Below are 132323 nucleotides of genomic sequence, written 5' to 3' on the forward strand. Positions count from 1 at the left end.
AAAGAAGTGCTGCTCACGACACAGTTCATAATCACAGTCGTTGTATCAAAGCAGACTGCAGGCAGCTCCCCAAACCCTGGCATGGAGCTCACTTCTTGATGTAATGCACTCATTGAGTCAATGACCCTGACTTTTGGGCAAGCATTTTTAGCGAGTTTTCACTTGTGCCCTAGGTTACACGTGGTACACGGCTGTGTCCTGGTAACTAAGCTAAGCCAGGCATTCAGTGACAATGACCTGCGTTTTTGTTTGCCAACTGTGCTGCTTCTTTAGAAATGCTGCAACTTCTGCAGACACAGCCCCTTTCATCAGACCCTATCTTTAATGGTTTCATGTGTTTACCCATTACTATCACATCTGTGTGCCTTCCATACAAAATCAATACTATCATGAAATCCCTAGTGGATTTCACAGAGTTGCTGACACTACCTTTTCAGGCTAAAACCTCTGCTAGGGGTAAAGGTTTTTCTTTTAATTGACTTAATCATATGACCCTGAGAAGATATGCAATTAAAAGCTGGAACATGGCTTTTTCCAGGGGAATATCACATGGACTTTTACTCCAGGAGAAGATCTAGAAGCTTGAATACCAAGCTGTTTACCTTGTACATCTTATAGCTTGCCTGGGAAGGGTCTGGCTCAGCCAATTTCCTCCCTCCTTAATACTGTCTTTAATGCAGTTTTCATGCAAGTTGCCAATATTTCTGATGACTGGAATTGGAAGGCAGAGCCCATCATGGTAACAGACTGTCCGCCTCTGCCCAGGTGGGGAGAGGCCACAAAACTCAAACACAAACTGAGTATGAGGGGGAAGAAAAGAACAATTTGCATCCAGGCTCAATGGGGTACCACAGTCATTTTCAGGGTGACAAACTGCAGGGGGATGTCACTTTACATGGCAGGAAAAGAATCAGATCTCTCTCTTCATTCCAGAAGAAGAATTGAATCTTATCCAAGGACTAATCACAATCACAGGTGCAGAGAAACAGTGGCTTCCCAAACTGCTTGATCTATATTGATTTATTATTGGGACGTCCAAGGTGCCCATCACAGTAGTATTTGGGCATACGAAATATTGCCCTTTCCTAAGCCTGACCTATGGTGAATGCATCCCTTCACTGCATAAACCAAGAAGTAATACCTGGGGAAAGAGTTGTTTTGACAAGGAACGGAAATGTGTTTTTTCAGACCTGTGCATGGTAGAAATGCCTGGACATGAGACACTGGATCCATTGCTTAGAGCAAGGTACCAGAAGTTAGGCACCCTGACCCTGTTGCCTGCTTTGTCCTTGACTGACTAGGGCTTAACCTTGCAAAATCCTTTACTTTGCAAACAGTTATGCATTCCTGTTTCCAGCAAACTTTCCTTTTATACCTTACACTTACAGCAGGTGGCAGCAGAAGCCACCGCGACTTCTGCTCCACCTAGCCAAACATCAGATCTGAGGGGGTGGATACTGAAACAGAGCCCAGAGGGTGATCTTCAAAGCTAGAGGCAATTATGCAGTCACAAGCCTGATGCCAAAGACTTAATTCAACCATTGGCACATCATTCATACCTTCATTTAACAGGAGGGGATCTGTACAGAGGATTACATCTTACCCTGCCCTCGTGGTGGCACAGGATCTTGAGGCTGAGAAGCTAGTTGGTGTGGCTTGCAAGCCCAGGATAAGATTTTGTAATAGTCTTTGGTAAAACAAATACACACGATATACACATGTACAAGATATACACAAGTACACATGATATAAATTCAGGTCCCTACCCTGCAAGTCCCCCTTCCTGAGTAGACCACGGTGCCAGTGCAAGGCTGCAAGGCCATGCCTGCATGGAGCAATGCATGGAATCAGTCTCCCATCACCAAGACCCAACGGTTTGAAACTCTTATTTGCCCCAATTTCAGTTATGTCCATTCACGGACTGACATTCCTGTCTGTGTACAAGCATAAAGATTTCTGTAATCTGAACTGTATGTTGGCTTGAACTGTGTTGTAGTGTGCCTTTAAATACATCTCTACAACAGACAGACAGCGCACACATGCCTCATTGATTATAGTAGCACCAGGAGGTCCAAATTAGGAATCAGGGCCTCCCTGTGCTGACTGCAGCCCGTGCATGAACTAGAGACACCCTGACCAAAAAGGCTTGCATCTAATAGTGTAAGCCTTTCTAATGCACTGCTGTGTTTAGCCCCCCACTACTCTAAAGACTTCCTTCCTCTTACACAATACACTGAAGTGACTTGCCAGGAGCCTGGAAGCGTCTGATTAAAGCTAACCTACAACTGACAAAGCCAATGAACAGCGTATGAAGTACCCAGCAACAGATAAACCTACAGTGATTGCACCCAAATGATAACAGCATTGAGGTCAGTGTTAAATCCAAGCCTTGTTGCAAGTCGAAGGGCAAAGGATGATTTTTTCTGTTAGCACACAACATGACCTTCAACTCCCTGCAGCCTAGGAGGAGCTTGCGTCCGACCACTTAAGTAAGCAGAACACTAAATAATATATAGCCTTGCCAGGAGGTAGTTCTTGACACATGCTTTCTGACAGATCTGAAAGCCTTTCCACCGCAGTCAGCGGCAGCCCAGGTAACGGCTCCGAGGATCAGATAGGAACAAAACTAGGTTCCTGGCTATTTCCTCCAATCATCTCTAGTTTAGCATCAGCCTCCCGAAAGCCCTTGGCTTTGTGACATGGAAAAGGAAAGATCCAACTAACTTTCAGCTGGGTTGTAGCTGCCAAGTTACATAACTTCAGAGAGCCCAGACAGTCATTTTATGGTCTGGTCTTCCTCTGTAGAGCTGAATTTCCATACTGCAAAGCATTAAAGCAGCTCAAACAATACTAAGAAAAACAGGCCATCATTCATTCAACAAGGAGGAACAGACTCATAAATCCCCACTGATATATGGTGATTGCAGAGGACATTCAGTAGAAAACCGGGCCAAACATAACTCTGAAGGATTCTCTCTCTCTCGGCAAGAGCAAGCTGAACAATTAGGACGATTCGTGTTTTCCCTGGCTTCAATCCAGATGAGCTGCAGTTGACGTTTCCTCTGACAACACAGAGTGTCGTGCTGATCCTGCCCCGATTCTGCTGCTGTCACCCCTGGCTGCTTACTGGAGTGATGCTGCGTGGCGGAAAATGACTGGAACTGCCAACTTTCATCAGCCTGAGAGGGCGGATGTGCAACGGGAAGAGCAGATGTGGAGGGCAAGGATGGCCTTGTGACTAAATACAGAACTACAGGTCCAGAGATCTGCTCTCTGTTCCTGACTCAGCCAGCACAGGATGAGAGCAAAGCAGAAGGATCACGAGGTCTGCACCCAGAAGAGCTGAGTACATGGGGGCCTGCGGGCTCTGGCCCCTTTCAGGAAGAGGGCTGTCACCTGAAATGTGTAAAACTTTCCATGTGTCCATCATCTTAGGCTCTCTCTGGCAAAAATAAAAGGCAGCACCTATGCCTCCACCTCCCCATCTGTGAAAGAGGTGATGGCTACCTTGCAGGAGTGTTGTGAGGTCTCACTCAGTGTTGTGAGAGCTTTCATCCGCATGGAAGGAAGCAGCTACAGAAAGGTAACGCTGAGGCAGCAAGCAGATTCGATCCAGCGTGCCTGTCTGGAGTACAGCAGATGCCCTGCCTGATTTCTTTAAAAAATGGCTCGACTTCCACGTTTTCTGCGGCACTTGCAAAAGAAGTTGTGGTGTTATGTTAGTGCACATGGGCTAGGAAGTGAAACCGAGCTGCTTACTGCCCTTGGCAATGCTGAATGCAGTTCAAGATGTAATAGGGCTGTTGCAAAGTTGGGGGAGGGAGAACGGGGGGAGTGTGAGAATTAATAATCAGCAATATTCACCACAGCAACAAGCACTGCCAGGTTTTTTAAAATATAAGACCTTACAGTACGCTGCGTCTTCAGTGCCCTCCCAGAGCACAAGCAATGGGGCCTGACTCACAGGAGTGCTGACACGTGCAATGCGAAATGCAGGTCTGTGAAAATGTAAATGCCTTGCAGTGAGGAATGAGAGAGGTGGAAGACAATGGGCGTGAGACAGGAAGCGTGCGGGGGGAACAGGGGAATGTTGAACTGGTGATAGAAGAATATAGCCGGTAAAATGCAGACAAGTTATCAGATGGCAGGCAGGTTTATAATTATGGCACATTATAACCTCTGTCTGATAACCCCAGGTAACTTGTCTGCATTTTACCAGCTACATTCTTCTATCACCAGTTCAACATTCCCCCTTCCGCCATCCCTTCCTGTCTTCACACCCACTGTCTTCCACCCCTCTGTTCCTCATGGCCAGGCATTTACATTTTCACAGGCCTGCATTTTGCCTTCCATTCTACCCAGGAGAACACACAATTCATCATCAGACTCTATGTGCCTGAAAGCTTGCAAAAAACATTTTTTTTAACTATGTATTTGGTCTAATAAAAGATATCACATCTACCCAAAGAACCTTGTCTGCCTGGCTAAGTACAGGCAGTCAAAAAGCCACAGGCTGAATCAATTCAGTCTTTGCAAATTAATCTAAGATGCACAGATTAAATGGAAACAGAAGTGAACAGACATTTACCTTTGATTCAGAAAATGCAGCCAGGTGCCTGCAGTGGCTCAGGCCAGGCAACAGGGTGCTAGAGCACAGCTCTCTGGCTGCATGTTCACTTCCTCTTCCTGCTGCCCCTGAGGTCTTGGGGATTTGCAGTCCAGACTTACAGCAGCAGGACTCTGCAGGGTTACTCATGACTTCTTTCTGCTTCCAGGTGCCTCTGGGATTTAGTCCACAGCAGGGCTGTGCAAAGTAGGCCCTATTCGATTCAGATTCAGCCCGAATCAGGGACAGTGATTCGATCCGTTGATTTGGATCGCTGTCCCAGATTCGATTCAGCTGAATCTGATGATTCAATGCTGATTCGGGTGAATCAGCGATTTGGACACAAGCACAGCTTTAAAAAGTTTTTTCTACATACCTCGAGGTAGCAGTGCGACTTGTGATTGCTGCGCTGCTGGGGCAGATGGAGCGTCCCATAGCAGTGCGGGGGAGCTCTCCGACATGCTTGGCAGCGAACCTGGAAGTGGACTGGAAGTATTGAAAGTGCGAGGGAGCGTACCAGGGGCCCCCCCTGCATCTCCCTGACCCAGTGATCTGCCACAGGGAAACCCTGGCTGCCCCTCCAGACCCAGGAGGCACCAGTTGCTGAGCCAACACATTCCCCAGTGGACTCATAAGTGCTTCTGGTCTGCTTCCGGGTCTGCTGCTGAGCATGCTGGGGAGCGCCCCCGTGCTTCTGTGAGATGCTCCATCTGCCCCAGCACCACAGTGATCACGAGCCGCCTGCTACCTACAAGGTATGTAGAAAAAACATTTAAAGCTGTGTCTATACCCAAATCACTGAACCTGTCCGAATCGATTCAGAGAGCTCCGATTTGATTCAGAGAGATTAAAGGGTCCTCTGATTCGATTTGGAGATTCGGCCACCGAACTGGGTTGAATCTCCACTGAATCGAATCAGGGACCGAAGCTTCACACAGCCCTAGTCCACAGCTGCAGCCAGCAGCAAGTTTGAGCAGCAAGTTTGGCCCCAGACCCCAGCTGGGGTTTGCCTGGGGGGGAAGCCTCCCCTCCCCCCATGACTGGACTGCATCACCATCCAGACTTGCCCCCCTCCCTCTTGTCAGCCAGCCCTCACTGCTCCAGCTAGGGAGCAGACAGGCAGGGCCAGCCCTGCTCTGTGGAGCAGACTGCACAGCCCAAACCAGGGCTGGAAAGCATGCTGGGATGCTGGGGGACTGGAATTTAACTTGAACCAGGAAGGGGTCTGGGACAGAAGTTTCATGAACAGGTTTGACCCAAATAGTTAAGTCGGATACTACATTCAACCAGGTTTATCTTAAACCAGTTTTAGACATTTTGAAACTGGTTTATATGTACTGAGTTTCTGTTCTGTTACAGGTTTAAACCAGTTTACGTGCAACTTCTGTCCCTAGCCCCTTTGTCCTTAGACCAACATGGCTACAACCAACAATGACACTCACAATGCAATTCGAACTCCAGGGGAGAAGCAAGGACCCGACCCCTCTGGAAAGTCAGGCACTAAAGTCTTAACCTGTTCTGAAAAAAGTGGCAATTTTGTGAAACGCTTTAGAAGTCTGTCACGGCAAATTCACTTCCAGGAAAGGCTTTTACTGTGACCTTTGAGTCTATGTCAGAAAACTCACTCCAGTTCAGTACTTCTGGCTGTTACTCTCGTTGCTTAATTTAACTAAATTTAAATTAATTTAATTATGGTTGGCTTTCAAGTACAAGAATGATCCTTTTAACCTTTAGTTGCAACTGAGCTGTTTTTCTTAGGGTCTATTTTTAATTGTTGGCACTATGCATTTCTGCTCCTTTTCCTCTTTCCGATATCTGATGCCATTACTTGACTGGAACCAGTTACAGAACGAGAGTGAGAAGTCTGCTTAGTAACTGGAGCCTTACTGGATTCAAAGCAGCACCTTTGACAAGTTGGAAGGGGGGACAGGGGAGAGAAAGGGAAGGGTCGGCAGCCTTGGCAGCTTCTGCAGCCTGTGGTATCTTGAACGTTAGGGCTTGGCCTTGTACTGCAGTAGTACCTAGCACCTTGCCCTTGCTTTTGCTTTTTGGCTCCAAATAGAAGTGAGCTTTACAAAGTTTTTTAGGAGCTAGTGGGTTAAAAACACACATCTAAAATGTGCAGTGGCCCAAATGTAAGAGTGGTTCAACGGCTAAATTAAGTGATGTGGTCATCCTTAGAAATACTGCCAGCTTCCTCCTCTGTGCTAACTGGCGTCTATCACTCCAGACGTGGAGCTGTCACTACTTGGAAACTTATTGTTCATTCAAGAGCACAGATCCCCACTGGGGCAAAGCAGACACAGCTGTTTTAATAGCTCTGAAAGCTGCTCTCGTCTGCAGGGGCTGGGGAGAAGAGACATGACGGGGATTCACCAGGGCTTGCGTATGAATTCAACCCCTCGCACCCAATTTTCTCTCCCCACCTCCTCCACCCTTTTCTAACTGCTACCAGAAACACAAAACTGGGGTGGAGGAGATGGAGACTCTCATGTGTTTTAAAGAAGAGGGACTTAAATTCTTTGCCCTTTCAAGACCACAAGAAAATTCTGTTCAACCTAAAAAAAAAAAAAATGCAGGATCCACCCAGAAGTTTGGTTTGGCCCCGTTACAGAAATGAGTGTGTCCCTGTTTCCCCAGACTGTTGCTAGGGAAAGGGCCATGTGCTGGGAGAACAATACTATTGGAGACTTTGCTTTCCCATTTTTAAGCTTGCCCTCTTCTGTGATTTAACTGAATATGTTCCCATGTACAATCCAGCACCATACCTCAGTCTGGTATTGGTACAGACTAGGCATATTGTACCAGCTAAAAATCACTTTAAAGTTTCTCAGACCAATGAATTATTTATGCTGCCTCTAATTCAGGTCTTTTTGCAACCTTTGATGGATAGGTATAAGTGATCCTAGAAAAATGGCATTGTGGATGTGAAACTTCAATCTATCAGCAAGGGACTCTTCCCTTTCCTTGAGACAGCCATCGCAACAGAGCAGGGGATGGCAACTTTTTCTGGCTGCGGGCCCAAAAGATCCACCCTGAATCAGAGGAGGGTATGCAAGTGGGTAGCTGCTCGAACCTGGCTACGACCAGTGCTCATTCCCATGGCAGCAAGGGGAAGAGTGCCTGAAAATGAAGCCCAGCCTCACATCTGTGGCCCGGATCCAACCGTTTCATGAACCAGATTTGGCCCACAGGCTGCAGGTTGCCAAACCTTGCAATATAAAATTTACTTTGAAAAGCACTTTTAAAAACAGAGTCAAGATGCTTTTAGATGATTACTTCCAGGTTAGGGTGATTCAGCGACTCCTGTATGACACTGTGCATCGTCTTGCTCAAGGCTTAGTAACGTTTTTACATAGTGTTAGCTAAACTGACGCATCAGTTTCCATCTGGTAAATCTGGCACCTGTCATGGACCCCTGGTACACACAAATTCATAGTTTCATAGTTTTATAGTAGTTTGGGGTCAGAAGGGACCTGAACAGATCATCTAGTCTGACCCCGGCCCACACTGGCAGGAGCACACGGTGGGATCACACGACCACAGACAGGTGTTCATCCAACCTCTTTTTGAATTTACCCAAGGTAGAAGCAAGGACCACTTCCCTAGGAAGTTGGTTCCAGATCCTAGCCACCCTAACAGTGAAACAGTGCCTCCTAATCTCTAACCTGAACCTATTCTCCAGCAGCTTCTGGCCATTGTTCCTTGTCACCCCAGGTGGTGCTGGGGGGGAACAGGACCCTTTCTATTTGCTGCTGATCTCCCCTAATGAGTTTGTAGACAGCCACTAAATCCCCCCCTCAGCCTCCTCTTGCTGAGGCTGAACAGGTTCAGGTCTCTCAGTCTCTCCTCATAGGGCCTGCCCTGTTGCCCTCCAACCAAGCGGGTAGCCCTCCTCTGAACCCTCTCAAGGCTGGCCACATCCTTCTTAAAGTGCGGTGCCCAGAACTGGACGCAGTACTCCGATTGAGGCCGGACCAATGTTGCATAGAGGGGGAGTATCACCTCTCTGGACCGGCTTGAGATGCACCTTTGGATGCATGACAAAGTGTGGTTGGTTTTGCTGGCTGCGGTCTGGCATTGGTGGCTCATGTTCGTTTTGGAGTCAATAATGTCTCCGAGATCTCTTTCCACCTCTGTGCTTTCAAGAGGGGAACTCCCCAGCCTGTATGTATGCTGTGGATTCCTTCTCCCAAGGTGCAGCACCCTGCATTTGTCTACATTGAACCCCATCCTATTACCATCCGCCCACTTCTGTAGTCTGTCTAAATCTAATTGCAGCCTCTCTCTCCCTTCGAGCATGCCTACCTCTCCCCACATCTTGGTGTCATTGGCAAACTTGGACAACGTGTTTTGCACCCCCTCATCCAAGTTGCTGATGATGTTGAACAGTGTGGGCCCCAGGACCGAGCCCTGGGGGACCCCACTATTTACATCCCGCCAGGTTGAGTACGACCCGTCCACCACCACTCTCTGGGCGCACTCCATCAGCCAATTTTTGACCGATCCAACTGTGTAGGCATCAATGCCACAGTCATTCAATTTATTAATGAGAATGGGGTAAGAGACAGTGTCAAAGGCCTTCTTAAAGTCCAGAAAGACTACGTCCATGGTGACACCATCATCCAGGGATTTAGTTCGGTCATAAAAGGCCATCAGGTTGGTCTGGCAGGACCTGCCTTTGATGAACCCATGTTGATTTTCCCTGGGCATGATCTCTCCCCTGCAGGCCCCTCACAGATGTGATCCTTGATAATTATTTCAAGGATTTTCCCCAAGACCGATGTGAGGCTTATAGGCCTATAGTTTCCTGGGTCCTCCTTTCTCCCTTTCTTATAAATGGGGACCACATTAGCTAATTTCTAATCTCCGGGCACCTGGCTTGTGGACCACGATCGCTTGTACAGCTGGGCCAAGGGCACAGCAACGACCCCTGCCAGTTTTCTCAACAGCCGTGGGTGGAGGGCGTCAGGGCCCGCAGATTTAAAAGCATCCAGCCCTTCCGGAAGATCCCTAACTACATCTGCGCAGCCCCGAGGCCTGGCAGTGCTATCCCCAAGATTGCCCCTACTTGTGGTGGGAGAGCTGACCTGGTCCCTGTCGAAGAAGACAGAGGCAAATGATAAAGGGCAAGCATATTTAGCCATAAGAAGAAAGGACTTGCTTACCCAGTTTTCTGAATTTCTTTTACACCAGACCCGAGATACAGAATTTATGTTGCGCAGTTTCCTGGGATATAACTGTGATAGCAATCACATACAGCTTTTGGTACTAGATTTAAAGAAATCAGTGCTCGCAAGTGAAAAAGGAAGTGCTATTGTATTTCAGCACAAGGCAGATGGAATTTTGTTCCAACACAGCTCAGGGCATCAGCGTAGAGGTCCCAAACTGTCAGTGTCAACACTTCCAGGCACTAAGTGCAAATGAGCCAGTAATAACTAATAATAACCAAGTCAGCCTTCAAAAGATTATACAAAGGCAAAAATAAGCACCGGTAACTACGACAAGTCTGTGGAGGCATGAGGAAGGAAGAAGGAACAATAGATGGATTTTAAATTCAAAGATTCAGGTGACTCCTAATAATATTCACAGAGCATGGGGCCACAAAACAGAGCTCACCAGCCTCATCACAATATGGCATGTCCAGCTGGCTCAAGGAGGGAGGAGGGTGCGTGTCTTTTATAACTTAAAAGTTTGGGCCCAAGTTTTCACCCGAGGTTCTACTACACCAAACAGCTCTTGCACCACATCGCTCCTCAGTTTTCTGAGCTTCTTAAAAGTTTCCCCATGAACATGTAATGCAGGTTTGAAGCCCTGGAAGCCTCAAATACCAGGCACTGCATAAAATGAATTTTAGATCATATAACCAGGGGAATGAGAATATTCCAAACACAAATGAAAAGCCAGCACCATAAACCAGAATCCATAGATTTACAGATGCTAGGATCAGAAGGGACCTCAAAGGATCATCAAGTCCAACCCCCTAATTGATCAAGAGATCAGCATGTAGACTTACTTACTATTAGACTCTGGTTTCTAGATTGTGTTTTTCCTTTGCTGAACTATCATAATTCTGGAAACAAATTAAGGGACTGCAGGGAAAACTGATGCAAGCTTAAATTAAAAAAAAATGTAATTCCATTTTAAATGGCATGACTCACACTTCCGAACACCAGCCACAGCAAGCAACAATTCTTTGCTGTGTACTTGCTTTGCTAGCAAAGCATTTGAGTTCCCAGTCTTATAAAATGAGCAGCAGATAAGCCGGAATTAGAGTTCTTTAGATGACACTAAACATGTGTTTTAGCAGGGACTCATATTTATTAAGTTCAAACCAATGAAAACCCTCTCCATTTCTGCGTGTTCTAAAGACAGCGTGCTTCTAATCAACACATTCCCTGCAAGATAATAACTTAAACCAAATGGCTTTTTAAACAGTAATCAGAAAAACCCAACCTTTTTTGGAACCGAGATCAGTTTAAAAAATAAAATCCTCTGTCAGTAACTGATTATTGATGAAGGTGTATTAAATTCTAGGTCTTGCTTCATAGTAAGGCGTTTAAAGAATCTTACATGGGCACGATGATTTACCAAAAAGCTTGAAAATGAGCTGCAAAGAAACCCACAGAAAAGCTGACTGAAAGCAGACAAGACAGGTAAAGGAAAGAGAGGATGTTTTAGTGTAGAGGGCCAAGCCTACAAATAAAGCAGGACAGAAGAGGAAAAAAATGCAGGGAGAGAAGGCATGCGGTAAAAGGGAACTGGTGATGGCCAACATTTTCAGTGTTGTTCTTAATGCACAGGTTTGACTGAAAAGTCTCTTGGAAATTCTCTTTGGTTGAAACAATCCCATTTCCTTGAAAAAATAATTTGTTCCCTTTTACAGGGATTAAACAGGAACATGGATCTTGCATTTCAAAAGCTGAAGTTTCATTTTTCTCTTTTTGAAATTAATTCCTGAAAAATGTCAAAACACAACCTCTTACATTTTCCATGAAAATCTGCAATGCCAGATTTAGCATTTTTCAACTGATTTTAACAGTAACAAATGGGGGTAGGGTGGGGGAGGGAAGAGTAGCCTGTACCCTGAAAAAGAACTCAGCAACTATATGGCCTACCATTTCCCTATGGGTTTCCTTTAATCATTCTAGCTTTATTATGATTTATGCCACCAGATGGAGTTGCACCCTTGCGTACAACTGGGTCTATACACTGTAAGAACTTTGAAAATGCTGCCATCTTATACCATTGAGAGAGTTGTCTAATGGGCTGGATAGTACATCCTCTTCAATAGACATTTTTTATTTTCTCCCTTGCGTATTGTGTCATTTTAAAATCTGGTACATCAAATACACTTTTCATTCTCCACTTCCAACTCACCAGGTGACCGCCTCTCAGGGTCAATGATGTCATGCAGCACTAATGTAAAGCAAATGGCTTATAAATAATTAAAGAAAAAAAGAGCCTCCTTTGTTTTAAATTATGGTAAAATTCACTTGGCCTAAGCCTGAAAGTACATGAATGCAGACTTCTCACAGTTCACATTTTGGGAGAGTGGAAGGGGCAGGCAGGGACTTTGGTCTTAAAGGAGCCTTTCTTTTTTAAGGGAAAGAATATTTCTACCATTCAAATAATTTTGGAATACGTGAACAAGGGTGATGCTTCCCTCTTTGCAAATGACATTATACAACTTTAATTATGTGGCTTGTGTTCTCAACACACACTTCTGTAAAACAGGGAAGTTAAATGCTGCTGAAAGATGGGGATGGCTAAAGACAGGAGCCTGAGCTGAGGTTGTTTGTAAGTAAGCATCTTGGCTGCTTCAAGAAAAGTACATTTAAAGGAGATGTGATTTTTTTTCCCCCCAGGGCGGGGTGCTTAGCAAAGAAAAGCAGTTCCCAGTCTGAAGCACCCCCCAAACCACTTGGGATCTTTGGGGCTTAAGAACAGGAACAAGAATGGAAAGTAACAGTTCAGGCTCCTCTAGCTTTATTGAACTGAGGCTAAATTGGATCCACTGGCTATGCCAATGAAAAATGTTCCCTCTCCCTTCTCCCCTCCCCTCCTTACAATGCCGGCAAGAGATTCTTGTAAGGATGTCATTACACTGACAGAAGTCCTGGTATAACAGTTTGGTGTAGCACATTTTGCTTAAAGAACAAGTATAAGGCTAATAACAGGGGTAAGACATGTGCCAGAGTGTAGCATACGAAGGCATTTTGCTTGGCACGAGTGCCTCAGGGAAGGGGCTGGGGCTGTGCTGCCACAACAAGGATCGGACCCCTTGCAACTCCCCTGCCATCTGCCCCTGGCACCCCAACCTCGTACAAGTTGAGGTTACAGGTGTTTTTGGCATTCTGCCCCAAAACACTGCAGACCCCTGGCTTATAACAAGCCTAAGACACATCTTCAGTAAGAAAACTTGACAGGATAGCTTTATATTAGAAGGTGTTAAGTTTTTATAGCCATTTCATCCTTGGTCCCTCTGCCAAGACCACCAACAAGGAAATTAATTTGCATCAATTTGAGCAGTGCACTTTCTGGTAGGGACAACTGGCTTTTGGGAACTATACTCCTTGAGACTATACTCCTTTCCTTGAGTCCAGCAGAAACAACAGGCATTCATAATTAACCAAAATATCAAGACCCCGGAAATAAAAGAACTGTGTCCTATTAGCAAGTTTCCAAATTTTAGTGCCATTGGCTCATGAGAGGCAGGCAACAATTCTTTTTTTCCTTGACTGGCTCTTTAAATTAAACCAGAAATTAAATTATACACAATGTTCACATTAAACATTTCAGAAATTTATTTGCAGCAATTTTTTTTGGAGGGCCTGAACTCTCATTCCTAAATCACAAAGTTTCAGGATTCTGATTTCTTATTTGATTAGTAAGGTTATACTTCAAACCAGCTTCCAAGTGCTGATTCCTTTTAAAAAAATATAAAACAATTGTTGCACATTTGTACAGGGGATTGAACCTTGAGGCTGAGGTTTCCAATCTTCTAATGTAGCCAACAGAATATTTTAATGGCATGCTGCAATTTTCCAAAAGAACAAAACAGACAGCCTCATCGTCCCCTGAATGAGTCTGCTACACCCTTTGAGAGAAAGCCTAGCAGCCCATTTATAGGGGCGTGGGGGGTTCAAAAGGCAAGCGATGGGACAGACCTTGATGGCCTGATGTCCAAATACCAGGGATCTGCCAATCATATGCAACGTGCTGCCCCACCTGCTATCAGGCGGCAAGGAAATTGCTGATTAGCTGAATATCTGCTTGTGGGGAGATGGCCTACCTTTATTGGTACAGCCTAGAACAATACCGAGTCACAGCAGAATAAATTAAGGGCTTGCTAGGGCTTGTTTTAAGTGACACCCATAGCACTTGTTTTAATTTACTGCTCAAATAGTTTCGACTAGATCGACAATTTTTGGATGCTCTGTATCCTTCTTCTATTGATAATACTGAGAAGAAAGAGTGCATTAGGAGTAGTGCACGCCTGCTTTTAGGACTCTCTCAAGCTTCACACTCATTCGATCAGAGTAAGTTTAAGTAGCTTACAAACACTGGCAGTAAAAAAAAAAATATACTAGTTATCTGCTCAAGAATAGGTAGCAATCAAATATTTCAACTGTTCTGATTTCATTATCTATCACCTGGTAGATGTAGAAGAGCAGCAGAGAAATCAGGATGGACACTTTTGACGTTTTGGTACCCTATTTCTATACCAATCTGGTCTTTTGGTTAGGGCAATGCTTTCCCCTTTTGTTACAGAACAATGAACAAGAGCTATTTGGTTGGCAAGTTGGACTTTCCTCCTTTCACAAGGATGAGTTTAGGATGTTACAAATTGCTCAGCTTCACTCATCATTCCTTAGGCAGGACTGATGTTTGGAACCAAGATGTGACCAATTTATTTTCTCCCTTTCAAAGGATTAAACAAGTATGTTATAAAAGTCAGAACTTACTGGCATCAGACTTGTCCACTGGTCTGTTCTTCCTATTCCATCTCCTTCATCCAGGTAAAATACAAGAAATTACATTTTAGCCATTTTAAACAGTAGCGTCATACCCTTCTAGGAAGCATGGCCCAACGCAATAGACTTACTACAAACAGTTACTCAGAATTTGGTGAGGGTTTTGCAGTGAATAGTTATTCTATTTGCTTTGGAAGTTCCTGGAAGAAGCAATTTTTTTTTGGCTTGTACAACAAAATGTCAGTGCTTTAAGTAGTTTCAAGAATTCTTGAATCTATACTGTGGGTTCGGCAATGGTTGGAAGTACACCAAAATCTTAGCCTTCATACTGCTTTTTGAATAGACTATTTGACAAAGGGATACTTTTGCAGTTATTTCCTACTTTCAAGCAGATATTGCTTTCTGGTAGAATTAAAGCCTTTAAGACATTAACAGAAAAATGTGAGAAAAAGCATTTAAGAAAAAAAGCTATTAACCACATCAAACAACATCCCACTTCAGACAAGGTCATGCGTGCATTGCCATGGAGAGGCAGCCACACAAGTTTTGTATCAGCTAGCATAGATACCGGGAGCAGTCTTAACTGTGCCAGCGGGGAACTCTGCATGGACTAGTTTGCCTTGCTGCTTTCCAGAGTAAGCTACCTATGCAGAGCTGTGCACTGCTGGCATTAAACTACTGGGATCCAAACTAGCTCATGTAACAACTCTATTCAAAAGACTGCCATGTAGAAATACCCTATGGCAGGGGTGGCCAACTTGCAGCACACACAAGTGGCACTGGCAGCCTCTGTGTGAGACACAGCCAATTAGGGACAGGACAAGCAGCACAGTAGTAGATAGGGCAGGAAGCAGAAAGCAGAGCAGTAAGTGGAGCAGGGAGAACAGGGAAGGAAGCAGAAAGACCATGCAGGGAAAAGGGACTAGAGTGACATTTAGGGAGGGTGCAGGGCTAATTTGCATGCCTGCCAAAAAGAGGTTGCCCCCCACCGTCTTGTGGCATTAATGCAGGTAATCTTGCCGCTTTGCTCCAAGTCAGCACAAGCATGTCATGAAAAAGTCAGTTGTCAGATCAGTGCCTGCTTAGGAGCCACAGAAACAACTGCAGTGTCCCGTCATCTGAATGGTGATACGTGCAGCAGAGAGAAAGGCCTGTTTCAAAAAACAATTTCATTTTGGATTCATATCCAAAAACTTATTCCAGCTCTGAGAGTATTCAAATCTTCTAAGGGTCTTGGCCCAGAGCAGAAGTGAGTTGAGATGCACAAGAACTAAAAGTCAAGCTGTGAAGGACTTTCCTCCACCTATGGCATAACAACCTAATTATACAAGAGATGGATAAAATAAGGTAAATCAATGTTTAAACAAGGCACAAAGAAAAATTGCAAAGGTAAACACAATTGTAATAGAGAAATCTAAGCATGTTTAAATTTCAGGGAAATCAACTCAGACCTTAACCTCCTGACACTCCCAGCCAGTGTCTTGGCAAGTATCCCATTACCAGCAAAACGATTCCTAGCAGCTGCGAGAGGCAGAAATCAACATATGGATAAGAGCACAGGGATGTACATTTGGGCACATGGCAAGGAGGAATAATTGAACTGGTTCCATTTTAGAGTACATTGAAGCTCACAGCTGAAACATCAGCTGCAATAAAAATGCATCAAGGGAATGGAAAGAAATGGCAAAATCACTTGGAATTGCAAGATTTAAAATTAAATTTGAAGCATTTCCAGCCACAAGTTCAGAGTTTCAAAAGCTCACATTTAAGACTGCAACTCAATTCATTACACAACCAGCTTTTCCAGACTTTTGAAAATCTCTTTTCGGGCTGAAATGTTTCATGTTTAGTTTTATCCCAAGCAACAGGGTTGGAATTTTTGGTTTTTTGGAAAAGAGATTTGAAGAGATTCCATTTTTAACTTGGATGAAAAACATAACTTCTTTTAACTAAAAAACAATATTAAACTAACTTTGCTGGATTAGAAAACAGCTGCCATTTACAACAGTTTTTTCAGAAGTCACTATCTATTGGGCTGTTAATATTTTTGATGGACATATAGGTATTTACACACAAACACCAATTCAGTCTACATGGCTTTATTTTTCCTTTTAATGTTGCCACCCACTTTCCATCTTAGTATCAGATTTTTAAAAAAGCAACTAGTAAGTGAACTAGTATGTTAGCATCTGAGGAAGTAGGTCATTTATGAAAGCTCATGCCTCATGCTGAAAGTTGTCCCTCCTAGTAAATGAATGCAACAGACCACACTCCCAGCTGGTATAGAAATTTGGTATGCACATGCAACATGTATTCTAACTGTAATATAGAGAGACACTTTTCCAACTAAAGGAAGGTAAGAAAACTAAATAATTAAATATTGATTGCCTTTATTTCTTACCTCAGCAGTTGCAAATCTAGGTACCGTAGTACAGGGGTCAGCAATGTTTTTGGGCAGAGTGCCAAAAAACCTAGCAATGTCTACTTGCAAGATGTTGGTGTGCCGGGGCAGATGGGGGAGCCACAGAGGGCCTGATCCTTCTTGCGGCAGTGCAGCGCTGGTCCTTTCCACATCATCTGCCCTGAAGCATGTGTGCATCTGGGCAGGCCCCTGCCATGAAGCCTAAGCTACTCATGGCAAGTAGCAGGGAGACTGTAAGCAGCTGCCTCGGGGCCTATGGAGCCCTGGCCCAGTTCATTGCCAGTGGGTGCATGTGTGCCTTGGGGTGGATGATGGGGAAGGGGCTGGGGCTGCGCTACCACAAGAACGATCAGGCCCCAAATGGCTCCCCATTATCCACCCCAAGGGCTAGCATGCCAAGCAAAATATCTTCACGTGCCACACTCTGGCACATGTGCCAGGGGTTGCCAGCCCCTGCTGTAGTATCTACCATTCAAAAACACTTTGGCTAGGAGCATCAAATGATCCATTTGCTAGTGACCTTCACTTGAGGGCTAAGCTTGAACAGCTACAGGCAGTCCTTGACTTGCAACGTTTCAAGTTACAACATTTCATACTTTTTATAAATTGACACCATTTCACCTTTCTGACATCGGTTTCGACTTTACAATGCTTGATCCAATGCCACGCCAGTGAACAAGTTCACTGTGTCGCCCATCTCCCTGGAGAACATCTGTCCAAACTTCCTTGGACACTTTAAGAAAGCAGACAAGACTCCAGAAAAACCTGCAGCCAAGACTTCTGAGAAGAATCCAGCCAAGAGCCCTTCAAAAAATCCAAAGTCACCTCAAATAAGTCCTTCCAAATCAACGTGATTGCTATTTGCAATATAAAAACATTAATGTAGCTATATTACTCATCTATAATTGATCAAGTACAAAATTCTGGGTTATTTTTGGTGAAAATAGGGTATTGGGCCTTGGTTCAGGAACAAATCCCCCATTTATAACATTGTTTTCTATGGGAAAATCAGTTCCGAGTTACGACATTTCAACTTAAGACACAGTTTGCAGGAACTGATTGTGTCGTAAGTCTGAGAGCTGCCTGTACCAGCATTTTTTTGATTAAGTTCTCAGCTAGTTCTAGAAAAATGTCTCTCTTAAATATTTAACAAGGAAAAAAAAATATTTGCTGCTGCTGAACTCGATACTTACTACATCCTTAATTAACTCAATGTTAGCAGGTATTCTACAATCCCAGATAGTCACTAATAGTAACTGTGTATCAGCATTGTTTGTTTCAGTCAGCACCCAGAAGGCTGAGAGATGATGAAACAGTTTAAGTCCCAACACACCTCCCCGTGTTTGCCACTAAGACACTAAAGCAGCATCTCTTTGTTCAGAGAAAATGGGAACATGCAACTTTTTAAGCATCTTACACAACATAATCCAAGGTTTGCTGATGAGATTGCAGGCAGCAAGGAAGAAAAACACCACCACTTTAAAATGCTGAAATTAATGGAAGATTAATTAGGCTGGCACAATACAGACCATTTGAATTCATCACTCCAAATCTGCCCAGTCAGGGAGTTTGGCTATCAGGACAATAAAGCTGGAGAACAAATCAGGCACAAAACTCATGTCAAACTGCTTTATTACATCTTAAATAACATTACATTTTAATATAGTATCTATCTTGCATCCAGCTTTCTTGAAGTACACTGACTTTAAAATTAAATACAAAAGGTGAAGAAGAGGGATACAGGGTATGGAGAAAGCTCTACAGAATAGTTTCATGAAAGAGAGAAAGAGGGAATTCATCTTCTTTATGCCAAATCCAGGCCTAACGCACAATTACAGCACATTTTTTGTACAGAATGTTGCAGAAAAAACAGAATGGAGAAAAGCCACTACTGCTGCTAGGGAGGAGAAGAGAGTTTAACAGAACAATCTGCTGTCCAAACGCTGCTGCTTTTATAATTTTATTTGAAAAGAAAGCCAGGAAAACCTGTTCATTACAAAAGTGATTCTAATCAGATGTAAAGGACTTGTCCTACAAGAGGAACGGGCTGTGAGGAATTATTTTATAAAGAAAATGGTCTGGGTTCCCTCTTCCCACACCCCAGAATCTTTGACAGCAATTGTATGAACAGGCTGTTTTCTTAAAAAAAAAAAAATTAAAAAAAAAAAAAGGTGACTTAATCACGCTACTCCAAAACGTGCATAGCTTTGTACTTGAATTCTTCATAGATTTATGCACAGAGTAGCAACAATAAATGAATACAGCGGCAATGGTTACAGTTTTTAAACAGGTTATTTCTTTAAAGAAAAAAACATCTAAGGACTTAGTCCAATATGCACTTTTTAGCATTTCTACAGCATGCGATTCTAAGAGTAAACCCACCCAATATGGCAAACAATCAAAAAAAGTTTTCGTTTGTTTAACTTAGAAAGTTCAAGATCATTATTTTCAAAACATTGATTTGTACATCATTTCATACACAAAGAATTGACTGAATACCCAAGTGTAGGACAGGTCTCTTTTGAAAACAGAGATTCCTGGTTGGGGAGACTACGGGGTAGTGTTAGGATATATAAACTGCCCTTCCAAGTGGACAAAAAACACAAAGTAGATTTAAAAAAAAAAAAAATAAAAAATCAGTGGGGTGGGGAGGGATTGAGAGTTTGCGTTTGTTACCCATAAAAGGTGAAATGTTCTTGAAACAAGCATTCAATACCTTGTACAACATGTGCTTGGTTACCTTACTTCTTAGCATTATTCTATATGCGCCATGTTTTGTGCAACAATTATTTGTGACACTAGACAAATAAAAAAAATTAGGGACTAAATTTACAGCATTAACAACCCCAGATGCACTGGGTTAGGACTCCCTTATTCTGCTCAATTATTGACCATAAAGAAATGTATTTAAAAAGGAAATGTGAAAAAATCTTGCTACAAACATGACTTCAAAATTTGAAACCGTGAGAAAGAAAACAAAGTCCTGGACTTTAACTTGGAAACTACAGTGAAAGCTAATTCTGTTTCACAATTACGCTCAAGTTTATTTTCTGGACATGCTTTTATGATAGTGTTTCTTTTTCTAAATTCAAGACAAAAATATGGTCCCAAAAGGAATGCACAATTTCATTTTGGTTACAACCACAGAAATTCTTCTTGGAAAGGTAATTGTGCTCTTCATTTCAGCAATAGGAGATGGAAAAGATGTTGCCCTTTGCAGTTGGGGAGGATGGGGGTCCAAGTTAGTATGGTTGGATTGGATATGCTATTGTTTTAAATTTTCAACTGTTGGAAAAGTCTTCCAGTCACGGTGGAGTCCGCTGCTCTTTCTAACACACAAAAAATTATGTTAAGTTTTACATTCTGATATGCTAAGCTCAAATTCTAAGCTTACTGGTAGAATTGATATTTGTCTGGTTTTACTGTTCCCCACTTCCCTCTTCTTTCATATCCGCCCTCCTTCCCACCAAAATTTGCATCCATGACATTTACCTGCTGGGTTTGAAAACGACACACTTGCCTTTTCCATGACAATTAAAACCCCCAGAATGCTTTGCACTTGCCCACTAAACACATTGTTTTCCCTAGGCAAGCAGCAATTTTAAAAGCCTAAATGAACTGCAGGAAGTTAAAAACATTGATAATGAACATTGTCAGAGGGTGCATCTACACATGCAAGTCATGTGATGCAATAAACTCTGAGCAGTTTGAGCCGGAGTCAACTGCTCTAGGGCACAGCATCTACATGTGTGCCCAGGACAGCAGCAATTTGAGCCAGGGTGAAGCTGGCCCCTAGCTGGCTGGGCTGACAGGCACAATGTACACCCATGGTCAGCATCCACACATTTCGGCAGAGTCAAGTACTGGCACACATGTAAACTGTGACGCTTTACTATGAAGCCAACTGGTCTAGTCTGCAGTAAAGCACACATGTAGATGCACTCAGAGTTATTTTTCTAATCCAAATTAAGTTTGCACCATAAATACAATTACACTCTATGTTTTGAACAGGGAAAGAAAGGACTGCTGCTATTATAAGCTGAAAAAAAGGAGCATACTTAATTAACCAAATACTTACAGACTTTAGTTCCAGATCTTGAGGAAGCTATCCCATGAACCTGTTGCCACTGCCATGCCATCATCAGTCACACCTAAGCAACTGACACGGTTATCGTGGCCAGCAAGGACACCTAAAAATTAATAAAAAAACCCATATGCATATTAGATAGGCTTGATGATTGTGTGTTTCATTTCAAGCAACACAAGGAGAGCTCATGTGTTTGGACTGGAAACCCTGGAAATCAGAAGAATGGAATGCTAACTTGGTTAAATATTTACATGTCTGATTTTGATTGTCTTCAGATTTTTGGCACACTCACATGGAAATAACTGATGTGGTCAGCAAGGGACTCTCAAATACAGGATATGAAGTGTTAAGCACAGGATTTATTTGCTAGGAACAATCTTAGTCTTTTGTGAGTTATGAGGTCATCACTCCAAAAAAATTAGCTGACAAGAATTGTTTGCCATATTTATTACTGGGTTGCTATCCAGCTCAATTACTTCCTGTTTTATAGCCTAAGAGTCTGCTAATTTTTTTTTTTTTTAGTCTAGGATTTTGTAAGAAGGAGAAATTAGGCTGAAGTATTTTAAGCAAACACAATCTTTCTTGGAGTCCCACACAATTGGATCATTCTTTTATATTTACAAGCACATACAATAAGATGAAGCCTTGACACCTTCATGCATTTGATTCGCTAGTATGGAAATGCTACTATTCAATAAGTGCATCTTTTTAAAAAAAATGAAATTGAGGGAGACCTGAAAGAAGGGGAAAAAAAATTTTTCTTTCTTTTTTTTTTTTTTTTTAAAAAAGGGCACTCAGTGAAAAGAATGTAAAAAGAACCAATGTTCAAGCCTTGTTCAGCCCATTATATTTCACAAAATCCGAATCTGGAGTAATTTAGTTAGGGTCTTAAAATTAAGTCTCCTATCTGCAACACATTGTTTGCATGGCTCACTCTGTTCACGTTTTAGAGCTCTCTTCCATCATATTTGGGGCACAAAGGAAATTTGTGCTAGCATTCATTCAACCTGTTAACATTTAAGAGTTTAAGTTTCTAAATGTTAACTTGGGGCTTCTAATATGAGATTACCACTCTACGAATCATAATTTGCAAGTCTGAAAAGGCATCATCATCAAGTTTACTATATAAAAATAAGCAAGCGTTGGTAGTAGCATCAGAAAAGTCTCCCAGCATTGAATTGGGCACGCCTAGAGCAACAGGCACATCATAAAATGTGCAAGTAGCTGGTAACCTCTTTAAAATTCATACTGCGATACAGGCAGCCTGCTGTTATAGCTGATGAAATGACTGAAAGCTATTCTAGAATATACTGCAGAAGTAGTACAGATGCCAACATGATTATTAGCTTACCTACAACCTAAATAGTGTTTTATTTAGGGAAAACAACATGAAAGGGATCCCACATGGCCTATAAAATTTGAAAAGAAAGCATCAACACTGTCAGAAGTTGGGCTGCCAATTAGAATAAAGCCCTGAAATTGTGTAAAACCCTTCAAAGTAGGAGGAATGTCTAGTTGGTATCCACTGAACACTGCTGAAGTATCCAAGTAAGGTCTTCTGAGAAGTAAAGCATTCTAAGACTCTATTAGTAAAACTCACTGACTGTACAGAGGTGCAGACTTCACCCTCAACACACCTCCACCACATGATATGGACAGGCACCAAACAGGAGTCCTCAGACCAGCTGAGATTGTGAATCTCTTTTTACCTATTCCCTCCCAGTTCCCTTGAAGGAAGGGCATGCAGCTGCTACTGCCCCTCCCACAAGCAGCAATCCAAACCAAGCAGGAAACCACAAAATCCATGACTCCCAAGATAAGCTCAGCATCCTAATGAAAGAGCTGTAACAGGACGAGGTTACGTTTATTTATTTTATGAGAATGGAAGAGCATTCTCTTTTTATTTAAGTCAGTCCTAAGTACTGTCTAGCACGCTGGTAAGCAATGGAAGTACCAAACATACTGTATTAGGACAACGGTTATGAAATCAAGGATCAAATCAACCCAGGAAATGGAACAACTGTTAGGTCACTTGTAAAGGCCAGCAAGCTCATCATTTCCTCCTATTCATCTTCAAAACAGGGACCAAATATAGTTTTCCTAATAGAAAAACCATAGCAGCAACTAATCTGCTTGGACTGCCCTCCTAATAGTTTATCACAAAGAATCATTTTAGTGTTGGCATCAGTGCTGGCTGAGAGTTACAAGATCTATGAAATGAAGTCCAGCAGGTAGTCCAAAAATGAAAGGCATCATAGTTTTGTCTGCTAAATGGATTCTCAAAGCAAACAGTGAGTTGCTTTATTTCTACAGCTCTTGATTTAAAGCCGGTAATAAGGAAGACTAAACGTTTATAGAGAGAAAATTCTCAACCTATCCCCAATAAATTTTGGCTCACTAGACAACCAATTTGTTTATGCTTGCATGTATATTTATAGCCTGAAAAATCACGATTAGACCTTGAAATACCACCAATGTAGGGAATCCTTGACATGGGTGCCTTTTCACAACCTTCCCCTCCTGCCCCACTCCCAAAAAACAAACACACACAAAAAACAAAAAAACCCCAAACCCACACCTATTATACATTTAAATGCAAAATGCATGTTTGGTACCATTATATCCCATACAGAACTGAAAACTAAAAAGAAGCCTACTTTACACACCAAATGAAATGAGCTGCCACAGGTCCAGCTCACAGCAGCGCTGTAAAGATATCAAATGTATTTGGAGAAGACGGGTAGAAGCAAACCCTGTCAGCATTGCTGTTCGAGAAAACATTAATGTCATGCCAAGAATTTTGTTGCTGGTGTCTAGGTTAAAGCAACTGTTCGGGTTTCTTCTTGATTCTGAACACACCCTCCTTTACAGCACTGACATGATTCTATCTATCTGAGTTTCAAGGATTAGAAACCCTTCCTACACGGATCTAGGCTAGTTCCTCTTCTTCCTGGCATTCTGTCCTCATGAGCAAAAACTCTGTGACGTGACTGCATTAGTAAAATACCTCGTATCTTCCCCTGTTCTAGCATTAGTTCACATTTTACTTTTGGTACTGATGGTATCTATATTTACAGTTTTACTGAATGTTAATACCAATTTCCTCCCTAATCCTCCTAAATTAAGTTACACAGCCTTTTTTCCCTAATCAGTGTACATTTCATATCGACCATAATTACGTGTTATTAAGGTGTGACTTATGGAAAAACTGTCATGTTAAGTGGGATAAGTACAGGCACCAGTATGAAGCAGACTATTAGTAACATAGTAAACTCTTCACTTTTATGAGCTTGTTCTTCCAAGGCATACAAGTAACCTAGCAAACTAAACATAATTTATACAGATGCTTTACAAAATGAATCTGAGGTAAGTAGAGACTAATTAAGTATAGAAATGTTTGCTGCGAGAAGATTTGAGACTATTAAAAAAAGGACCACAAATCCCTGGCAGTTACACTACCAAAAATAAGTGTGGGTACTCAGAGGAGTCATATACAGCTACGAACACAACAACATGAGAATGAGCTTTGTATTTAATGTTAAATGGCTGCAGGCCCTCTCCATACATGAAGTGGTAAATAGTAGGTGCCTGATAAAAGGGGATCCTGGTTTTCCCTATTTAGAAATCCCAAATTCTCTGATGAACCCCCCCCCCCATGTGTTTTTCCAAGGTTTAAATTAAACAGCACCACACACGCACACACACACACACACACACACACACACACACACACACACACACACACACACGTATTAGTTGAACACAATGTTTTCAACTATTGTAAATTGTTATATTTACAACTTAAAAAGCAATTTGGAAGCCTACCAGTGCCCCAATCATAATAATAAAATAACTTCTAAATACCTATACATTTTGGTGTTTGATTTTGGTTTTCAGATTCATTTTGTAAAGCTCCCCCTTCCATCACCAGGATGCAGGTCCAGTTGCAGCTGCCCCCCACTCCCCTGCTTTGTGGCACAGAGCAGCCCTGCCCATGCCCATGTCATTGCCCCTCACTCCCAAGCCACAGTCTGCCATCCCTGCTGGTGCCCCTCCCTCCTGACCTGCAGCCCCCAACTTCCCAAGCCCTGCTGGTACCCTTCACTCCTGATCCACAGCCCCCTGGTCCTGCCAGTGATCCTCACTCCCAACCCACAGCACCCCCATCTCCATCCCCCTCACTCCCAAACTGCAGCCACCCACCCCCCAAGTGCCCCCAACTCCTGACCCACCGCTTCCTGGACCTGCTAGTGCCCCTCACACCTGACCCACAGCCCCCTACCTTGCTGGTGCCACTTACTCCCACCTTGCAGCCCCCCTACCCCCCCTGGACCCCTCACTCCTGACCCTTTGCTTTGGTGGCACCTGTGGCTCCATCCCCCTCCCTCAGCTGGGCTCTGCAGCTGCACATTCCTGCCCTGGCCCTGATCTGGCTGGGCAGTACCCCTAGCCTCATCCACCAACCTAGCCCCACTCCCTCCCTCACCATGGTCACCTCAATCTACCCCCACCCTGTGTCACTTTTGCTCCCCTTGCCCCCTGCCACATACTGCCCATGCGCCCCCCCCCACGTAGACTTACTGGCAGGCAGCTGGGGGAGCTACTCTCTACCACTGCCTGGCTGTAGTGCTGGCCACGTGTGTATGTGCGTGCGCATGGTGCCTCTTGAGTCCTGCTCCCCCCAGCCCCAAACAACCCTTTGCAGACTGGAACTCTGCCAGCCTGCAAGAGGAAACCTGTGGTTTCCCACATTTTTCTCCTTTAAAAGGAGAAAAATCTGTATTTTTCCACAGCAAATGGAAAACCAGGATCCCTGCTGATAAAACATCAACTTTAAACATTCCAAGCAGAAAATAAGCCCTTGGAAGCTGACAATACGTTTAATTTTCTCACCCATCATTCTTTAAAGGACTCTGTAGGCAAACATTAACCTTTCATATTCTTCACTAACATTTAAAGAACTAGCAAACTAATTATGACACGTGTCAGACAAATCTGCCTTGGGCAAATCACTAAACTTTAAAAAAAAAGTGAGGTTGGATAGGCTAAGAGCACTTTGCCAATGTTTAATTAAAGCATCTTCAATACACCAGCCCTTTAGGAGGACCCAGTTGCTTTTAAAATGAACTGACAAGCTGTTTACCTGCTCTATCAGCTTTGAGCGTGTCCCAGACATTGCAGTTGAAGTCATCATAACCAGCTAAGAGAAGACGTCCACTCTTGGAAAATGCTACAGAGGTGATGCCACAGATGATGTTGTCATGTGAATAAACCATAAGTTCCTGGTCAGCACGAAGATCAAAGAGCCTGCATGTGGCATCATCTGAGCCTGTGGCAAATGCATTGCCATTTGGGAAGAACTATTTAAAAACAAAAAGACAAGACAGCATTATAAAATAGTTTATAAGATTTTGTACCAGTTCTACAGTAGCTGACCATAGAGATAAAATGACTATTTTGTAGCTGGGCAACAAGGGTCTGAAGCCTAGAACTAGAATCCAGGACAGAGATGGGAAATTATTTGGTCTGGAGGGGCACTTGGAGTTTTGGTGAGTTCATGATTGGATATATTTCTTAGAAATTAGGGCTGGAAGGGACCTCGGAAGATCATCAAGTCCAGGCCCATGCCCCAGGTGCAGGAAGTCAGCTGGGGTCACAGTATCCCAGCAAGATAAACATCCAATTGACTCTTAAAGGAGTCCAGAATAGGTGCTTGCACGACCTGGTTGTAGATGCTTGCACCACCAGTCTGTGCTGGCTGGGTCCAGCAGCACAGACTGGCAGAGGCAGCTGGAAGGAGCTGCCACTGCAGGGGCTGCCAGTAAGTGAATCTGGCTCCCAGCCCTGCTGTACATCTGGGAGTGGTGGGACTGGCCACATGTGCCATGGCTCAGGCTGCCCCCACCACAGGCCAGAGTAAAATCCCCTGGAAGGCCAAATTTGACCCACAGGTTATATTTTGCCCACCCCGATCTAGGAACTAATAATAGACGCATCCCATCTGGTTTTTGTGTGTCATTCAGCAAGTCACCTTTTCTGCCTCTGTTTCTTTATCTGTATAATGGTGGGGGGAGGAGAAAGAGCAGCCATTTCTATTACAGGGGCCCTAGCAAGACTAGCTACTCACTTACAGCTCTCTTAATACAGAAAACAATACTACTATGTATTTGTTGATAGTATTATGTAAGGTTCAAGCCACAACCCATTACTCCTGGCATTTACTGCAATAAGCTTTAAGTCTAGTGAATTTATTATAGTAGTTTCCTCAATTGTGAAACAAATTAGGAAAAAATACTGTATTTACTTAATTCCAAGGAAGTTCCTCCCTGCCCTTCCTCATTTAACATGGGGGGGTACCCCTTGCCTTGGAATTGAGTACACAGCAGAAGAGGGGCAGGCAGCTGCTCCGGCTCTGGTTCCAGTTTCAACTGTGGGTTGGGGCCAGAGCCACAGCTGCTGCCTCCCACCTCTTAACCCTTGCCTCTTCTCCACTGCAGCTTCAGCCTCCCCACTGCTTCTACCCCTTCCCCACCCCCACTCCCCACAATCTTGGCCTCCTCTCCTCCCCTCCCCCAAAGCCTCTCTTCCCTGCCACCACCCTGTCCCCTGCTTACCCTTGCTTGGGTGCTGGCAGGCTCTGTCCCTGCTCTAACTTGGGGCCCATAGCATAGCCCCATAGCAGCCATGCTGCCTCCACACCGCTGGTACAGGGTTAAGCACCCGTGCTCAAGGCTGGAGTGGAGACAGAGAGGCACCCCAACAAAAGTAAGGGCTGGAGGGGAGCAAGAGACTGCAGTGGGGGTGATTTGGTGGGGGGTCCAGAAGCAATGCAGGAGGGAGATGGGGGACAGAGGCTGCATGGGTGAAGCAGGGGAAAGGGAGCAGAGGTTGCAGTGGGGAGGGGGGGATGCAAGGCTGCAGAAGGTGGCAGAGGCAATGTGAGAGGGAGACCAGGGCCAGAGGCTGGGGGTGTGCACAACAAGGGGTAAGTGGAGAGGGTGATGACAGGTGGAAACTACCTGCCCCCTACTGATCCCCTCACCCACCTGCCCTACCACATGGTCAGCTACTGCCTCCTCCACAGCCTGAACCCCTGCCACTTCTTTCCCTCCTGCAGTGGTGGTAGGGAAAAAAATTAAGATGATCCCCCAATAATTAGATTCTATACACAGAAAGTTGCAACAAATATACAACTTTTCCACCTACAGAATCAAATTACTAGGGGATTGTCTTACATTCAGGGTTGTCTTAGACTCAGATAAATATGGTACATCGCAATGCTCAGAAGATGTACTACATGTTAACTGCTAGTAGCTGCCTGCAGAGCATGTATGTATACGAGTAACTTTAATCCCATCTCAGGTTGCACTCATACTCACACAGATGGCATTGATATCAGATTCATGGCCAGTGAAGGTTTGCCGACACATTCCTTCTCTAACATCCCACAGTTTGGCAGAAGCATCACAGGCACCAGAAACAAAACACCTGGCATCAGGAGCAAGGGACAGACTCATGACATCCCCAGTGTGCCCAGTGAATGTGGTTGTCTGCTGACCAGTTTCTATATCCCAAAGGGCGCTTGATAGGGTGAAGAGAAAAAAAAAAAAAAAAAAGAAGAGACAAATTAGAGTAGTCAAATCAAGTTGATTTTGTTAAAATAAGTTTTGTACCAAGTTACTACAAAGTCGCACACAGTGTTAGACAAGGGTTGTTAGCCTCAACCTTGGCTCTTTACGTCACTTTTCCTTGCCTAAAAACAGAAAGCAAAAGTAACTAAATCATGAGAGACTAAGAGAGACTTACCCCTTAGCTCTTTTGGTATGTCACATACTCAGTTATACACAGTGCATCTAAAAAGCTCTCAAACTTCATTTTAAAAAGGACCAGTTTTTTTGTTGGGTGGTTTTTTTTGTTTTTTTTAAGATGAAGCCACATTATTCCTAGTTAGGCAAAATTATCAACTAGACAACTGGCAGACTACTAGCACTGTATGGTGAACAGGGAGATTTATGTTCATCATTATACAGACACAGAGTTCTACAATGCAACAGTGGCTTTGTTTTCTAATACTAGCATAGGGATGTTTCAGAATAGTGTCCACTGTTTCTTCTATAGTTTAGGCTGAGTTGGTGCTTCCATTTTTTTAAAAAAAACCCCAAAACTTATTGAGGGTGTTTAATACAGCCAGAAAAAGTCACTGCCTTCTAATGACTGCCAGTGCCCCGACTTCCCCATTAACTGAAAGATCACAAGGAGAATCAAAAAGGTATGAGAAAAGGATGAAATACTGATTTCATAAACCCTAACACAGCAGACTTCTCCAAAACATTAAGGAGACAGGCATTTAGCTTGTCTGTCCAGCATCACAGTGGGTGAGCCCAACGTAGAATTCTGCTTTGGATCAGAGCCACTGCTGAAAACTGTTTTGTTTTAGGCTACCCTGGATATGCAAACTGTGTGCGCGGAATGATTAATTCTATGTCTATCTTCAACAGTGACTTCCTACTGTGATATGAAATTTTACTCTGCATTCCTAACCAAATCCAGCCACAGCTACAAAATGTAAGCTTCTTCTCTACTCTCTAGCTAAAAATAAGGAGAGTGGCTTGCTTCTCCCACATAAGAAGAGATCAACTGGAAAAAAAGGAATTAAATGATTTTCTTGTATATCATTTGCTTTGCAGATGTATGTATACAAACAAGGCCAACATGAGAGAAATCTCTTGTCCATGGCTATGACAAAAGGGAAAGCCAGAATACTGCACACACTTGACAGCAAAGTGACCAATTTGGGCTTTGTAAAAAGTTAGTGCAAAACATCATCAGAACCTGATAGTTACACAGTCTTGAACAAACAATAATTTTAACAGTTATTTTTCATTTTTAAAAAGTATCCCATTACACTCAGAAATGCTTTAATACTAATGAATTCCATGTAAACCTCAGAACAACTGGAGTGGAAGGTTTGCAAGGACTTCAAAATGACTGCCTTAAGGACTGCTAACTGGGGAAGTACTGATGAAAGAGGTACCGTCATATACCGTCATAATATACCTCCTCTGCTCGTGCTTGTAGGGAGGCAGTTAGACAGGCCAAAGCTACCATGGAGCTGAGGATGGCAACCCAAGTAAAAGACAACAAGAAATTGTTTTTTAGATATATAGGGAGTAAAAGGAAGGCCCAGGGAGGAATAGGACCCCTGCTAAATGGGCAGAAACAATTGGTGACGGACAGGGGGGACAAGGCTGAACTCCTCAACGAGTTCTTTGCCTCAGTGTTCCTAAGTGAGGGGCACGACAAGTCTCTCCCTGGGGTTGTAGAGAGGCAGCAGCACGGTGCCAGACTGCCATGCGTAGACCCTGAGATGGTGCAGAGTCATTTGGAAGAACTGGATGCCTTTAAGTCGGCAGGCCCGGATGAGCTCCATCCAAGGGTGCTGAAGGCACTGGCCGACATCACTGCAGAGCCACTGGCGGGAATATCTGAACGCTCGTGGTGCACGGGCCAAGTCCTGGAGGACTGGAAAAGGGCCAACGTGGTCCCCATTTTCAAAAAGGGGAGGAAGGAGGACCCGGGCAACTATAAACCTGTCAGTCTCACCTCCATCCTTGGCAAAGTCTTTGAAAAAATTACCAAGGCTCACATTTGTGAGAGCCCGGCAGGACAAATTATGCTGAGGGGAAATCAGCACGGGTTCGTGGCAGGCAGATCGTGCCTGACCAATCTAGTTTCTTTTTATGACCAGGTTATGAAACGCCTGGACACAGGAGGAGAGGTGGATGTCGTATACTTAGACTTCAGGAAGGCCTTCGATACGGTATCCCACCCCACACTGGTGAACAAGTTAAGAGGCTGTGACTTGGATGACTACACAGTCCGGTGGGTGGCGAATTGGCTGGAGGGTCGCACCCAGAGAGTCGTGGTGGATGGGTCGGCTTCGACCTGGAAGGGTGTGGGCAGTGGGGTCCCGCAGGGTTCGGTCCTTGGACCGATACTCTTTAATGTCTTCATCAGTGACTTGGACGAGGGAGTCAAATGTACTCTGTCCAAGTTTGCAGATGACACAAAGCTATGGGGAGAGCTGGACACGCCGGAGGGCAGGGAACAGCTGCAGGCAGACCTGGACAGGTTGGACAAGTGGGCAGAAAACAACAGGATGCAGTTCAACAAGGAGAAATGCAAAGTGCTGCACCTAGGGAGGAAAAATGTCCAGCACACCTACAGCCTAGGGAATGACCTGCTGAGTAGCTCGGAAGTGGAAAGGGATCTTGGAGTTCTAGTGGACTCCAAGATGAACATGAGTCGGCAGTGTGACGAAGCCATCAAAAAAGCCAATGGCACTTTATCGTGCATCAGTAGATGCATGACGAATAAGTCCAAGGAGGTGATACTTCCCCTCTATCGGGCGCTGGTCAGACCGCAGTTGGAGTACTGCGTGCAATTCTGGGCGCCACACTTCAAGAAGGATGCGGATAACCTGGAGAGGGTCCAGAGAAGGGCCACTCGTATGGTTAAGGGCCTACAGACCAAGCCCTACGAGGAGAGACTAGAGAAACTGGACCTTTTCAGCCTCCGCAAGAGAAGGTTGAGAGGCGACCTTGTGGCTGCCTATAAGTTCATCACGGGGGCACAGAAGGGAATTGGTGAGTATTTATTCACCAAGGCGCCCCCGGGGGTTACAAGAAATAATGGCCACAAGCTAGCAGAGAGCAGATTTAGATTGGACATTAGGAAGAACTTCTTCACAGTTTGAGTGGCCAGGGTCTGGAACAGGCCCAAGGGAGGTGGTGCTCTTCCCTACCCTGGGGGTCTTCAAGAGGAGGTTAGATGAGCATCTAGCTGGGGTCATCTAGACCCAGCACTCTTTCCTGCTTATGCAGGGGGTTGGACTCGACGATCTATTGAGGTCCCTTCTGACCCCAACATCTATGAATCTATGTCATTCAACATAACCGTTTGGTTGATATGAATTGTTTTGTTAAAACAGAAGATTACTGATTTAGAAGGTGTTTAAGGGGATTACATTAAAAGACAACAAATACATTGTTTAACGTCTAGGAAATTAACTAACTTTGGGAGCATCTGGTATTATTATACTAGTTCCAATGGATTCAAAGCACGTCAAGTAACTTTTTAGTGTAAACACAAAACACAGAACATAGCTGCTGAAAATCTTGAGCCTTAAAGAAAACAACAAAAAAACGGTTTCTAACAAGGTTTCTTCCACCTCTTATTGTTGGCCCTGGCAGCAGTGTTCAAACTATAGAGTAAGGGGCTTAAAAACAAGAGGTTAGTCTAACACCATTGAAGCAAATATATTAAGCGACGATTACTATAGAAGAAAACTTCCCGAGTGTTTTCACTGATCTCTGATATCAGAGTATGGAGGGTATATACTGTTGACAGAATATTCTGCTTATTGAAAAAGGCTGAAACTGGTTCGTAATTCAGTATTTCTCAAATCTATGTTCAGTTATGTTCCCTTTAAATTCACTTCTCTTACCATTTTAAGGACAATTTCTACAATTACTCAAAACAATTATATGGGAAAATTCTTATTTAAATCTAATGCGATTCAGTTTTTTTTCTAATGTACATCAAGAGAAGTCTCACAGATTCATTCAACATCTCCTGATGAAAGCCAACAGCTGTCTATGATCGAAAAACTACACATTCAATCTTAAAAATTAAAATGAAAGAATCAGTCTCCTAAAATCAGCAAAAACCAATACCTGTCAACTGAGTCAATTTTTAAATGAAAATTTAAAAAAATATTAGCATCAAAACCAAAAACTGTATATCTGTAAACATTTGACTAAGATGCTCACTAATTGTGTGTATTTAGTATTTATAAACATAAAATCCTCTAATAAAAATTTGATTATGAATTTTTTTAATGCTCTGACTCACCAAACAGTAGAGTTCTGAGGGAGCAATATTCATGTGTCAAACATCTATCAGTCCCCCACTAACTTTTGTTACAGGACATAGCTCCAAAGTGTTTTGAATCCCATTTTCCAAGCTCTGATTTTTTCCTCAATTTCCTAGAGGTGTCCTCAACAATTTTTTACAGACTGTATATAAGTAGTACAGCATATAAGTATGGCAATTTAAAAATACTGCATTCCTTGTTGGGGTTAATATAAATCAGCTGTCAAATTTAGTTAGCATATGGATGGGTCAGGTCCTAAGCTGTAAGAAAATGCCAATGGCTTGACAAAGGCAAGTTTAAAATTATGGATTTATCTGGTTCCCCACAGAAGTACTCTTATTAAAAAAATACATAACTCCAAGGGAATTTGTTTGTAGCCTTAACAGGATATTCTTCTATTCACACATTACTTATTCAGAGATGCTAGCCATTAGACATTATCAAAAAGTTCCTAGGAAGATTCTATATAGAGAAGATATTTTACAGATCTATACATATAATTCTCCTGCAATCACTAAATACTCTGGCACATTCCCCTGTAGATTTATAAACAGAGATCCATTACTAGGTACTAGCATTACAGTTTTAGCGCTTACCAAGTGGTGTCTCCAGAGCTGGTAACAATTTGATTATCATCCAAGAAACGGCAGCATGACAAGTAACCTGTAAAAGGAAAAACACAGAAATCACAGCAGTTCTGTCTGCATCCCTCAGCAAGTGGTCCAACACAAAGGCACTGTTTTAAATACATTCAAATTCTACAGCAATATTGCTCAAAATAACCAGTTAAGGACCATGACTAACAGCCAACTGAATTTTACTAAACTGCTTATTCCAAGCAAAAAGAGGAACCCGAGGCTAAGAAACAGTGAACTTTTCTTCATGGTTCAACAAAAGACCGAAGGGACCTAAATAATGAGGTTAGTCACAAGATAGGATATGGGACTAATGATAGCCTCTTATTTGAAAGATCAGGGACTAGAAGCATTACAAACATTCAGTCTAAGCAGAAGAGAGAAGAGATAGAGATCCTTCATTGTGAGCAATAAGACTTCCAAAACAGGAGACTGGTTAAATTAAGTAGAGGGGAAACAAACCCTCCTGATCACAGCTTGGACCCAAATGCTCGCTTGGTCAGTAAAACAGATAAAAGGAGCATGTATGAGTGAATGCTTAGGGTTTGCACACCATACAAATGCAATATGAAAGCACTGGGTTTGAATATTACTGTGCTGTTGTTTGCTGAATATCCCTAAAGGGCCACAAGAGAAGTAACTCCAGCTTCAAATTAGTTTGTTGCAGTTATTACACTTGCAACATTTTCTTATACACTGTACCTACAAACATTAATTTTTTTCAACAATATTCAACTTAAATGTTACTCCAATTCCAACCTCACGGCAGCAATTCTATCTAATCCTGCACCAGAAGTTCATTAAAAGATTTCCCAAAAGCAACTGAAGACAATCACCTCTTGATGCACCCTTTTCAAGCCACTTGTATAACAATGAAATACAGCCTTTCAGTCTGTAGCGACCATGTTCACCTAGCCATGAACCCACACACTGCTTACTACTGATATTGCTAACTTGCACGAGGCATCTCTAAAGGAGGTCACTCAACAGCTAAGATGCACTGTCAGGATAATGCTCTTGCTCTTTTATTGCTCAAGTCATTTTCAGGATTTCAACACACACAAGTTGCATCATGGCACTCAACAGAAGTCAATGTGACAGCTGATCCAATATTTCTCCTTAATGTCTTAAGAGTGCACTTTTTATGGATCGTGGTTTGCTTGGTTAAAATAGATATTTGGTAGGCCTGTATGGAGTGGAAAGTATTCGATTCAGATTCGGCTATTGGGGGGGGGGGGGGGGGGCGCGCGCGCACACACACACACACACACACACACTCGATTCAGTGATTCGAATCACTGTCCCAATTCAATTTGGACAAATCTGAATTCAAAGATATTTGGCACCTAATCTTATTCGACCACAGGCTGTACAGGCAGGCAGTGCCAGCGGGAGCAGCTGGGGGAGCAACCGGACGAGCCCTGGCTTGAGCCGGCAGCCCTGGGAGAAGCTGCAGCTTGTCTGGCTGCTCCCTCACTGGGAGGCAGGCAATGCTGGCAGCCCTGGGAGAAGCCGTGGGGGCTGGGGGTAAGCACCTGTTCGTTCCTCCAGCCCCCAATCATTCTCCCCAGCTCCTGTTCCCCAATTCCTGGTTCAATCCCCCAGCCCCCCCCATCATTCCCCTCCAGCCCCTGCAGCTTCTCCCGGGGCTGCCAGCACTGTCTGCCTCGCCTCGGCAGCTGAGGGAGCAGCCGGACGAGCCGTGGTTTCTCATGGGGCTGTCGGCTCAAGCTGGGGCTTGTCTGGCTGCTCCCGCCAGCACTACTTAGTGCCTACCTGCACAGTCTGTGGCCGAATCTCTGAATCAATTTGAAGGCTTCCAATTTGATTCAGTGAGATTAAAAGGTCTCCCAATTCTGTTTGGATTCGGAAATTCAGCTGCCAAATTAGGCTGAATCTCCTATGAATCAAATCAGCTACCAAAGCTTCGCACAGCCCTAATACTTGGTTGTTGTCCTGTGAATAAGGTAGTTAAGTTCATGCTGTGTAAGCAACATGACAGTTAAAAAGAAATTCAGTCTATTAAACCATATTTTAGTTTGCACTTTTGATCTTCTTTTCAATAGGCAAAAGGAATGAAAGGTTTGCCTGATTACAAATAACTATTCATTTCTGAATAACCGTGGCTTCCTTCAAGTGAACAGTTTTCAGAGGGTTCCCTAGAACTCTGTATAGGTTGAGGCTTGATCAGGCAGAAAACCAGCAAGACACAGAGCCCACCTGATGTTTCCTCTTAAGAACTGTTAAAGGTTTTTCTAGAACCAAGCTGGCAGGCTCTGAAGTAAGAAGCCACTGTTTTTCTGCATCTTGGGATATTGTTCTTTACAGAAAAAAAGGGAGCACAAAGATGACACACAGTTTCAGGGCTGCAACCTTGAAAGAAATGACTTATTACAAGCTGATTCCCTCCTTTAAGTTCCCGGCGGTATTATTACTGATTCTGCAAGAGAACAGAAGCCTGCTGATATAGCACTGAGCACATAACATACTAGAGCTAAAGGCATATAGATATTAAAGTGACTGGCACTATATAAATAACACTGGAGTCCTATTTGCAGTTGGGCCTCAAGAATCTGTACAGGTTCTCTTTGAACCAATTTCTTCCCATTAAACTTTCAGCTATCTTTACCTAGCTGTATATTCCTCTAGCAGGCAAAAGCATCTTTAGCCATTTTATTTCCATTTACAACTTCTGTAGACTGTATGCTGGGAGAAGCTCAGGATTTCTCTTTTCTCTAAGACTTCCATCCTCTGATTTTATCTGCCTCATCAGATTTTTCTTGTTACAAAAACTAGACCTGTTATTTTGGTACCATAGTTCTCACAGTCACAGTGCACTTGATTAGAAATACTGAGAATGTGAGTTAGTTATCAGACTAGGTCACTGATGAAAAATTCGGACCAAAAGCAGTGCTCTGTGTGTAGGAACGGAGAGAGCATGCCTAGAAGGGTGGCTTTCCACTACCCCGGTGTTGCAAAGATTCTGAATTGGTCTGGGGTCAAGGAATGACTGCCACTTTGGTAAGTTAGAAAAGCCCCAGAATAGTGAAATGCAGAATACTCTGACCATTCTCCCTCCTGGCCTCTCTTCCCTAAAGCACAAATAAATAATTTACGGCCACCTATCCCAAAGCTATTCTCTGGGGGCAAATCCTTGCCTACCAGTTATATTAGCCTTTGAAATATAGCTGCAAAGCTAAGCCACTGAAAAGGAGTCATGGTGGAGCACAAAACTGGATACTATACCATGGCTAATAGTAAGACAGAGTATTTCAAAAGCATCTAGACATTTCTAATGTCTTCACTCCCACAAGTCAAAAAAGGGAAATATATACAAATCACTTTGGGATTTGGAGGCTGAAGTTCAGGACAAAGGTTCTAAGAGGAAAGTCTGCTTTAAAGACAAATAATTCCAGGTTCTCCTAAGAAACTATCCAATTTCACTGATACTTCAGTGAGGACATGGAAAAATTTGGGTAAGTGAAGACCTGGAAGGGGCAGAGGAAGGGGCAGGGAAGAGTGAGCGAGTGAGTGTGGGGGGGGGGGGAGGTGGAAGTCAGACCTCAGCATTTTGGGACTCTAATGAAAACCCAGAAATATGCATCTCATTTAAGGAAATAATTAGGGGTGCACTAAAAAAAATTTGAGCTAACACCGATGATGGCCAATTACTAACGGGCCATATTGGCCGATGCCAAGCCAATTGCCAACATGCAGAGAGAGCAGCATTCGGCTGGTAAGTCTGTTTGAGGGGGAAGGGGCAAGGGGGGGGGGGGTCACAGATCGAGGCCTCTGTGGTAAGGGAGGGAGGCAACGATGCAGGCAGCTCCTGCTGCTGCATGCACCCCTGGGGGAGCATGTGCCCTCCAGCTCTGTACGTGGGGTGAAGGTGGGCTGCCACTGCGGGCTGTGCCAGGCTCTTCCCGGTGGAGAGACAGGGCCAGGGTTGAGCTCGGGGTTGGTGGCAGCGGCACTGGGAAGACGGGAGATATGGGGTGATAAAACAATATACCTTCATAATCAAACAGCTTTCTTCAAAGATGAGGTGCTGAGACCAAACTGTACTAAGGTTCTAGGATATAGCTTTATCCTCAGTTCCCTAATGAACCAGCAATGACAAGGAGATAAATAAAGAGGGATTAAGACCTCACAAAGATGTATGAAGTTAGAACTCATGCACTTGAGGACAAAAGCATTCTATTTTCTGCCTCAATGTTGTACATATAACAAGGGTTTGATGATTTTCTATTTATGCAATTCTGTGCTTGGCAGCAGATTCTCCCCTTCAGGAGACAAATGTCTCTATCTGGAAAGGTACATGGCAGCAATTAGTAAAGCAACTACACTGATCATTTCAGGTGTTATTATTGCAAAAGTTGTAACACTCATAAGCAACACTGATGATACAGGGACTGAAGAAAGTTTAAAGGATTTTAAACTGTATATTGGCGATGTGATGCGATTGCTGTAAGCTTGATCATGGTGGAAAAGAAAATAGAAACACGAAGGAGGAAATGGATTTATTCAACAAGCTGAAAGGGAAGTAAACAGAACCAATGGGACAAAGACTGACATTCTAGGCTTCAGTATTAAAGAAACTGTCTGGGACTGGACTGTAGAATAGTCTTTTAGAAGTAGTACCATAGAAAATGAGGGTTGGAGGGACCTCAGGAGGTCATCTAGTCCAACCCCCTGCTCAAAGCAGGACCAGCCAGGGCTTTATCAAGCAGGGTCTTGAAAGTTTCCAAGGATGGAGATTCTACCACCTCCACCTTTAGGTAACCTGTTCTAGTGCTTCATCAGCTTCCTAGTGAGAAAGTTTTTCCCAATATCCAACTTAAACCTCCTTTGCTACAACTTGAGACCATTGTTCCTTTTTCTGTCATCTGCCACCACCGAGAATAGTCCAGCTCCATCCTCTTTGGAACCCCCCTTCAGGGAGTTGAAGGCTGCTATCAAATCCCCTCTGTCTTCTCTTCTCTAGGCAGAATAAGCCAAGTTCCTTGAGTCTTTCCTCACAAGTCACATCTCCCAGCCACCAAACCATTTTCATTGCTCTCTGCTGCACCCCCTCCAACCTGTCCACATCCTTTCTATAGTGGGGGCCCAAAACTAGACACAATACTCCATATGGGGCCTCACCAGTGCAGAATAGAGGGGGATAACTGCTTCCCTTGATCTGCTGGCAATGCTCCTACTAATGCTGCCCAGTATGCTGTTAGCCTTCTTGGCAACAAGGGCATGCTGCTGACTCGTATCCATAGTACTGCCCACTGTAAACCTCAGGTCCTTTTCTGCAGAGCTTCTGCTTAGCAAGTCAGTCCCCAGGCTGTAGTGGTGCATGGGATTCTTTTGCCTTAAATGCAGGACTTTGCACTTGTCCTTGTTGAACCTCATAAGATTTCTTTTGGCCCAATCTTCCAAGTTATCTAGGTCACTTTGAATCCTAGCCCTACCCCTCCAGCGCATCTACTACCCCGCCCAGTTTGGTGTCATCCGCAAATTTGTTGAGGGTGGGCTCCATCCCATCTTCCAGACCGTTAGTGAAGATATTGAACAAAACCAGCCCCAGGACTGACCCCATGGGCACTTCACTTGATAATGGCTGCCAGCTAGACATTGAGTCATTGATTACTACCTATTGAGCCTGCCACTCCAGCCAGCTTTCTATCTACCTTACAATCCAATCATCCAACACATACTTCCTCAGCTTGCTTGTAAGAATGCCATTGGAGACTGTATCAAAAGCTTTGCTAAATTCAAGGTATATTACATCCACAGCTTTCCGTGCATCCATAAAGCCAGTCATCTTATCATAGAAGGCAATCCATGCCGACTGTTCCTAATCACCTTCCCCTCCTAGTGCTTAGAAATGAAATCTTTGAGGTGCTCCATGATTTTTCTGGGAACTGAGGAGAGACTGATTAGTTTGTCATTCCCTGGATCCTCTTCTTCCCTTTAATGAAGACAGACACTATATTTGCCCTTTTCTAATCGTCTGGGACCTCCCCCAATCACCATGAGTTTTCAAAGATAAGGGCCAGTGGCTCTGCAATCACATCAGCCGGACTCCCTCAGCACCCTTGGATGCACTGCATCTGGTCCCATGGACTTGTACACGTCCAGCTTTTCTAAATAATCCTTAACCTGTTCTTTCACCCCTGTTGGCTGCTTACCTTCTCCCCAAACTGTGCTGCACAGTGCAGTAGTCTGGGAGCTGAACTTGCCTGTGAAGACCGAGGTAAAAAAGGCACAGAGTACTTCAGCCTTTTCTGCATCACCTGTCACTCGGTTGCCTCCCCCATTCAGTAAGAGACCTACACTTCCCCTGACCTTCCTCTTGTTGCTGATGTATTTGTAGAAACCTTATTTATTACCCTTCACATCCCTTGCTAGCTGCAACTCCAATTGCATTTTGGCCTTCTTGACTTCATACCTGCATGCTCAAGCAAAATTCTTATACTCCCAAATTGTTTGTTTAAGCTCCCACTTCTTGTAAGCTTCCTTTTTGTGTTTAAGCTCACTGAAGAGTTCTCTACTAAGCCACGCTGGTCGCTTGCCACATTTGCTATTCTTCCTGCACATCAGGATGGTTTGTTCCAGCGCCCTCAGTAAGGTTTCTTTAAAATACAACTAGCTCTCCTGGACTTCTTTCCCCCTCAGGCTGGCCTTCCTGCAGATCCTGCCCATCAGTTCCCTGAGGGAATAAAAAAAAAGTCTGCTTTTCTGAAGTCTGGGTCCATACTCTGCTGCTCTTTCTGCCTTTTGTCAGGATCCTGAACTCAGTCATTTTGTGGTCACTGCTGCCCAACCTGCCATCCACTTCTACATCCCCAACCAATTCTTCCCCGTTTGTGAGCAGTAGGTCAAGAAGAGCACAGTTCCTAGTTGGTCTCTCCAACACTTGCACCAGGAAGTTGTCTCCAACACTCTCCAAAAACTTCCTGGATTGCCTCTGCACCATTGCATTGCCCTCCCAGCAGATGTCAAATACGTAATGGAAGCACTATTATTAGCAATAGTAGTATATCATAATAATTATAAATCATCCACAGACTGGATTGTGCTAAGCATACTATGTATTCTTATTCCCTTACCTGGACTAGATCTTTTGTGACCTGTTTGTTATTATGGGTTCTTCACTTGTTTGCCTCTCCCAGCACTATCCCTATTCCTCCTCCTCTCCTATCATTTGTATTCAAATTACTCATTCCACTTTATACACTGCTCTATGCTCATCTTTTCACAGCATCGGATGAAATGGGCTCCCTCTGCCTCTCCATGTAAAACTTAAGCTTGACTTCAGACTAACACAGCTATTATCTACCTCTCAATACCATTACTTGCAACATTCAAAAATCAAACTGAGCAGAGCACCACACATTTGCAGGAAATGATCCTGCCTTTCAAAAGGATTTAAGTAGATGAGCTTCAACATTTCCACAGTTCTCTGTGGGTTTACCTAGATGACTAGTTTTACAACAAGAACCAATGCTGCTCACCTGTGTGACCAGCCAGTTCACGGCTGACACGTACATTCCCTTCACGAGTTTTCAGGTTGTAAATGGAACAGATGTTATCAAGACCACCACAAGCCACATAATTTCCAGAGGGGGCATATGCGCAGGTCATCACCCAAGATGAACGCAGGGGAATGGCATGCACCTGGAATACAGACAGAACATTCGATTCATCCAGCCAGTCAACTGATTAGGCATTTTATCACAAATCTACTTTTTTTGTAATTGTATTACTCTCCCTCAAATCAAAAGTAAGGACAGAAAAATTAATAAGCAAGTCTTGTACTTGAAGGGCCAAATTTATTTCAGGGATATTTTCACATGTAGCTTCACAAACCAAATAATAGCCTTATTAAAACTTCAGAATTGCATTCTGAGAATCCAGTTTAATGAGCAGGACTAATAAAAATCACACAAGCTGGTCTTATATTTTCATGATTCAAGTATCTTATAGATTTAGAAAAACACTGTTCTACATAAAGGATGGGGAAAAGGACAATTCCAGATTCTATGAAAGAATAAAAAGTTAAGATATTGGTTCTTCCATTTGACACACACATTTAAATCTTGCATTAGAAACCTACTTTGATGCTTACAAGTAGTGAGAAAAGAAAGAACTTTGGTCATTTAGACCACGCATCCCTGTTTTCCCCACTATAGCATATACTCATCTTCCCTAAACAGCACATTCACTAACTCTGTCTTTCCTTCTCCAACTCCTATACTGAGTTTTGTAACCCCCATCATTTTAAAATTCGTTCAGAAACTCCTTGAGGAAGGTACTGTGTCTTCATAGGTATCATGAGATTATGCAAATTATCCAGAACTTCCTCTTACCTCCCAATAAGGGACTAAAAAGATTACCATTAATCTCTCTCTGCATGACTTCCAACTACAGGTCTACCCATCACTGTAGGTTCTGCTACGGCTATAATTTAAGAATTTAAGAAAGCAATGCTCTGCACTGAAAATAAAGCCAGCTAAGCTGGAGACAGATCTCTAAGCATAAAGTTCATGAAATGCCCCAAACGTCTATCCATATTTCAACTGCAGGATAAAAATGTGTTTATAACTGTGTTTTGTTGTTGCTAACATTTTGTACAGCACAACTGCAGTAAGGACTACTTAGCTACAATGTTATCATAAATATTTTGAGAGAGATTGCTTTCAGATGTAATCTATTCCAATTTGTGAAAATATTAGATGTAAATGTAAAAAAAAGTACTTCCTAGATCAAGGAAATTTGAAGCCACATTCCTTTATTTGCTTAGCAATTTTTTCACTGAATGAGCCTAGTTTCAAAGGGATGATGCACTTCTAGCTAAAGAGTTCTATTTCTGACTCAACCAAAGACTTCCTTAATCAACCAACAACCTTTATGTGATTCAGCTTCCCCAATCCTAAAAATAGGGATCCCCTCCCTACCTCCCAGGAATGTTCAAGATATTAATTTATGTTTGCAAAGAACTTTAAGATCCTAATATGGAAGTCACTGTTGAAGTGACTATTTTAGCATCTCCTCTTTTTCAATTAAAAAGTACTTCTGATTATTAAACTGCCTTTTACCTGTTGAAGTTTCCTATTTTAAGCTCTCTGAAACCAAATGTCTTTATTTAGCAAGCAATATTTTCTTAGCCTTTGCTGAATTTGTCACAAAGACAATGAAGTAACCACTGGGCACTGACCACTACCATGTCCCATTCAACCCTCTGCAACCTTAGTCTGGTCACATGACTACAGCCAGAAACTAAGTCAGTCATTTACCAGCATTCTGGTGTTTCACTGCCTTATTGCAGAATTTAAACTAGTACATCTGTGCTCTTCCCACTTAGAACATTTCAGGGAAATGGTTTGCTAATTAACTTCTGCTCCCTTTACTGACAGCTGCTCCTGGAACAGCAGAACAAAAACTAACCTTGCTCTAGAACTAAATATTTTTAGTTTCTCAGAGACAACACATGTATATAATCAATACATGTTTAAATATACATGCTATAGTTGCGGTTCTAAATACATTTGTCATAAAATAATTATGAGTCAAAAGTTAGGTTTAAACTAAATACTGGCTCTACCTCTAAGAGCCGACATAGGTAAACTATATTCTTTGCCCTTGTATTTTCAGTTTAATTTCAATTAAGCAGTAATATGTCAGTTACTCACCTTGTTTGTGGTATAACTGTCCCAAATTATAAGTTTGCCATCCTGGGAGGCACTAACTAGAAGCCTGGAAAGAACATATGAGATTAAATATAAAAAGATCACTGAAGGAACACAGAAAGAGAGCAAAAAGTCATCTACCTTCACATAATAATATCAAAACTACTAAGAGGCTTTAAAGCCACAGCATAAACATTATATGTGCTGTAATTCAAACACGCACACAGAATTATGCACCTCCTAGAAGTGTGAGTGGACTTCAGTTTAACTGTTAAATCTTACTGAACAGAGGAGCAGTGGAAGCCTCTGAAAGCACAGATTGAACATCTGACATTCTCCAAGATCCTTGTTGGATGTCAGTACTCAATAATAATGTTTTGTAGTATTCCAGGCAACTTCTTGCATTGGGAGTGCATGAATGTATATTAGGAAATCTAAGTGACATTGGTGCACGATGCGAAAACCCCACCCACACACCTCACTGATCTAACACATCCCTTTTCTTACAGAATTTCACAGCTTTAGGTCCTATTCCCTCAAAGAAATTGAACTATTTGAAGATTTAAGAATGAGTAAGCCAGTTTTACAGAAACTCACTGACTTGCTTTTAAATTCTGATTTGCTTAAAAAAGGTCTGTTCTGAAATTGGAAGCCTTAATTTTCTAAAACACAGGCTGTTCACTCTCCTGCAAGCATCTGAAAAAAATCTGAGGAAAGGGAATTGAGAAAATATGCAGTCAGTTATTAAAAGCCCATGTTATCTTGCTTTCATGCTAAGAAACAATACAGTAATTTATTAAAGATACATATTTTATTCTCTGGAGTTTATCTTGTTTCTCTTAAAGCATGCATTTTTGGAAGATTTCTTTTAATAAAGAGGGTATGGAAAAAGGACCCAAGAGTTCTTCCCTTCCCCCTTCTTCATACCCAGCAAATAATCACACACGCACACACACACACACACACACACAACCAGAGAAAATAATCCTCAGAGTGAAATAATGCACTGACACTTTAAACATCAGTGATAGGTTCAGTAAAATTAGATAAGCACAGCTAATTACTTGGTTCATAGAATCCTTTTTCCCCCCCCTAACTGTCCAGATTTCAAACAAGTTTGGGTAAAAATAAAAAGGGAAGGGACTGGTTTGATACTGTAAACCAAATAAATTCTTAGGTCATCCTGGAGCTACAATCAGTTTGAAAAGAAAATTGAATTTATAGCAAAGTAATCTACCCTTCAAGCTGAAGGGTAGACTGCAAGGAAAGGGTGTTTTATTCCCTTCATTTCCTCTGCAAAAAACCCCACCCCCATCTCTATGGATATAGCCTTAAATAAACCACTAGAGTAAAATGGAATATTTGTTCTATTTTAGTGGGAACATTTTTCAAAGTTTTTTTTTAACTAGATTTTCTTACTCCAAGAACAAAACGATTCAGGTTTCAGGCATGAGCCAGTCACGTGCATTTTTTATCTATATTAGGGAAACAAAGCTAAACTGGAGTTCAAATGTGTAACATTTCACACTGAGTTCTCATCTACAATTACTTTGTTCCTGGTAAAGGTAGTGCAGCCTAGGAGACTGGTCACACATCTTACAAGGTTCAGAAGTACGGTGCCAAAGTTCTAGCTACCTTCCTATAGACAGCTGTCCAGCTGGCAGCCTGCATGTAGCCTTTGAGTGGTTAACTTGTGGCCTCTGGGCATCATTCCTCCCAGCCACCACTGTTGCCTACAGAATTTCTGGCCTCCTCCCCATCCCTCTTCCCACTTCTGCTGCAGCATGTTGGGGCTGGTGGGGTGGTACACTTTGCATGGCTATGGAAGTCTGCAGCCAGGTCTTAGGGGACCTTGCAAGGTATGGGGGTGCATGCAACAAGGTGGGAGGGAACCACACAGCATTATGCAAGGCATGGTAGCACTGGAATAGCACAGGTGGGGGGTGCCCCCCCAGCAGCATACTGGGTGGGGTATGCAGGGATGGAGGGGACTCCAGCCATGCAGTGACACATAGACCATGCAGAATCAGCCTAGGAGGCCTGTGACGCACCTGAGGCTCCTGGCTACTCAGAAACTGGACAGCCTTGCTATATACTAATCTGGCAATTTTTAAGAGGTAACTTAAAAAGGTTGGCAGGGACAAGAACTGTTCTCTCTACATGAGTATTATACTGTATTAATTGGGGGGGAAAAAAAAAATCACTATATTAGGACAATACAAATTAAGTATAAAAAGGGGAAAGAACATTGCTATCATAGTCAAAGCTGCTACTCGAATATAATCTGTGATTTTAACTTAAGCTCCTGAAAACAAACTATAAATTATTTCTAGTGAAAACATTTTTGCCTTGAAATTGTTTCAGTTATTGTGGGTAGCGGTCTCCAGTTTGGCTTCTAGGTATTTTAGTACTGTTACTTTCTTAAAACTTCTAAAGACATGTTTTCCCAGAAAGTGTTTTCAAATCCAAACATAATTTGAAAGAGAGAAAATGCACAAAAAGGGAGATGAAATGTTAAGGTCTATAAAATGAGGAACTAAAAAAGAAACTAAGTAGTCCTGGGTTTAGAGTGGTGGCAAACACTAAGTCAGCTTCCTGAGTATGGCTCTGACATCACCGCCATTTTACACAAAACTAAAGATAAGGCTACGGTATAGGGACACTTTTACACTACTCTGAGGTTTTATACTACACTATGTTTGTTCTAGATACTTGAACCATGACACATGTCTCGTGTAGGAGTATTCAACCCCCAGGTGGGCCCAATCCAGTCTCCAGCACAACGTCATCTGACCTATGTGGCTTCAATGGACGGGGAAGACCCATGCGCTGTGTCTGTGTATTCTAGATTGGGGGGGTGGGGAGGGTGATGCAGGACCTGATCCTGACATAGCACTAGGCAGGGGCAGTCTGGAGCTTGATCCTAACATATGGGATCTGGGCTGGGCAAGGGCTGTGTGGGGATCTGGGCCTGATCCCAGCAGGTAGAGGTGGTACAGGGCCCTGGGACCCAGTACTGGACCCGAGTGGCCAGGCCCCATGCCACTCATCTGGTATAGTCTAATTCACAGACTTCATATGGTATTTGATTATAAGGTAAGATTTTAAGAACAAAAACAGTTTAACTGATACCACAAAAATATCTACCCAACCTCCTTCATTTCAGGGAAGGTTTTTAGATAAAAACCAGGACACACATTATCTATGATTTGGAGGTGACATCAGAATTAGCTTAGCATAGTCTCCACCTGGTTTTGTTCAAGTGGTATAACACAATCTTACTGCTAAAAAGTTCTGAGGATTTTAATGTGGTTAGTTTTCAAAGAATCATTGGAACCATCATGAATCTTAGTCCTCTCATACCATTAAAATATCTTTTACAGCAAATAATTTGCCACAAATTAACAATGAAACACACTGTATCTAAGAAATAACATGAAAGATACTACAGAACTGTCCCATTTATTTGTTGCTCTTTTAACCCTGAGCAATTCAGAAAGTACAAGCAAAGCATACACGAGAATACTTTTCTTTTACATGTACATTTTGCAAGACTGTTTATACACTAGGCACTTCGCTGAACTTGCCTTAAATATAATCATAGAACCAGGATGTTATATGGTGATTTAGAGTACGTTTGCTCATTAAGTTTGGGTAAATACATTCATTAGACTAATAAAACTCCCTACAGAAACATCTGGCATCCAGAAAAGCACTTTCTACATACAGGTAGACTAGCTCTCAAATTTGCAAGGTTAAAAACAAAACTAATTCACTTATTCCTGTGGAGAGGGAATACTCTATTTCTGCATTTGAAGTTAGGCTATTCACTATTGTGCACTTTAAAGTTCTTCTAAAGATACAATGATTAACAGCAGATAATACTGCTGACTTTAATTTTTAGTGTTTGGATATCTTTGAAGGGCTAGTACATGTCTGAATAGTTAATGCCAGTGATTTTAAGAAAGCCTTTGAAACCAGACATGAAATCTACTCTATCTTTAGATTTCCTTAGAATTCCACAAGTATATTTTTCAGGCAAGAAGAAAGGTTGATGTTTTGGAACTGAATTTAGATTCTGAAGCCAAAAATATGGAAGTTACATGGAAAAGAGAGTGACATTTTGTGTTGCTAAGTTCTCTTGGAACCAGAATAGAAACTTCAGTTATAAAACTTCAAAGAAAGTAACCAGCTCCACCTGTAAGAGTGCCCCTGCTCTTGGAAAAAGGCTACAGTATCTTAAAATTCACTCTTGTAGAAAGGACCTCATATATTACAGCAGGGGTGGGCAATTATTTGGGTCCAAGGGCCACATGGGGAGCTTTGATTAGCTGTCACAGGCCAGGTCAGCACCACCCCCTCACATCCCCACTCTTCCACCGCAACAACTCACCAAACTTCTTAGGGGACTGTGGGCAACCAGGAAGCATTGTTCAGGAGTGGGAGGGTGGGCAAGGCTGGGATCACAGGGCCTGGTTGCAGGGTGGTGACAACTCTAGGCTGGGGGCCAGGACCTGGGACCCTTGGTGGGGGGTAGCATACATGCATGCATATATGTGGGGGGTGGGGGCTGCCTGGATGCTAGGTTCCAGGAGCCTGCTACGGGTGAGGGGAGGGAGGGGGGTGTGTACAGCAGAGCTTGCCCAGGGAGAGCAGACCATGCAGCACTCCATGCTATCCCTGGCCCAGCAAGGTGTTGTTCTGCTCTCCCTGCCTCCAGGGGTGGTTCCTGCTTCTGCCCTTGCTGCACCGTGTGGCACTGAGCAGCTTCCTGTGGGGCTGTTGCTGGTGCAGCTGCAGGCGGCCAGGTGCTGCTTTGCTTCTCCCACCTCCCGAGTGAACAGCTTCAGCCAGGCAGCTCCTGCCCTAGTGCACAGGGCTTTAGCTTCTGGCCACCTTTCAGCGGAAGGTGCTCTAGGGCAAGAGCTGCCCGGCTGAATCTGCTTGCCCAGAGCAGTGCAGCATGGCATGGGTAAGATCAGGAGCAGGAACCACCACTGGAGGCGGGGGAAGGAGAACAACACCTGGCTGCAGCTGCACCAGGAACAACCCCACAGGAAGCTGCTCGGCATCGTGTGGCGCAACAGGGGCAGGAGCCACTTCTGGAAACAGGGGGAGCAAAGCAACACCCAGCTGCAGCCACACCTGGAACAGTCCCAACAGAAGCTGCATGCACTGGCCAGGGCCAGGCTGTAGGCACTGGTGGGAGCCTAGTGCGAGCTGTCTCAGCATGAGTGGTAGGGACTCGGTGCCATTTGGAGTGCTGCAGGGGTAGCCAAAGGCAGATCCAGGCACCTGGTGGGCCAGATCTGCCCACAGGCTATCCACCCTTGCATTACAGCCATCACCTGAAATAAAAGAACTGAGTTTGTATCATCCTACACACAAACAAACATTTTCAACAAGGAGCTTTGTGGAACCCAAGAACGAATCTTCCTGAATCAGTGCCACTCACCTGGAATCAGTCCCCCAATGCATTGCATAAATTTTAGCCAAGTGTCCCCTCAGCGTTCTTCTAGTGCGCATCTGAATTCGCCCCACAGGATCAATGCTGGCTGTGATCTAAAACGAGGAAGTTATTATACACCTTAGATTCTGCACCCATCTTACTCTCCTAAAACTCAGTACTTTATTAATGCAATTATACTTAGAAAATTCCATTACAAAGAGAGCAAAAGGGTACACTATACATTTTGTTCATATTCCTCGATGCAGACAAAGGGCCCAGCCCCCTGCAGCAGCACTTGAGCCCCAGATGCTGCCTGCAGGAGGCAACAGCTGCTGTAGCAGAGCAGAGCAGAGCAGAGCAGAGCCTGATTCCCCCTCCCCTGCAGGTGGCATGGCCAAAGCAGGACCCATGGGAATGTGGAGATCAGGTGGGGAGAATGTGGGCTGGCTCCCTGCTGCTGCACATACTTCCAGGTTGGGGCATGGGAGGCACATGACCCACTGATTTCTGCACGGGGTAGGTATGGGTTTCAGGTTCAGGGCTTCCCGCCCTGCTGCCCTCCCCCAGCGCCTCCATGACCCAGCAGGCGGGACCTGGTGCGGCAGGGCAGAGCGGGGCCGGGCAACAGCAGGGCCGGGTGCCGCAGCCACAAGCCGTGCTACCACCCCCACTGCTGCCAGGTAGGCAGGGGGCACCTTGCCACAGCAGCGCGAGACTCCCAGTGGCGGTGGCACTGAGTCTCCCTGCCCCACTCTGCCCTGCTGTTTTGGATTCTGCCCGCTTGGCTGTGGAGGCCCTGGGGGCAGGGCAGCAGGGTGGGGAACTTGAGCCTGCAGCAGGCAGCCTGCCCCCTCCCCCCAGACACAAATCTGGGTGGCATGTGCCCCCCATGGCTGCCAGGGAGTACTCAGTGGCAGAGAGCCAGTCCTCTTCCCTTCACCCTGTACCAGCTGCCTGTGACCCATTCTGCTCCCCACTTGGGCCTTGAAGCCTTCCATTCTGACCCCAGGGCCAAGCTCCACACACCACCTGAGCTGGGCAAAATCCCCAGCCCCACCTTGCCCAACTCCCATCCTCACTATGGGGGCCTCAATTCCCCCTGACCCTCCCCCTCCCCCTCTACTTACCCATGGGAGCTGCCATCCAGGCTGCTTGGCAGCCATGTGCATGTGCGCCCTACCTGGCTGCCCTTCTTCTGCTCCCTACCACCCCTTGAAGGCTGGAATTCTGCCAACCTGGAAGGGGAAACCCACTGTTTCCCTCATTTTCCTCCTTTAAAGGAGAAAATCCATATTTTACCACGCTTTACCGTCGCAAACAGAAAACCTGCATCCCGGGTCATCATCTCCGACACGTGGTTTTAACAGAGACTTCAATTCCTCTCCTTCTTCCACCCCAACAGAATAACATATTATTTGGTCCGATGGGGAAGGATTACAGATACAGGCAACCCCCGCTTAACACCGTTTCACTTAGCGCTATTTCGCTATAACGCTCATTTTAATTTGATACCTGATTTCACTTAGCGCTCAATGCGTTTCATTATAACGCTCGCGGTCGCCATCTTGTGTCATTAAAAACAATTGTGGTTGCCATCTTGGGTCATCAAATACTTTTGGTTTCGCTTAACGCTCAGTTTTTCAGGAACCAATTAAGAGCTCTAAGCAGGGGTTGCCTGTACAGCTTTCGCGGTATATTTTAGATGGCCTAACATTTTAAAGATAAATGAACTCAAATGAACTAGATACAGCAGACAGTACTTTCTGAACACTATTTTCAAAATTCTAGTATTAATAATGTATCTAACTTTTGGAGGATAAAGTATACATTTGAGGAAGTGAATAGTAAAGTAACAAAGTCATCAATACATCTGTCATTATCTGGTTAAATTTAATATAAATGGCCTCCCTGGCCTAGAGGAAGGCACTGGCTAAAAAAATAGCATACAACACTTTCCAGTAATATGGTGAATAACTTAACAACTGTATATTACAGCAGATCCAAAAGAGTTTATAACTTCATTTTATGGATAATGTCTGCATGCTTGTCCTGTCTCCACATAACGAAATTATTTAGCCAAAGCATTTGAGTAAAGAACTCTGCTTCTTTTCAAAAAAATGTCAAGAAAGCTTAGTGTTCAAACTGACAGATCAGGCCATTTCCCAAACTTAGAATTCTTATGCAATGCCCATCACTAGTATACAGTCACTTTTTTGTGTGAACAGATTTCGTCCTCTGAGAAATGTTGCACCATAAAAGGTGGCAAGTAAGAAAATGCCACCAGAAAAAGACTCTCCAACACAACATTGTATGCCTTAGTTCTGCCAAAAGGAAGCTACATTCTCTACATCAATGGTTCTCAACCTTTCTAGATTCAAGCCACCCCAGAGTCAAGGCATCGCACAGAAAATGCCTGAGCAATTCTTCAGGTCAGAATGTTTTTGACACTACGGACTCCTATTTGAAATCTCTGGGTTTATCTTGTGAATTGGGTGTAGGGGTTTGTACACCTAACAGTGCTAATATTGTGCAGTACACCATAGCACCAATAAACGGAATTCATGGCACCTCAGGGTGCTACGACACCCTTGTTGAGAAAACACAAGCATTTTAAAAGAGTGCTTACCTGGGCCAAAGTGGCATCTGCGCATGCTTTTCTAGCATCCTGCAACAAAGAATTGGAGATTACACATCAGAGATAGCTGGACACTTGCTAGACTATTTATCCTGAAATTCTATTTGCAACATTACTCAAGACCTCAGAACAACAAGAATTTGGAACATCAGCTAGTCATTATGCCTCAAAAGAAAGTAAGTAGAAGATGAACCTACCACGCTAGACTTTGTTGCCAAAGTGCATGTCTAGTGCTTTCACTGAAAAGGGTAATTCCTGCACTTCCTCAACAAAGGTGAGAAGGAATAGTTAGTACCAAGTTTCAAAATAAAACTGACTGGGCTGGGCACTTTCATAGTTTCAAGATTTGAAAACATCTGAGCTGCAACTGAAAGCCAGCAACAAATCTGAGCCCTAATAAAACACAGGACACTCCATCTGAAATGTGGCCTTTTACATATTTATGCAAGCAGATAAAAAAGCATTCAACATATTCTAATGCACACTCTAGTTATACACTTCTATGGGATTTTCCAATTTGGTACTAAAATAATAGTATCTGCAATTTTTTAGTCCTCAAAATGAAGTTCTCTTAGCTCACAGCAAGTCATTTTGTTCAAAGTGTCTGTCATAATAAATTATCCTTGAAAACTTATTGCTGAAATTCTGTACATCTTAGAGGCAAGTCAAGACCTGGAAAGCAAGGTACTAGGAAGTTGAAATGAAAAATGGTGGCAATATACAGTATAGCTTTGTCTTTAAGGAAACAAAAACAAACTGTTCTACAGAGCTAAGAAATATTTCAGAATAAAACATCGTCAACTAAGGTAGCTGAAAAGCATAGCACTCTTAACCTGGCCAGTATATGTTAGCCAAGCTTCAATGTCTTTTCAGGTTCCACACCTCTTTTTTTTTTTTTTTTAATCTGCTTTAAAAAAACAAAGCAGGAAGTCTCCTTATTGCAGACCAATTTTTATTATGTTTAAACAAAAATAAAACGAATGAAGATGGAACAACATGATATTAGTTTCTTAAGCTAGTTATGTACACAAAAGACTGGATAATTTGTGAGCTGCTGCACAATAGTTATTTATACAGATAGACTTGGCTCAGAGAGACTCAGCAATTTTATTCATCTTGTGAAAGTTTACAATAGTTTGAGTTGGTCATTGAATGTAGTTCCAAGCACATCTAAAAGGAAATGGTGCTATTTAAAATGTTCATCAAATATCTAAAGAGGAAGTCAACAGCTCGTTAATTAGACATACAATATACAGAATGGGAATAGGTTTCATTCACCTTAAAGGGAAGAGGCAGCACCGAAGAGACTTTGATTAAAAGCAAATGCTGCAAATGCAAAATTTAGCTTACTAGTCACAAGCAGTCATTTCCTATATAGCTCTGATGCAATCGCACCTGGTCTAAAGCTTCCAATTCTGGATATTACCAAAAATATTAACAAATGGCAAACAAGAGACAAGGGTTTGATTTTTAAAAGGAAGAGATGACTGGAGCCAAGTATGTGCAATTAAGAAGGGAATGGAACATTACCCACAAAATGTAAATACCCAGCCGAGAAAAAAAAGCTGTGTGTGGTACAGGCATGACCAAGTTACAGAGCTTGTTTACGGGCTAAACATGAACGTTGCGACAGCATGGATTGCAGGACTGCCTCCCAAGGAAGTGTCTGAAGGCCCACTGCTTAAGATTTAAAACTACAAAGGGAAAAAAATCCCACCAGAGAAAAATATACTTTAGAGAGCTGCCCTACATTGCCCTAAGGAAATGAAATGGACTGGTCTCTTCTATCTCTGTTTTCTCTAACCATGAAACTACACCCATGCTATCTGGCAACAATCCAAACAAGTTCTTTATTCTGTCTGGACTTTGTTCAAAAGCACACACGTAATAAGACATGTTTAAGTTCTCAAAACAGGATTTAATCTTAAATATGTAACCACTACTCTGCTCTTACTCACTTGATGACAACATTAAACATAACTAAAAGCAACTAAGCTAATTCTTTCATACGAATAAATTTGTCTGTTTATGGTTGTGCTGGCATAAAGTCTGTACTATATTCATAGAAAACTTGCACATTTGCCTGGTATAGCATAATATACACTCTATTTGTACAGGAAACTTTTACCCATTATACTGTGAGATCTCTTTTAACATGCCCATTCCTTAATCAAACTCTGTTCGTGAAGAGAATGAGTTCTGTTGATCACAACAAGCAGTTACTTACCTGGAGTGACTTGGGCTCTCCAATATATTTTTGTCAAAAAATCCCACTGTTGGGTCATGAGCACAATAAGGCATTTTATACCTGTATGTTAGGCTACATATACACCCTGTGCCTGCTTGTGCTCTCAAGCAAGGGCATATAGAGTGAAGCAGAAAAAATCCTTTCTGATTCTTTCACAAAGTATGTGGTAGCTGAGGTCTCTGGAAAGCCAGGAGGTAGCCCAAGTTAATGTCCCACCTCTTTATAGCCCACCAGTTACTGCAAGATAAATAACCATTCTTATGAGCACGTCTGAATAAGACTCACTCTAGTTTAGCATGAAGCAGCTTCCCCTTAAAGTGATGGAAGTGAGGAATATCAGCAGCTGCCTAAAAGTGACTGCAGAGTTGCTTTTCCAGATCTGGCACCTGACCCATCAACTAAACCCAAAGCACAATGTTTGATAAAGGGTCAGAGGGTGGCTTCAAACTGCCATCTTACAGAGATGGTATTAACAGGTGCCTGAAGCAGAACCACGATACCACTTGCACTCCATTGTAGAGACCCTTGATGGCTAGTGAGAAAAGCATACCAGCCAACTGGTACTTACTGTCAATTTGAAGTGATTGGGACTCAACACCTTGAGCTAGCAGGGCACTCAGGAAACAATGAGGGTTAAAATGACTGACTATATGCAAGCTGAGATCCAGTGCACTAACTTATTCTTCAGAATCTTTTTAAGAGCTCTGGAAACATGCTGACTGGTGGGGATGGTATGCCACCATCTACAAGAGGGTGAAATCTTAGAGCCAAGAAAGTTCCTCCAGCTTTCTTTCAGTTTTTCAACACAGTTTTAGAAAGGCAAAAGACAGAGTAGATATGCACCTTATACACTAACTGAACCAGAATTAGTTAGGAACCTACTCAAATCATGACTGTGCAAATTTCATGGAAATTGCGAAACTGGGCAATCTCTAAAAATACAGTGGGGCGGGTGAGGCAGGACGGGAAGGGAAGTGACTTACTAAAAATAAAACGCTGGCTCCCCAGTGGGAACCAGCAGTCCTCCCACCGGTACGAAAGGGTGCAGCCTGGCACAGAAGGGGCTGCAGGCATGAAGGTGAGGAGGCAAGATGGCTTCCACCTCCACCCCTCGCTGCTGATTGGTTAGGACTGCCTGGTGTGCGACCCCACCCCTCTCCACTAATCAGTGGCAAGGGCTGCATGACGGACAGTCCTCAGCCAATCAGCGGCAAAGGGTGGGGCCATTGGGGCCCCCCAGCCTATCAGAGCCATTGGGGGCGGGGGGGAAGTCTCACCACAGTTAGCCCATGAAAATGACAGCTGGCCCTGTGATCTGCCCACAAAATTGGCTGGCTGCCTCCTTGAGTTGGGTAGACCCTTAATTATAGTCAGTTAGTCTATAAGGTGCATCTCTTCCATGCTTTCTGCTTGACTTCAGACTAATGCAGCTAACTATCCTTCTCTGCTAAGTTTTAAAAAGGTGAGCCTATAAGCTCTCTGGCAGTATATGACAGATGACTGAATCTCTTATGAAATGTACTAAAAATAAAGCAGTAATAAGTTGTGCATATACTGAGACATGGGCTCTAGGATCTCCTCTGCCAATTCCTTCAGTACCTTGGGTTCTTCAGGGAGTTCAATCAGGTACTGCTGACTTGACTTCACATTTTAAAAAGGACATGGAAAACTTAAGAATGGGTCCAGAGGTAGGCAATAAAAATGATCAAGGGTTTGCAAATAAAGCCACACGAAGTTGAAGGAAACGTCCGTCTTCAACTTGTGGAAAAGGTGCTTAGGAGGAGACATGATATCACTCTTCAAATCCTGAAGGGCTGCCATAAAGAAGGAAAATCCCTTCTCTCTCTTGCTGCAAGGCATGGACCAATGGCTTGCAGCAAAATAGGTTTAGATCAGAAATCCAGAAATCTTCACTGTTAAAACATTGAGGCAGTGGAACAGACTCCCTAGGGACATTGTAGACTCTCCACCATTGCTTTTTAAATCTTTCAACATACCATATTTATATGAATCCAAGACAACCTCCCAATAATTCTATTCTATACATGGACAATTTATAAAAGTGTTATTATAATTGTCCATGTAAAGAATCTAATTATTAGAGAGTCATCCTAAATTCATCCTCCACACCTACTGAAGCAGGGCAAGCAGTGGCAGGGGTGGGAGCAATCGGTGGGCAGACAGTACAGAAGGCAACAGCAGAGGAGGAAGCAAACAGGCAGTAGAGGGGCAGACAGTAGGGCAAGTATTGGAGGGACAGTAGGGGAGGCCCTAGCAATGGGGCTTGACTCCTGCCCCTTGTCCCCCTTCTCCCCTGCCACCTGTTCACCCTACCACTTGCCTCCCCCATGCCTGCCCTTCCCTCTACCACTACCTCCCCCACCCCTGCAGCCTCAGGTCCCCCTTCTCCCCACCCCCCTAAGCCTCTGCTTACCCCTTGCTCCAGCCCTACTCCAGCCTGAAGCCTAGAACATGTGTTTGCTACAGTCCCAGCCCTGTGGCAGTTCTGGCCCTGGCTCAAGCTGTTGCCCCTATTACTACAGGGCCAGGCTGGGGCCAGAGCAAGCATACATGCTTTGTGCCCCAGGCTGGTGCAAGTCAGAGCTGGAGTGGTTGAAAAGGGTGTGGGGGAGAGGGTAGGGCAACTGGAACTGCAGTAGCTACTCATCCTGCCCCCTTACCCCCCATACTGCCTCATATTTGAATCTAAGACAAGGGCTGTTTTCCACCCCTACCACCACCTAAGTTAAAATGGTGGGGGGGAAAGCTCATCTTGGATTCGAGTAAATGCGGTCATGTATACCATTTTGCATAGTTTATTTAACTCAAACTATGAAGACTCACTGGGAAGTGGAGCACCTGAAAACATCTTTCTATAGCCACCTGTGCTTACACTGACAGAGCATCAACTTCTGAAATGGAGTAATAAACTTTCAACTTAACTAACAAGACATGCATGTCCATGTCCCATCCTCTTCCTTAATGGACACGGACAGCAAACATACCACTGTGTAAATGGTTTAAATAGACCCAGGTTTAATACATACTCTGATTTGGTTTTTCAGTTGCTCAGCCTCCTGGCGTAATTGGTCAAGTTCACTCATTTTCCTGTGCTAAAGGTGTGCCTCACTGCCACCTCTGAGACGATCGGAAATCTGAAACAGATGCACAAAAGGTCCATGTAATTAAACACTTATTAATTTATTACATGAGATGGTCATTTCAACATATATGCAACTCCACCACATTTTTGTCAAGTAAAGAGTCTCAGCTGATCCCAGATCACAGTACCGCTCTCAAATCTGTTCATTAAAAGGAAGATCCCCCTAACACAACCCACTTGTTTCTTTCTGTTCACGATTATTAAAATAGAGTGAGGGTAGTCCCCCCCCACCTTCCAAGGTCCTATTTAATTTTTCCTAACATTAAACATTATCTCAACCGCAACTAATACAATCTCTCAAACTGGGCAAGTAATGCTGTTTTTTGGAGGGAATTTTGCTTGTTTGTTTTTTTTAGACTATAAACACCACCACTGTAAACTCTGATGCACAAAACTAACTTCAGGATGGGGAAGTCAAATCCACAGAAGATTTTGGGGTCAAAGAAAGATTCATCTAGTATTTATGGCCTGGTGTGACATACTAAGAAAACACTTCAGGTAGAACTATGATCTTCTGTTTCCTGAAGTTTAGTGATTATGAGGAACAATGTTTAGATATCTGAGTAAAAGCAAATTGTTCAGGCACCTATGGGATAGAGGAAACAGAGGGAAGAAGGCCCCGAATTTATTTATAATAGGTGCTTTTAGTTTTCACTTGGTAGCTATTCAAGCTGTACTGAAACAGGAATTTATAGACTTGTGTGCAATTTCTGTTACTAAACATTTACTTATCCTGGGATTTAAATAAAAGATAAATTGAAATTCACAGATGGTAGATTAATATTTAATCTACTTCAGTTTATGCAGTTACACATATACTCATGCTTGTCTCACAGTTCCAGTGTCATACTTTTAGAAAGTCCTACTTCTATTTAAGTACTATCTACTGAAGAAAACTGAACAAGCAAGTTCAATTTAGTACACTTAGCTATGTGGAGAGATTATTCAAACATGACCCATGTTACAAAAAAGTCACCCAAAACCTATAAATGTATCATATCAAACCTTCTTTATAAAAAAGTTTCAGTTGAATTATTTTCTTGTTGAGAACGGTCAAGGAAAAAAATTAGTTCTCAGGAAACAAATGAAAACATTTTTTAATCTGTCTAATCCAATACTTGTCCACACTAGTGCTGTGGACTGTTTGATAATATTGATGTTATGTACTAGATGTCCATGTTTTATGATATCTTATGCAAATTTTAACTGCACTGAAATCAATGGCTGCTCTGTCATCTAAACCTTGTAGCTATTCTTGCCTCTTTCAGCAATCATACTTCATCTCTGAACTTTGAAAACATACAGCTTGTTTTTCATGGTTAAAATGACAGGATTTAGAATTTGCAGTAATATTCAGAAACAAAAAGCAACTGCAAAAAATTTTTGTTGGCCCAGCAGTAAAGTCCTCAAACATACCACGCTGTTCAACTAGCAGCAGCATAGCCAACCACATCCACGCAACTCTGGGAGTGGGCTAATTTGCACTGTCACTCACTAGTGACTAATCAAGTCATCTCAATGTCACACAGACAGGCTACCGTGCTTCCAAAGAAAGATTTGTGCATGCAAAGCAAGGCAGCATCTGACAACAGTGCCAGACAGTACATTTGCAGTCTAGATGTGACCTCTGTTTCTTACAACCCCCGTTCCAAAAAAGCCAAAGCAAACCACACCCTGTCAATTGTTTTAGAACAGCAATGAGTGGGCTGTCTGCAATTGGAAAAGGACCCAAAGTCTCACTTACACTTCCTGTCATGGAATTAAACCATTTTACCCTGCCCATAATGTTCAACAGTTAACATCAGGGTAGAGGAAAAAGAGATTCAGGCATTGGTAGGTAAACAAGGGCAGAAACTTGCAGCACAGTAGTTACTCAGCAGTACCTGCCAATGCACACCCTATTACCCCACAGTAAACTAAGGAGGGCTTCATTACAGCAGGTTAGCTTTCATTTAAAGCCAAGGAACAATGCGAGTGTAGGCAGTACGCCCCCTCCCCCTGTACTTGACACACTACAAATCTCTAACCTTGTCTGCCTTGTGTTAACTCATTTGTTTGTCTGTGCCCATAGAGGACCTGTTGATGATAGCCATTTTCTGCAATGGCTAATTTTCCCGATTTCATTTTTCTAAATCCAAGATGACCTTGAATTCAAGACACCCCCCCCCCAAAATATTTTGATTCTATACATGAAAATTGTGCCATGTAGAGAATTAAATTATGGGAGGGTCATCTTAAACTCATGTCCCTGCCTCCCCCCCCCCCCATTGCTACAGCAGAGAAAGCAGTGGCAGGTGGGGGGGGAGGGGGGGAGGAAAGGGGTGACGACAAGCAGCTTGACCCCACCCCCAACATCTCTTCCCCGTGTTCTGGTCCGGCTCCGGCTCTGCTCCAACCTGGAATATAGAACAAATTTTCTGTGGCCCCAGCCTGGTAAGGGCAGAGGTGGAGGGCAGCAGGCAGCAGCTGCAGCTCCAGCACCAATTCCATGTCAGAGCCAGAGCAGCAACCTGTGCCCCCACAACTTCATACTTGATTCCAAAAAAAGTGGCTCCCTCCCTGACCATTTAACTAGGGGAAAAAAACCTTGTCTTGTAACTGGGTAAATATGGTAGCTCCCACATTACTAACTAACATAAATCCTTCTAACTGAGGCATTCTGTAGCCAACTAAAGAAGTCTTTACCGACAAAGGAAAACTGGATGGCAACCTTTAGAAGCCGTGGCTAGAAGAACCTAGCCCCAATACAGTGCCACTGAAGCCACCTGCCCTGCACATCAGCAGCAGGGCCAGGTGCTGCTGCCACTTCTTCCAGTATCCCCCTCTCCCCACCCCCCACCTCAGGGCGTGAGCTTCCAGACAGCAGGGAACTGAGTCGGGAATAGGCAGCTGGAAGCCCGCTACTGCCTGCCACTTTTTCCCCCCCCCCCACTCTCCCACCCCCCAGCTCCATGGGCATGGCTGAAAGCTGAGCCCATACTGCAGCCAGATGGGTGTAAGGGGGAGAAAGCATGGGGTAGGGGGAAGCAGTGGCACTGCAGATGCAGCTCTCAGCCGTCTATCCCTAGCGCAGCTCCTTACTGCCCAGTTCCAGCATGGCAAAACCCTCTGGCTCTGTGGGCCAGGTGTGGTGGTTCCACAGGCCATATGTTGCCAACACCTTATCTAAAACAACTCACTAAGACCATGAACTACCCCCAGGCTTTTTAGAAAAGTTCTGTCACCATTTTCTATTTGTACTGTATTTTGAAGTCATAACTATACCCAAACTGAATTGTTTAACCCATGGCACAAGGCACTAAGTAAATTGTTGAGGATGGAGAAGCTATTCTAATGAAATTTAGATTTAACTAAGGGAGCCTGGGTACACAGCTTTGTTAGATTTAAAGCTAACACAAGGGTGGAACGTGTGCTCTATTTTATAGGCCGGTAAAGCAGCCACACTTCTGGTAGCATTCAAATCAATTGTAAATGACATTATTAAAGGGCTAAAATCTTGAACTAGAGCACTTAAGACATTACATAAAGAGACAATGTTCTCAAAGTGATATTTATTACTCATAGCAAATCTCTTTTTAGAGAAATGTTATATTTACTGTCATTTGTTTCCCCCAGAAGTCCTACTGATGGGATATAAGAAAAATCTAAAGTCTGGCAGGTGCCTTTGAAAATGTATTTATATACGCCACTAAGTAACATGAATGCTTTGCTAGCAGTTTCACATATTATTCTATTTGGTTTTAATCAGATTATTTATCTTTGCAAGCATGAGGATTTTTTTTTAATGCTCTTAGAGAGTCCTTCCCAGGAGAAAAGATGAGGAGAGTTGCAAAGTTCTTTTGCCAAACACAATAATGGAGAAGATACTGTTAAGGCAATTCAACACAGAGGTTCAATGCTTCTAGTAAAGAAGTGAAAGTAGATGGCCTTTAAAAAGAAAACAGCAATGCTCTCTCAGTAGTGCCATTCTAGACCTAGGTAGCTTTCCCAAAACCTGCTATCACAGTCATAAATATTGCAAAGTATCTCAGAACTTTAAATACAGATTGTATTAGACTCTATAACAAAAAAAAATCCTGATACAAATGTATCATTCTACTCAGCTGCCCCACATATTTACAGTAGGAATTTTAGTTAGTTCCTACCAAAAAACCCCCCAAGTAGTACCGTTTTAAAGCTCTTTGCTGTGCTCATATGGAACTAGTTCTCTGCCCTTCATCTCTTTATGTTTCAAGGTCATCTTTAAGTCCTTTTAAGACTGTTGGTTCAGCTTAATTACTCATTCAAATCCAGTTAAGACAAAGCCTGTTGAGCACTTTATACTGTCCCACTATCTTTCTGACCCATGTTCATCCTTCTGTTTGGTTTGGTTTGGCTATGCTTTCATTTCATAATATTGTTCCACTCTAGGTTCTATAGGAGGGACTCATCTGCAGAACCACTCCCAATCTTAAAAACAGAACAATCACTGCCATTTTGTCTGTTCAGCTCAGTTCTCTCTGCTTCAAGCTGTTTGCAATAAGTCTTCAGCATGAAAACAACTTCAGTGTGACCCACACACTAAACAGCATTTTTAAGCACACGCTGCAACAAATCTGCCATTTTTATCTTCTTCGATATATCAACTAAAATTGCTATTATTAAATATCAATGTTACTAGCCCTACCTTCTTTGGACAGGCATAAAGACACACCAACCTCAACATATAGGCAGAAGTCCCTTCATCAAGGTGGTGCCTTCTGCAGCTTTATCTTTAAAAGGCCTGAACAGGCTAATACAGTAGCAGCTGGAGGACTAGCTGCAAACATGTCTTGCTAAGGTACATGTGTTATAACATGGTGGCAAACCTGTGCTCATGCCAGAATTAAAGCTACAAAGAAAGATTTTTCTTCCCCCTTCTTTTAAATGTCTTCTACACTGTGAGGGTGAGAACACAGAACGAGACAGACAAAAATGGATCCCAGAAACAGAGTAATGTTGAGGTCCACCTAACAGTTGAGCCGGGAAACACCTTTCTGGGCAACCTACAGCAATTGAGCAGCTTATAAAATATATCAGATGAGTTCCCTCAATTCTTATTTAATACTGGTCATTACGATGTACCCGGAAAGATACAGATGCAGAAGCTAGCTGGATTAGCACCATACTACAAACGTCTTGTGACCACTAAAAATATCAATGAAACAGTATGACGTGATTAAATTTTTCTAACATAAAACGACAGCTACTTTTTGTAACGTCGTAATGACTGTACATATATATGCACACTAAAAGGGTGCACATGTATTTAATCCCTAAAGAAAGACCTTCATAAAAATGCTTCCCATGCTAGTGTTCAAGGAAATATACTCCTTCAACTAACAATCATTTGCCAATTTCACCAGGAAGCTCTCTCAGTCTCCACTACTATAATGGAAAACAGTACTATAGCAGAAGACACTACCTCAGGCTTTGATTTAACTGTCTTTAGACATTCATGTACCAATTATATTGCATATGTCAGAGTTGAAGTTTTACACTGTAGAGTGGTCATGGGGAATATGTGCACACCTGTCATATTTTGTAAAAACATGCAAGTTTACAGACGGAATCTGTCACTAAAAGTCAATGGGATTAAGGGATGTTAAAGGCATACAGACATACAGATACACTAAATGGAATATTTCTCACTTTAAGAATTGGTATATGTGGCCAGTCCCTTTGTTAATAAACTAAACTAAACTAAACAACATAATGTGGTTCAATGTATTCTCTTAATTAGAATTTCCTTGACTATAGCTATTACATGGCACGGGGTGGTGTGGAAAAGAGGAAACAGACCCGTTCACCACTCTAAATTATGCATGCATAGTAACACCACACAAAATGCAGAAAGCAGATCTCTGAGACAATCTGGTGAAGTATATGACACTTGGCTCTGCTACAAGGACCCAAGTTCCACTCCCAGGTCTCCTCTTCCACACCAAAAATTCAACTGTCTTGTAATTCTACTCCTCCTCAAACTCTACTCCTCCTTAGTTCTCTGTCCTCATTTCCTTAGGTCCTGAAGTGCACCCAGGCTGGGCTGCTTTCTCCCTCCAGCCTCCCTCAAAACATTTTCAAGCTCCACAAGCACTGAGTCAAGAGCCCAGGGGTAGGTCCAACTCCAGTACTTTTCCACTGTGTAGTTAAGTTACCTGGACATTCGTGTAAAACACAACCTTCCTTATCTGCAGGACATCTAAGCTCATAAGTGCCTTACGTGTGCACTTTGTGACCTTAACAAAACCTGTCGAATAAGAGTACTGCTCCCTTGAATACTGCATCCAGACTTCTAACCAGTGCCTGACAATGCAGTTATACTTCACCTTTGTAACCAAAGACCTTCAAGTGCTTTACAAATACTACATAAGCTGTTGCATGCTCAGGAAAAATATTTTCTCAATTTCAGAGACAGATAGACTGAGACAAGAGATGTAGGCAACTTGTCACTGATATTTATCAAGTGAGTGCCAGAATCAAGATAGTATCCAGAAGTTCCAATTTCAAGGCTTTTGTTTCTAGGCACACAGCTTCATTTAAACACATTTTTGTTCCAGGACAGTCTTCAACTAGAATGGTCATGAACTTGAGTGACTGAAGCCTTTTGCATCACACAGGATGCTGTTTTAACAAGATTATATTACAAGAGTGAATTAAAACACATTTCAGAGTTAAGTTAGCCAGTACACGTTACAAACTATTCCAAATTCTCAACTGAATTCCTAGCACAATACCAACAGAAACTGTTTAAGCCAGATTTCCCATTTCCTTTGTAAGTGTTTTTTGTTTAAATATTAACAGGAAGTTTAACTCCTGCCAACATGGCTGAGAACTCCCTGACTAACACTCAGGAAATGAAAAACATAACCAAGCCAAAGGTATCAGAATACAGAGGTTCTTAGAAGCAGACAATTAAAGATTTATGGGTGAGCTGCGCAATTATATTTGTGACTTTTCCTCCATTCGTTAATATTAAAGTCTTCCAAAATAACATTTATGCTAACAATACAAGACCCAAGAAGAGGGGACAGAGAGAATGGATCCATACCTGCGCTGACTTGAATCCAATACCACAAAATCCTTTTTTGCGGTTCTATATGAAAGCAAGTTTTTTCTGCCTACAAAAGCAAGATTGTTTTGTTTCAGAGAGAGGAAGCCAAAACTGTATGATTACTGAACTGGAAAGGGGAAAAATGTTTTGTTCCTTTTAGTATCCTAGCTCCCCACGAGGTATTCCAACACAAATGGTAAATCAAGGAAACTGGATTGTATGTCTACATTTCTGTCAGTGCAGAAGTATCAAACCAAGCTTGAACCTAGCTAACTCAATCACTGGTCAAGATCTAGACAGAGCAGCTCTGAACCCAATGCAAGCTAATTTATCTTCCTTCTCAACATACCTTGAAATGTACCGAGCTAGCTATATGTACAATTATGCTTCTAAGTACAAGCTATTGCCTTGATATGAAGAAGGATATCATTTTACTTCAGTTTCTGGGATTATTGGGAAAAAGCGTTTCTGAATAAAAATCAAACTCTACTCACACAAACAGTCATAAACTCAAATTCTGCTTTCTAAATTATCACCTTTCAAGTAAAACAAACAGTTATTATCCAAATCTCACACTTACCTCACTTTCCCTTGAATGTGCTACTGTGTCCTCAGAGGCAGACTTCTCAAGAATAAACGCACTTACTTCACTGAGCTCACTCAAGACCTCTCTCCATAGGCTGAACTGATTAATTAAGTCATTTTGCTTTGAGTCTAAATCCCCCTAATCTTGTTGACAAGTATACCTTGTAGTTAATTCTCTTTTTGCAAGAGACATTAGGATGCATACTTGACAAGGTAGTTCATTATTCCTTGCAGCTTCAGATGACCCAACCCTCTAATTTCATCTCTTGGTTCAGTTATTTGAACTACATGTTTGCAAAGCAACTGTTTCCCCTTTTTCTAGAAATACTAGATTATACATCATATTGATAACTCATTACTGTAATACAAGTTTTCACTAATCACGAAGTCATACTTCAGTACTCTATCCAATGTATAGATGAATTTTTAAAATACTAAGAAAGTGTAAAAAAAACAAATTTATGTATTGAAATGTTTCAAATTGTTGTTATATACCTATAACCAGGACATCTGAATATTAAAATCCTCAACTACAAACTGCTTTAAGTAAATTTCACAAAGCTCTTACAAAAAGTACGGATATTGTGAATGGGAAGATGATAAAGAAGGTCATAGACTAGTTGAAAGATTCTGCCTTAAAGCTCACATTTGCAATTAACAGGGATGCACAGTAATTAACTGTGAGATGGGCTTCAAATCCAATCATACTATCACTACAATTTTAAGTTAATTCCCCAAGTCTATATTATTTATCCAATTATGTTTGAGTTATTGAAGTGTATCATGCCTGCATTTGCTGCAAGAATAGCTCATTAATTCTATTAGTTTAATCTAATAGGTAGGATGATGTTTACCTATAGTTTTGAGCTGCAAAAAATTCTGGCAGGTATATTTTAAAATTCTATATCATTCTTTGATCTGCTTTCCACAAGTCATAATATCCTCTTCAAAGTGCGATTCTTCTCTAAATTTTGTCCATTTGAGATCTGGGTAATAACTGGTAGTGCAGCAAAATTTATTACAACTTGCTTATTCAATTTCAGTTCTTCCTTTTACAAAAAAAGCTGAGATTACCCCCTCCCCTCCTAAATAGCCAACCTTTGTAAACCCAATCTAGGTTCTGAAATTCAAACTTCTTTTCTTCGCTTCGCAACCAGGCTTATCAATTCCAGATTTCTAAACTTCACTGGAAATGACAAAATGATAGTGTCTCTAGCTTCTGTGCTAGAGTTCTTTGTTATTAGTAATGACATATGAGAAGTAAAGTAACCCAATGAGGCTGCACGTTTTTGGTGGTGACCATGAAAAATGTAGAAGATTAATAATTAGTGTCTGCCAACCTATTAAAAACTGTAAGCTAGATATAACAACTAGACAAGGTGGGTTACGCTTCAGACTAAAGAAGCAGATTTTACATCTTTACGGTTTCTTTTAAATATATTTGTATATTTTTGAGTATGAAAAAAAATGTTTCAAATCCTCTGTAGGATTTTAGCTGGCTACCACAAATACTTAATTTTTTAAACAAATTGTTTCACTCACAATTCAGTCCATATTGTACCTACCTGACCAAGGGAAGCTGTCCTGTCTCAGATCATCTGATTAGTGAAAGCTGCTCTAATTTATCATATGCTATAAATCCTATTAGAAACACTGACAGTAACTTGAACACTTTCACAACAACACGGTCTACATGCAGAAATACTATTGTTATGCATATGCCATTGTTTAAAACAAAATTCTGAGCTTTCTACAGATGCTGTACTTTTACTGGTATTTCCTCAGTTAACAGAAGTTTTAGCCTGTTCTCATATGAATATCATCTAATTAGGTTACCTCTCCATCTAAATCCATTTACCTACTGTTCTAAGTAATACTTAAGAAACTATAAGGATAAAGGAATAACTCTTTTGTTCCTATGATGCTGTTTTCCAGACAACCAATTCTCTCTCTCTCTTGTTGATGGTGCTTCCCCTTCACTGCCTTTTTTTGCAAGGTGGCATGTACCAGAAGTAGCAGCAGTAAAGCTAGAAATGGAAAGGCAGCAAGGACAGACAGAAGGGATAGGAGAGCAAGGGGCAGCTTGTGCAATTTTGCCGGTGGGATGTTAAGATCTGCCCAGAAAACATTCTAAACAGGAGGAAACAGACAGCATATAAAACATTCCTTTACAGCAGGGGTTGACAGCTTATGGCACATGGACCAGATCTGTCCCATGGAGCCAGGGGACTTCAGCAGTGCTCTGGGGGAGGCGGAGGCTGGACTGGCTGACTGAAGCAGCAGTGGCAGCAGCAGGTCCTAGCACCATCCTGCCTCAGACCCAAGCCGCCCCATAGGCTCAATCACAGAACAATTCTCAACCCAACTTTTGTTTTATGATAATATCTAGTTTATTTTTAAATAAAACTACAACCATCACCCTGAGAGCACCCAAGCTAAAACAAAGCAAGATTCTTTCTTCAACAAGTGAGAAAAGGGTCAGGATGATGCTTACATCTAGTAAAATAGCACGTCTTAAAATACACAATTAATTGGCTTATGGGTTTGTTTGTTTTTTTTAAGGGAGATTCAACTTTCTAAGTTTGGGAAACAGATCTGGGGAATGTGTCCCCCATACTTCTATGAAAGACCCTATAAGTCCTTGCTTATTTAAGCTCATTTCACCCTCAAGTCCTGACATTATTTTTTTTTTTACTCAAAATTAGGCAGGAGTTGCCATTACCAGCAGTCACTGGAATAAATAGGAAGTGAAGAACCTACCTTTGGCTGTCTACCTGCCAGCAGGATAAACAACTATGACCAAATCTGTTTTCTGCTGCAGCAATGAAGAACACCAGCTGCAGATCAATAGAGCTAGCTGAAGCTTCAATTTTAACCACCTACAATACCTCTGCAGTAGTTTGTCAGGCCAGCAAGCATTAAGGAGGCATAATTGAAGCAGTGGTATAATGAAATGCAGTCTTAACTCTACACAACTGGGCATGAGGTAGCTAACTTATTCCACTCTGGGCTCCACCAGTTGCATCAACTTTGCTGGCTCGTTGGTCAGCTTCTCATGTAACCACTGTCATGGCTTTGTGGGAAAGGAATAGGCCCCTGGCACTGTTCTGCAAATCCAGTGATGTCTTCACTAGTCTCTCTTCACGATTCCCCTGAGCCATGATACATAAATCAGCCAATTAATGATGGCTTGAAGGAGAGACAGTTAATACTCCATCCAACACTATTAAAATTTAAACGCATTTGACTGCAGCCCCCTTTCATTTAACTGGGTTTAGAGTGCTACTGTATCAGTTATTAATTTATAAATGAAAAAGCAGCTTGTCATTTTAAATAGAAATCCTTACAAGAATTAGGCTCAACCTTTAAAATGCCAGCCATTCATAAAATCTTCAACCTTCTGTACAAAAATAATATTCACAAAATCCCTGTGAGGTAAAACAGTGGTTATTCCCATTTTGCAGACAGAAGAATTGAAGCAGAGAGATTAACCTCCCCAACCAACAGAGAATGTCAAAGCCAGGAGTCAGAACACACAAGTATTCTACTTTTCAGACAAAATTCTCAGAGCAAACTGCACTGCCTCAAGTTATTCGTACAGCAAAGAAAAACTAGGGCTTGTTTTTCAGAGGTTATAAATCCCAACAATTCCTGTCTTAAGCAGGGCTTTAGACTTGCAAAATTTTTTGTGCACTAGCTTTACCCTTACTTTTTCTGTTCACATGACACAACATACAATATTTAAACGAAATACAAGCCTAAATATTAACCTGCAATTTTAAAAGTCAAGGCTTCAATTTTAAAAGAACAAAGCAAAAAGTATCCAAGGATGAGCAAAAGGAGTCATCAGAAAGACTCCCACAAGGATTTAGTGAGAAAATTACAGACTATTAAAAGGTATCTAAAATACATGTACAGAGCAAGTAAATAAAATGCTTTTCCATTTACCCTTTCACAAGAATGAGGGGTATCTAATGATTCTGAAAAGCAATGAATTGAATAAAAGAAAATACTTTTTCACATGCTGTAATTTACCTGTGAAGTTTGTCCCAAGATACTAACAGGATTCAAGAGAAGAGAGAAACGTACAGATTAAGTGTTGACTAAGTAAATTAGTGAGTGCATCTTCTGTCTGGGTATATAAGCAAAGAATAAAGAATAGAGAGGATAGAAGCCCTGATTTTTAGATGACATAAAACAAGCCAAAATCTGACAAAGGTTAGGAAAGAACTTTCCTCATGGGCCAGTTTTTCAACAAAGATCCAGAGGTTTCTTACCCTTGTTTCCAAGTATCTAATCCTGGCCAGTGTCAAAGGCAGGATGCCACATTAGATGAGCCACTGTTCTGATTCACTGACAGTAGGAAGTAACGCAAATACAAGAACTGTACCACTTATCACCAAGTTCATTTGTGTATCCAATACCTTCATTCTCTAATCCTACCTCTTCCTAGATTTTCCAAAATAGGCACTGCAAAGAAAGAATCTACCACTGCCTCTGTTTGCAAGAAGACTCACAACTATGGCACCCCAATCCTGAAAGGGCCTTAGCACAATAATACATTAGCGTGTCTTCATCTGGGGAAGGATTGGTTAGATACAAACCTTTCCCAGAAGTAAACAAAAATACCTAAACGTTTGAGAGATACACTCTTGGTAATTATTAATTTATGGGAAAATAAATGTTCGCATCTTAATTTGTATTAAAACCTCCTACCCCCACTGAGATGAAAACATGGTTTAATTTGAGCTCTCCTTCTGTTCTGCCTGCTCCATTCTTGAGAGCAGGGAGGCATAACATTTATTATTTAGTAGGAATCCTGTCCATTTTCAAAACCTATCCTCTTCAAACAGATGAGAGCAGCTAGAGTAGAATCATGGCCTTATTGATATGCACAAGATAAAAGACAGGCACTGAAATTTGTAGCCTACCAATTTAAAAAATGTAATTTATTAGATATACACACAGATAAATATTTTTAATAATTTGTTTCTTAAGAATCATGCAATATAAAGCAAATAAATCTTCAACTTACATTTTCTCTCACTATAGTAGAAAGCCGAGTTCTGCTGTCAAACATGTAAATTCTGGAAAGAAAAAAAACCAAACAAACCAGGATGAGTCTAAATAACAAAGCTACCAAAAGGAAGTGCTAATTTCAGTTTGTTGAAGAATTTAATAGATACTCTAATACTAATGTTGAAGAGCATGCACCAGTTCTGGGAATGTCTTAGTAAAGAGAGTACCTTATTAGCAAAAAAAAGTGATGTGGAATAGGGACATATTCTTCCCACTAGAATCCCTATTATAAGAGGTCAAAGGAAACATTAATTCAATAAGATTCAGTCTTAAGAAGAAACTCAAATGATCCTTAAGCCACGTTTGTGTTACATTTTATTCCATTCACATCAAGACGAAAATTTCTCACAAACGTACAAGCACCCAGTAATATATTTATACTTATTGTTTAATATATTGTGTCTGTTGTATTACTGGTTTCAAAACGAACAGCTGCTAGATATAGCCAGAAGAGCACCACTAAATATACATTATCATAAACTCAAAATGTCTGTTCCTGTCCTAAATGAGAATCAAATCCTGGGACTTGCAAGAATTTAGGAAAAGGGAAGGCTTTAAGTTACTGAAAGTAGTACAAAGGGAGAAAAAAGGATTTATAACGAGAAGGTGAGTGTCAACTCCACACGCTCCTGTTTACAGGGTATTAACTGTTTTACTGCACACAGGCCCAGTAGCAAGGCTGTAACAAATTTTGGGATTTCTTTTGAAAAAAGCTACACACTCAGATGAGCAGCATTTACCTTCACCTTCTCCTAGAGCTGCTTGTGTATTTAAATAATCACTAGTCTCTACCACAAAGCAAGACTCTGGGCAAGGGTAATGTCAATGCAGATAAAGATCTTCAAACCTGCTGCATCAGGGCTATGGGAGATTATTCTAAGTATAAAGCAGAAAGGCTCTGTATTAAAATAAAGTAACTGCAGGTTAAAAAGCTAGTTTATAACACTTCAGATTTAAGATGCTTACATACAATTTAAGCATTTTTCTACTTGCAGAATAGCCTACTAGCTAGAAAATTCACTAGCCACTTTTGTGACCAACATGGAGGTTAAGTTACTTAGGATATTGGTCAATCCTCATCCAAGGTCATCTAAGGATGAACAGTTTAGGACTCTGGTTACAAAACCACCCATAATGTAGTGAGCTTTACCTTTTATTTCTAGAATTGCCGTCTTGATAATTCAAAGGGAAAAAACTACACAGATATTCCACATCTCTACAAACTTTGGCTGTCCGCCATCAGAAGCCAAGTACCACAAATTAAGAAATAGCTGCCTTACATTGAAGCATCTGAGGTTTCAAAAGGCACCAAGTTACTTTTTACTCATCTGATCTTCCTAAAAACTGGAAGAGGGGGGAACAAAGCCTCACTGATATTTAATCCGCAATCTATTTTGCTTCAAAAATGTATACAATTAAGAAGCAAATGATAGTCAAATAGCAAGGATGCATTCCAGAATGCGCAGTAACTTATGCACTGGAAATACTCTCTTTACTAAATGTCTGGCATTGCACCCTCATTAATTGAGGACAAAGGCTGCAGATGGCACCTGCAACTGGATAAAAACTGATTTAGCCAGGTTCATCCTGATGACACCAACTTACTTTGCAGAAAGCCTAACTGCATTTTTAAATCAGGAACATTTTAAAGTGGATATAATAAAAGCATCTTGTGATGGCTGCAACCCTAGTACTAGAAATATACTTCTGAACTAGTGTTGGAGTTAGTGTTTAAGAATAAAAGCACAAGAGATGTAAAAACAAAACAAAAAAAATGTAAAGAAAAAAAAATCTGCATTGCCACAAGCCTCCATTCTTAGATAAAATATAGTCTTGTAAAAGCAACATTAAAATTACAGGTCAACTCATTTTCATCACACCACAGCACCAGCTCAGTGAGCAAGTTCTTGTAAGTTCTTGTGCCAGAGGCACTGACTGAATCAGCACTTAAAACTCTCGTTGGCCAAGAGCTTAAGGGGCTCAATATCCTAGCCCAAGGAAAGAGCTTTCTAAAACATAAGAGAAAGAGGAAAAAAAGAACACGGAGGGAAACTATTTTAAGCAAGGTTTGAGTGGTTAGACCATTACACCAAGGCAGTTGGATGACAGCCAGCAATGCAGATGGTTGATCTAAGTAATGTCCCAAAATCCCCCAGTCTTCTGCCTCTTGCAAAGGTTGTGAAAAAAAGCTGGGGCTGAGAACAAATACTGTGTTTCTGGGGGGGGATGTACAAAAATTAAACATAGTAATTTCAGAGATGAAGCTTCTGACAATAGCTGCTGTCAATCTGATCACTTCCTTGAAGATGCAGAAAATATTATTCTGGTGACACCTTGACCTGACTGTCCTCTGGAGAAAATTATGTCCATTCTTGTATCTATTAGCATATAAACGTTTTTTTCCTAGGGAGAGATTTTCCCTTGAAAACATGTATTTTTAACAAAAAAATTGAACTTCTTTCACTTTCCATATTACACACCAAATCTCAGCATAATTAAAATGTAGGGTGGGAGGGTAAGGAAGAAGAGTAAAATAATGAAAACATGTTATTGAAACCTTCAGGAGACAAAGCTTGAAAATGGAACGAAGCTGGATTAATTTAATAGTCTAAGCTATTAGCCACAGGGTGGTCAGCCTGTCTGCCTATACCCCTTCTGCCGCAACAACGTGAACACATTCAACACTGGAGCTAAGAGCCAAGCATTCTTGATGTTATACGAACACAAAACCTACACCTCCGCCTAAAGTTGTTACATATTTACACTGGCTAGCTCCCAAACACTCGTTTTTGAGCTTATTAGCCTTAAATTAACATGAGACCTTCCGAAAAGAATCCATACCTCAAGACAGCAGAAAGAGTTAATCAGCACAACTCTACATGAAGCATTTCCCACTCAGAGGAATACTAATGCTAACAGGAGAAAGTCAACTAACCTCCTAAGCCTGTGAAAGTTTGGACACGTCTCTGGGCGCGTCCAGACAAGCGCACAGATGCCTCTTGCCCCACCTCAAACCCCTTTGAGGTGGGACAAAAGACACATGTGGGAACAAAAAAATGGGGAGAAAATTAAACACCTGGATATCCAGGGGTCTAAAACACCCACTCCACAATAGAGCAGAGGAAGGCACAATTCTAAACGGTGCCTGGAGCCAGTCCTCCAAAAGAGACGCTCTGGTTTCGGCCAGTCTCTTTGGTATTCCTGCTGCCCCCGGCCCCTGGCGCTGTCCAAGGTAAGTGGGTGTGTGTGTGGGGGGGGGGGGGGGTGTTTCAGGGGTGTTGGGGAGTGACAGCAGGGATGTCCCCAGGGCTGCAGGGGGTGAGGACCTGGCCCAGATCCCTGCGGCTCTCTAGTCCAGCTTTGCACCGGACCAGGTCCCACGGCTCTGGGAGGTGCGCACAGGAGCTGCGCCTCCTGAAGCCCTGTGACCAGCTCTGGTGCAAAGCTGGACTAGAAAGCCACATGAGGCTGGGCCAGGTCCTCACCCCCCACCCTGCAGGCACAGGGGGCAGAGGCAGGAGCTGGCCCTGGGGCCTGTTTGCCGCCCAGCCCATGGTGACAGGACCCGGCATGGCACGTGGTCCCCGCATGCTGCGCTGGGTCCTGCCGCCTGACCAGGCCCTTCCTATAGCAGCAGGACCCGGCCTGGCGCATGGGGACCACGCGGAGCCGAGCTGGGTGCTGCCCAGCCCAGCCGGGCAGCACAAGCAGCTCCAGGGCCGGCAGAACCCAGCTTGGCTGGGCGCAGTCCCTGCACGCCAGGCTGGTCCCTGGGCTGCTCATGCTGCCCAGCCCAGCCCAGCAGCATAAGCAGCCCCAGGGCTGACAGGACCTGGCTTGGCTCTGTGCAGTCCTTGTGTACTGGGCTGGGCTAGGCCGGGCAGCATGAGCAGCCCCAGGGCTGGCAGGATCTGGTTTGGCTCTGCACAGTCCCCACACGCCAGGACAGGTCCTGCTGCTATAGGAAGGGCCTGGCTGGGTGGCAAAGCAGCCCCAAGGGTAGCAGGACCTGGCTGGGTCCGGCATGTGGGGACCGCATGCCACACCGGGTCCTGTCACCGTGGGCCCAGCCTGGCTGGGCTGCAGCGGGGCTCCAGAACCTGGCTGGGCCTGGCATGTGGTCCCCATGTGCCACCCCGACTCTTGTTGACATGGGCCTGGCCCGGCCAGGCGCATAGGGGCCCCAGGACCAAGGTGGGCCTGGCACACAGTCCCCATGTGCCACACTGGGTCCTGCCACCACGAGACCAGCCTGGCTGGGCGGCAGCACCCCAGGGTCAGCAGGACCCAGCTTGGCTCAGTGCACGTTCCCCCCCCGCTGCTGCTATGAAAGTTTAGTTACGGGCCCTGGGTGAGGGAAGCGGGGCTCTCTAGGGTGCCTGGGGCCCTGGGCAGGGGGGCTGGGGCGGGCTGCACCCTGTGGGAGCAGGGGGCCCACCCCTCCTGAGCAGCCTTCCCATAAGGTCCCCCACACCCACAGTCCCTCCAGCAATTGCCCCACACCAACCCACACCCCTCCACACACACCCACCCACCCACCTTCCCCATACCCCTTCTCACCCCCTTCCTGCAAACACCACATCCCCCTCCCCAATCACACACCCATCATGTGTGCACTTCTGGTTTTTTTCACATCAACACAAATTTAGAATTTATTTTTTCATGATGATAGAGACACTGGTAGGCTTCAAATTACTTTAACATTGTAATTATACCAATAAAATATTACCCAACTGATCGCTGTCCCTCTGTCTCTATAAGGGGGGGGGGGGTGCACGTTCAACTGTGGAAGAACATGGATTTTGGGGTATTTTTAAAAATGGATCTGGGATGCTGCTGCAGCAGTCCAGCTGGCACAAGCAGTAGTGTTCCCAGGTACCAATTAGCTGGGCCCCAGAAGCTCTCGAGAGCGAGTAGCCTTGAGCTGCTTGCCAGGACAGCTTTTTATACTGATGGGGCCAGGACAGGGCAGCTTTTTATACTGCTGGGGACAGCACAGGTGCTGGCTCCAGGCTCTAGCTCCCCCTGGCTGCAGGTCTGGGAGGAGCCAGGCAAGGTTATATTTCCCCAAGCGGCACAATTTGCTTCACAACGAAGTGCATGTCAGAGCATGTGCACCGAAGCAAAAAGCCCCGGCTCAAATTTGCATCGCTTCTATTTGAGCTGCTGCAAGCACATGTGCTTGCATGTGTGGACGCACCCTCTGAGATTGTTTGAGGCTTCTCGCTCTTGCCTTCCAAGAAAATCAGTTTCCAAAGCCAAGCTAGCTGGGTTGCAGGCACATACATACCTGTGCATCTGGCAATTCCTTAATTTAATATTTCTTCCCTTCTGTGAATATTAATGCAAAGCCAATCAAAGTAGGATTGTTAAACTCCAAACTAAATTGTCCCCAGAGTTCAAACACTGATATTTTTATTTTTAGAAATAAATGTCAAGCTTTAAGATGTATTTATTTTCAAGGTGGCAAAAGATTTCTTTGAAGCTTTTGTTCAACAGAGCCCAGAGTAATTTCAAAATTACTGCTTTACATTCAAATGAAAATTATTTCTACTGTTGTCCCTACTCACTATATAGAGATTTAAAATAGAAAGCATAGTTTAAGCATCTACTTAAGAGCTACCAGTGCCTGAGTGTTATCAGCCAGACTATACCCCCCACCCCCCTTCATTAACTGGAAGTAAAAATGTCAGAGTTGGGAATGTATCAAAATGGCTATATATTACAGAATCTGCAGGTGAGAAAAAGGTAATGTTTTGGCTTCCAGTTAAGATGGAGTTTGGATGGGCAGAAAAAATATGTTCTTTGGCGATATGAGATTAAGTTATTACTGCAGGAAAAAAAGATTAATTTCCCAAGAACATGAACTTAATACTTACCCATTTGAAGACCTCAAAAAAATTACCTGTAAAGCTGATTTTTTTATATAAATTCTCATCTCTAGTATATAACACTCCAATATTAACTCATAATGGGCTACTTTTAACTTCACCTAAATACATGGCTATCAGACTCACTATTATTTATGTAACACAAACTCAAAGATAAAAGCTATTTAAAATGTTTCCCCCTTTTCCCCAGCCTCCAGATACACCTACCACAAAGCTGTGGTGCAATTAGGAAGGCTACTGTGCATCTATTTTGCATAAGGCTTCTTCCTCCATCCAATCTTCTATAGCTACATGTATGATCTTACTCAGAACTTTTTTTTTAAAAAAATCCGTTACAATAGAAATGTTTTATAAAATTAAGTATTTCGATACAAAGCATCTCCAGATGCAATACTACTGCAGTTGATGATTTCAGTCAGAATTGCATGATTCTACAAACAGGAGCTACAGTAGTAGATAAGTCACAGGTGTGGCCTCATTTCAAACATCAAGTATAAAATGTTCACTGGTCACACTTGAAATGCCAATTGAATTAAATGTTTACAGGAGATATGCTAGATCAGATTTTAACCAAAACAAATGCACAGAGTTTAGCTGAAAAATATTTATAATGCTCTATCCACCTGGAACAGATTCCTAGCTACTGTAAACCAAATTCCTTTAAAAGTTTTACTCTCCTGGTTTCTGTGAAACTTTATGACCTTAACTGCAGTCGGATATCACAAAACACTATAATCTTTAATGTGCAATAGTTGTATATTTGTTTGCACACTGCACTGATTGTTTTATGCAGTACCATTGACATGCATGTTATATCATCTGTGGAAACCACAAGCCTCTATAACGCACACCACTTGCTTCAAATCAACTTAAAAGGAATCTTTTAAAAAGGTAAGCAGCTCTCCAATGACTTTATAGCTTGTTCTACAAAAGGGCTTAAAAGCTACTGCATGAGCTAGAAATCTCCAAATAAAAGGGGAATTTATAATATCTTTTTGTTTTTATTCATTTGCATTAAAGGAGGAAACAGAAGCTAAAAGCAACTACATCTAGTATAAATTATCAAGTCGACTGATAACAATATGTTTCTTTTTCTCTCATAAGTATCTGGTAAACCTTGCTTGAAAGTATCAATTAATGACTTAGTTTAAATTACACTGTGAAAGTCGAGGGAAGTTTTTATACAGTTATTTAGGTTATCACATGGCAAGTTATGTTTTAGACAGACATAAAATAAGAAGCCTGATCAAAAAAATCAATATCTAGCATGATTTGGAAGAATCACTCACACCAGGGGTGGACAAGATGCCAGCTGATTGGATCTGGCCTGTGGGCAGGCACCCACCAGTTAATTGTAACTGGCCCAACCCACTGCACTCTGCATGGGGCTGAGCCCCACCCACTCCCACCTTCACTTGCTGGAGGGCCCTGGGTCCAGCCCACATGCCCAACTTCCAGGTGGGGCTGCTGGTGCCGCTAGTACAGCTGCCCTGGGAACTGCTTGGCTCCCCCCACCCAACTCCAGCAGCTCCTGCTCCTGTCCCTGCTGCAGTGCTCCATGCAGCAGGTAGGAAGGGGAAGCAGCACCAGGGGTTGGGAGTGCAGGGCTGAAGATGGCAGGAAGCGATGGTGAGAAGGGGTTGGGGGAGAAGTAGGGGAAGCAGTGGCAGCCCCTTGGGGCACTCATGGCCCACAGCAGGCAGAGCCCCCCCAGTGGCACACAGCTCCACACCAAATCCAGGGAGCCACATGTGTCAGCAGGGAAAGAGGCTGAGCAAATGGGGCAAGGCTTGGTATTGGGTGGGTGGCCCTTCTTAGGTCATAGATCATGAGACAGGGTGGGACTTCTGGTTCCAAAACGGCACCCTCCTCCCCCCGCACCCCCAGAGTACTTCTGGGACAAGAGGAGGGACTTTCAGTGGCAAAGGTTGCCCCCTCCCTGCCATAGGACATGAACACTTCTGGTCCCAAGATGGCGATTGGGGACAGGGCACCTGTCAGGTGGGGTTTAGCAGTTTGACAAAGGGTGTACCCTCGCAGCCCACAACAGCTCATCAAAATTCATTAAGTGGCCCTCCAGCCAAAATAATTGCTCACCCCTGACTTGTATTATTTGACATGCAGACATTAAAAAAAAGGTACATCAATACAACAGAAAGATGCAATTGTTTTCCCATTATTAGGACAATTACAAATATAATATCTCTGCACAGGCAACATTTTCGTTCCTGATAATATACATAGATTCACAGATGTTAGGGTCGGAAGGGACCTCAATAGGTCATCGAGTCTGACCCCCTGCATAAGCAGGAAAGTGTGCTGGGTTCAGCTGACCCCAGACAGATGCTTATCTAACCTCCTCTTGAAGACCCCCAAGGTAGGGGAGAACACCACCTCCCCTGAGAGCCCAATCCAGATTTTGGCCCCTCTAACAGTGAAGAAGTTCTTCCTAATGTCTAATCTAAATCTGCTCTCTGCTAGCTTATGGCCATTATTTCTTGTAACTACCAGAGGCACCTTGGTGAGTAGACCCTTACCAATTCCCTTCTGTGCCCCCATGTTGAATTTATAGGCAGCCACAAGGTCGCCTCTCAACTTTCTCTTGCAGAGGCTGAAGAGGTCCAGGTGCCCTAGTCTCTCCTCGTAGGGCTTGGCCTGCAAGCCCTTAACATGTTATAACATAAACTAATAATATTGTTATAATATAGACAGACAGACAGGGATCCAGGTTTTCCGTTTCCAACAGGAAAATGAAGAAAAACGCAGATTTCCCCTTTTACTGGAGGAAAAGGCAGGTTTCTCATTTTAGCACAGTAACCTGTAGACTTTGCAGTTTTGCAGAGAGCTCTCTGCAGGTGGGCAGAGTTCCAGCCTGTAATAGGCTGGGAGGGAGTGGGAGGAGGCCAGCCAGGCAGGGGCACTATATGCATGTACATGCACGTGGCCACCAGGCAGCCTGGAGAGCAGCTCCCACAGGTAAGTGGCAGTGGGTGGGGATTGAAGCCCCCATAGAGAAGGAGAGAGCTGGAAAGGGCTGGGGCTGCAGCCCAGCTGGTAGTGCATGGGGCTTGGTGCCCAGAGACACAATGAGCAACCACAGGGCTCCAGCGGGGAGTGGGACAGGGCTGTGGGCCAGCAGGTGTGACCCGGCACTAAGGAACAACAGAGCCACACGGGAAGCTCGTTGATGCTGTGAGCTCCGCACTGCCCTGGCAACGCGTTTCCTGCTTGTGCTGCTGCAGTAAGGGGAACAACTCTGCACTGCCACCCCTGCTGCTGCCACACGCACAGAGGAAGTGTTGCCAGGGCACAATAGAGTTTGCAGAAGCGAGGAGATCCCCGCACAGCCCTGCTGTTCCCTGCAGTGCCGGGTTACACCTGCTGGGCTGCGGAGGCCCTGGAGGAGGGAAGCAGGATGGGAGCCTGAGCCCACAGTGGGCAGTCTGCCTGTGCAGAGATCTTGGGGGCACAGGCCCTCTCTGCCCCCCCCCAGAAGTGTGCCTAGCAGCAGGGAGCTGGTCCCAGTCCTGAGCCTGCAGCAGGCGGGGGGGGGGGGGGAGAGGTTGCAGCAGCTGGCCCTGTAGCCTTGGCAGCTGGGGGCCCCCTCCAGCAGGGCTGGAGGAGGCGGGTAAGGAGCACCAGCAGGGCTGTGGGGGGTGGGGAGAAGAGAGGGGCCTTTCATTTTAATAACAGATTTGGGGGAAGGGGGGGTTACATCAGAGAATTCGCTTTTTTTTTTTTTTAAACAGAATTTCTGATTTTTTAAATCAGAGAAAACCAGGATCCCTACATATAAAATATATGTACACACATAATACACACACACACACACACACACACACAATGTTATAAAATATAACAACAACATTGATACCAAGATCGAGCTCAAACTCACTTTTAGGTCAAATCATTCATTTGATTAATACTCCTCAACACATTGTAACCTAAAATAAAAATTTAAAAATTAAAAACACAAAATTAAAAAGGGACAGTTTATCACTTCACTGATCTTACTACATACTCTCTAGTAGGCACATTTTCAATTGTGAAAGAAAGTGCTTATTTTTCTGTTAGTACATGAGGGATTCGTATCTGTCCTGCCTGAAAAGGGTATTCTCTCAATTGAAGAACCTCAGAACAGATTGGAAACACTGGACTAAAATCACTAGCATCCTTCACAGACTCTGCTCTTTAAGAAGAAAATGTAGTCCAATGAACCTGATATAAGGATTTCCTCTAATCATTTTCCAGTGCAGAATGGAATTACTTTGGTGTCAAAACTTCATAACATGCAGCACTTTGACAGTGTTCTCTGGAGTAGCAATTTTTAAGTTCGCCAATTTTCACATGGCTGAGAATAAAATATACGCCTGGGTCATCTTTCTTGTGGGATTAAGAATGATAAGTAGCAGGACTGCTTTCAAAGAATGCCCACTTTTCCCCTACATACTGACAACATAAATCAAATCCCTTTGCCCATTTCCTATGCATCTAATTAAATTCGAGTCTTGTTCTTGTTTTCAAGCTTTCCATATGTTTTTACTTCAGTCATTTTCCCCATAGCTTAGCCCAAGGTAGTCATCTAGCTGTCCTTCTAATATCCTCCCAAATACAGTAGTAGGCCTTCCCATTAGAAGTAAGGATGGAAACAACCTGTTACAATTGCCCCTGAGCACTCACTATATAATTAGTTATTAATACTAGCTAATAAGAAAATTGCTTCCAACCTCGGCTACTAATATTATTTTGTCCCTGATGATACATTCCAGAAGTAGTTTTTGGACAGCTGGATTATTTTCAAATGCGTCAGTAAGGTTACTGATTATGATAATGTAGGCCTGCCATTTCTTAATCTAGAACTTGGTATATATAGCATGTAAGAAATCTGGAATTAGAATGTTTATTTTTTTTACATAAATGTTTTGAGCGTCAAACTACTAGGAAACACCAGCCTGCAGATGTACAAGGCCATTAAAAGCATATTGTTTTATATTAATCCAAGATATGGACACTTACTATTCAAGACATACAATTAAATGTTTTCCAAAATAAAATAAAGATTTATCTGATATCAGAAGATCTACCTCTTGACTGGGAAACACTGCCTTTCCACAGTGCTTGCCCTTATGGGCTAGAGGGCAGGCCATGAACCATGAGGCACAAGCCCGACCTATCAGGTAGTAAGGGGTTATGATCCCTTTAACAGCCTGCTCCTAAAATTCCCACCGCCTGTTGATTGTGATGGGGCATCGGACCTCCCTGAGAACAGTGCCAAACCAATCGAATCAAGGGCCACACAAAAATTCTTTTAGAAGACATCATTTAAACAAAGTATAAAATCTCTCCCTCTTTCCCAAGGATATAAATCCCAAGTAATTGACACCTTCCAAGTCCACAAAATATTTGGTTCAGTCTAGTTCCAAAGTTTCAGTGAAACAAAACCAACTTAAATAAAACCAACCAAAGGTAACTTATTAGAATATTAAAACCAGCCATCTATAATTACTGGGCATAGGCTGGAGGGAAAATGTGCAGAACTCAGCAAATTCAAGAAGACCTGATGCCAATCTGTGTGCCATCCTCCTCCTACTTCAAGTCTCCCCAGCCAGAACAGGTAAGAATTTATGTTGTACCATTGTGGGTCGCCAGACAGACTTTGGAATAAATGTCTGTTCTCATGTTTTAAGGTGCAAGCAGACAAAAAGTTGGGCTGTACACCTGTTTCTGCCTCTTATGAGTAGCCTACCCACAAGGTTACTTGTAATCTAGGTAACAAAGCACCCTCTGTGAGTTATTCCTCCACATGCTTCTTGTTAGAAATACAGTTATCTACCTTGAGCTGGAATCAGTCATTATGTTTGGCCAGCAGTAGCTTATGTACTTCATCTGATATACAAGTATCAGCTGATTTTCATTATGTGATAGATGAGCAATTGTTACCTGATTAACTAGCTATATTTCCATTTTAATAAAGCAGGTAGGTTACACAAAATAATTAGATAAATGAGATATCAATATGTCAAAATAAAGGAACAAAAATTCCCATATCACAATTTTATACACACAACCCTCCTTTTGCTAGTACCAGGGACAACAAAGCCAAACTGCCTTCAGAGAAGACAGTGGTCACACACTACCCAAACCTTTGCATAACCGACCTGTCTTTAAAGTTTTATGACCTGAAAGTTGCATCAATATAATTTTTTTTTTTAATTAAAAAAAAAAAAATCTGGGCTGTGACAAGTCACCTCTTCAGTCCCTTACAACTGTGCATGCACTGGCAGTCTTTGGACATGAATGCTGTTTCCAATCTCCCATACCTGGAAAAAAAAATCCCATAACTATAAATTTAACCTACTGATACAATTCAAGTTCATAAGGATACAGTATTTTCTCAAGTTTTTGCTAGGCTTATCGCCAAAAGCACTCAAAGAGCATTACCACTGTTACCATAGCGATTGAATTCACAAGCGGCTGCCTCACCTCATCATCTCTCTCTACATGGGGCAACATTACCAATTAAGAGAATCAACACCTGCTAACAATTGTTTGGCAAGGGAAAAAAAAACAAGAAAAAAACCCAAGACACTCATAAATATTTAGCACATACCTTGACACAAGGTTTTAGTTCATAAATAAAGTTTTCAAGCCAGTTATTCTAGCTTTTACCTCCACTGTTTAACACAGATCAACATGTATTATTGCAACTAATATGCATTTTCCTGTAACAGATTATTGAAAGAAGAAGAGTTACTATATTTATTTTACATGCGTGTGCTATAATCTTGCTTTTTGGAACTGGCATGGAAGATGTCTACATAGGCTATGATCAAGAAATATGACAGCTTAAAAGTGCACATACATAAATCAATCTTCAGAAAACTAAATAACTTATTTGTGAAACAAAGATTCTTCATAGCAGCATACTATTAGACAGGTTTCATTTTGTTCAAAGACAAAAACTAAAAGGCAGTTTTAGGGAAAAATACTACTATTTACGATCCAAAGCAAGAAGCTTCTCATCTATCAACATTTCTTTTTATTAGTTTCATCAGACACTTCCCCACCCCCCCTTAGATAACAATTCCTTGTTCAGACTGTATAATTCTCTTCCTCTCTGTCCCATAAACCAAGGGAAATCTGCCCTACAGAGAGAAAAAAAAGTGCGTGATTACTAATGGAAACTGGAAAGGAATCCAAATGAAAGAAAGCCACACCCTAAAGCTGCACACAATTACACACTGCTTCCAAACTTGCTTTTTATATATCTTTGCTGCTTTTATATACATATATTATACTCATCATGCAGAAAATTATTTCACTAGGTTTCCTTGAGAAGAAGATTAAGAAATGGATTTGGTAAAAAGGAAAACAAAAGTCAATAAATCCCATGAACTAAGAGAAAAATCTTAAAAGCAAGACATACTTTCAAGGTAGACTGAATCCAAAAGAAGCTATCCAGACACTACCATGCAGCAAAACTAATTGTACATACACAAAGTGAAGGCTATTATTTTGTTAAGCAAATTATACCATACTATCATTTTAGACATATAAAAGGGTTTAAAATATTTCAGAGCCAGAATTTCTGTATGCCGATACCAATGCAAGGAATGTCCAATGTTTAAAAGAAAAACCACACCAGAAATTAAAGGTTTTTATGGAAAATATTTAGCATTCTGTATATCTAGCTGACACAATGGAATTTCAAAACACACACAGAAGAAATGAAGGAATTCAGTCTCTGAAGTATTAATCCCAGTTAGGTGAAACAGGCTTTTGCAGCAGTTATTCCTTTTCCTGGATTTACTTTAACAGGAAAGTGGCCTTCCCACTTTTGAGAAAAAGCTTCCTTACAACAGTATGCCTGGGTGAACATAACCAAGGTCAGCCATTACTAACTGGTGAAGGAATGATCCTTCTCTCAAATTACCTACCCACCCCACAATTAACATGATCTCTTTGGTAACAGAGGGAACCTTTAAAAAAGCCCTCTGCCTGAAAGACCTTCATGCCATTTTATCCCACCTTCAAGTCTACCACTTCTGGACCAAACTTACACCACTTCAGCTTTTACAGACAGAATTCCAAGGTCCGTCTGTTCAAAGGCCTACAAAAACCTGATTCTGGGTGCAAATATGTGTGCCCTTTATTGCAGAGTTGACTGATTAACTCTGCAGTAAAGTGTCACAGTCAACATGTGCACCAGTAGATTAATTAACTGCACCACAGGTTAGCACTGTTGGGGACAGTACTATCTTACAGCAGAGTACTTGACTGCATTGAAACACACGTGTGGGACAGTGACCGGGGGGGGGCGCGCCAGATTCCTGGCTCCCACCTAGGCAGATGGCTCCGCAGGTTCTGCACCCTTGTGCCCCAGCTAGCCCCTCTGCAGCTTGACGCTGCTGCCCAGGGATGATCCTCCATACCCCCTGCCAACCTGGGCATACTCCGCCCCAGTTCAAGAGTGCTGCTGCCTGGGAGCACATGTAGATGCTGCACCTAGGATCAGTTCACTCCAGTTCAAAGTGCTCCAGAGTTTATTTTTTTGCCTCAGTTGCACATGTCGACGCACCCTCTGGCTACGCAGTTGGGTAAGCTACAAGACTGCTGTTGCTCATGTGAACCAGTACCGTTTTCCTGTGCTTCTCTCTGATTATCTGGTGCATCCAGATTACCAAATATCCCTGAGCTTGAAGAGGTCCTCACCTATGATGGAGGCATCTAGGTGCTACTTCAGTACAAAATAACATCACTGCCTAGCCTACACCACTATTTATTTCCTCCTGTTCAAAAATAGATGAACATAAGTTTATTGCTCTGAACAGAGGCACACCAGTAGTCTGACCTGCTGCCAATAAATCAATATCCTAAACTCACATCTTTAAGAAGCAGTACAAGTTAATACTTCATACAAGCATAAGGTAAGCCTAGAACTATTAAACAAAGATACTGTTTTAAGTGAACATCCTGGTTAAGTACACACAGTCAAAAAGCCCAACACTGAATCAATTCAGTCTGCACAGATTGAACCAATAAGCAAGTGAACAGACTTTTGATTCTGGAAATGCAGCCACATGCATGCAGTGGCCCAGACCAGAAGCTGGGGGGCACCTGAGCACCCCTCCTGTTTTTCTGGAGTAGACAGCTTGGGCCAAGGCTAGCCTGCCCACCATGCAGGGGGGGGGGGGGGAAGGGGGGCAAAGAGTCTGCAGGGGTGGAGCAAAGTATCTTGAGATGCTGGGGGACTGCGAATTAAAAACTTAAATCTGGAGATCTGGGACAGAAGTTCAATAAACTGATTTAACCTAAATCAGTTACGTCTGATACTACATCAATCCAAGTTTATTTTAAACTGGTTTCAGCCATTTTGAAAGTAGTTTATATGCACTGAACTTCTGCTGTGGTACAGATTTGAACCAGCTTCCGAACCCATATACCAGTTCATGAGTAATTTTTGTCCCTACCCAAAGTGGAGGAATACAAAGACTTGGTATGAACTAGTTCTGTGAAACTCCATTTACAGCCTCCAAAAATGCCTAACTGCACTGCTTGTAAATAATAAAAGTTATCCCCAAATGAACTTTATAAGCATCTTTGTCTTGGGATCACAGCAGAAAGCCACACAGGAAGGGCACAGTAAAAATGACAAGGGAAGCTTGGTCAGCAATTCAGTTTTGTAAGGTGATGTATGTCAGATAGAAGTATTAAAGAAGTCACACCTCAGCCAACAAAGATATGGAGCAAACACCCTTGCAGATGCATGCACACCTGCAAAAAATCCTTTTAACCCAGTCCCCTGAAATGAATAATCAAGATTGGCAAAATAACGCTTCAGCTGGCACCAACTGCACCTTCACTTTCAAAGTTTGTCAGAAAAGCTACTGGAGCAAAAACCTTCCAAGTGTAGGTAAGCTTGAGACAAGGAAAGAAATCTATCCTCAACTGATGAAGAGGGAAGACCGCTCCTCGGCTACAATGGAGAAACCAGGTTGACAGGCAAGACTTCCCTGATCTCTCATCTTACCAGTCTGAACCACTGAACTTGTAACAGTCTCTCTAGACCAGTGCTTCTCAAAGTGGTTGTCCACGGACCAGTGCCAGTCCGCGAGCCACCGGTCGCCAGTCTGCGAGTTGCCAGGAAAGAAAGAAATATATTTTCAGAAGCATAACATTGATATGTCATAGGACCACAGTTCATACGTTCCAACACTCCAGGTGATGTCATGTCATGCAAGGTGAGGAAAGAGAAAGCAACAGCCGGTCATGCATTTGTGTAGTGCTGTTACACGCAGTTGCTGGCACCGGCTGAATCAGGCACCGGTCCCTGGCCCACTGGAAAAAAAAATTGCCAGTCCGCCACATCAGATAGTCTGAGAAGCACTGGTCTAGACAACAGGACCATTATCTTAGTAAATGTAAGAATCATTTTCGTCCACAGCAATTTTAGTCTAATTTCCCACAGAAATAAAGGAAGTTACTCCATGTTACCCATTTTTAATATAGGGGACCTTTAGTTCCAAGCATGCCTGGGGCCTATTTGAAAGGAGACAAGGCACGGGAAGAGCTGTTAGAAATGAAGTAACGAGAGATCACAAAGAATGGATTTTAAAACTGCAAGTGTTTGCCATAAGGAAGAAAGAGGTGAACCTACAAGAGAAACATCATTTTCCACATTATTATGCAACCTTAAGTTGCCTGATGCATATTAGAGCAAAACAATACTAGATATGTAACAGTTTAACAAAGAAAGCTATATAAAGAAATTTTAGAAACAAAATTTCAATTTCAGGCTACTTAAATTACGCCATAGTATGGAGGCAATGTAAATTTGGAGTTTGTGTAGCATCAGATCAACTGAATTGATGACTTTACGATTCTAGAAAGTTCAGAAGAAAAAGTGCTACTGTTGGAATTTCCTTTCTGAAAACAAAAAAGTTGCACTGAAATCAAAGGAGTGGAAGCTGACTGTTGTTGAACCAGGCAATCTGCAAATCATTCCAGCTGTGACAAAGCAAGCAATGACTTAATCATAACTCAGCAAACACCTACAGTCAAAATTTAACATTTTCCTCCTAAGTACATCATTTTCAAAAATAAACATGCGCCTAGCAAAACTGTTTGAATACTTGCATGCTTGTGTCAACCATTTTGAAATGTGGTGCATGTACATTTGAAGTTAACATCAGACTTCTTCTAGTTTAGTAAAACACTGTTCTTTTCATGTCATGCACCCCCCTTGAGCAAGGCAATGAACTAGTTTTACACAATAAGGTTATGTTGCTACTATAACCTTCATTGCAAGGCTTCATTTCCTTCCTTACTTGATTGCCTCTAGTTCTGAGCACATCAAGTTTCTTCAGTTGTATTAATGTTAAACCAATTACATGGAAAGAGACAGCAGCAAATAAAGGCTAAATTCTTTCCCAATTTAAGAGAAAATGTTGCAGTTGATGCACTTCATTCAGGTAAGAATAAAAAAAAAAAAGTTACACATTACTTAGAGCAAGTTACACAGAGCATGATCTCACCAAAACCATGTTCTGCTGAAGAGTATAGCGCTTGGACTTCCACTGTTGGCAGGGGTGCTGTGAGCAACAGGTATGGTCCCTGTGAAGAGAAATATTCCCCTCTTGCCTTAAAGAAACCCTCTGTAAAAATTAACAAATTAGGCTCCCTACCAAAGGAAATGGCTTCCAGTTTTCACCAACTTCATCAACTGTAATTTAATTAAGCATGCTTCAAAATCACTATTCTATCTTAAAGAATTTGCTAATGCCACAATAGGGGGAACTCTTCTTTAAAGTGGCACCCACTGAGACACAGAAATGCAAGTTACAGAGGATCTTTAGATTCAGTCTCATATGGAGAGGTTTCAGCCCAGCAAGCTACAGCTGTTGCACTGTATGTCCTCTCTGCCCACAAAAAGCTACTGCTAGGATAGAGTGATCCTACCTAGAACCAAAATAACCCTGAAATACAAGACTGTTAACCATTTTGAAGAGTCAAACTACTTCAAAGCCATGACTAAAACAGAATTCCACAAACTTATTCAGAGGGGTCTGGTGGAACAGACAACATAGCTCAATAACCAGGACCCTGCGGCCAGTATCCTTGCAAGTGTTTTGTAATCAGAAATGTTGCGCCTTGAAAAGATGGTGGTTCACAGTTTATGAGACGATGCAAGACTTCCTCCTTGGGATGTAAAGTTTGCAATGGAAGCATTCGTATATTTGCTGTTCTGAAATTTAAGGGTGCGTGTGACATGCAACCCAATTTTTAAAAGCCTACTGAAGTAACAGCTCTAAAGCAGGATTCTGTACTAAACTCAGATCGAAAGACCCCAATTCTTAAGAAAACTAATTTCAAAGAAGGTTCTCTCCATTCAGGGACAATTAGTCTCCAAGATCCAGACTCTACTTTAGGGCCCATCTATTCTACCAATACAGCCCAGTTTTAGCACCTATTTCTCGTTCACTGAATGTTGGCTGGCTTCCATTTTAATCCTCTGGGTAAGAAAGGGGGCTGCTACAAAAGAGGAAAGAAGTGTCCCCCCAGGGATCTCGAAGTTCCCAAAAGCTTCTCAGTGAAGAAGGTAAAAGCCAATTAAATGGGGGACAAAGGGAATCGAATTGTAGGAGTGCATGGAGTTTCACTTCATATTCTGTAGAGCAAACAGGAATTTGGAAACTGCCTCCAGGGAGCTATCATACAGCTTTTCTAAGACGCTGAACTTTGTCACCCCACGGCAAACAAGATTGGCCTGTTCTAGCTATACAGAAAAAAGAAGGAAAACTCAGGGTAGTCAAGTGATCTCAGAAACACCTTGGTGCACTTGCAGATATTTCTCTTTCCAGCTTGATTCTCTCTGAATAAGGAAGAAAGTTAGGGTAAGCTACTGGAGAGTTGGGGGAGAGGACTAGGTTTCAGAGCACTGAAAAACTCACTGATTTTTTGCTCTTTTTGAAATGCTGCAGATTGGAGTAGCCCAGCCATCAAGGTGATATTTTCAGGAAAACTTTCCCCTTTTGAATGCTGAGAAGTTTGAGAGAGGAAATACACTTCAATCCCTCTCCCATAAGTTGAGCTGATTTTGTCATAATGAAAGCAAGGAAGTGGGTAGAGCCCACTGTGGGCAAAGCATTGTGCTTGCTTCCTCTCGCAGTTCCGCCTGTACGCTGCATTCTTGACCAGCAACATTCACATTTCTCCAGCAACGGGTCCCACTGAGCTGCGACTGACCATTGCATGCTATCAAAGTAAATCCTGGCCATTTTGTTTTTGCAAAGATCCCTAAAAAAATTTAAACCAAGAGATATCTCCACAGCATGCAACAATGCCACCTGATCTCTCAGCACTAAAGAGAGGACCTTTCATGTGATTATGTACAAGCTTCCCCAAGTAAACTGGGCTAATGGTGTGCAGTGAATCATGAAAGAATGAGATCTTTCAATGAGGTTTAGCAGGTTAATGGTACATACAGCATTTTGATAATGAACAGTAACCAACATTTAAACAATGCCAGTTTGACCACGATAAGAGTCATGCAAGTGATCACACTGATTGTTGTTTTCTTTGCTTTAAATATTTAAGCTATCTTATCTGCACTTATTCTAAAAGGCAATCAGTTAGAGTACATAAGTCAAATACTATAACACTTCTGAAAGATGGTCAAGCTGTAATTTTCTTAATATTGCATTAGGAGCAAGAAAAGTTCATGCCCTTCCTTACAGAAAACGTTACAGTATTTTATAGTTCTTAACTTTCTCAAACATAAGTAATTGTTTCCATTGAAGTATAATTAAATAGAAAAGAAGTCATTTTAACCCTAAAAATATTGTCCAAAAATGTGTAAGGCAGAATCCATGCAAATGTTAAACAAGACTGTAAGGCAGACTGGCAAGAACATGGATATTAAAGGCTCTAACTAATATGTCCCAATATTTTTATCCAACTTACCACAGTTTAATCATAAGCATTTAATCATAAATGTCTGGCTCGAGCCAAAGCTATTGTACCTTCTATGCCAAAGTACAATAGAATTATTAGCAGCCATATGCATGTATCAGCTGATTCATTCTTGAGCAAAGGTCAGATTTGTACCAGAAGTTTTCTGGATCCTCCCTCCCACAATTCAGCATAAAGAAAATTTGTTAAGATAAACTTGAGCATGCTTATTTTTGAGATACTGCACTTCAGTTATAACTTCCCTTATCTTCACTTTCATTGCAAATGTTACCTACATTTCAGTAGCAGAAAGGTGATGGCATTTTGATAAAACCAGTTACTAACCCCTTTTTCCTCATGTGATGATACCTGCAGTACTATCAACACATTCTTCAGAACTAAACAGATTAGTGGTGAACAAAAGTACTGAAGCTATCAATTACTGTAATATTTATAATTAATATGATCAGAGGTCAGGGAAGCAGACCCTATGATGACAGGCTGAGAGCCCTGGGGCTCTTTAGCCTGGAAAAGCGTAGGCTCGGGGTGATCTGATGGCCACCTATAAGTTTATCAGGGGTGACCACCAGTATCTGGGGGAACGTTTGTTCACCAGAGCGCCCCAAGGGATGACAACTAGGTCAAATGGTCATAAACTACTACAAGACTGTTTCAGGCTGGACATAAGGAAGAATTTCTTTACTGTCCGAGCCCCCAAGGTCTGGAACAGCCTGCAACTGGAGGTGGTTCAAGCGCCTACATTGAACACCTTCAAGAGCAAACTGGATGCTTATCTTGCTGGGATCCTATGACCCCAGCTGACTTCCTGCCCTTTGGGCAGGGGGCTGGACTCGATGATCTTCCGAGGTCCCTTCCGGCCCTAATGTCTATGAAATCTATGAAATATTATGAGATCATAAAAGCTTTAGGAAGGCAAGGAGCAGTGCTAATATGCAAGGTCATGGGAAAGGAATATATATTAGAAGGACTATAGAAGAGAAGGAACAAAAGAAAAAATAAGCTATCAAATATTAAAAAGTGCTCCAGTTACAAAAACAAAGATATGGCTTTCTGCCTCAAAATGCAAATAGTGATTTATCGGCATATGTAGCATATATTGGATGGGTGGAAGTATTGTTTATTGGGAATTGAACAAGAGAAAAGAAAATAGCCTGAACCACAAGGAAATTCATATTCACAGATGTTAGGGTCGGAAGGGACCTCAATAGATCATCGAGTCCGACCCCCTGCATAAGCAGGAAAGAGTGCTGGCTCTAGATGACCCCAGCTAGATACTCATCTAACCTCCTCTTGAAGACCCCCAGGGTAGGGGAGAGCACCACCTCCCTTGGGAGCCCGTTCCAGAAATGTTACTTTGAGCTTATTAATTCAGGTGCTTTGCTGATGGTCACCAACCAGCTAGGTAAACTTCTTCATCAAAACCAATTTGTTTCCAGGCAGCCTGGTCTTGCATTAAAAAGTCTCTGAATAGTATGATACTCTAAGCAAGTGTTTCATAACTTGGGGGGGGTGGGGGGAAGGGGTTGGAAGCATTATGCAGAATTAATTAGAAACCAACAGATGCTGGATTTAAATAAAATGGAATTTGTCTCTTATTACAAAAGAAGTGATACCATAACAAACACATGCACAAGAAGATGGTGTTACATTTGGCTTTGCTTATGTCTTTTTTTTCTTTAAATTTCCCACCATTTCACTATTTGTGACACAACTCTACTGCTAGTAAAGATAACATAGAAGAACGTGTGTACCTACACAGCTTCTAAATCTGCTCTGAACAGGTTTGGATCACATGATAATAAAAGCACTAGCTGCCCAAGACATTTATACCCAAGTATTCCTGCCCCATAGCTGACAGCAGCTTCCTAAAAGTGTGCAGCAGACATGAGGACCCAGACCAGTAGTTCTCAAACTTTTTAGACTGAAAGCACCCCTTCAAAAATGCCAGCTTAGTTTTAAATAGTTTTGACTAGAGAAAAATAATAACACAATTCTTTTTTTGCAACTCAAAAGGGGCACAAGATCAGAAGGTTCTTAATACTATGCACTCCTATTTGAATGGGTTTTCTTTGTGAACCAGATTTGCACACCTAACAGGGTTAGTATTGCACAGTGCCCCACAACACCCTTGAAAGGGTCTCAAGGCATGCCTCAGTGCCACAGCACCCTATCTGAGAATCACTGCCTTCGACTGAAAATATTATCCTTGCTTTGGGAAAAAAAACAAGCTTTGTGCTTTATGCCAGATGAAGAGCCCAACTTAATTGCCTGAAGGATGTGCAGGAATGCCAGTGACCTAAAACAAGTCACAAAAACATGGGCCTGCAAGGCATTGCAGAGTCGCTGTTCTTTATTTGAGTATGTTTGTTCCACCATTGGTTTCTCCATCTGCAACTACCTAGTCCCACTGAGCAGCATAGAAACTGTTACTTTAGAAGGATTTTACACCATTGCAATCCACAGCATTTGGAGGGAACAAGTGCCCTCTACAGCAGCTATTCAACAATTCTCCTTCCCAGAGATTCCCAGCAGGCAGGACTACCCTTCTGCAACTTGCAGGTCAAAACCATCTTTTTGGTTTCTTACTACACCCATTGCTATTCCTTGTATATGCTCCAAAGTGCCTCAATACACAAGGCAGACAAGGTTCCTTGGGTGAATTTGATATCTTTTATTAGACCAACCCAAATACTTAGAGAATAGTTATTAAGCAAGCTTTCGAGTTCAAAAACCCTTCGTCAGGCTAAGGAAGTTTCAGCAGTTGGTGTGTGCTCTTCCTGGATGGAACGAAAAGACACAAGCACATTTTCTGGGTACTTTAAATTCAGAATTATTCTGTGGGCATAAGCTAGGCATTCGTTATACCCATCACTAGCATTCATTCTGAACATTTAAAACTGAACTTAAAAACCAAAAATTAAGAATCAAATGCCTGTTTGATATTATTATTTTTCATTTTAGCTGCCTTTTCCACAGAGGCATATCCACTGCTATTGCATGCAGATGAATTCTCAAAAACCTAAGTTAAAGTGCCATTACAGGAAAAATGAAGGCGGTCTACTAGACCACATGGTTTAATGCTCCTTTCACTCCGAAAGCTCCTTTTAAGAAAAACAAATGAAAGGCTTCCTTGGTCAGTTTTTAATCTGTGGTCTGCTTTTCGAAATTATAATTCCGTTCGCTGACCTCAAAAATAAACTAAAGGTTTTCTAGGAGTGAAACACGTCCACTTTCACCGCACACTCAGAGTCTGACACAGGACCTATGTTCATGGACACATGCAGAACTAGGGGCAGGCTAAGGGTGGACCCAACCAGGGCCAACAGATTCATGTTTATGTAGACCCACTGACTAAATCAGGGGCGGGAAATCATTTTGAGCGGAGGGCCACTTACTGAGCTTGGCAAGCTGTCGAGGGCTGTATGGGTAGCCCCACCCCTTGACAGGTGCCCCGCCCCCCTAGTCACCGTCTTGTGATTGGAAGTTCCACCCCCTAACCTCTGACCTTTGCCAGCAAGGGGTTTTGACATGTCAGAACCAGAAAAATACCAAATTATATTCTAAAAATCAAACATCGACAACATTCATTAATTTGATTTCAAAAAATATTTCTGTCCTGATTTACGTGCATTTGTGTAGTGTACAAAGGGGACTGCACAATAGCTTAAAATTAAGTCTTACTCTTGTATATTGTGGAGGACATGGGTATAGGTTTGTGGGGGGCCACTGGTGTGTGGGTATGTGGAGTGTGGGGTGAGGGAACATGTGGGTGTGTGTGAATATGTGGGGGGTATGAGGTTTGTGGGGGGGGGAAGGGTGGCTGGGGTGTGGGTGTTTGCATGTATGCCAGTGCGAAGGGGGTATGGGTACATGTGTATGGTGGGGTGTGCATGTGGGACTCGCCCTACAACACACAAAACTCTCTCTCCCCCCCTCACTCATTGCTCCCTCTGTCTCTCTCTTTCCCCCTCATTGCAGGGACACGTGCATACGCGTACACACGCACGCCACCCATTCCTGGCCCTGGGGTACCTGCATCACCAGACTGCACGAGCACAGGGACTGTGCAACCAGGAGCCATGTGATGCTGGAGCAGCCAGCGGGCACGCAGGGAAGCAGTGAAAACTGCAGCAGGCAGGTGCTTCTGGTTGGGAGAGGGTTGGGGGTGGGGCAGGGCTGGGCTGGGCTGACCTTGCTGGCAAGTTCTGCCAGCTTCCCCTGGGTCCTACTGCCCCTGGCTCCTGTCATCTTTGACAGACAACCAGAAGCAGATAAATATACATTTTCTAAAATGTTTAGGGGCCCCACAGGCTGGACAAAATGGGCTGGTGGGCCAGATCCAGCCCACAGGAAGAAGGGGTACAGACTGCCCCAACCCAGCCCTGTAGAGGGAAGAGGGTGCAGTCCAGCACCCATTTCACCATGTAGGGGGGGAAGGCCATGTCCTGGCTTGAGATTTGGCTATGGGGAGGGGTGGCAGTACTGCCGCTACTTCTCCCACTGCCAAATTTCCTGACCCATGGGGAGCCCTGTGGGCTGGATTTGGCCCATGGGCCAGAGGTTGATTACCCCTGCTCTCAGGGAAACATTCTCCCAGTGTACTAAGCAAGATCAGTTTGAGTTTGATGCATAATAATACATTTGTCCCTTAGCACAAATTTCTTCTCCAGCAATCCTGATATAAGTAGCATATGTTTTTGAGGGCATTACCACTGTAATGGAAGGTGACATCAGTGTGAGCATTAAGACCCTCACCTGTGTGACTGAACTGGAAAGGAAGATTGCTCCCACACAGCCAAACACACAACACTGGCAATTAAAAATAGTCAAGTTAATAAAAGATATAAAAAAAAAATAAATTTTTTTAAATAATATGAAGGATTTACCCACTATCTAAATCTACTTAAGCGAAGAAGTGAGCAAAATCTAGTGCATTCTTTTAAATAACTACCAAAGTACTACAGGAAGGTATACTATATGAGCAATTCCAAAACATACAAATTTAAAGACGAAACTTTCAAAACTTTAACTATTCCATTTTTCTATGTACCTTTTAAAAGTAGGCCAGTAATCCCTTTCACTCTACAAATACATGCCTATCTTCAGTACCTCAACTGAATCAAGCTGATGAGTATCATCTATTGTTCCTGTTTTCAGCAGACCATTTAAGAAAATTTAATTGATTACCTTGGTTTACTTTAAGTGTTACAATGCTCCATTTAGCAGCATGCATGACTCCACACATTCTTACAATTCCAAAATCCCCAAAATGAGAGGTGGTCAATCAAAGTAATACATTCCTCAAGTACAGCGAAGTTAAATAATTTCAGCTAAAAAAAGTTCTGCATATTTTCCATGAGCAGAATTAAAATAAAAAAAGAACAAAACAGCTTCCTGGTGATAGACCTCAGTGCCCCCAGCATTTCAGCATGTGCTTAAAGTTCAGCATAAGAGTAATCACACGTCAACTGGACAATACACCCTATTTACTCAAATCCAAGACAAGTTCCCCACCCCACCCCCATCCCCATTTAACATGGGAAGAAAAGTCTCATCTTGGATTGGATCCGAGTACCTGCCAGGGCAGGCCTAGCAGTCAGGGGGATGGGAGGGAAAACATGGGGGAGTTCACCTAGGAGCAGGGAAGCTGCTGTAGTTCTGTATCTAGGTCCAGAGCTGGAGGTGCGGCTGCTGCCTGGCCCACTGCCAGATCCACCATGTGCCCCATATCCTGACCAGAGTCAGAGCTGCTGAATACAGCAAGTGGTAGGTAGGCAAAAAACGACAAGAGGTGGGGAAACAAATGGCTGTGGGACAGACACAGGGCAGCTGCCTACCCCTTGCCACTGCTTAAGAGGAAGCCAAGTTTAAGATGACCCTTCAATATTTACACTCCATAGATGAAAAAAGCAAAACAACTTTATAATTTTCCATGTATAGTATCTAATGGTGGGGGGAGGACATCTTAAATTTGAGGTAGTCTTAGATTAGGATAAATGCAGTATAACTTTTAAGTGTCTCAAAACTGGAACCATAGTGCTTTAAAAGGAAACAAATGGTGTTCAGCATTAAAGTAACTACTTGCATTTCATCATAGGAGGTGGATTACACACTTTACAGCATAGGAAAACAAATACTCTGTCCCAAGGACCTTTTAGTACGAGCACCTGATTTTGCAAAGGGCATCAGCCATGTAGTTTCACACAAACTTCAGGGGTGTGTTCCCATGAGCGCACACATGTGGTTTGCAATGCCACAAGCTACACACAGCATATGTACAAGTATTCACTGTGCTTTTTTTTTTTTTTTTTTGGGGGGGGGGGGGGGGGGGTTTGACACCAGGAGATCCACAATAGTCTCAACTTAAGTCCCAGTGGACATGCATCCATATCCCAAATTGCAACCCCTATCCATGGCAGAAATGCCAAGGACTGAACAGAAGGCTAGGAAGAAGCAGAGCTGGGGAGACCTCCAAGCCTTGAATAGGGAGATGTCTGGAAATAAAGAGGAAGCCTCTTTTCTCACCAGCTAATTGTGGGAGACAGTGTTCAAATTTTATCTGATGCTCACTAGCCAAAGGCAAAGGTACAAACTAAGCAGAAAGCCAACAGCAAGAGGACAAAGTTTTAGTTTCTTACCTGGGCATAGTCACTACTACAGTGCCCCCTCAACCCCACCTGATTTTTGGTATCTGTCTCAGAAGAGTAGTTTTATTCCTCTAGATACTATACCTGAGGAAAAGGGGGGAAAGAGAGCAGAAAACGCAGAAGATAGGTAAGTATGTAGAGAACAGAAAAATAAGAGAAAGTAGAGGGGAAGCCAACACTGAAAATTATTACAGGGGTGGGGAGATATACCCACTGCCAATAAATAATGAAGTATAAAGTCAAAAAGGGAAAGACAAATTAACAAAAAAACAGCAGCAATGTGTTGAGTTAAAGCTTGGAACTCTAGAGATTCGGGGTTCATCTCCTAAATCTTCTGCAAACTCTCTATAATGCAGTTCCCAATTAATTTTGGACATCTACGTCCTGCAGCAATACAAATATTTAATTCTAAAAAAAATCATCAAGCTGATCATCATTACTATAATTATGATGTATTTGCAAACAGTAAAATCTTTTTTCCTTTTATACAGCAGGAGGCACATGGTTTCAAGATCCAGCATAAGCACACAACACAGCAGGTAATTTTCACCCTAGCAAGTAAACTTAGTCCTCAAATAAATATCTCCAGACCTGGCTTAGATTATGAAAATGTATCAGATCTTTGTGAAAAAGCAGGATTTACACAAATAGGAATCTTAAAGGATCACAATATAGACACTATCCTCTTACATCTAGAACTTGCCAGACGGCATTACCCCAAAATTTCCAGTATGGTTTTAAACATCTCCTTCCCGCAATCAAGGCTTTAAAAAGTCTCCCAATTCTTCAGAGTTTTCTATCATTTTTTATAACAAAAGTAGAAGATTCCCTACAGAAAACAATATAAAATTGAATTTAAAAGAAGCTGAGAGTAAATATGATATAGAAATCACAAGAGCTGTTAGGAATGATTAAATTAGAAATATTTAAATAGTAATACCCAACAATCCACAATTTAGTTTCCATGAAAAAATGTTTTCATGAGTCTTTTGTCAGCAGTAAACAAAGTTGCTTTTGTAACAGGAATACAGCATCTCCCTGATGTGCTGGAAATCCAAACAACATGATTACATATGTTTACACATGAGAAGCAAAATGAAAACAGCCAGCAAGTGGAAAGTGAAATGGACCTGTCTAACTTCACTATACAGAAAAAGTAAAACAGCAGAGGGCCTGCCTTTCTGTCAAGAGCACCACAAATCAGGTCTGCACCCACCCCTAGTATCACTCCAACCTCTTCCCCTGTGCAATCTGCTGATCCATTTGCTCCCTTCCCAATCTACTGCTCCACTTTCTGCCTGATTTGCTGCTCTGCTTTGTTTCTTGCCCTGTCACTGTGCTGCCTGTCCCCTCGTTGGTCTGCCACATGCCACACAAAGGCAGCCTGTGACACTTGTGGCATGCATGCCACTGTCTGGCGACCCCTTGAGTAAAACATAAAAGGGCCAGATTCTATTTCACCTGTTGGGCATATAAGTGGTCTTAGGCACATACGTGCAATTTAGTTCCTGCTCAAGTCCCTGAGAATCCACTAATGCAGGGTTGTCAACTGGGGGTACCTGGGAAGGCCGTAGGGGGTATGCGCAGGCAGGCGGGGGTGGAGCACTGCTACCCACCACCCTGCGCCACCACCTCCCAGGAGCAGGGCTGGGGCGGGGCGGGGCAAGGGCAGCAGCGCCCCTCTGCAGGCCACACAGGCACCACCCGGCCGACCAGACACAGGGAGGAAGCTTGCACGCAGCAGCTGCTGCCGCCACCACCCCACGCTGCCGCCACTCTGCATCTGGCTGCACCCTCCCCAGCATCCAGCTGCCGGGGGTACACTTACAAAAAAAGGTTGAAAACCCCTGCACAAATGCATCAGCTTTTGTAAAAACCGCGTTACCCTTAAGATTGAGTCACAAAAAAAATCTGCAAAGAGGATGCACCCACCTTTTGCATTAAGTGTTTTTCAAGGACTCAGGAAGAGTGGAACAGAATCACACTTGGACATGTAAGTGGACTTGGCTGCTTAAGAGGTGGAATGAAATCTGGCCCAAAATATATTCAGAAACATTTAAAATCTATTTTTCACCATTTATGTTAATTCAGTTACATAGGCAACATACATGCAAGACAAAAAAAATCCTGGCTTGAGAACAGTTCTCTCTTTCAATAAAAGACTGCATAACATTTTTAGTAAACGAAGCCTTCCAATTCAAAAATTCTATGGAGTGTTTGTAACTTGTATGACACAAGCTGCTATACTTGCCATTGATTGGATCTTCATAGACAATTCTTCTATAAAAGCAGGCAGAAGAACTGCAAATCTACAGGACCACAACATACCAACACAATTGGAAGCTTACTTATGGACATTTAGCTGGACATGTCTCAAACCAAAACAAACTGATCCATAGGGTTGAAGTGGTTTAGTTTTCCTGCTAAATTCCTACTTTTTGGAAGTGTCATACCTGTGCTACTAATAGCTTAGGCTACTGACTACTAAGCTCAGTGCTGGATAAAATGTGTCATGCACAAGCATGTTTATATTTTGTACATAGGAATAATCCTTGCCACATGGAATAAGCAAGTTTCAATCAAAACCCCTTTGAACTAGCAGGGATAGATACAAATACAGCTCATTCTTATGATATAGGTAAACTGTTTCTAGTCCTTATAATTAACAAGATTTCAGATGTCAAAAATATGATGCTTAAATACCATCTTTCTTTCCCCCTATATTGCTACATGCACTTCCAAATAGTGCAAAGCATTATATTAAAAAGTGGTTCTTGATATATTAGCTACCAGTCATGAAAGCAAAGAAGAGACGGTAGGAACCAGTAATACAATAGTGACCTATTTTGTAGCATGTGGTTTACTTCACTTACTGAGCTGCTGCTGCTCCCCTTGAAAGTGGAATGAGGCATCATTTCTGACATCAGAAACAGCAATGGGCTAAAAGGGTTTCTGAGCACATGCTAGAAATATTGCACAGGAACCAAAAGAAAAAAAAGTTATATAACTTTGATGTCTAGACTCTAGCAAGTTAATATTGACTGCTAAGATCCTTAAACCATTGAGAAATGTTATAGCATAACTCTGGATTAATTTGCCAGAGTCTAGACATCAAAGTTAAACTTTCAAAAGTGGTGAACTCTGTGTAAAGTCTGTGCAAAAACAATTCTCTTAAGAGTTTACAGCAAAATGACTTAACATTTTTAATCTACAATCAAATAATTAAAGGGGCCTGCTTACTGACTTCTGTCACTGAATATTAAGGTGTGTAGGTCAGTAAAACCTAGATTCTCTAATGCATAAAAAATAACTACCGTACATTTGATTTAAAAACACTAAATTTGGGGCCATTCAACTATAAATCCTTGGATTACTTTAACTGGATTTAAAGGCAAAGAGTACTCAGAAAATGTATATGCTAATTTTAAGGCAGTGTCTCCTAACTTTTATTAAAATCCAGGACTTTGTAACCTGGAGCATAAATAAATTGCTATAAACATTAAGTGAGCTGTTGGTGATCTTTGAACAGCCAACTCTTTTGCTCAACAGGCAATGGTCCCCATCTACTGAGAGCTTCAGAGGGCCTGCTGTAAATCACCTAATAAAGAGCACATAATAGGAATATTCTCACTGCAACATGCGTCTTCCCATAACGTTTGATTAAACTGGTTGGCATATTTGTAATTAATCAATCATTTAAGCAGGACATAAAGAGGGAAGAAGTAATGTTGGGCTATCTGTTTTATTTTCTCAGGCCTATTGAAAGTAAAAAGCCTCTTTTTATTTTAGGCCCCTTGGACAAGAACATCTCAGTGGCAATTTCCACAATTTACAATCTGCTGCAAAAATTAAATCTTTTTTCCAGGCTCTTGAAACATACAGCTGTCTGCTTTGATAAGTTCTCTTCTTTTATTTACCGAGTATGAGTAGTACCCCAACATCACGCTGTTACAAAACTCAGTATGCAAAATGTAATGCTTATGTTGATGCTCCTTTTTTAATGCAGCAAAAGACTACAGTAAATACAGCATTGTAATACTCTACATAAAATATGACGTGTCACACAGAGTATTGAAGAATCACCCAACAATTTTAAAAGCTTTACACAGGAAAGAGAAAAAGAAGAAATTTTATCTTGATCTTAGCAATATTGCTCATTCAATAATGACCAAAACAGAAGTTATAGAATCCATTTACAATGTTGAAAAAGACTTAACAACAATATATCATAGGGTTTCGCAATGCATACCCAGACAGAAGGAACATTGCACTGAAGCTCATATTTGCTCATAACTGGCCAATGTTCTCATCTGTCCTTAGATTTTCACTTAAGAAACCTAACAATATATCTAACCATTAACTGTCTCAGAAAACCATGCTCTTACATGTTCAGACTGTAAAGTAACCTATACTAAAACAGCTACATTTTTTCCCTGGTTAAAAAAAAAAAGCATCTGAGAAATATATCCAACATTGCCAACAGAAACCCAAATGAGAAACCTAAGTTGTCCCAAGAATGTGTAGACTATTACTACTGGGCATTTAAATTAAGTCTCCAAAGCAGCTAACTTGTAATTTTAAAGTGAACTATAAATTCTTCTGTCAGAAAAGTCGGTTTCTAATCTGTTTGAACTTCCCACAAAACACAAGATCCTCTCACAATAAATACCTGTGTCAGGTTCCATACATTTTCAGATAAAATTAATCTCTACTTATAGACAAAGTGATTTCAATAGCATACTCAGTTATAGAAATGTATTTTCTTAAAACAGCACGCATGCAAGCAAACAAAAGAGAAGCAGCTATAAATCTGATCATCAATAAATAAGAAAACAGGAGAGGGAGAAAAAGGCAAGGAACATAACAGAGAAAGTTTAGAAGCAGAAAAATAAGCAAACTGACTTTCACAGGCAGATAAGTATAGAAGCATTTTAAAGCAGCTACATAAGAGGAAGATGTATTTTTTTCCTACAGATGGGAAGGTAATAACTGCTACCAGCTTTTGCAATTAAGATTAGCTAGAATATGATTAGAAGGGAACATAAAAACAATAGCTAAAAGGTTAACAGTTATCATTCTGATGTAAGAAAATAGTGTGAAACACATTAGCTATCACTTTCATATCACCAGTGTAGGTATGGTCATTTATGACATCATCCTGGTAGCTTTGCAAAATTCATACCACTCAGTCTCTCAGAATGAGGGGGAAAAAAATTGAGAACAACTTCTGGAGTGTGAACAAGGCCTGGTGCTTGACCTGGTAAAATATTCACAATCATTTGTTAAGGCTGCATTATGAGCTTTCAGAGCTGAATATTTTAAGTATTTTTTCTGTTCTCAAAGTTGTAGGTAATGAGAATATCCTTCTCATTGTAATAAAAGCAAAGCAATAAATAGCCTGATTATCACCTGGCTGTAAGTCTGCTGGTGGGGGAACGGCAGATCAAGGCCCCTGCAGTGAGGGAGGGAGTGGGGCTGCAGCTGTCTTGGGGGGGGGGGGGTGAGCACCCCTAGAGGAGGCATGGGGGTGTGTGCCCCCATAAATCCATGTACAGGGTTGGGGTGGGCCCACAGCCCCCCCTCCCAGTGCCTGCCACCTACCCCAAGCACAGCCCCTGCTGGGAAAAGCCCAGCACCGCCCCCAGCTCCAGCACACAGTGGCAGCCAGCTCTTGCCCTGTGCAGAGATCTGGGGGGCACATGCCTCCCCCAGGGGTGCCTGCAGTGATGGGAGCTCCCCCCCACCCATGCCCCTCAGCTGAGCTGCTTGTGGCCCCATCCGCTGTCCTGCCCCAGCAACACTCCCTCCCTCACTGCAGCAGCCTCAATCTGCCCCTCCCCACTCCCAAACTTACCACCCAGATGCTGTTCTCCAAGCTGCCAGGCTGGATGCATGCATGCTGCGGCTCTGTACATACATGCAGCATTTATCGGAGACATTATCAGCCACATCAGCCAAAAAAAGCCAACTGCCGATAATGGCAATTTCTCTTTTATCGGTGCCCATACGATATGGACTGACGTCTCGGTGCACCACTACAAATTTTATATTTAGGAGTGTTGGCTGATAGCCCTATAGACTTTAGAAAGGAAGGTAAACTCTGTTCAGTGGAGTGTACTGAATGCAACTGACAAGGCATCTTGAACATGGCTAAAAATTGCTAGCACTAATGATAGGGCTCCAAAGAAAAAGCAGTTTAGCTTTCCAGAATTCAAATAATCTTTATCATGCATTAAACTATGCTTCCTTTCCAAACAAAGGATGCCTAGTAATTGTGAACTGCAGGCTGAAAATTTAGTTAATCAAATATAACAAATTATTTTTGCAAGGCAGAATTTTATGACAAAAATATCAAACAAGTGTGTGTTGCTTTTGCAAGATTCAGTTAAGTCAGACACTGTTTCTTTTATCACTCCCCCTCCCAACCCTTTGTCCTCAACTCATAGCTTTCTCTCTCTAAAATTACCAGAATCATTTGTGAAAACTTCGTTCTGTGGATTATCCCACTCTTATCACTTGTTAGTTACAGGACTATCTGACATATCTCCTCTCTCTTGCACGAGTGTACTTCCAATAGTTCCTAGGTCTCATGTCTTTATATACCCAGGGTGCAATTCTCCCACTCCCACACACAGTACTTCTACCTACCAAGGCTTCATCTACATACCATTCTTACCCCACAGGTCAAATTAAACCATAGCTGTGGAAGAAAGTGTTTAGCAAAAGAAGGATTTTAAACCAATCCATGTTTATGTCTATTTCACCAAAGGGATTACAGGTCCTAACAGTAACCAAGGCCTCACTTCCTCTGACACACCTAGCGGGTATTTCTAACTCAGCATAGTTTCTCTGAGCACCAAGCTAGGAACTTTTAAGCATTCCTTTTTAAACCTACCACAGTTCTTTTGATCTCCCGATTTCTCTCTCTTCTCCCTCACCTGACATCATCTCTTAACAACTCTCACGTGTTTACTGATATATGTATCTTATCTTAACTTCGTCAGGCCGGCCATGTCATCCGGATGTCTGCTCAAGCAAGTTTTATTCTTCCAGCTCAGCCAAGGCGTACACTCAAGTGGAGAGCAGAGAAAGTGCTTCAGAGATGTCCTCAAGGACAACTTAAAAAAAAAAAAAATCAACATTGATGTCAATTTGTGGGAGACTTGTCACCCAAGATCGCCCCAAATGGAGGAAGAGTCTGCTGCAGGAATCTCAGTACTTTGAAACCTCATGGCAACAACAGGAGATGAAAAAGTAGGAACGGCAGAAACAGCATGTTGCAGCCCAATCAAGAATCCAATGCCAGCCACTCCACAAAGAAAGACATATCCAAGCTGCAGTAGCATCTACCAATCCCAGATAGGCCTCATCAGCCATCTTCGGACACACAGAGAGATGAGACAATCATGGAAGATGCTCATTCTCAACTGTAAGGGATTACCGAGAAAGTATCGTCTATTAATTCTTTTTCCTTCTTGCTTACCTTTTATTAAATTGATATTGAAACAGTAAACCCAGTAACTAAATCCCAATAACCAAGTCAACATATAATATTCATAAAATAATATAGCAACTTCAGATACATGGCACCTACAAGAACCACACAAATCAGCTTTCTGCCTAGCATCTGAAATTAGCGGGACATAATTTAGAATGATTAGTTTGTAGTCTCACCACCAAGGATATTTATACCCCTAAAAAGTCCCAGAAACTTTACTCTGGCTTATATACAAGAAAAAAAAATGATAATGGAGGCATCTAATTACCATATATATACCATACCATATATGCTACTATATGCATGGGGGAAAAAAAAAGAGCACAGTACACACAGCAAGTAAGAATTATGCAGTTCTCAAACTGCCGTTACGATGTGGTTATCTTTTTGCTAGACATCTAGGACTTGTCTGTCTGGAAACTGAGAACACAGAAAAAGTCAAACAGTGCTCTTTCCATTTAACATATTACACTTCCAGCTGAAGTCTTCACCTTGAATAAAAGTCTTTCTTAACTAAAACCATACCAAACTAGTTTCAATATTGTAATTCAAATGATTACACATATAATATTTATTAAAAAGTTTGGATACCCTCAAGGTGGAATTCCATTTCCCTCTGCACATCTAAGTAGCAGATTTTTAACAGCGTAAGTAACATAAATGTCACTTACAAGCAGCAATTCTAGTTCCATGGGAGTCTGGACACCAAAGTATGTGCATGTAGACTGAGCATAGTAGACCATGTGCTGTCCAGGCACGTATGTAGCTACATATGTGCATCCTTTGTGAATACATACCAGTATCTAAGACCTGAAGATACAGACAGCCAGAAATGCAGGATTAGTGGGTGTTTTAACCCAAATAATGCAGTGGTTAGGGCTCTCCCCCTGAACCCAAGGACCCAAGTTCTAGACCCATCCTTTCCCAGTGGGTTTGAATTTGTAATACTGACTTGCCACCACAATGCTTTAACCACTATGCCAGGGGCCAGATGTTAGGCAGATCCTTCTCTGGTACTCCTCTTGAAGCTGGCCCTCTGGCAACCAGGAGTATAAGTTATATGAAGCCGGCAAAAGGACAGCAAGTCACAGGCTGCGTGGCTCAGTGGGTGGTTGCTACCTTGGAAGGGAATGGGCTATGGATTCTGGCCTTCACCCTTACTCCCAAAAGGACAAAAATCCCTCCACTTCTATGCCGTCTATTAAGTTTACCCAACGACTATTAAATGCAAAAGGCACTGGCTCAGCCTAAAAAGGAACACCAGAGACCAGTCTAGATAATGCCTGACCTGTGGTATGATAACTAGTGCACTGCTAATAAATCAGACACATTCAGATAGGCAGGGGGAGGGGAGAGTGCTAGAAGCTGGATCTCTGGCTTCTTGGGTGAGTGCCCACATGACTCAGCTACTGGGACTAAAACATGGGAGGGGCCTCCTTCCCCATCATGATTTTTTTCCCCTGGAACTCACATGTGTAAGTAGCAACATACATGCACAGTCTATAGCAGGGGTGGGCAATTATCTCAGGCAGAAGGCTGCTTACCCAGTTTTGGCAAGCTGTCAAGGGCTGCAGGGGTAGCCCCACCCCTTGACAGGTACCACACCTCCCAACTGCCATCTTACAAGAAATAATGGCCATAAATTATCAGAGAGCAGATTTAGACTACACATTAGGAAGAACTTCTGCACAGTTCGAGTGGCCAAAGTCTGGAATGGGCTCCCAAGGGAGGTGGTGCTCTCCCCTACCCTGGGGGCCTTCAAGAGGAGGTTAGATAGGCATCTAGCTGAGGTCATCTAAACCCAGCACTCTTTCCGGCCTATGCAGGGGGTCGACTCAATGATCTATTGAGGTCTCTTCCGACCCTAACATCTATGAATCTATGATCGCCATCTTGTAACTAGAAGTCCCAAACCCTAACTTTTGCCATCAGAAGTCCCTCTCCTTGTCCCCAGAAGTACTCCTTTCAGCAAAGGGTTTTGCCATCTCGGAACCAGAAAAAGACCAAATTATATTCTAAAAAGCAAACATCTATAACGTTCATTAACTTAATTTAAAAAAATATTTTTGTCCTGGTTTACATATGTTTGTGTAGTATACTTATAAAAGCGATGGTCTATAATAGCTTAAAATGAAGTCTTACACTTGTATATTGTGGGGGGTATAGGTTTGTGGGGGGCTGTGGGTATGTGGAGTGTGGGGGAGGGCATGGGTGTGTCTGTGGGGTGTGGATAGATGTGGGGGGGTGGGGTGAGTGAACATGTGGGGTGTAGGTGGGTATGGGGTTTGCGGGGAGCTGTGTGAGGGGGGGAGGCTGGCTGGGGTATGTGAAGGGGTGTGGGAGTCCGCATGTATGGCAGTGCGAGGGGGGGGGGTGCATGTGTATGGTGGGGTGTGTGTGGGACTCACCCTACACACACACACACACACACACACCCCCCCCCCGCTACATGTTTCAGCACAGCCCCGTGCTCCCTGATCTGGCGATGCAGCCCTGTGGTGCTAGAGCAGGGCAGGGACAGGAAGGCTGGGAAATGGCTTGGGGGGGGGGGGCATGGGGGTGGGGCTGGGCCATTGCATCCTGCTGAGGCTCAGCCTGGGTCCTACTGCACCTGGCTACTATCATCTTTGACAGGCAGCCAGGATCAGATAAATATTTTCTAATTTTTTTTAGGGGCCCCGCCCCTCAGGCCAGACAGAATAGGCTGGCAGGCCACATCTAGCCTGCAGGTCATATTTTGCCCACCCGTGATCTACAGGCACAGGCTAATGTATTCAGCCCACAAAGCAGGAGCCAAACATTGCCTGGAAGTTGGCTAGAAAACTGCCACTTAGAACATGCAAAGGGAAACAGAATTCAAGCTCCAGTGTTACTAAGCTTACAATGTGAGATAATGAACACACACACACAAAAAAAGTATGAAGGCTAGATTTGTTACCCTACTTGGTTTTTAACATTTAGAGAAGTATTTTGAGCCCCGGAACCTCCAAAGGTCTGGTTTTATTCCATGACAACCTCGTCCTCCAAGTCTTCTGTGAAACCACATTAAGGCCTCCGTTTTGTTTTGTTTTTTTTTAAAAAACAACAAAACAACACTCCTGTTTAAAAAAAAGCAGCAATATTGAGCTTTTAAGCTTTTATATCTGTTTTTCCATGTCTACTTCTCTGCTCCCACAAGAAGCCTTTACAGCAATTCATATCGATTACTTTGGCATTCAATGGTCAAGACCCAGTTAACAGTGAGCTCAAAGCTTTTAATATTGTGCTAAATTACCACATGGGTCTAATACCTACAAATTTTGCATGCAATTTATTCTTTTCCTTTTATGGCTCTTTAAAAAGAGTAAAAAAAAAAAAAAAAAAAAAATAGATTTCAACTAAGAAACCTTAAAACTAAAAACACCAACCACTCTGGAGATTTGGTAAATTGCAATCCTATAGAAAACTGGCCCTTATTGTTTATGAAAAAAACCCTCAAAAAATGGATAATTTTGTCAATTTTGCATCCATCAGTTCAGGGGGAAAAAAACCCACATTTTTATAAACTGGATAAAAGTTAATTGTTAGCTTACACTTATGGTTGTAGAAACCGTAAGTGTTCAGAAAACCTTCCCACTTAGTTGCTTAGGATTGGGTAGAAGTCTTAACTAGCACAAGTTAGTCACTTGTAGGGTTGTTTATGCTTTCTTCACCACAACTAACAACATTATATCGTGGAAACACCAGCGTTACTGTAGCATTAGAGAAGATAGTCCTAAGAAGATTTGCCTAATAGTAATTCAACCATATGACTACATGATCTCTCATTTCCATTTGTCAGAATCAAACTAGTGCTAAATGGGAGTCTCAAAACAATACGGTATGCCATATGGCTAAAAGTGGATATTAAAATTGAGAATATCAATTACTGATCCACTAATGCGGACAGCCAAAATCCATGGACAGTAAGAATTTAATCCAATTCAGAGACTGAAACATAAGCCAAGCCCTGAGTACAGGAGGCAAAACCTAGGGTCATTTTAACAGAAAGCAACAAATTCCAAATTTCAATGACAATAAGTTCTTCAGCTAGTAAATACAATATCATCTTAACACATCTAATTCACAGCATAAGCACTGCTGGGAGTCAACCTAGCAAGGAAAGGCAGCCTTCGGCCGTATGCAAAAGGGATCTTGCTTTGTTAAGGAAGTATTTTTGAACTCCAACTTTTCTAAAGGTACACAAATAGACAGAGGGAGTAAAATAATAAGAAAAAAGAAAGTTACATTTATAATTTATATCTCCAGACTGACTTTATATTTACTGGCATCTAATTTCACACTGCAGTTGAGAAATCATAACTCAAAGTATAACTGCTAAGGAGTTAGTTGCTTCCTACATGACCTAACTTAAGCCTCCAAAACACCAGGAAGTTATTACATACAACATCCAGTAATACCTTTCTTAGCTTTAAGGAGGGTGCCCTAAACACACAAAATATATATTTGTAGTCAATTATTCCAAAGCACTCATATTTGCATGCTGGATATAGAACAGAAGCCAAACCTACTCTTCATATTCTAGGGGTATCTGCCCACCCCCTAATTAAAAAATCATTTATTTCACTTGTTAAAGTTAAGAAAGCTGTATTGTATATTCAAAATCGGATGGGATGATGAATACTGCCATAGAGAAAATTCTATACAAATCCAAATAGAAGGATGCTTGCTAGGGGGGTTTACCCCCCTCACCCCAATATTGTGAATTCTTGTTAACTTTTGCACTAAATCTTCAATTATATTCAAAGTGGGGAAAAAGGTCCTAATGCACTGCTCCACCAGGACTGATATTGGGTTTCTAACCTCAGGTACCAACTAAGTTTTCATGATAGGATGCTTGCTACAAACTAACCTAGCAACTGGAAGGACTACTAAGCAGAGATAAATTTATATTGCCTTAGTCACTCAATGCAGGAGACTAAAATGTTTTTTCCCCCCATTTATTTCTTTTTTAGCTTAAAAACATATCTGAAGTACTAGTATTAGTACCAAGTACTAATACTACTGTTAGTTTCAAATTCAGTGGAACACAACAAAAAAATTAAACTGAAATTTTATGCTGACAGATTTTTTAAAAGTTCTCTATGAGTTATTGAGCTAATTAGAGAAATGTTAATTTCTTTAATACAAGCATTTTGGGATTTATATACTTCCTGTAAAAATTAAAGAGTGGGAAAAAAAACTTCAATCATAAAAAGGTTCCTATAGCCTTAGGAAAATTAAGCTATAAAAGCATCTGGCAAGTGATGGATTATACAAAAATAAATCCACACAGCAATACCAGAATTCACATACCATTATTAAGAGGAGAGAGAAAATTTTAATTCAGAAAGCATCAAAAAAGCAGCCAAATATTTTGTGTAGTTTGACATATATTTTAGAACTGTTAAGAGTCATTTGAACATGCTTGAGGATAAGTAAATCTGTTTTTGTCAAGTATCAGCTGAATTGTTTATTTTAATCAAGTGTCTAAACTGGGGGGGGGGGGGAGGGAGGGAACGTTAGCTTTCTATAATTAATAAACCAGGAAACCTAATAGGCTTTGATTAAGAAATGTACACTTTAAGGTGCTACAAAACCACTTTTTAAAAGATTTTATAAATGTATGATGTAATTTTTAAAATAGGGCAAGGAACACAGAAAAAGGTTTTAATATGCAAATAGCCTTTTCATTTCTTCTCCCCCGCATCTAATATAAAAGAATAATTATGCAAACTGACAATTTCAGGTCAAATGCAGTTTTAAAAGGTTCCACAAATCATTGGAGGGCTCTGAAGCAGAAGGGCGCTTCCTTTCTATGATAAGAAAAAAAAAAAAAAAAAAAAAGATATGACTGTCTACATGGGGGTCTAATTATTACTAGGATGGTAGGAAACATGCAGTTCTACAGAGCCTTTTATACAGGTTTTCTCCATACAGACCTCAATTCTGGATTATATAAAAATATGTGTTCGTTAAAATTTGTTGCTGAAATAAGCTAGAATTTTTTTTTCCAAATGCCATTATGAACAGACATTGGGCATCATGTTACTGCTTTAACCAGTCACAGCCTATGTGAAAATTTCAATAAAACTATTTACTCCTCCCACCTAGTCTCCTGTACTGGGGGGAAATGCTATAAAAAAAATTAAAAATAAGCAATACCTATATATTTGTTTTATTGCACCCCCCCCACCTCCCAAGCCTTCCTCCTACTACAAAAAAGGAGAAAGGAAACAAAAACAAAAACAAAAAAAGAGAGAAATCTAAAATGCAACTAAGGGATAGTGTCTAGTTTGGCAAAGCTGTGGTGAGGAGGAGTTGAAAATGAGAGAGCTGCCTTGCTGCAAACGCCATCTTGTTGCAGTTACTGGGCCCAGGCACAGAAGGATCCATTCATTCACAGCAAAAAGAAAATCAAACACACACCCTCGGTAATCTGCAGCCACCAAAACAACTGCACTATTATCACCCCTTCTCTCCCCCTAAAACACGCCGAATCGGAAGAGATTGATGTACAGCGCTTATAAAGAGTTTACCTCTCTGGGTAGGAGCTTATTTTTTCAGTTGCATTTCCCACGTAGAAACCGACCGCGTTTTGTCTTGTCACATCCCCGTGTTCAGAGGACAAGCCTCAAAATGTGGGATACCCACCCCCCCCCCCTTACAGTTTGGTAATTTCTGCACCTAACGGTATCTCATTTTAATGCCAGTCTCCGAACACCTCCCTTTGGAGGTCAGCCTGCTGCTTCAGAAACCATTTTAATGATATAGCTTCGCTTTTTTTTCCCTCCCCCCCATCCCCCTGCTTTTTTCTTTTTTTAATTGGAGCCGGTATCCCCCAGCAGCAGGCAATGCCTCCCAACGTGGCTGCCGGCATTCGCCCGAGGATGCTTTATTTAAAACCAGTCCAGAGCTGGACTTGGTTGGAGAACCGTGAAAAATTGCACGCGTTAAAATTTCAGCCGATCCTCACACACGATAAATCGACACCGTAGAATAACCTCTACATCATCCTTATATTCTGCTGGACAAGATTTCTCTTCCTCCCCCCCCACCCCCCTTTTCAACTGATTCTTGCCTCTCCTCTCCTCTGCCTGTGCGCGCCTTACGCCCATTTTCAGGTTTTGAGAGGCAGTTTTGCAATGATAATAAAAAGCAGATTTCTAATCTAAGCAGCCCCTTGAATGAGGAGCAAAGGGGGAGGGGGGGGGGGTGCTGAAAACAGTACGGGAGCAAGCGAGGCTTGAAAAACCACATCTATTTTTCACAGGATTTCAATAGCGAGCGGCTCCCTTGTTCTGCCGGGGCGCGCACATCCTCCATGATGGGGCACGCTCCGGGTTCAGGCTCGCACAAACATGCAGCACAAGGCCAGCTCCAGATGTGCACCCCCCCCACCCTTGCAGGCGGTGGAGCCCCCGCGAGCCCCAGATGTTGCCGGGGTTTCCTGCCCCGCCCGGCCCGGCGCGGCCCGGCCCGGCACTCACCTCGGCCGCGCCAAGCCCCCGGCGCCCCGACACCAGACACGGCAGGGCCCCTCCCTGCCTGCCTCGCTTCCCGCCGCGGGCCGGGCCGGGCCGGGCCGGGCCGGGTGCTGCGGCGGGGGGGATGGGAGCCCCGGCTGTGAGGGGGGGAGGAGGAGGAGGAGGAAGGGCGGGCAGTACCTGCTCCCCGGGGCCGCGGTGCCCGCTCCGGCTGAGGGGGGAGGAGGAGAAGAAGGGCCCGCCTGGCGCGAGGGGTCCCCGGGCGTCGGCTCCAAGTCAGTCCCGCTCAGCTCCCCGCAGCCATCGGGAGCCGGAGCCTGGGCGCGGTCCCGCCTCCGCCCCCCGCCCGTGACGGCCCGGCCGGGAAACCCCGCTCGGCCCGCCCCGCCCCGCCCCGCCCCGCCGGAAGGGGAAGGGGAAGGGGAAGGGAAGGGAAGGGGCCGCGCCTTTGTTCCGCAGCGCCGGGCCCGGGTGCGGGCGTTGGGTGCGGACGCGGGGACAGAGGTGTCCTTGAGGGGACGGCCCGGGGGCCGGGACCCCCTCGCCCTGCCCCGCAGCACGCGGAGAGCCGGAGCTGAGGGCAGCACCGCGCCGCCGGCGGGAAGGTGACGCCAGGCCGCGGCCGCCCCGCTCTGCCCTCCCTGTAAAAGCAATAGAGAGGTGCTGGTGCCGGTGTCCCCGCAACACACACGCACACACTTTACCCGTATTTGTGCTTTCTTAAGTGGCGGCGTGTGCAAGGGAGGATCCTGCCTCCGCCTGACCAGGAAGTCCGTTTACAAAGAGATGAAACACCTTCCAAAAAAAAAAAAAAAGCTTTAAAATCCATAGAAAGAAGTGGTTTTAAAAATCCTAACGATGAGCAACGCAGCCCGGCTGAGCTAGAAAGGAAAACCAAGCCAGAACCGACAGCAATGAGGAAAAATACTGAAACTATTCAATAAGAGAGGCTTCTTGTAAGCGTCCCACTTTTTCTTCCACAGAAAAAACAATTTAAAGAGATGATGAGCGTCCTGAGAAGGGGCAGGCTGGAAAATTAGGTTTACAGAGAAGAGCGTGACCTCAAAATTGGGTGGAGTTGGTTAAAATGAGACCGAGAAAGGGTGTGAGCTAGTCACCGTAGGGACGGTGGGTTGTTGTGGAGGAACTTGGGTATCCATGTTTTGTTACTGTTTGTTTTACAACAGTTGTGATGTTGTTTGAACGGTCCTACATCCTGTGTTTAAAGTTCAGCGCTCAGCCCTTGCATTGGCAAACAACCTCCCCTCCCCCAGGCAGCTTCCTCAAGTGGCTCGAGCACTGAGCACCAGGACCTGTGCGTTGCCATCCCTGCGCTTGCCATCTGTTCTGTGTCGTCTCACGCAAGGATATCAAATTCACCCAAGGAAACTTGTCTACAAACAAAACACTTGTGTATGTGCTAAGCTTTATGGGCAGGACTCATCCTATTGAAGGCAGTACAACTATTTGTGTCTCAACCTGGGCACGTGTAAATGTTCATAAGACTGGGGCCTTTGGCTCGTGTATGTCTTGTTTCTCTCTATGCTAGAGATGAGAGTTTGCCTTTAGAAGCGACGTGTCCATTTTACTGGATGTTGTTAAAGTATTGTGGAGACAAAAGAGTGTAATTATAAACATAGCTATTACAATGTTCCAGTCGAAACAGCCTCTTATTCTGAGCGGTGGGATTTCAGATAGGTAGGCTTCGAAATACTTTTGAATGTGGTTGTAGCGTGTGTTATATACTACTTGAGACTAAGTTGTAATTTTTAGGTTAATAGGTTAATAAAGCCTGTCTGCTAGAAGTGTAAAACCCCTGGTGTGGAGACGGCTGTGACGACAAAATTGGGTAGGGGGGTGCTTTGTCATCTTAGCCTGTGTCATTTGGGGTAGTGACCCAGTACCATGTTGCAGACACTACAGGTTGGACACTACAACCTGTAGTGACCCAGCTTCATCTTTGGTTGGGGCTCTGTAGTATAGATAGGTATTAAGATTTGTGTTGAAAAAAAAGAAACTACCCAGGATTCAAAATACATTAAAATATGTGACCTAGTGAAAAAAAACTAGTACCATTAAGCAAAGTCCATTAGGCCTGAAAAGTTCTTAGAGAATGTCATCAGCTTGATTGTTAAAACAGGTTTTACCATTTTCATTCTGACTGACAGAAGTACCTTGGCAGATTTAAAATGCAAAAAAAGATATCTGCATTGGCCTTAAATAAGGTTCCAAGCTTTTGAAAGATGCTTTTATTTCCCTAAGTCTTCTGAGAGTGTTTTTCCCTGGGGGCTGGGTTTCATCTCCTTCCATACATGAATGGACATAAAGCTATATCTCATCAAATGTTTTTTGCAACCAGACGTTAATAAACCAGCGCCCACTTCTTTCTCATCATTTCAACTACATGTGAGACCAGATCCCACTTGTACCCATGACCTTCCCTTGGTGTTTATGTCTAATTTGTTCTTACATACTGTTGGTAAAGGAAAATGGACAGGAATTCTGCTCTTGTACCTTTTACAAGAAATGACTTTTGGAGTTCATCTTGTTTTCAGCCAGGAGTTTCTATAACGTGTATCCTTCCCTGTATTATATGAAGACTGAAGACTTGTGCCTGTGCTCTGTAACCTCTTTCAATTTATGGAGATTGGCTAAGAGGATTGAAGAGGAACTCTATGCTTGTACATGCCCAGTCACAGTTATTTTTTGCTTCCAAAGCAGATATTTAAAATACAACTTTTAGAGTAGTTCCTGGTTTACTTATGACCCATCCTCCAATAAAAAACAAGTGCTAATTTTATTGTCTGATTAGACAATTCTTTTGCATTTTAGAAGCCTCCTGAAAGAATGTGGATGCTACTAGTAAATTATATTTTGTCTGAAAACCATTGTTTCACTTTGGTGTCCACATGGAGTGCCGTCTTGGAAGCAAAGGTGTTTGCCTGACCTCCGTTTGGCAACAGCATAAATGCTTGTGTATCCTAATTAGCAGAAGAGGATTGTTGTAGCTCCAAGGCAACATGAACATATCAAGATCTGAAACAAAGTTTAAGCTGTCTGATGACAAAATTAAATATTTAATTCTGTCTATCAGTCCAACCTGTAGTGTCTGCAACAACTGATGTAAATGAGATATAGTGCAGACAGCTGGTAAGTTTAATGCCCTGACAGAAACCAACATAACGTTCTCTAAACTTGCACTCTCAGAAATGTTAGGTCCACTTCAGCAGAAACAGTGGTGGGAATCCCAGATCACTAGTGAAAAGTTTTTTCTAATATTCCCAAGTGTATCTATTCCCTAGCTACCTAGAGCTAAAGAGCAGATTTTGCTGCAAGCAGTTGTTTTCATCATTCCCGAGTATGTAATGTCTTGCCCCTTTCCTTGAGTCATTTGGTATAATCCGCTGATGGACAAGGGAAACTGAACCAGCTGGATCTTGGGGCTGGTCTGCTGCTCTATGTTCATTTCAACAGTCTTTAAAACATGATTACAAGACCTTGAGTTATCCTAGCCTGAGTTTGTCTTTTCTCTCATTCCAGGATGCTGTTATTTTAGGGAGCTGGAGTTTTGCAGGTTGAACTCTCACCCAGGACCTGTGTGTACAACACACTACATATCACTAGGAAAGCAGTAAAAAACTCTCGTTTCAATTGCATAGGAAATATACAAGCCTTTTGTGTAGAATACAAAGAAGCTAGTTGTTAAAATGAGGAATATTCAACATACTGTGGTATCACTATGAAATGTTACCAAGTAGGGAACAATTGTTCAACAGGCAACTTCAGGTACTCCTGGTTTAGAGAGCATCCCTTTAAATCAAGCCAGTCTGTGATTCCACACAAACACAACACACTGAAAGCTGTGTTCTAGTTTTCAGCCCTCGGGCTCCACTCTCACTCTTGCGTGCATGTGATTGCTGTTGGCACATACAAATGGAGGTGGCTGAGGATTAATAATATCTGTGCAGTATCAACATTCACTTTAGATCCACTGCATATCTTGCATCTCTTCCACCCTTCCCAGAAAACCTGGCTTAAACATCACCACCTCCCTTTTGTGTACATTTGGTAGAGGTGCAGCAGGAGGAACTGCTGCTTGGTTTCATGCCTTTTACCAATCTGTGGAGCAATCATCCCATCTGTAAAATGGTTATACTACTAGCCCATAAAGGTGTAAATCACAGCAGTATTAGCAATGTAGTGTACACATACCTGAGTTAGCTTTAAACTAGCTGGCTCAAGTACCGGTAGCAATCTAGCTGCAAAAGCATGAGCTGTTTTACCTTTCTTCTTGGGTGCATATTGCAGCCTGCACTGAGCTTCATGTTGCTGCAGCTCAACTGCTACGTTCCAGTTTCAGAATCCTCCCATTGCTCCCAAATCTGGATGTTCCCTGGATTCTGAAAGCCAGTGAAGGCAGAGGTTAACTTTTACCTGTATCGTTACAGACCATATCACAATGGGTCTCAAGCCCAACTGCTTTTGAGCATTGTCATACTAGGAACAGAGGGCTAAAAGGTGCCTCCTAGGGCATCGAGTCTAATCCCCTCCATTAGTAGGCTACTGTTAACCTAAGGAATCCCCAAAATTGCCACTTTAAGCCCTCACAAATAATTAGAACCATCTACAAGATGCCAAGACCTTTTAATAACATGGCACAAGCAAAAGCTGGAGAGACAAGGGTCCTGCCAATGCTCTGCCACTGCCACAACAGAAATATTACAAAAACAACATTCATTTCTATCACTACTATTGTGCTTGTCATTCTGCTTTGTGATTAACTATACATTCAAATTCTCTTACTAATCTTTCTGACAAACTTCTACTCTTTCTGCTGCTCAGATTACACAGAAAATACTCTAATTCACCCATGTTTAACTTGTACCCATTTTTAGAGTCATATAACATCTAAATACAATTATTTTAAACTACAGTAAGTATGGGATAGCAAATACCTTTAAAAAGCTTAAAGGTTACATTTTGACACAACCAAAGCTTAACTGACTTGCAGTACCAGTACTATCTAGTGACATCAAGGGCCTGATCTAAAGCTGACAGAAGTCAAGAGGAGTCTCTCCACTCTTAGAAAGTCTGCAGTAACTATTACTTTAAGTGATGCTACTGGTAAAACAAATATTTGAGTGTATTAATGCCACATTTTCAATTCTGTATCAAGGTAAGAACTCCCGTATACCATGCTCCTCCTTTGCCAAAATAAAAACATGACCTGCCACTTTGTCTCCTCTAGTTTGAGATTTCATATCAAGAGAGCCAGAATTCCACCCAATTCCAAACCTCCATTGACTTCCCTAGGACCAGGAGTTCACTACATCGTCATCTAGTGTATTAGCGTGGATTGTTTAAATCATTAGCAGACATAAATTCTGTTTTCATCTAAGGAATGGAAAAAACAAGCACATACATAATGCACATTAAAAAGTCCATAGCAATATATGCTTATTCAATGATCTTCTAACGCAGTGTTTTTAGAAATATCTCTTCTGTGTCTAACATATAAAAGGAGAAATGTCTCGGTTTTGCAGTGTACTAGCATCAGAGAGGCTTGTTTAAAGAAAGAGAGAAAGGAAGAGGGATATCATATCCCCTTGAGAAAATGAACTTTGTTAAACAAGAGCTAAGATTTAATTTAGTCCCCGAAGTATTTCTCAAAGCTGGTTCACAAACTAGCTTATTTGCAAGTGAAAATATTACCTAGTGTTCAGAGACATAATATATTAATGTGTTTTATTGAGTTCTTTGTCAGTAGTTTTCCTGTTTCTCACAAAGTAACTTTTTCTTGCATATAAATAGTATTAATATTTTACATGAATGAGTTAAACTTTAGAAATTGTTTCCTAATACAATACTGTACAAATGTAAATTATCACTTTAGTTCTTAAAAGAGCAGGTAACCAACCATTAAAAAGAGATTAATAGAATTTCTAAGAAAAAGGACAAAAAACCCAGTGTTTCTGGAAGTTCTATGGCTCAGCCAGTAAAAAAAAGTACATATTGCTAGTTTTTCTATTTTGTGGCTTTAATATAGTTGTCCCTAATAGTGGAAAAGGGAAGGTAATTGGTATAGAGAAATCAGTGTATTCCCCAAAATAAATTAGCTGAGTTTTGACCAATAATTTGTTATAGAGCACATATCCTGCTCTTTATTTTTCACAGTCAAACCCATCTGATTTGCAAATGGATTTTCTACTGAATCTTTTCCTCCAGGTCAGGTTCTAAGGAATCTGGAACAAGAATTCTTCTTACAACACCTGATCTATTATTACTGAAATCAATAGATTGAGTGGAAGTCAATTTACTCCAATAGGCACTGGACCATATATAATTCCAGCTTGATATTAGTTTGGGCATGCCTGCACCATGTCCAGACTGTGTTGGGGATCACCACTGTGGAGGATAGTACACCTACTCCAAGAAGTTACACCCAGAAATTGATGTAACATAGATGCCTTGAAGCAACACTAGGTAGATGCCAGTAAATTCATGGTCTCAGGCATATTCCTTGACACACACCCAGAATTTTACTAGGGTGATTACCTTACATCCATGTTGGGCTTTAAAGCAGCTCTGCTATGCTTCACTATAGTACTCACTAGCCCAGTTCTTTAACCATGCAGACCTGCTATTTTTGTCCCTTTACTTCAATGGAGTTACTCTTTAAATGCATGCATGGGACTGAGAGCTGAACAGTGGCCTGTATCTAAATCTGAATAAAATTAAAAAGAAGCAACAAAGTCCAGAACAAATGGTTTTCCTTTCTGCCTGTCCAAGGTTACAGGTGGATCAATTATATGGTTGCTTTTTTTAATTCAATGAGTTATTTATTTGTTCACATTTGAACCTAAATATTTTAAAATACACTATAAAACAAAAAAAGATCAATCTCAATACAATCAGGCTGAGTTTAGCCAGATCTCTTCCAACCAGGACTCTCATAGCTAGGTTGAAGCTTTTGTCTGAAACACTGTACACAAACAATTCTGGGAAAAGCTCAATACCAAGGAAATTATTTTCAGACCTATTCAGATTTTGTCAGTAGCCTTCATAGGTGTGGACTGGTTCCTTTAATGATGCTTCAACATCTGACATACTGGAGCTAACTTTTAAATATGGTATTTAAACAGTTAGTTCCATATGGCAGCATACAGTTTTCTGCAATCTGATAGCAGAAAATAATGTGATTGAGAACATACTTGGTGTCAATACAAATCAGCTTAGCAATATAAACACAGATCTCTATGGAAAATAAGAAGAAGAGCAGAATAATAAACTGAGGGCAGAGTTTCTCCATAAAGATACTGCAGCAAAAGCTCTGTAAAAAAATAATTCAAAACAGAGGTATGGAGTAAGCTTGTGCATACCTGGGTTTCTGCATATATATCTATTGTCGAAATATTTATTTCCATCTTCTATAAAACTAACACTTGTTAGTCCACTATAGGAGAACAGTGTTACTTAGGGTACTCTGTCATGTAAAATCCACATGTGCCTCTCATAACTACACACTTAAAACAATTTATTATACACAGGAAATTTAGTACCAGATTCTACCACCAGCGCAGACGCTGAACTTCCCAGGCCTCACATGGTGTAAATGGACACAGTCCCACTAAAATCAATAGAGCTATGCTGATTTATAGTAGCTAATGACCTAGCCCAATCCCCATGATTTCCATGGAGGCTCCTCAAGGCAGCAGTCTCCTCCCTCCTCACACTTATTTGCAGGCATTTCAGTGGGCCACCAGCAGACATTTCTGATGATGTAAACTGCAACAGAGCAAGACTCATACTACCTCCTGTCTATTGTTTTTGTGCTGCATTTCAGGGCTTTGGTTTATGGAGTGAGGCGTGTGATTCAGTGAGGTTGTATGGGGATCATGGAAACGTTCGCCTAGATCTGTGATTCTCTTTGATGCTTTCAGCCTATTTGGTCCAAAAGACAAAGCAAATCCTACCAAAAACATTGGTTCTGTTACCTTTCCATCAAAGCTATGGGAGATCTTGGAGTTCTGCGCCATTTTAAGTCAGAACGATACAAAAGCCCCATGTCTGCTTATAGGGATTATGAACCTTTTGCCTAAGCTGAAACCATGCTGGCCCGCTGCTGTTCTTTGCCAGCTCGTAACAATGGAGTAAAACATCACAGCTAGAAGAGCCCAGGTAGCAGATTATCTCAATCATTCATTTTTTTGTATATTTTTTAACTCTTACTAAAGAAAAATATTCAGTGCGCACAGGAGGAGGAAAAGGTGGGAGTAACTAGCTCAATCTCCTTAGATACATTCTGAAATTCCACAGTTTCTTTCAGCTTGCCTATTACTATGGAACAAAAGAGTTATTTTAAATACGTTCTGAGAATAGAAAACAGAGGATTAACAACAGTGTTTTAGTTAGGAAGGAGTCTTCAGGGAGGATCTTTAGAAGGAACAAAAGCAGCTGTTTAGGAGGGCTGTAGTGTAATATAGTAGCTAGAGCAGGAAGGATGAGGAATTGGAATTCCTAAATTCTGCTCTTGGCTCTGCCCTGTGTTGCAGTGCAACCTTCACCACTCACTCCACCTTTCTGTCCTTGATCAAACTGGATCTAAAAACGCTTAATTTCCAGGGGGCTTGAGGGGCTCTTGGTAAACCATTCTGAAAGTGTTTGAAGGAAGGCAGTGTGTGTGTGCATGTGTATAAAATTGCATTGACAGAGGAGTTAAAACAGTATGGAGAGATGTACAGTTTTGGCCAGCAAAATCCTAAAAATTGCCAAATGAAGAAGGCATAGGATATGGCTGTAAAATCTGTTTTCCAGGCACAAAAATATATGAAGGATAAAGACAAGCAGTATTCTTTGGAGTGTCATGTTATTACCCTAGTGGTTAAATGAACCACCAATGTGTACATGTGATAGGTCATAAAATATGACTAGTTCCCTATGCATCTCATTAGTATCTGATGCATCATGAGATACCCAGAGAAAGGGCACATATGCATTAACTATCTCATTCAGACAGGTATATTATTTGGTAGACCTAGAATATCGTGACCAGAACATGGACAATCATGCCATGGTTAGGCCCAGGATCAGGAACCTCAGTCCAGGGCCATGAGCTAGGACAGGGTCTGGAAGCAGTGGTCAAGCTGGAGTCTGGAATCCCAAGTCACAAATTCAGGAGCCCAAACACTGATCAGGAACCAGCCAAGATTAAGGACCCAGAGTCAGGAAGCCACATGTCACACTAAGGTCAAGATCTGAGAGCATCTTGACAGGTTCACAATCCAGGCACAGACAACTGGAACATAGAAGCTGGTGTCAAGGCAAGATGCTTCAATCAAGACACTTCACAAACTAACCAGTACACTTACTGTGCAGACAACTCATTAGCCTGTCCTCTTGGTTTTAAGGCTGTATTTGGGATCAAATTCCTGCCAGCATAGCAGCCAATGATTGACTGACAGAAGAATGACTCATCCCCAGCTGGACCAGTGACTCAATTATCAGGTAGACTAGGCAACTTATTTTAAGGAGCAACCTATATTTTGTGTTTAATGACCCATGCCCCATTTCATCAATATTGTAAGCATCCCAATAGTTCAGCAATAATAACATCTAGCTCTAATATAAGACTTTCTTTAGTAGGTCTCAAAGCAGGTAAGAGAGGAAATGAATATTATTATCCACATTTAACAAATAAAGAAACTGAGGCACAGAAACATGAAGCAACTTGCTCATTTTCACCCAGCAGATCAGTAGCCAGAGCTTAGGTCTCCTGAATCCCAAGCTGTGTTTCATCCATTTGTCACACAATTTTGCAAAGAATCAGATACTTCATAGAAACATATGCATTTTCATATAATCATCTTTCCCTTCCCCACCTCTTGACACACAAGTGATTGTCTGAAGCAGTCCATGCACCCTTTTCACCTGTTTGTGCAAATCCTGATGGCAAGGGCATGTGGAAGTGTATTTTTGTGTCTTTGTCTACAACCAGAATTGCAGCAGAACTCTTTTTCTAGGGACCAATGATTGTGTGGAGTCATATTTTGTTTTTTCATCATGTTCATGTGAGTATCTTAAGTTAGAATTTGACTACCTATGTTTAAATACAGTGGGGCAGACCTTAGCTGTTAGAACGATTTTTTGTGTCACTCCAGCAAGGCAAAGTGGGTAGACAGTGCAAGAACACCTTTTCCCATTACTTTAGGTCCTACACTGATCATGGGCCAACTAAATCCAGGGAATAGGCCAAGTAAGAATAATTGTTGTTAGTATATGTGGTAGGAGTGCACAGGAAGGTAGGTAGATTCAGCCATTAGAAGTCTGTCTCTCCCTGCTAGATACAGCAAGGGGAATCCCAAGTAATAAATGGCATTTTTATCATGAACATACAAATCAGATTCTGAACTAAATATTTTTGTGTCTACCCAGTGCCTTGGATTCAGACTGACTGATGGATATGTGGAAATTAATGCTACATATTTTTCTCTCTTAAGGGTTTTTTCCCCTCCTGGGGATCATTGCCTCATTGAACAACTAACAGATAAACAACTGGTACCTTGGAGAGTTTAGAATCTATACTGAGGATGCAACCTAGCTACTGAAATTTCCATAATGTCAAATGCATCAGACCTGCAGTAAAGTGTGCCTGTGGGAAATCCCTCAAATTACAAGGGAGAATCTGTTTGCAGAGTTTCATGCCAGCTTCCTATAGAACACTCCTTATTCCCTGAGTTTCAGGAAGTGACCATAGTCATCAAAGCAAAGTAGTTACCAGACATGCCGGAATGACTGATGAGAAAACTGTTTCTTCAGATATGTCATGTTTTATTTTATTGCTGCAATTGCAACGTAGCTTCAGTGCTGCTGCAGATTCTAGGACACACGTAACAACAGCAAGAAAAGTATTTGTAAAACAAAAACACTTCAGTGGATATAAGAAAATCCAGTTGCAAAATCTGAGGGGTTCATACTGCTGTCCATGGAGAATTCATGAATAATCAAACAAAGCCTACACAGCCCACATCTGTGTACAAGAAAGGGATAAGAAGATCTTAGAAAATTACATGTACCTTCATTTGACTGCAATAGGCAATACAACTAATGGACTCACTAACTGTTAAAAATCCTGTTCCCCAAAAGTGAGTGCTGGTGTAGGGAATTTCCACTCTGGGTGGAAGTCAAGGGTAGAAGGAATTCTACCAACCTGATAAACTCTTGCAGCCCACTCAGTGGGTGGTGCCAGTAGAGGACCACTGATTCTGGCAATGGAAAGCTGAAAAGGAAAAACTGACTGGTCACACGGACCTTTAAGAGGCAATTTATGAAAAAGTTGCTGGGACTATTAGATAATGTGCAGAGATGCTCATCAGTGCATTTGCTTGAATTTCATCCAGCAGACTGTTGTTTAAACTGATCTCTGAACCCTAGGGGCTGAGGGTACACCATGGGAATGGATGAAGAACTGGTTAAATGAGAGGAAGAGCATAATGAGTTGGTGCTAGAGGAGCTGTGGGAATCATTAGGTTTTGTGCCCCATGGTAGATGGGCTTAGTTACACATACCCCCTGGAGTGAAAATTAGGGACAGAAAAGCAGTACGTAGTGGAAAAGGCAGTCTGTTAGTTCCAGGAGTACATTAAAACAGGTCTTGAGCAGGTCCCAAAGCAGCAGTGATTTTGAAAGAAAACCTATACTAGAGTTTCTCACTTCAGTGGAGTGGACAGGAAATTCAGAGATTGGTAGGTGGGAGCAGGAATGAGAAAGTCTCTTTGAGGGGTGGTCTGAGAAAAATAAGTTGGAGTTTTTAGTTGCCCCAGCGCTGGATTCCAGGCACCATTCTACCTTGCTCTTTGCTGTCACTTGCTATTGAAATGTTCCTTTGGAACAAGTGCAGGGACGTGGCTGCTCCACATATCCCAGTGAATTCAGGTCTACCTCCAAATGGCAGAATGAGACCTTACCTCATGGTCTCCGGGATCTTATTATAGCTCACATCCCAACTCTCAAACCACTTGTCAGCAAGGATCTCAGATCAGTGAAACCCTCTCTGATAAGCACCTGTTAGAAAAGGAATAAAGGAGCTGCTAAAAGCCATGTTTCCATGCAACACAACAAAACATACACAAAATTACATTTCTCCTAAACGATCACCCAGGAGAACAGGCAGAAACTGTTTCCTGGTACAGCTGGATCATTAACAGTCAAACAAAACTCTGTAGGGGGTTTGGAGAGGATTAGTTGCTAATTTTAATGGTGGCTTATCTTTTTATTCCACCCCAGCATCTAATTTTTGCCTTCCTTCGGCAAAATTCCCTTTAACAGCCATGGGGGTAAGATTAGGTGCCTATGCTTTGTAGGCAGAATACCCCTCCTTCATATATTTATTCAACATCTTGCCATCCTCATAGTATCTAGTTGTTATTTGCAAATTCCATCACTCTCCTAAGAAAAGATCTAGCTAGCTTCTCTTTTCAGTTATGTCTCCAATCTCCCTCTATCTCCTGGGTTCCCTCCAGAATTGTTAGTACGTGGTTTGCTACCATAGTGGGTAATCCTGTTTGGAGATAATCTCATGTACATGGTATCCATCGCACAAAGCAATCTTGGGAATAGTTCCCCCACATAGTGTATAAGTAACAAGTAATGGCAACTTCAGGAAGGCTATGTGAGCTTAAGGTCTCAGGACTCCTGGGTTCTGCTCTTGGCTTGACCGCAGGTTTTGACCTTGAATAAACTGTTTAGTATGTGCTGTCATTTCTCCAAGTGTAAATGGGCATAATAGTACTCCTCTACCACATAGTGGTGTGATGTGGCTTAACCTAGTAATGCTTATAAAATGTTTTGAGATACTTGGATTGCAAGAACCACAGAACTGGAAAGCATCATTTACATTATTACAGTCCAAGGTCTGGGCCGTGAGTTCTGCTGGCAGGAGAATGGGATGTGCAAAGTCTGCAGAGAATTTTGTGGAGAAATAGAGGATGTCAACCTCCAGCATAGTCAAGCTGGTATGGAAATTCACTCAGAAGTGTCAAAGAAAGTAGCTTTTAAAAGTATCAAAGCAATATATATATAAATGCAAATGTCTGACAGTTTAACAGCAAAGTTTAGTTGGTTGGGGTCTATTTTTAATCAAAGGCAAATCAAACAACACTACAACAAAGCAAAGATCAGGGTGGTGCCAGTCTCAGTATCACTATATAAATAGTGCCATAAACCTGCCTAGCATTTAACAGAGAAACACAGACTGCACGGTTGCTACTCAGAGCAGTTTAAAGTCTAGTGGCTTGATCCTGCTGTCAGGACTACGCAGAATTAATCCATGGGTCCTTCAGCATGGAGGTCATTACCAGATTGGGACCCATATGTCCAAGTTCTTATGTCACTAGTATATAGAGTATGCAACCAATACCATGTTCCTGTGCCAGAAGGCCTGGTGAGATCACAACAGTTAATATTAGAGCCTCCTCATCTCAAAACCAGGAAAAATATTAATGAAAAACAAACAAACAAAGTTACCTGAGGTCTTACAAGGCCTGTAAAACCTGTGTTTAATATTCATAATGATGAGTATCCAAGTATGTCTGAAATAACCTTTTTCCATAGCCATCAAGTGTGAAGACTTGTGGAAAATTACCATATTTTGTGCATCTGTATTACAAATGGTTCTCCCCCTCCCCATGGAAAACTTCAGATTTTAGGGGCATTGTTGATTTTGTTGTTTAATTAAAAATCATTTTTTCTGCAAAAGGAAGCCACTTTACAACAACAGTTTTGTTTAGTAAAAAAAAATTTTTTGCAGATAACCTTGATGTATATATTTGACCAGTTGTAACACACACACACACCCCTCTGACTGAAGAATTTCTAAATGGGTCAAATGTACCATTAATAAAACAGAAACCCATACCATGGCCTTCCCTCACGAATAACAGATCTCCACAAACACAACTAAAAAGGAAATCAACAACTGAGCTGTACAATTAGTTATTTCTTTCTCTGCAAACCCTTAACTTCCAATTATCTGAACAAATTAGTTTCAGGTTCTGTAATAAAAAATTATTTTCTGAGCTGACTATTGTATGTTGGGTTTCAACACTTGATTAAGGACATTTTTACTGCAGAATTATAACAGCTGGAAAACAGGTTTTATATTGTACTATAAGCAACATGCCGACACATCTCTTAGCTACTAAGGCCAAAAACAGAGCTATAATATTGCCTGTGTGTGTTTAGGCTGAGTTATGCTGGTACATTAGTGATGTGTATCATGCTAATCCAGCAAAACATAAAGACCATTGTATCTTTTGTGACTTCTACCGCGCTGGTACCATTAGGGATTTGCATTGGTAATATAACAGCCAGCAGCAAACAACCCAGAGAATTGTTAGATGTGTCCTGTTTTGAGACTGTCGACTCAATCCTGCAAATAACTAAAATTCCCCAGCCACTTCTGTGACTTCTGGAGGGGCTCAAAACCTTGCACAAAGGAATCAGCACCATGGAGGCCTAAGAAAGCTTTTCACTTCATCGTACTGAAAATGCTATTGTAATGCACAATGATGGTTTCAAACAATTTAGTTTATTGCAACATACTGGACTTGGACTATTAACTTAGATTGCTGTAAGGTGTGTGTACAATGTATGTACTTTAGATTTAATTATTGCTTTTAAATAATAATGTAATTAAATGGTTTCATTTCCCCATTTTCTTCCCTCCCCTTGATTTTTTCTAAACCCTGTGGATTTTGGGTCACCACCTAAAGTAACTCTGAAGCAAAATTTGTGTCATGGTAAGCCAGCAGTTTCTCTCAAAATCAGTACTCTGCTTTACCAGCACACCTTACAGAATTAGAATTTGAGAGAGTGAATGTACTTTTCACCATTTAAAAGTTTGGTTTACCAATGCAATTCACTCAGTTTGCATGCTTAAAATAGATTACTCGGTTTCATTTTCTTGTTCTGGTGCAGTAATACATTGTGGTTTAAATCTCTGCATGGAACAGATTCAATACAAATGCATTAAAAAAGAAACGAAAATGAATTAAATATTTCCAGTAATTTTTGTAAGCCTTCCTCCACTCCCCAAAATTATTTTAGGGTCTAAAATCAGAGCGCAACGCTGGTTTGCTAATATGCCTCAGTCAGCTGATATGCATTTAGATTCTGCATAGCCCTGACATTTGGTATTGACTGCCTTGCTATTTATTATTTATTAAGCTCTGCCAGCGTGAGCATTCTCAGTGCTGTTGTGGCTCATTTATTCTTTTTCTTGTATGTGTGCATGCATGAGTGGGAGGTATGGTATGGGTTTTAAATACATTGCCTCTGAAAGGCACTTGAATCCTGATGTAAGCAGTGGCATTTGGGGTTGGCTGAGGTCCCTCCCCTTTTTATAAACATGGACCTTCAGAAGAAAGCTTTCAGGCTCTGAGATCCTATCTGTCTTAAAGGTTGCACCATGCTATTGACATCCATGCTCAAAAATGGCTGTCAGATGTGGGCCTAGCACCGGTTCTTTGTCCATCTATATGGACTAGGTTGTTTTTTGAGAATCATACTCTGCACTTTGAATTCTGCCATGCCTGTCAGATGTGTGATTTCTGACATAGTTGTGCTGGCTGAAATTCCTGGTGTGGGTGCATTTATGGTAACAGAACTGCACTTTCCCCCTCAAAGCTTGTTTCACTTTGGAGGTACAGGGTGAGAGTGGAAAAATCTGTAAGATGAAAGCACAGTTTCGCAGCTTAAGTTAAATGCATACGCAGGGTGCTCTGTTGATATAGCATGTGGGTACAGCATAGCTATGATGAAGTCTGTAATAGAATTAAGTCTGAACAACACTTTTTTTGCATCCATGGTAGTCTGAGAGTCGCACAGAAGCCTAAAGAGATAGTCAGAAAGAATGCTAAAACCTGGTTAAAAGCCAGAGGGTGACATCCTGCCCTTGCTAAAGGCAGTGGGAGATTTGCCATTGACTTCAGTGAGGCCAAAATTTTACCCGGTTGATGACACTGCCTTCCAAGAGAGTTTTTTTCATAGTACAGACAAAATATAAACCACACTAACAAGTCATCTACATTGCACTTACTGGTTATATTTACTAGGTGAATTTGATAAACAGCTAGGTCCAAACTGTTTCTGTGATTACAACAAAGCAACCCTTCCACCTGGGATATTCCCACATGTAAAAACCTGCTATCAAGGAACCGCTCATCCTCAGTGCTCCAGAGTTGGGGATCAACTAGTTGAAGCAAAAGGCGTGAATTCAAACAGGGTGACAACCACATGAGGTTTTTTGGTCAGTACAGACAAGGCCTGTTTGTGTGCTCTGCTGTCTTGCATTTAAGGAGGTGGAGGAGGAAATCTGCTGGAGAGGAAGTTGAACTTCCTGTGCTGGAGTTTTTATAGTGGAGCCTTCCCTGAATTCAAGACAATGCGGCAACAGCCTCAGATAAGAATCAGTGGGAGTAACAGGCACACAGGACTTGACTGCCTGCCAAAAAGACCCTTTTCAATCCACTGCTGTGGTTTGGAAGTTGCTTGTTTGTAAATTCATACCATATCAACCTGACTCATTTTGGGATTTACCAGTTTTCTATTTTCTCCCACCCTGCAAACTGAGAAGAAACTCTTCCTGTGGAGTTTCATTTCTCTGCACTTATGTAGTGATTAAATCTGGGCATCTGGTTTTAGATGGGCACGTGGGTTCATGACTGCAGAGGCTGAGCTGTGACAGAAACAGGAACTAATATGGCCCATTTGCAGGAACAGGATCTCAGTAGATAGACAAGCAATGTATGTAATAGCAGGGCGCGGGGACACAGATACACCCAGTGCTTGGCTCTATGGATATATTTGACATTTTTCCTAAACAGACCAAGTGCCAAGTTAACCCAGCTGCCCATCAAACCATCTTAACTGGATGCTTTTTATCAGGATGCTCTTTACAGATGCAGTACTGAAACAGCAGAATGGTTTCTTACGTATCAGCGCATGCAGGGTGCTCTTGTGTAAGAAGCTACAGAGATACTTGTGTGAGAATCTGATAATTGCAGGCCATAACGTAGGTCAGGATCGGTAAAAGTTAAAAGCAGGTTTAAGACAAGCAAGGCTGATATCGCTGATGAAAAGGGAGGTGAGAACATGATAAGAACAAGCAGTGAGATGTGCAGCCAGCTTATGTCTTTGCGGTTCATTCTCCTTTCCGCTCGTTTATGTTTAATTGCATTGAACTGCATCTTTCTACATGTTGGTACTGTTCTCCCTAAGACACTTAGATCAGATGCCTAACCCAGTGTCCATTGAACAAGGCTTGAGGACTGATGCTATTTGAGTGACTACACCAAATATAGAAATAAATAATATTTCCAAAGCTCTTTCCATGCATAAAGGCACTTATGTTGCTGTGTGATAGAAATATTATTGGTATTTAATTATAAGCATCAGAAGTTTGCCACTGGACAAGGCACAAAATAAAAACAGTTGCTGTCCTGAGGAGCTTATAATTTCAGTAAGACAAACACAGATAAGACAGAATGCTCTGGGAAGTCCAAAGGAAGGAATAAGTAAGATATTTTATTATTAATATTGTTGCATGTATTATGCTATTGCTATTCCTGACTCAAGTCTACAATTCATGCTATAGTAACTGTGCAAAGTAAGGGCTTAATATTTGCTTTTGATGACAGAGCTTTTTGATTGATTTCTGCTGAAGACGAATCAGTCCCTGAAGAAATATAGTTTTCTTCATGGAGTAGGATCATGGAAATTTGAGATGGGAAAGACCTACTCAGTTTTAAGGCTAGAACAGCATTGTTCCCTGCACGTATTTGTTAGTCCAAGCAATTTCTCAGAACCCTCACAAGGATGATCTCTTACCCAAGGAATATTTATACAGCACCTTTCACCCAGATGCATTGTAAGGAGCTTTGTAGCTCATATGCATTTGATTTTCAAGTGGTGCATTCAGTTTTGAATAATGAAAAGTAGGAGTGTCACTCTCCTTTCTCTCTCCCTCCACCCACTTTTTTCTGGTTTCCTCTTTTGAATTATCTCATCAGAGGGATACAGATCAGCACCACACTACGCAGGCCCCTGAAATCACAAAGCTGTGTTGAGCTCTCACTATGTGAGATGTTGCAACATCAGTCTAAGTGGTGCAATAAAAAAAAAAGGGCATAGGTAGCACTGACAAAGCACAGTTTACCAGCACTGTTTGAGAAGGTAAGCAAGGTGAAGGTGAGTATCTGGATCACATCACATTTCCCATGGACCATGTTCTGCAACTCTTTATTATGGCACCACATGCAATAGAAACATGCTGAATAGCACAGTTAAACTGGACCTGTGAGGCACATACCAAATAATAGCATTATATTATATTCCCAACCTTTTCCTGAAAGCTTTTTTGCTGAGGGAGTACCAGGGAAATAAGATAAAATGCTACAGACTCAAACCTCCAAAATAGTCCTAAGTTACAGTACTAATTTTCACATTACTGGGGCTCCTTGTCGCTGCTGTAGAGTAAACTGTTCTTCTGTCTTTGGTGCTGTTCAGACACATTGTGAGAAACAGCTCTTACTCCCTAAAAGTTTCTGTCAAAATAGACAAGTCTGATAAAAAGTGAGAGAAAGGAAATATTTTCCCCACGTGGAGATAGAGAACTGAGGCCAGAGGTAGAAAATGACCTGCTGAAAGAAAGCTCTCCCAGGAAGACCCTGGTACTTAGGAATTGTACCCAGATGTCCATTTTCCACTATGGTTTGTATCATCCTTCTTTTCAGTGTGAACAACTTCTGGATCCCCTGGGTTGTTTTGTCCTCTGATTTTATATTTTTAGAGCATCAGCTCCTTAGGGCAGTCTCTGTTTGTGACCTGAACAATAATAAGGGCAAAACATGATAAATAACAAAGTGTGATGGTGCCCGGTGTAAGGCAAGCATGCAATGAAAAGGTTCCTTGTTGCACGGATGTTTGTGCTAGTGGTTCACCATGGGGCTAGAAGTCAGGAGTTCAAAGCCAGGTTTTCCAGATTTGCTGTTAAATTGGTCAAATCACTTGTCTCACTTTCTACTCAATTTTTGTCTGTACAGTTAGGATAAATGCCTGTTTCACCGGCTGAGGTGGGGGGGTTCTGGTGGATTAATGTTTAGAACTGCTTAAATGCATAATTTTTTGAAAATGCAAGGGATTAAAATAATCAGGGTAAAAAGAGAAACAGGGGTTGGATTAGAACTGATCATTTTTCCAATTTATTACTAACCATAGTATCTTTGCTGACAGTTAGTGTGCCTCACTCAAGTGCAAAATTTTGACCAGTCTGACTTAGGAGTATTCAGGCTTTCTTGCCTGCATTGCAGACCAGCCTCTGGCTTCTTTACTAGTCATTCTATCCAGAAAGAGCACACACACCAACTACAAATGCTTCCTCAGCCCAATGAAGGATATTTAAACCCAAAAGCTTGCTAAGAAGAATTTTTCCAACTATTTGAGGTGGTCTAATAAAAGATATCAGATTGACACAAAGCACCTTGTCTGCCTATGTCCTTAGACCAACACGGCCACAACTTACACCCCTGCAATAATTTAGTCTCTCATTCTCAGCATGGGCAAATTTTCAAATTTACAGTGTAAAACAACAACTGATATTTAATTGTTGATGGCCTGTGTATCCTGTGACCATGTTCTACTGAATTTCAGGATCTTTCAAGCCCCTGGCTCATACAGAGCTTCCTATAAAAAGGAAATTCTTTGGAAGATTGTTTGTTGCTTGTGTGTATGTGAGTCAGCAGAAAGTTCCTAGCTTGATTGGTAAAGTCTTCCTGGTGCTGGATTTTCTCCCTCTCAACCATCTTGTGAGAGAGTAAGTATCAGTCTGTGTCAGCATTTTATGACTGAGATCTATATCCTAGAGCAGGAATACATGCTTAGGAACAAACAAGCAGAGGACCTATATAAACTGAATGCACTATTATGCTATTGAGGTTCCCGATTTAAGCACCCCTCCGAGGTCAGTACCAGCAGGACTTGGCTTTGGTACCGGACTAGATTATTTTAAGTTTTAGGGTGTATCAGGAACCGTGCTTTAAAAACAAACAACTTCTGTGTGCCCCTCTGTGGTTCTTATATATAGATCCATAGATGTTTGCGTCAAAAGGGACCTCAGTAGACCATCGAGTCAGACCCCCTGCCCTGGGCAGGAAAGAGCGCTGGGGTTAGATGACCCCTATATAGTAGAAGAAAGCCCAGAGATCTATATAGTCAGTCGCTGAGGTTGCAGGCACAATTGGACCGGCTACAAGCCAATACTGGAGAACTCTAGGAGCAACAGTACTAAGATTAGAATAAAATAAGCTGTCCCAAGCAAAGGAAGACCCAAATGATACCCCTTCAGGACTTTGGCAATTTCATTGTTGCAGTTGTAGAAAGACTGCAAGAGATGACTCCCCTGACAGTTTTCTAAGGGGCAGAGCAGTGGACAGATCCAAAGCACCAATATTTAACAATATTTAAGGGTGCTTTTATTTTGGAGACACTTAATGGTAACTCAGAGTCATTGGTGGGAAAGTGGGAAATGCAACTAGATAACTCCCCATTACAGGTGCTTTTACTTTAGATGATGCCACAATGCGTGAAAAGAGGACGTTGCCTAAGAACCAAGCAAGCAGCCAGGTGGACCAATACAAGAGAAGATCTCCCAGGCTGGGCTATCTGTATAGATAGCACAGAGGTACTCAGTAAAATCTATGGCACAGTCCAAGGAAAGAAAAATCAGCAAGTGAAAAGGTGAGATTTCACTAGCATTATGTGGTTCAGAAAGATGGTAGAGAAGGACTCTTGAAATGGTAGTTTAATCAGTGTAGGGAAAGTATTCCCAGCATTTTGGAATGAGCAGTCACTAGAGAAGTTTGCAATAGAAGCGTGCACCAATTTGTCTATATTTTAGACAGTTACTGGGATTCCTCCTAGCAAACTGGTGGATAATAGATGTTGTTTTATGTATCATTTGGGAAGCACCCTCCACATTATAGACCCTTTGCTTTTTCAACTAGTAGCGCAGGCTCTGCAACATCCTCTGTCAGAGAAAATCATTCTGGAAATCAGCATCCCTTCTGCATGGGCAGCATTTATCCACCTGGATGCATCCAGGGCATGCATTTTAGAGAAGAGCAGGGGATTTTAGATGAACTAAGATTTGGAGGAAGCCCAGTTGATTATTTAAGCAGATTGCAAGCATT

At 42.3% G+C, this 132323-nt stretch overlaps 1 protein-coding gene and 1 long non-coding RNA gene across 2 annotated transcripts; one reads left to right on the forward strand and one right to left on the reverse strand.

The window, feature by feature from the left end:
• Positions 1 to 18620: 18620 nt before the first annotated feature.
• On the reverse strand, positions 18621 to 111426 carry GNB1 (G protein subunit beta 1). Its single transcript, XM_014610405.3, has 12 exons — positions 111263 to 111426; positions 69527 to 69578; positions 56719 to 56826; positions 51415 to 51453; positions 48795 to 48901; positions 43343 to 43406; positions 41165 to 41327; positions 33624 to 33690; positions 28472 to 28673; positions 26236 to 26452; positions 21084 to 21195; positions 18621 to 20334 (listed from the first exon to the last, which is right to left on the reverse strand). The coding sequence occupies exons 3-11, from the start codon at positions 56773 to 56775 to the stop codon at positions 21089 to 21091; spliced, it is 1023 nt and encodes a 340-aa protein (XP_014465891.1). The 5' UTR covers positions 56776 to 56826; positions 69527 to 69578; positions 111263 to 111426; the 3' UTR covers positions 18621 to 20334; positions 21084 to 21088.
• A 77-nt stretch (positions 111427 to 111503) lies between these two features.
• LOC109284692 (uncharacterized) lies at positions 111504 to 113877 on the forward strand. Its single transcript, XR_002092247.2, has 2 exons — positions 111504 to 112038; positions 112270 to 113877. It is a non-coding gene; the product is annotated as an uncharacterized LOC109284692 (long non-coding RNA).
• Positions 113878 to 132323: the final 18446 nt, after the last annotated feature.

Source organism: Alligator mississippiensis, chromosome 13 (assembly GCF_030867095.1).
Source record: "Alligator mississippiensis isolate rAllMis1 chromosome 13, rAllMis1, whole genome shotgun sequence".
Classification (NCBI taxonomy): Eukaryota; Metazoa; Chordata; order Crocodylia; family Alligatoridae; genus Alligator; species Alligator mississippiensis.

Coding starts and splice junctions, on each gene's coding strand:
- GNB1 (XM_014610405.3), bottom strand. CDS start 56,775: ATGAGTGAACTTGACCAATTACGCCAGGAGGCTGAGCAACTGAAAAAC. Junction 51,454..56,718: donor AACTGAAAAACCAAATCAGA/GTATGTATTAAA, acceptor TCTTTGTTGCAG/GATGCTAGAAAAGCATGCGC. Junction 41,328..43,342: donor ACAGTTATACCACAAACAAG/GTGAGTAACTGA, acceptor TCTGTATTCCAG/GTGCATGCCATTCCCCTGCG.